At 42.7% G+C, this 138,234-nt stretch overlaps 1 protein-coding gene across 3 annotated transcripts; it reads left to right on the top strand.

The window, feature by feature from the left end:
• Positions 1-27,422: 27,422 nt before the first annotated feature.
• On the top strand, positions 27,423-87,250 carry Ap1s3 (adaptor related protein complex 1 subunit sigma 3). 3 transcript variants are annotated; one of them, XR_005974164.1, is made up of 6 exons: positions 27,423-27,567; positions 71,590-71,768; positions 73,045-73,153; positions 81,998-82,135; positions 83,222-83,416; positions 87,073-87,224. XR_005974164.1 is itself a non-coding variant. In XM_041650147.1 (5 exons), exons 1-5 carry the CDS (start codon positions 27,565-27,567, stop codon positions 87,106-87,108), a joined length of 465 nt encoding a protein of 154 aa, XP_041506081.1. In that variant the 5' UTR covers positions 27,423-27,564; the 3' UTR covers positions 87,109-87,250. The 3 variants fall into 3 exon arrangements, 2 of the variants coding, with proteins under 2 accessions (XP_041506081.1, XP_041506080.1); XM_041650147.1 differs by lacking the exon at positions 83,222-83,416 and having other exon boundaries at positions 87,073-87,250; XM_041650146.1 differs by lacking the exons at positions 83,222-83,416; positions 87,073-87,224 and adding an exon at positions 84,447-84,520.
• The last annotated feature ends 50,984 nt before the right edge of the window (positions 87,251-138,234 follow it).

Below are 138,234 nucleotides of genomic sequence, written 5' to 3'. Positions count from 1 at the left end.
ATAGAACACTACTGCTCTGGACCTAAGCTGCTGGCACACCTGCCAAATGCTGGAAGTGGTAGGAAGATGGAGGTACCAGAGGGATTATGAAGGTGGAACCATGGAGACTTGCTGAGGTGTTTCTGATCTTCCTAAAACAACAAAGTCTACTTTGGGGTTTCTGCTTGTCATGGGAGTGTTAAGAACTCCGCCCTCAGCCTCATGCTTGTTTGGGTGCTCTACTTCTTAAGCTGTTTACACAGAAAGAATGACAGGCCTCCCTATGAAGTGCTAGTATCTGTCTTTTTCCCCTTAAAACTGGACCAGCTTCAGTGAACTTGGTGACTCACCAGGCCAACCTTGGTAACTGGAAAACTGGTAAAAGGAATTATGCAATTTTGAGGCTAGGTCAGAAAATGCCACACAGTTCACATCTGTCTTTGGGAAACCAGACAGTTCCAGATGGCAGCTAGCACAAGCACCCTGCCTCGTGAGTATCCCATCCTGGACGTCTAGTGCCGCTGACCGTTCAGGTCATTGCCGATGCCACCAGCAACATCTGGAACATCACAAGGCAACAGGAACATGCACCATGGTGGGGTCCTGCTCCCAGATTCCTGACCCACAAAACTCAACAATAAAATGGTCTTTCAGCAGTGATGTCCCCATCATGGCGCTGCTGTCTCCAAAGTTTCTCACCAGACCACCAGCATGCAGAGCTGTCCCCCACGAAGCAAAGAAAAGCTGTGCCCACACAGTGATAGAACACAGATGAGGGGCTCCTGCAGAGAAGCCAGATGCTCCTCCATAAACTGAAGCCAACAGGCCAAAGCCCTTGCCATCTTCCCCTTAAGATTTCTTACCTCTACATCCCAGGTTTTTTTGTTAACCATATTGATGCCAGTTTTGAACAAAGCATAGGATAATCACACTCAGATTATTACATTGGCTAAATATAGAGGGACTAGTTTTTTTTTTTAAGATTTATTTATTTGGCCGGGCGACGGTGGCGCACACCTTTAATCCCAGCACTCGGGAGGCAGAGGCAGGCGGATCTCTATGAGTTCGAGACCAGCCTGGTCTACAGAGCTAGTTCCAGGACAGGCTCCAAAGCCACAGAGAAACCCTGTCTCGAAAAACCAAAAAAAAAAAAAAGATTTATTTATTTATTATGTATATAATGTTCTGCCTGCATGTCGGAAGAGGGTACCAGATATTACAGATGGGTATGAGCCATCATGTCAGTGCTCTTAACCCCTGAGCCATTTCTCCAGCCTGAGGGACTGGGTTTTACAGGTTGGTAAATTATGCACCATGATTAGAGCATTCAGAATGTTTTGAGTCACTGAATTCTCTCTAATGAAGGAAATGTTTACTACATAGGGTTTTTATCCTTTAAACATTGTGTTTTTGTTGACACACAGTTCACTTGTGGAAAAATCATTGGGCACAAAGTGAAGCGCTGTGATAAAGGTCCATTCTTGCACAGGGAAAGAGTGACCTAACAAATAGGTCATTTGCACTGTGTTTCAGAAAGTAATGAATGGAAGGAAGCAAAGAAAAAGGGGGCAGGCTTCTGGGGATGGAGGGCAGATGGTGGGTGTGGGGAAGGGCAACTTGCCAACTCAAATTCTGATCGGAGTGACACATGGACAAAGAACTCGGAGGAGAGTGAGGGAGATAGCAAAGCCGAAAACAAGGAAAGAGGTCTGGGGAAGAGAAAAGAGCTGCTGTGTGTGTGGCCAGTGAGCTATGAATTAAGCCCAGCACAAATTTGTAAACTTACTCGAACCATTCAAGCTGTCTCTTCTTTTGTACAATTTAAAACACGTGGTTACAAAGTTCTCTTGCGTGAACTTTGGACACAACAGTGTTGTGATGTGCTGTCAAAGGGGCTAGACATGCCTGGGAAAGCAAGGAATCTAGGCCCTCACTGCATGCAGCATGTGTCTGGAGAAAAGCAATGACCTAGAGAGGGACAAGTGAAGGGGTGTCTCTCCAAAGCCTTTACAAGCTCGGGGTGGGTCGGGGGCAGGGCTGGGGGTTTATTATGCAGGGACATTGCAAAACCCATGACTTTTCCTAAGTGTAGCAACCTGTTGTGTGTCAGAAGGTCTTGGGTGCCAGACCAACATGATTTGACTTGTGCATTGTGAGTAGGTCACTCCGGCAGCTGCTCCATGGTATGTAAGGGGTAAGTGTACAAATGGAGGGCGCTAAAGAGGCTGTGGGGTGGTCCAGGTGAGTCTAGGATGGGGTGACAGAGGAAGCACCAGGGAATCTTGTGTTGGATGTATTTTGATGGAAGCATTTGCATGACTTCCTGATGCTCTGGATAAGAGAAATCAAGAGTCAAAGACAACTGCAAGGTTTGGCCTGAAAAGCATCACGGTCTGAGTTGGAGAAGCCACTGGAGGCAAAGAATGGAGCTGCAGCTTCCAGCCAGTCTGCAGAAACCAGGACCACAGAGACAGGCAGGTCGAGATGGAAGAGTGGTGGGCAGAAGGCTCATGGTTCAGTGGACCTGTTTAGGAAGTGGGGATTACGCTGAACTGAAGCCCTAGAGACAATTAGGCTCTTCTGTTTGTCAGTTCCATGGTGCACACATAGCACCCTCACAGTGTTAGGTGTCCTTCGTGGGATACAGGAGGGTGTTGCACCCTCCTTCAGCCCAGTGTGTTTATAGTTTTTTGGGCCTGAATGTTCATATGTAGTTTTATTTTTTTTTTAATTTATTTATTTATTAAGGATTTCTGCCTCGTCCCCACAACCGCTTCCCATTTCCCTCCCCCTCCCCCGATCAAGTCCCCCCCCTCATCTGCTCGAAGAGCAATCAGGGTTCCCTGACCTGTGGGAAGCCCAAGGACTGCCCACCTCTATCCAGGTCTCGTAAGGTGAGCATTCAAACTGCCTAGGCTCCCACAAAGCCAGTACGTGCAGTAGGATCAAAAACCCACTGCAATTGTTCTTGAATTCTCAGTATTCCTCATTGTCCGCTATGTTCAGCTAGTCCGGATTTATCCCATGCTTTTTCAGACCTAGGCCAGCTGGCCTTGGTGAGATCCCAATAGAACATCCCCATTGTCTTAGTGTGTGGGTGCACCCCTCGTGGTCCTGAGTTCCTTGCTCGTGCTCCGTCTCCTTCTGCTCCTGATTTGGACCTTGAGATATCTGTCCGGTGCTCCCGTGTGGGTCTCTGTCTCTGTCTCCTTTCATCGCCTGATGAAGGTTAATATTCCTGAGGATGCCTATGTGTTTGTCTTTGGATTCACCTTATTTAGCTTCTCTAGGAACATGAATGGTTTCTAGCCATAAATAAAGGACATTGAGCCTATAATTCATATGTAGTTTTAATAAGCCTGTGTGTTCTTATAGCCCAAGTCTACCTTGGTGATTTATAGGTGTGGGAATAAGTTAACAGTCTGTGTTTCATGGGTAATGCTGGCCATGTGGTAATGTCTACATGCACAGTGCATAGTTATTTTTCACTAATTGTTTGTACTTAGGATGGAGGCAAATGCTGCTTCTTATCAAACAGTCATCCGGGGTGTTGCTGGGGTTGTTGGTCTAGGTCTGAGCTTAGGTAGTCCTGGCCACGATTCCTGTTATACCAGTTGAAGAGACAAGTAACAGTGAAAAGTAGAGAAGAAAACTTTATTCAGTGTGCTCACATTGTGAAGGGCAAGAAATGGGAGTCAAAGCCAGGCATGGTGGCATGGGCATACACAGGCAAATCTCCATGAGTTCTAGGACAGCCAGAGCTGTTTTGCATAGATACATACACATACACAGGAGGGGGATCCAGTAACTCCCAAGTACAACTTTAGTGTACTAACACGCTAACAAACATGAGGTTTAGATTTAAACAGAGCATAAGAGGTATATGTAGCTAAGCAGTCCTGGTCAAGGTATGGTCCTAACTGTCAGTCATCCATCATCTCTGCGCCATGTGTTTTACAAGATAGACATCAGGTAAGTTGTCAGCATTGTATGTAGTCTTCCTGGACAACACATTTATTCTTTTGCCGTCACGGAGCTCAGCCCTTTGTACTCTCCCTTATAGGAGAGCCCTTGGGAAAGTTTAGTTCTTTAGGGTTCATTGTTTTAACAGCTGGACAGCACGATTGTCTCTCTTTAAAATCTCTTCACTCCTGCCTGGATGGTGACAAGCCTGAAAGATGTTACAACACAGGGAGTGGCTTGCCTCGCTGCTTCCTGACTGAGTTCTTTTGTTGAGTTTAAGGTGCCACAATAATTAGATTACTGTTGCTCTGATGAAATCCTATGATTAAACTTACGAGAGAATTTGTTTTAGAGAATTCATGATCACAGGGACTGCATGGCATGGTGGTGGGAACAGGAAACCGGCTGATCACATTGTTAGCCTCGCACCGGAAGTGAAGAATCAGGAAGCGCAGGAATGCTGTACACCCTCCTTTAGTGAATTCAGGTTTCTGTTTGTTTGGTTTTAACTGTTATGTCTCAAATATAACTTGTGAAAATCAGCAAATGAAAATTATATATATATATATTCCAGCCAAGAATCATGGTGCCTATCTTCAGTCCTAGTATGCAAGGAGTCGGAGCAGGAGGATCATGCATTTCTGTCTCAAGAAAACCAAACAAACACAAGGAGATGTTCCAACTCAGTGACCTTTCACCCCTTACACACAATTGGAACTACTCAGTGACCTTTCACCCCTTACACACAATTGGAACTATGGGTTTTTTGTTTTGTTTTGTTTTTTTTGAGACAGAGTTTCTCCATGTAACACCCCTGACCCCTGGCTGTCCTGGAATTCTCTCTGTAGACCAGGTTGGCCTCGAACTCACAGGGTTCTGCCTGCCTCTGCCTCTTGAGTGTTGGGCATAAAGGCATGCACCACCACCACCTGGCTTCAAAATTTAAATTTCTAACTATGCAATAATGTGTATGCCTGGCATCTGGAAATGTGAGATATATCCCTCTCACAGTGTTGGGAGTAAAACAGTAACAAATTCACAAATTCAAGAGATGAGTGAAAACACTGCAGCTTTTACTACACAGTTCTGCAGGAAGGGATGCCAGGGCAGAGAAAAGACAGGAATGGCTGGCGTGCTTATGTCATGCGGGATTGGTTTTTAAAGTGCCAGATGGTGAGAGGTTCCTGTCCTTCCATAGGCTGGGCCTTGTCCCCTTCCCAAACTTCAGGACTCGGAGAATTATTCATTACTTAGTGAATGATCTGGAGCTCGAGACTGCCTCTCTTTGCTGATTGTGGGCTGTCACTTAGATTACCTGTAACTTGACTTCTCAGACAATCAAGTAGCGTCTGCTGCCACTTAGTGGAGGTGCCTGCTGCACCCTGCTCTTCTAACTCCAGTGAACTCTAACCTCAAATTGAAAATGGACCATCACAGTCTGTTTTTTGCAACACAGATCCTTAGAAAAGTTTAAGAAAACATTTAGTTGTTACTTGCTAATATCAAGCAGATTATAGATTGTGGATTTGAATCATTCACTCCATAATGAGGAGATAAGAAGACAAAAGTTTACTTTGTAGATTTTCAAAACGCAGTAGATGAAGACAGCCTTCAGAGAAGTCTAGTGTTTCCTGTGTTTAAGTGTATTAATGAATGACAGCACCCAATTAAGCATCTAATTGTGTTGAAAATGCAAGTGCATATTTACAAATGTTTTTGCTCATCACGAAGTTTCTTATGTGCTCCTACAATCAGTTCAGATATGGTTGAGTCTCGTGATGTAAACTGTCTGCCATGTCCTCCTGAGTGCTGAGGAAGTTCAAAGTGTGCGGTGGTTGATGTGTTTATACCTCTTCCCAAGGCACAGCCAGATCCAAAGGTGAGTGGCATTCATAAGGCAAAATATCATTACAGATGTTTCCTGCTGTTTGCGCCTAGTATCTGGAAATTGAAGCCTACCAGAACATAGAAGACAGCTCGCCTGCTTCTAGTAAGTCTTAAAGCGCACCTACTTTTCTTCTACCATCGGGGGCCTTAAGAGCGTTAATTCAGTGAAAATAGATAAGTAATCTTCTCAGGCATTTTTGGTGAAGGAAAATTAGGTGTTACCTAAACTGGCTGATGAATCTTATAAATATTTTAGGGTCAAAGCCTGGGTCTCGGCAGCCCCTGCAACCCAAACTTGGCCATCCACAAATTACAGAGGTGAATAACAGCAAAAAGCAGAGAAAAGAGGTTTGTTCAGTGTGGACTCATTGGGAAGAGGAAGAACAAAGAGCAACCCCTTCAAGTTCATGTTGGGGTCCTGTCACAAGGTTAAGTTTCAAATAGAGGGCAAGAGTATATATAATAAGCGGTCCATTTATAAATACAGTATTTATATTGTATTATAAAATATATTGTATTTATATATTATATAGTATTATAAAATATAGTATTTATAACTAAAATTCCAGTGTGGTTCTGTCCCCCCCTGAGCCTTTCTCATCAATACCGCTCCTCCATGGTGGTCTACAAGCTGACAGCACAGTCCGAGACATCTTCCTGGGAGGCAAGTTCCTTCTCAGGCTAACACCAGGGCTTCAGCCTTCCTCTTCCACTGGCAAGAGATTCCTGGGGGAAGTTACAATTCCATGTTTCAATGTGGAAGAAATTTGAGCAAGTTTTTCTAGTAACACAACAGAGAAACTTGACTGGAAAGTCAAGATCCTTCCCAGGGGACGCTGGTGGCCACATCGGAGAGGCCGGGTGCGGCCGAGCAGGAACAGGGCTGTTAGAGTCTTAGCTGCTGCCTAACACCACTGGTCAGCAGATGCTTGCCATTTGCTAAGCTAGTCCAGAGGAAAGTGCTGCCTTTGGACACTCCAAGTGATTTACCTACTAATGACAAAGCTGGTAAGTCGGGTGTGCACAGGAAAGAAATAGATGGCTATTGAGAGGGCTGAAGATGGCCTGAGATAACTTGGCTCTGGTGTTGCAACATTCTAAACTCTCCACAATCATTGAGTTGTGATTAGTTAATCAGCCTTGTAGATGGATCACCTTGGAGGTATAGCTTTTTCCTGGAAACTTCAGTTCACATGAGCTAGGCATGGCTAGCCAACAGTGCCAGTCGGAGCTGACCACATTGGGAAAAGGAACAAATACAGAGGCCCAGTGATACCTGCTCCAAGCCCTCTTCACGGTCCTGATATGAGGTTTAAATAGAGGACAAGAAGTTTGCATAACTGTGCAGACCTGCCTGAGGTGTGGTTTTGCCTATCATTGACTTATCATTGTCTAGGCTCCAGTCCCTCACTGAAGGTAGTCTGACTCATTCTCAGAATGAAACGTCTTTGGGAGACAGGCTCTCCTCTGACACCAATCTTCAGTCAAAACTGCCACATTTCAAACGTAACTTGTGAAAAGTCAACAAATGCCTAGGGAAATTTCAACTTCTTAGGACACTGGTTCAGAGGGGTTTAAACATTCCTTTATGATATCTTCATTCCAGACGTGATGGCACACGCCTTTGATCCCAGCACACGGGAGGCAGAGGCAGGCAGATCTCTGTTCGAGTCTAGCTTGGTCTACAAAATGAGTTCTAGGACAGCCAAAGCTGTTATGTAGAGAAAACTGGTCTCAAACTAACAAAAATCAACAAAAGAAAAATTTTTTTTTTAAAAAAGTTCTTCATTCCAAGCCAGGTGTGGTGAATCATGACAGGAATCCCAGTACTTGGAGGCAGAGGCAGGTTGATCTCTGTGAGCTCGAGGCCAGCCTGGTTTATATAGTGAGTGTCAGATCAGCCAGGGATTCCCTGTGAGACACTATCTTGAACAAACAAAAAACAAACAAACCAAAAAACAAGCGAAAACAACTTGATTCATATTTCTGAACTCAAGGAATCATCTCCTAGCTGAGCAGCACTGGAATCCTCTATGAAGGGACGAGAGGCGCAGACGATGGCTTTGAAGGGGTGGAGGGTAGCGCCTGTCAACACCTGTCACCAGAAAACTATTGTTCACTCGTACTCAATGGCAATTTGATTATCTTATCGTAGGATGGATGTTTTTCTTCCTCAACATGCTGAAGGATTGTCTTTTGGTTTCTCATGTTGAAATAAAGAGCCTAATCCCTTTTGAGTCCTTTGTTTTATTCTTATCCTCGTTCGGATTTTATTGCTGTATTAAAGACCATGACCAAAAGCAATCTTGGTGGAAGGGAGAAGAATTCATTTTAGCTTACAGTTGTAGTCCACCATGAAAGGAAGTCAGGGTTTGTACCACCCATGGTGTCAATCAATAAATCAAGAAAATGCCACATAGACTTGCGTACAGGCCATTTTGATGGAGGTAACTCCTCAATTGAGATTCCATTTTTCCAGGTGTTCCTAGGTTTGTATCAAGCTGGCAGAACAAAACGAAACACCCCCAAAACAAACAAAAAACCACAAGCAGACAGCCCAACAAGCAAAATTTTGTTTTATTGTATAATTGCTATAAAAAATTGCCCTTAGTATTCTGAACCTGCCAAGGGAGTGTGTTCAGATGAATCGTCTTTTCCTCGGGAGGCACTCAGTGGATCCCCAGTCTTAACAATTTGTGTCTTTCAATTCTGGGAAATTTCCCTGAATTACTTCCATTCGTGGCGTCTCCAACGTGTTCTCTTTGTTCTGTCTGTTCTTTGGTCTGTGATGGATCATTCAGTTTTCTCATTTCCTGCTCCCATCACCTTGTCATCGATTCTGTTTTCCGGATGGTTTCTTCAGCTCCATGTTACAATTTCCTGTGGAACATTTCATCCCGACTTTCAGATGTGCCGTTTCCAAGAACTCCCTGTATTCTTTGAAGGTTCAAGGCCCCTTTGCTTTACTGTCCCAATTACATAAACACAAAGCCCGTGCTGTCTTTCTGCAGAATCCGAGAGCGACTTCGTCTTTGCTTCCCTCCCCATCAGCCGTCTCAGGATCCCTGCTTGTTTCTGCCTCACCTGCAGTGTCTGGAGACCACTGGCTATCAACCTGTACTTCTAAATAGTTCTAAGACGCTAACATCACTGCACTTTGTGGGGACATTTGGCTGTGCTGCTTCCAGGGGCATCTCCCAGTGGTCCTGGTCTGTGAATCTAGAGTTTCCCAAAATCTGTCTGGGGCTGAGTTAGTGATGGGCATCAGAAAGTGGCACCTCACATTTCCTGATAAAGCCGGGCGGTGGTGGCGCATGCCTTTAATCCCAGCACTTGGGAGGCAGAGGCAGGCAGATCTCTGTGAGTTCGAGACCAGCCTGGTCTACAAGAGCTAGTTCCAGGACAGGCTCCAAAACCACAGAGAAACCCTGTCTCGAAAAAACCAAAAAAAGAAAAGAAAAAAATGTACAGAATCTCTGTTTTCTTGTCTCTAGACAGAAAAGAGAGTTGGTAGGGCCAATCGCTGCTCATCTATCATAGCCAACTCCACCAACACCAGCTGCTATGGGGGTTAGAGGACAGTATCTACATTCTTGTGCCACAGAACAAAGGAAGACAGACATACATAGCAGCTATTAAAGAAAGAGTTGAAGACAGAGTGCATGTCCCAGGCTTTACATAGGCCTCACTGACTCTCGGTCCCACTCTGTTGCCCACTTTTGTAACCTCACCTCTACCCTAGTCCCCTCAAGTGCCTCCAGCTCAGACTCCTGAGCCCTCTAGGGCTTCTGCTGGTAGGTGTAATTGGTCTTGTCACCCTCTGATCTAGGAAGTCAGCTAAATGTGGTCACCAGCTGTTCTTTTTATAAAAAAAAAATGCTTTTAATTGTTTTAAAATTATTTTTTAAATATTAACTTTACATACAAAACAATAGGTTTCATTATAACATTGCCATACTTGTATGTCATTGTGCTTGGTTCATATTTCATACTTAGAGAGTAAAATGTTTCGTTATTTATATGACCCCTTTAGAAATTTTAGAAAGACTTCAAGAGGAGCTGTGTGAAGGAGAATGGATATTGAGACCGCTTTGCTTACACGCATATCTACACATGCATCCCCAGGAATGCATTAACGGTGCAGCTAGAAGAACGGGAGCTGGGAAGGATGTGAACCACACAGTATTCCAGAGAACCTTTAGAAATGCAAATTTAAGTAACAGTCTTTTATCTTTTAATTTTTAACTTTTTTCACTTGTAAATATAGTCTTAGAAAAACTTTAGGAAGAATGTTCCTTTCCAGTTTACTGTATTTGCATAAAAATAAAGTTGAAATTGTCTGCTGCCATAGAATCGCTTTTTATATGCCAAGAATAAAGGAACAGATAGTATGCATCTTCTTGTATGCTGCTTTTTTATTCAGAGCTTGGGCTTGAGCAGGGGCAGAGTTAGGATATTCATCTGGATGCATGAATGTGTTCCATGTTCTATAGTCTTTGTACTGTTTTCTCTTTGCAATTCCTCTGTTTGATTTTAAGCAGTTAGAAAAAAACCAAACCAAACTAAACCAAACCAAACCACAACAACAACAACAACAACAAAAAACTGAATCAGAGCTGAAGTAATCTCTCTATTCAAAGTACATGTCATCAGCCTGTGATTGTAGTAGGTCTTGTTCATTTGAGCCCAAGTCTGTCTGGACACAAAGCTGCTCAAATATCTGCTGTCAGCACCCGAATTGAGGCTGCGTATTTGAGGTCAGGCCTGTGTGGATGGGCGCTGAGGTAGGTAGGCACTGTTTCTCCCCTCAATGCTGCTGCCACCCCGGCATTTTTGATCGCCTTGACATTACTGCTTCTTTTACAGGAGGCCCAGGGTTGGGTTACCGGAGTCCAGAGTTGAAGGAGGTGGGGTCAGGGATTGCTCTTATGGTTTGTCATTCCTTCCCCAGTCCAGTGCTAAATCACTTACCTGGACTGTTCCATCCTTTCATGAAAGCCCTGAGTCAGCAATTATTTTTATTCCCATTTCACAGGTAGCAAAGCATTCCTCAATTTCTCCTCTTTCTGACTCCAAAATACATTCTGTTCAGTTTGGGGATTCCGGGATGCAGAATTATCCAAGAAGTGTTAAGGAGCACCTGCAGGTTGGCATAGGGTAGAAATAGCTTGAGCCTGAGTTTTGGCTTCAGATTCAACTCTTTAAAGTGTCGCTGGCTATGTTAACATGTATAAGTTATGCACCCACTGTGGACACTGGTCATTCTTGTCACCTGCAGAACGGGAACATAAGGAGGAAGAAAACACGTGGAGCAGCTTTAGCTGTTTTCAAGTTAAAGAGAATGTGTACCTGCCCCCCGGAAGTGACAGAGAAGGCTTGAGACTTGAAGTTGCTTTGCGGAGGGGAGATGGAAGAAAACAGAGCCTAGGATGGGAGACTGGGAGCCAAACTCACTCTCTGTGTGTGTCTGTGGGGGCAGTGAGATGTATGGCCTGGCCCCATCTGAATTCCTCGTTCACTGCCTAGAAAGGGCACAGGATGCGCTCCCCTGGGGTCAACTCTAAGCAGTGCCAGGCAAGAGTTCTCAGACCCAGCCCCTGGGAGTTCCATTATTTAGTGTCTTGAAAAGGGGTCTCATGAAGACTGAACAAGACTGAGGTTTGAAAGAGGCTGCTCTCCACACATCCTCAAGAGTGCACAGTGGGAGAGAGACCCTCCAAGGACAGTGGAAGGACAAAGGAGCTGTAAGCTGAGAACTTTCAGGGCTGAGAAACCATAGCAAGGTGCCAGAGCCATCTGGAGCCTTTCTTCAGAAGGGTCTTGGTCCAGTCAGAATACACCCACCGAGTCCTAATGCTGTAGCTTATATAGCACCAGGGAAGAAGGGAGTGCACAAAGATTGGGGTTCTGGTTGACTCACCAGAGCACCATGTCTTTACCTGTCTGTCAGCTTGGGAGAAAACGTACCTGCAGAGAAAGCTGTAGCAAAGATGCAATGAGCTTTCAGCATGGCCTGCCACATGTAACCTCTGAGGAAATCTTGTCTACTTTTGTGTGCCAGACTGTGACAGACCAGCACTTTAAAGCCTCAGAGGCATTTCTCCAATAGGATCAGGGCTTTGTCCTCCACAGCTAGTCAAGGCAGGAAGAGTACTGAGTGGAGCGCGGATTCGGTTTCCAGTCCTGAGGGATGGAGTTTGAGAAGCCCACATTACCCCTCAGGGCTTCATGTATGAATCTTTCCTCTATGATTCCCTGCCGATCTTTCTTTGTAGGCCTTTTCATTTGAGAATAGCCTGCACTGTAATTAGAGTGACCCAGCCTCACAGTGAGGATGGCACAGTATCGCGGGCTCGGAGAAACTGTGGTGACGAGACCTGGACATAATGAAATGTACAAGCTGGGGCTGGCATCAGACATCCCCAGGAGATCACTGAATCCTGCTCCTCAGATTTGGAAAGGTGCCGAAGGATGGATATATATATATATATATATATATATATATATATATATATATTTCCACAGAGTCAGTGAAGGTGTTTTTGAGTAGTCATGGTACATAAAGAATATTTTCCCCCATAGAGTGCTTTACTTGCTTTAGATTGAAAAGTGAGTTAGGGAGTAGGGGGAGAGAAAGGAAGGAAAGTGAGGGAGAAAAAAAAAAAGCAAAGAAAAACAGCAAGAAAAAGATTCTTACTGGCAGCTATTACTCATAATGGGCACTAGATGTCCCCACTGCCATGTTTTGACCTAAAAACCTTGGTCTTTAATTCTTGGTCTTTAAGTCTCTCTATGACTCTTAGAACCCAGTTTTTAAAATTGAAGACCAAAGCGGAACACAGTTTTCGCCACACTGGGCTTCATTTGATCGGACATCCAACTCTAAGCTAATATCCAGCTGGCATTTTGCCTGGAAGCGTGGGTGTGAAGCAGGGCCATCCAGGGCACTGTTGAACGACGACTGGATGGCAGCAAGGGAAAATGCAGGACACACCCAATAGCCACCTCAGGAGCAGAGAACTCCCAATAGCCACCTCCCAAGAGGAGAGGATTTCGTGTGCTATGTATTGAGTTGTGGGCTGGGTTCCTGCTCACAAGGGCTGGGGCCTTTTGTTTTTAATTTGCAAATGAATTAAAAGAGAAATGATAGGATAGAGCAGACCAAGGAATCAGTTCCTAAGTGCTGTTCGGAAAGGAAAATAAGAAGTTCATTTCCTACAAAACCCCTGCTTCTTACCAGAATCCATAAGGCTGGGCCCTGTAGCACTGGCAGCCTTCCCTGCTCCAGCCCTCCCTCCCTGCCTTTATTCAGGTACTCCCTCCCAACACCCCACCTGGCTGGCCCGCTTCAGATTTTAGGCTAAATGTCTCTTCTTCAGAATCTCTTCATGAATCCAGTCAAGTATGTTTCCCATTCTTCCCTGTCCCCGCCTCTGGCAGTGTCAACTCTGGGCCTTAGCAGCCTTCCAGATATGCTATGTCTACTATGTACTGCCTGCCTATAGGCTCCAACACTAGATCATACATATGTGTAAGGCGGAAGGAGCAGCCCCAGTCCATACCTGTGCTATGTGTCTTGCACCACGTTAGACCAGAGAAGGGACCAGAGAGAACTTCAGCAGGTTCAGACAGGTAACAAATAATGGTGAGCGGATTCCTATGAGCAAGGAAGCCACGTCTAGTAGTCTCATAATTAACTTCATTAACTAGCAAGTAATCCAAAGCTTGCAGCCATATTATAAATGGAGCATATTTATAAAAAGCAAATTCCTTATACTCCTTAACCTGTAAGAGTGAAATGTGTCCTCTGCTTGGAATCTGGTATTTTCAGCCCAGGCAGGTCTTCGTATCAGGGACTGACTGGAAGCAAGTCGCTGAGTATTTGGGACAAGGTGAACTGAAAACCAGCTCACACTGGCACTTGCTGAATGAGGTAGGGAAGGAAAGTATAAACCTGAGCTCTTCTACTGGTTCCATTGAGAGCCATGTGCTGATGCAGAACCGAGCTTTGCCCAAGGTGGTTCCAAGCAGAGCTGTTAACTTTTATCCCGTGTACTAGACACGGGCACCTTAGCAGGTGCCTTCCAGGTACATTGTGGTTTCTTCTCACGAGGACACTGAGTCAGCCACCGCTATTGCCTCCAGGTACAGATAAGGAAGCTAGGGCAGAGCCAACACTACCGACAAAACCAAAACCTCAGCTTTGCTGTCATCCGAGGCCACTGCCACCTCTTCGGAAGCCTTTGTACTGACTGTACCTGTGCTCCACTGGGATAGTTGACTGGGTGGTGAAGACATGAAGTGTCCCCTCAGTGATCCTCTACAGAACAAAGTTTGAGGCCCACTGGTTCTGGGAAGAGAGGCCTGGGATCTCATGGAATTTCCTCAGCCTTAGCAGGGTGTTTGAGCTCCATGTTGTAGTCAGGGAGACTCTTACCGATGCATGAGTTATCAACTCCTTGCCTCAAGATGTAGAAAGAAGTGTGAATATGAATATAGTATGCAGGACTGGAATCTAAAGAATCTCTCTAGAATATCCCACGAGGGACTGGAGGTGTGCTCTTGAGGCCTAGCATTTGCGCGTGAGGGCCTGGAGTCAGTCTACAAGATAAACAAAATTCTACTGCCTAGGATCTCTCCCACTGATACCAAAGGTTTGTGTTATGATTGCTGCATTGGACGTCCCTCAAGGACAAATGTATTAAAGGCACAGGACACAGGGTGTGTCTATTAGGAGGAACTATAAGACTTAGGAGATGGGGCTTAGTTAAGTCCCTTAGTTCACTGGAGGAATGCCCTTGGGAGGGATTTTGGGACCCAGACTCTTTTCAGTTTTGCTCATACTCTGAGTTACTTATGTCCACTGTGATGTACCCTCTCCTTTGAGGTCCAAATCAATAGGGCCACTGGGTCGTAGACTAGAATCTCCAAGGCAGTAAGTGAAAATAAGCCTCATCTCTATGTAAATTATTTGCTTCTTTGTGTGTGTGTGTGTGTGTGGTTTTGTTTTGAGATACAGTCACACCATGTAACCTAGGCCCTTTTAAATTTGCCATCCTCCTGCCTCAGCTTCCAGAGCACTGAATTACAGATGTGAGCTGTCATACCCAACCTATCAGAAGACTTTTGTTGTTGTTGTCCATTTGTTTGCTTGAGATAGACATGCTTGTCCAGGCTGTCAGTCCTTGAATGAACTATAAGGCACAGCTTTGAGTTTGTGACTGTCCTCCTGCTTCAGCTTCCTCAGTGCGGGGATTATGGACATGTATTTGACCATTCTGAGTCTCAGTTCCCCCAAATATAAGAGGGATAGAGATGTACACAGAAATCTGTGACGGTCTCAACTCTGTAATGAGCAGTGTAAGAAGAAAAGGGGGAGGTGAAGGATGTGGTTAAGCAAGGGTGCTTCTTCATCAGCCTCACACTAATGAATGTCTGCTATTGGTAGTAACAGCTGTAATTACTATGTACCGACTACATAGTTAATGCTGCCAGCACCTTCAGACACATAGGAGTTATTGTTGTTCTTTTTTAAAGATCCCCGTGGCAGTAGGCAGCAGAAATGCTGGAAGTCCCAAATGGTGGCAGCGGGCCATGTGGTGGCAGGCAGCGGGCTCTGGGAGCAGCCAGTCCCAGGCAGAGATAGCTGCTGGTCCCAAAGCAGTGGTGGCAGGCCATGTGGCAGCAGGCAGTGGGCCCCAGGCAGAGTAGGCTGCTGGTCCCTGAGCAATGGCTGGTTCCAGGCAGGGAGACACATGGTGGGCGGGCAGAAGACAGAAACATGGATAGACACGACATGCAGGGTGAGGTTGAATGTTTATTCAGGGGCTTATGGAGGAGGAAGGGTGAAGGGAGGGACAGAGAGACAGAGAGAGAGAGAGAGAGAGAGAGAGAGAGAAGAGGAGAAAGAGACAGAGAAGGGGGGAAGAGAGAAGTGGGGAGAGAGGCAGAAGCAAAGCTGCCTCTCCGAGAGGAAGATGGAAAAGAGAACGAGCTCAGGCAGGAAGCTGAAGATCAGCCTGCCTCAGTGGATGGGGAGGGGAATGGGTGTGGCTTGTCTCTTAAAGGGACCAAAACCATAACATTCCCAGGTCTTCCTTATAATAAAAAGCATGTACGTCAAGGAAGCAGAAAAGGAAGGGCCCAAGATGGCGGTGGGCAGGTCAGAGGTAATGAAAGTGGGCGTGGCTTGTCCCTTAAAGCGACAGGAAAGCACAACAGTTATTATGTCTATTCTGCGTATGAGGAGACTCTCCTGGCTGGTCAGAGAGACTGAATGGTCACTGCAGCCCCCTGGCTACCTCTCCTCCTGCGAGGCCAGCTCAGAGCCAGAACACGTCTGTGACACTCCATTGTTTTGGGCAGGGATTTGTTCTCAACCTTTCCCCTGTCCCAAGTCACTTGAGGCTATGTGTTCTGCCCTTCTTCCAACTCTGCTCCAGATGTTGAACTACTGTCCTGAGGTTCAGTCCATTGTCCAGCACATGAATTTACCCAGTGACTCTGCCCTTCGTGCTTGGCCTTCGTAGTGCAGCAAGATCGCCAGGGGAATTGATTTGAAAGCTTCCAAAACAAAGGGTGTTCCCGGGACTGACAGTTCGGCTTGCCGTTGAATTATAGCGTGACCAGCCAGTTATGGAGGCACATGCCTGTAATGTCAGCTACTTGAACTGATGCAGAGGGATTGTGAATTTGAAGCCAGCACAGACCACAAGACTTTGTGTCAAAACGAATAACAAACCCCCAAACAAACAAACAAAAAAACATTCCACAGCAGCATGACAAGGTAAGATGCCAATCTGGCAACAAGGTTGATGTCAAATTTAAGGCCTTTATGTATGTATGAGGCTCTTTCCCCTACATACTCCTAGGTCTGGCCCCAGCATCTTCTATGTCTTGGGAGACTCAACCATATCACCTACAACTTTGAACTGTAGTCTTTACAACTGCCCAGTAGCTATGAGACTTTCTAGGGGGTGGCACTTGTTTGACTATTCAGAATTCTAAAGTAAGAGGCCGGTGGGGGAGGAGGGCGTGGTAGCAGATTTCAGAGCAGAGTAGGATCTAGGGAGGATCTAGTAAGACCAGCGCCGAATTGAGAAGTCGAAAGTGACTCTCTCACACAAATATACTCCCCTGCTCTCGGAGGCTCCACGTCTCAGCACTCGTGACCCTGGCATGATGCGTTTTTCTCTGTGGCTTTCGGCCAGCTGATTCCTAAGATGCACACGCAGGCACATGGCTCGGTGTGTTCCTTTCCGTGCAGTGGTGATAACCTTCAGCCTGCATGCCCGAGGTAGCTGGTGCTCAATGAGATTAAACAGATGAGGAAGTCAGTAGCTGCTTCTCAGGAGGCCTGCTTATCTTCACTGTAGTTAGTCTTTAACCAGGCTCTCACGATGGCCTCTGCTCTAAAGCGAAGACCTGTTTGTTTCCCAACAAGTCCTGTTTGATGACTCCAGGTGAGTTTATTTGCAGATTCCGAAGACTGTTGCTAAAACTTCATTAGGCTTCAGGAATGGCCAGAAGACAGAGATCCCTATCTGCCTTTGGCCGTACACTTTTTCTTGTCTAAAGACAAACATTTATAGTGTGATAAAATACCACCAGTATATAGGTATCAGCTAGATTAAGATACCACTAAACCTCTAATGCAAAGGTAAAGGTAGCCATAGAATTATTGCGCTATTGTTTAATAATGTCTCACTCTTACTGGTCTACAATGTCTAGACTTAGAAAATGTGGGAAGCCAGGCCACTCTCAGAGGTAGGTGTGCATGAAGCTAGGTTGTCTGCCATGGACAAAGCTCACTTATAAATGATCTGTCTTGGTTTTTCCCCCGAAACGCATCCACCGTGGCGAACTGCTGGGTAATGACCAACCGTGGCATCTGTCTTACTGACTGTCACCTTCCTTGAGGACCCAGCTAGTCCTCCCTATCGCTCTATCTCTGGGGTTTGCACCCCTTTTCCTATAAACCCAGATCATAGAGAAAGCATACTGTAAATGCTTCATGTAAAAATTAAAGCCTGCTCAAGAGTTTGTGTGCTACCTTCCCTGATTAATTTCTAGAGACAGTACAGACATAACTCAAGCTCTGCAGGATGCTATAAACCCATGGGCGGGCATGTGAGTGCTTGTGTACATAAACGTGCGTGTTTAGACATGACGTTATACATGTGTGATGAATCTCTGTTCCCAGTTGAATACTAGGTGCTTCTCAAATTTTAAAGATACAGCTAAATTTTCATGAGATATAGTTTGAATAATTCATCCTACTGTTATGTCCCTTTGCCCCATGGCCAAATATCTTCTTAAATTGACCTTAAGCACAGCTTTGTTTCAGTCATACTAACCCCTAACTTGCTCCCCCACTATTTCTAGGCTTATCTTGACTCAACATCCTTCGGTACATCCTGCTTGTCTAATTACTTGACTGGCCTCTGTGTCCTTTAAAGACCCAAACCTGCACCATCTGCTTTGGAACACCCATTTTTCTGTTGTGGTCTGAATTAACCCAAGCAGGCCCAAGAGGTTACCACAAGGCAAGATTTAATGCAGGGCACCACAAAGAAGGGAAAAGGTGGAGGGGGTTCATCAGTCAGGGCCGCAGAACAGACTAGGAGCTAAACTGTGACCCGGAAGAATTGTTGCCAGTTGCAATAAGTATTAAAGCACTAAAGACATAAACATTGTTGCCTAGATACAATTACAGTTTTCACCAACCAGAATTCAAAGATTAGGGGCTTTCCTGTAGTGTTCATCAATGTCAATCAACATACAATGCAAACTTTTCAGTCGATTCAATCAGATTCATGTGTTCTCTCTGTTGTGAGGAACAGCCATGGCGTTTCTAGGGAACTCAAACTGCCTAACAACTATTTCTATGGTTTAGGGAGAAGGTTGGTCAGCATTGGAACGTCCTCAGCTCCTCTAGGGCTTGGAAAACTTTCTTTCACCCTGTAGGTAGTAGAATGGAGTCTGAAGTCAAAAGGGCAGAACTTAGGACAAGTTTTCTTTTTCTTTGTTTCCAACATCCCACCTTCCTGCAGGTGCCATGAAGGGGAAGGCAGGAGTAGGTCAGAGATCCAGCTGGTGCTTAGTGTGGCTTAGAGGTTTGCATGGTAAAAAAGGCTTTAACAAAGGCAAAGGATCAAGTGAGGAAGCAGAAGGAGTCAGTGCCAGCTGGAGAATGGTGCTTCCTGGAGAAAGCAGGAAGCAGTTCAGACTGAATGAAGTGAAGAGTGCGTGTTGCCCATCGAGGAGGGATGGGCACAGAATGGAGGACCTCATGGGAGAGGGTTGAGCAGAATGCCAGGAAGTAAAGGTGAGGTGTTGTAGAGGGGAGCAGAGTGAGGGTGTCTGTTAAAGTTAAGATGAGGCCAAAGATGTCTTGTTTTCAGAAGATAAGAGGACTGCTGTGTGTTTGAACAATCCCCAGACAGGGGAAATGATGAAAGTGGAAATTGCCTAGTTAGATCATTGTCTACGTGAGGGAGAGAGCGACACTGCTCTCAGTAGGGGCGGAGGGGCGGGGTAGGGGTTGAGGGGGGCTTGTGCAAATGGTGGTTTATTATTGTGATAGGGACAGCATGTGAAAGATCAGAGGTTGGGGTGTTTGGTGATGGAGGAACTAGGAAGTGCTCTTTGATGATAGAGGAACTAGGAAGTGCTCTTTGATTGCTTCTGCTTTCTCAAAAGATGTGAAGAAGGAAGAAAGATGAGGAGATGCTGAAGCAGTCCTTCAAAGCAGGGAGAATCAGAATCTGAGGGGCGAGGTTGCCAGGGAGCCTCGGGCCACTGAGTTTCATGATCAGGAACTTAAAGTGAGTCCCCATGAACACTGGGAACAATTTCCTTATTTCTGAAAACATAGACTCCAGGAATTACAAAGCTTTTTTTTTTTTCAGTTTATAGTATTTGCACATAGCATTTATAAAACTGGGACTAATCTCTGTGCTAAGTAATAAAACAGATACGAAAAGTCCAAGAATGGACTATTTTATATCCTTTAAATATTATTTTTCAAACTAGATATTGACCACAGGAAATTCTCACAATGAAAATAAAATGGAAAAAAATATCCATTATAATTCCCCTTCCAAAGCTCCCAAAGCACCTTTCAGTGGAATCATTCAGAACTCATAGCCGGGGCTCCATGTCTTCTCATCCACTATTCCTTCTGTGTCCTATGTTCATCTTGCCAGCTATACCAAACAGAATGATTGCTAAATAATACTTTAGCGGCACTTCTAAACCTCATTCCTGCGGCTTTTCTGTCATGTGAGCTTTTGATAGCTTCCTTTTGCTTTGTTTCATCTTCTGGGTCACAGATGACATGTCTCTGCCTCCAGGGAACATTTTCTGACCAGTTCCTGTTCAGAATCAAATTGGTAACAAGCAATATACCAAATTGATTCTGGTAACCAACAAGTTTGGGGCTTGAACCAGGCCTCAGGAAATGTCATTGGGGGCTTGATCATGTATCTACCAGTTAACCCAATATTCTTTTTTATAAAATACATCTTGCTTACTCTTTGTTAGTGACATATTTGTATATAATGTATCTCGATCATCTACACACCAAATTTCTCCTGCTTGCCCCAGTCACTTCCAAAACATTTCTCTGTTGTCGTGTACTTTCCTTTGTCCAGAATGAATTTAATTCAATATTTCCATCTCTGTTGAATTCTTCTTTCATATCTTGTATGACCTTCCTTATTTCATCCAGCTGTTTGTGTCCTCAATCAGAAGCTTATTTTCTTTTTTGATTTCTTTAAACCTACTTATAATCCTCCTTTTTGCATTCTTTATCAGGGATTTTATCTAACTCACTCTCTAGATGCTATTTTGTAGGATCAGTAATTTTCGGAGGAGTCTTTGTTTTCTGTGTCTCCTGATACAGTACTGCATTGGTGTTTGTATGCATGTTGATAGTTCTGTGCCAGTCTACCTGACCTAATATTCTTGATGGTAGCTCCTTTGAGAAGTGAATTCTTCCTCTGTTTTAACAACTACAGCAACACCAGCTTTTCCTTTCATACGCAACCTTAACAGGAAGAAACAAAGCCCCTCCCCCTCAAATATCTCAGAATTTAATTTTGTTAGTTTGGGCTTCTGGAGTGTGGGCATGTGCCTATTTGAGGATTAGTAATTATTACTGTAGGAAGCCAAATTTCTGATTGACATAGATTGGGTCACCTGTCACCTATAAAGTTCATGTGTGTGTTGGGTCCCCAAACCCAACCTAGTAATTACAGGAAGATGATGAGCTGGTGGGAAAGATAAATAGCAAGTAGCAGGAAGAAATTTCTTTATTATGAATCTGCATAGCATCTGCTCCTAGCCTTTCAGAGTATTTGAGATAATTACACATTCATGTAAGCGATTATTTGCTGAACACATGTCTTCTGCATTCTGCTGTACACTCATCTACAAATTTTATTACTTGTTTGTTTATCTTAGTGGTGGGGCATGCGCTTGTGGAAAGATTGTCACGATCATTAGATAAATTCCAGGTTCATTCTCTTCTTCTGTTACTCGGGTCCTGAGGATCAAACATAAGTCATCAGGGTTGGCAGGAAGTTTCTTTACCCCCTGAGCCATCTCGATGTCTCTGATCACGTACTTTGAGAGAGATCGTGTCTCCTCCTTCCACTTTGTCTTTTGTATCGAGCACCCAGCACAGTTTAAGTGTAGAGCAGATGTCCAATAAACATTTGTTCAATAACTGTGACACAGAAAAATATAACAGTGGGATGTGAGGCAGTACATGTGTGTGTTTCAGTCTGCTTGGGTCATTGCACCCAACAGTCCAAGACTATATGACAAATAAAAACTGGGAGTTTATTTCTCACAGTTCCAGAAGTACAAGGTGTCTGGTGAGGGTTCAGTCTCTTTTATAAGGTAAAGCCTTGAATAGTTCTTACTGTGGAGTGGACTGATGTGTCCTTATATGACAGATGAGACATAAGGACAAAAGCGGCCTAATCTAGATCACACCAGTTCTTTTATAAGGGCTGAGTCCTTATGATTCAGTTTTGTACCCCAAGATCCTACTTCTTCTTTACTTTGTTTTGTTGATACAGGATCTTACTCTGTAGTCCTAGCTAGCCTGACACTCAATATGTAGCCCAGGCTGGCCTTAAAGTCAGTGCTATCCTCCTGCTTCGGTCTCTTAAGTGCTTGGATTGCAGGTGTGCAACACAGCGCCTGGCTTTAGACCCTGTCTCTTATTATTACCACCAGGGAGTTAAGTTTCAACATAAATTTGGGAGAGGACACTTTTAAATCATAACGTTGGGTGCAAAGGGAACCCCAAAATGTCAGTCTTGGTTCAGCTCAAGCTAGAGTATAGAAGGACCACTGCTAGAGAGATAAAAGTTCATAGACAATATTCCTTAGGAACCTATGAAATGGGTTTCTGTCTTCCAGAAAGCCCTTCCCATGGCTATGCCTGTGGTTACAGATCAAAGCCATGCTAGCCTCTAGCCAATTTCAGTCTCTATTCACACATACCCGTTAACATTTCCAAGTCTACACTAGCCTCCTGGCCTTTCTCACCGCCTCGTCTACCCTAACCTCCCATGCTGCTCGATATCACAGGCATCCCTTCCCCCATCTACTCATGCTCCTTATATCCTGTGTCTTCCACCCCCCCACTTCTCTAGTCTTGGCCATGTCCAGTTTGCTGCTTTTCCTCTCTGTTCTAGACTTCTCCAGATGCCTCTGACTGATATCTCTCTCTCTCTCTCTCTCTCTCTCTCTCTTTCTCTCTCTCTTTCTGTAACATGAAGGCTAGCTTGTTGGGGTATCTGTCCTGCTCAGTACCCCACAGCCAGCAAGCCCCAAAGAAAATCACACGGAGAGTCTACATTAGGTTATAAACTGATTGGACCATTAACTCAGGCTTCTTGCTAACTCTTATCACTTATATTAACCCATTATTCTGATCTATGTTAGCCATGTGGCTCAGTACCTTTCTCAGTTGGGCAGATTACATCTTGCCTTTCAGTGGTCTGGGCTGGAATGGGGGGAATGGGCTTCCTCCTTTCCAGCATTATCCTGTTCTTATCGCCCTGCCTCTATTTCCTGTCTGGTTGACCCGCCTATACTTCCTGCCTGGCCAATCAGCGTTTTATTAAAATACATGATTGACAGAATACAGACAATTCTCCCGCACCATCCCCCCCCCCACTCCCTCTCTCTCTCTTCTCTCACCTTCTTACCCACAACAAAAACTTTCTCCCTAACCATGGAGTGGCCAGTTCAGTGATTTCTTTGATGCACCCTTACTTACCCATAGGAATAAGACTTGCATTTTTATTTAAAAAAATGAAATCTCTTAGCTAGGCACAGGGGTACTGCTTGCAATCCCAGTGTTTAGGAAGCCAAGGGAGGGGGACTGACAGTTCAAAGATAGCCTGAGCTGCACAGGAAGGCCCCACCTCAAAACTAAAACCTATTTAAAAATAAACTCTTTTTTTCCCCTTCCTAGTCTTCCTCTAAAGAACACAGATCTGGCTGGAAAAGTAGTAAATGCAGCTAGTATTTCTGGGAGGTTGAATTAAAGGTGCAGTGTTAACTGAATAGCTGCATGTATTTTCCAGTTTTACACAGATCCTCTAATGTCTTCTAACTGAACAGTTTCTGAACATGTTCTCTAGAAATGTATTGGGTAGGGTTTTCCACTTAGAACAACTGTCTTGCTGTGTGAAGTCAAGAGAGTCCCAAAAGCACATAAGGCCAGAAATGGTGGACGGATGAATTCCTTGATACCACAAGGGGACTTCTGTAGATGCTGATTGCCTGTGACATTAATAGGAGGCCAGAGAAGAAAGAACAGCAGGGCTGGGGCCTTTGAAGTTGCCTTTTCCTTTGCTTCTTTTGCTGTTTAGCTTAATGGCCCTCGGTTTCTAAAGTGCTAAAACTTTGATTTATTGACCCTTATTTTGTTTCATTGTCACTCTCGTCCTTGTTTGTCTCTCCGACTGTGAACTCAGGGCTGATCTACTACTGCGCTCTCTCTGCTCCTGTGATTATCTCATGATTGAAACTCCTCAAGTAGATATCTAAAGTAAGGTGTTGAATCCTATGCACAGGCCGAAAAAATAACCTCAGCCAAAACATATAACACAATAACCTCAGGCTCATACATCAGATTGTGAACTCCAAAGCACCTTAGGGGCCTAACTGGGGACTCATGCAACAGCAGAACATCTCTAGCTACTACGACTTTGAGTCCTTCCTAAGTGAACCTGACGGTTGATGGTCTTGATATAGAACCAGGACTTAAAGTGAGAGCAAGGCCAGTTAGAACACTGGAACTCAGGAGGTAGAGGCAGGGGCCTGAGATCAAGGCCTGTCTGAATCACAGTGAGTTCAAGGTAATCCTGAACAAACCAGTGTCCTGGTGAGGTCTCTATTGCTGTGATGAACACCATCATTAAAAGCAACTTGGGGAGGCAAGGGTTTATTTGATTCATAGGCTACAGTCCATTATTAGGGCCAGGAACTCAGGAAAGAAACTTTATAGTTGTGGGCTATTTATTTATTTATTTTTGTTTACTTTTGGTGGGGGCCTGCCACCCAGCTCCCAAAAATACATGAACACTTGTTTTTATTTATGAATATTCTTGGCTTAACTTGCCTTGTTTCTAGCTGGCTTTTCTAACTTAAATTATCCCCCTACTCTTTAACTTTGTCTCACGTCTGGGCTTTTACCTTTCTTTATTCTATATATCTTTCTTTTGTTTTTACTCCGTGGCTTGCTGGGTGACCCTAAACTTCTCCAGTCCAGGTACTGGGCTTCCCTGCCCTATATAATCCAGTAAATCATAGCCATTTTGGAAATGTCAACCTCTTGGCCCAGGTTACACCTCTTGGTCAGAGGCTCGCTCCTCTCGGGGGAGCCCTTCTCTTCGCGTGGCTCAGCTCAGGGTCATATTCTTTCTGGACTCTCCCAGATGACTCTGGCTGTGTTCTCCTTTTTACCTATAAAAATCCTTCTCCTCTACCAAAGGTAGGAGCAGTCGTGTCCTTCATTTTCCCCATTTCTCAAAATACAAAGGAAAGCTGAGGATTTAGCTCAGTGTATGAGCTCTTGTTAACATGTGTGAGGTCCTGGATCCCTAGTACTGAAAGGAAGAGAGAGAGAGGGAAGAAAAGACGGTGTAGGAAGGCCAGACTGAAATTGTAAGTTACTGTGCGTGGTGGCCTGTCACCCAAGAGCACACTGTCTGTCCCTGATGGCTGAGTGCTGGGTGCCTCTCAGCCTGCCTTCCTATGCCTTTATCTCCTGTTCACTTTGGTGTCTCACTAGCTGAACCAGCCGTTTGGGCCTTGCCCTTTAGACTCGGACATTCATATGTATAGTCCAGTGGGTACATTTCTCATTTTGATGGCTGGTGAGATAATCTATATGAAGCCCATGGTAGGCCTTCCTCTTAGGGTGACTCTGTAAGCTGTGAGAATGTGGAAGGAAGCCCTTTAGATAGCAGAAGCCCAAGACAGTGTCCACTGCCCATCTCAGCAGAGTCAGAGGGAAGGCAAAGAATACAACTCACTTTTAAGTTAATTTCTAATCCCACCCTTTCCAACATGGGCCACACATTCAGGGAACTTTCCCCTGTTTGAGTATTTGGCTTAAGTCTTAACTCACTGAGATTTCTTTCGCTTTAAAGCTCTTTTGCAATTCCACCTCTTCCTCATTATAGATAAAACCTACCAAAACAGAAAGCACGGGATGCTTTGCAATGGGCTCAGCAAGGCAAGCGGTGCAGAACTGTACCCTGCACTGGAGTGAGCCGCAGTGGAAGCAGACATGAAGGTTACTACGGCTAGATGAAGCCAAAGTCAACAGGAAAGCAATGCAAGAATTTAGAAAGCAAACTTTCTGTAGTTCTGTTCTTTTTCAGCAGGCAAAACACCATCGCTGGGTGTTTAATTGTTGTCAAATAATATTCTTCCACGTCCCAGCAGCTGTCACGACATCAACTTTGAAAGATTGTCAGAGTACACAGCAACTGGAACCCTGGAGGCAGAGGGCTTTGTGGGAACTTGAGCTGGAGGCTGCTGCCCATGAGTGTCTTTAGCTTGGTCCCCATGTTCCTCCCTGTCCCTCAGATCTCCCTGGCACTGCACTCCAAACTCAGAGGCTGACTTTGGGATCAGTCTGGGACAAATCTTTCTCATCAGTGCTCTGACTTCTTTGTCTGAACCTTCACCTCCCCAGGGGTTAGTCTACCTGATTTCCTGGCAATTTACAGTCGCTAATCTGTGTTTAAATAGTGCAGAAGTCAGAGGCTTTTTAGCTCTCCCAGGGTTTTGCTGCAACTTGTCTGTCACCTATTGTCCCACTGGAGACTGTGAGGACAGGCAGAAAGACAAACTGTGTACCCTCAGTCATCACCAGGACTCCTCCACGGGGCCTGGCAAGGGGTGAATACAATAAACTTGTGTGGCAGGAATTCAGGAGCCCAGCAAGAGGAGTTCTTTTTGCTTTCCTGTCCCTGGATGGGGTCTACATCCTGTAAAAGCTTCAAAATGAGATCCTTCAAAGGACTTCACTTGACTCATGGTGGGTCTGAGAGCCATGCAGACAAAGGTCAACTTTTTAAGGGTCATTGTCTCTCTTTGGGTATATGGCAAAGCCTATCTATTCTCCCCAAATTAATCTGTGCTAAAATCTCTGCTTATAACTCTGGGACCAGGAGATTCTTAATGTAGCGATTAAAAACTTCCCTAATTATAACCCAACAATACCAAGTGGTCAGCTCCGACCATACACATGAGAGTAACACTAAACAGAGCAGGTTGCATTTATTCATTTAGGCATATACAAACAATAACAACTAAAGAAAAAGAGGTCGTTATTTTGAAAGAAATCAGGGGGGGGGGCACATGCGAGAAGTTGAAGGGAGAAAAGAATATAATTATCTTTTAATTTAAACAACACAAATAATCGAGGCTTAAAAATCAAGGGGAGGGAAAACAAAAAAAGTTTCAATACCATAACTTCCTTGAGAACTTTAAGCGGAGAGGGTTATGAATGTTCTTGCATTGCTACTTTGGTAAAAGCAAAACAAAACTCGTGTGTGTTGTGTGCGTGTGTGTAAAAAATTTCCATCTTTTTCTACCTGTGTGAACTGCTCCCTTTCTGAGGTGTAGGGCCAGACAGTTTCCCACACTTTTCTTAGGTGTAAAGGGGTCTCTGCCGATCCGACGAATGTTAGTCTAATTCACGAAGGACAAATCCCGGCGGCGGGACAAGGAGAGCCGTCCCCAGACCAGGAAAGAAGTCAGGGTTGCAGGTGCCGCTGGCGCTGAAGGTGCGCGCGCAGGTGCAAGCACCGCCCTGGGCGGGGCTCGCGGTGGCGAGGGGCGGGGCGAGGTACGGTGTCGGGCGGGCGCGGTTGAGCAAAGGGGAGGAAAAGGTGAGTGAGAGGGAGTGAGAAAGGGAAGAAGGAGGAGCTGGAGCGGGAGGCCGGTAAAGAGGTGGAGTAGGAGTGCTGCGAGCAGAGGAAGCAGGGAGGAAGGTGTGTGGGAGGAGCTGGGGGGGAGGAGCGGCCCGGCGCGGGGTGGAGTCTGCAAACTTTCAGTTCGAGGGCATTGTGGGAAGTAGCCATGGTCTGAGGCTGTCGCCTCACCTGTCAGCCGGTGTGGCTGCTACGCTCTCCCCTGGCTGTCGCATCCTGGGCGATCACAGCTGTCGCAACCCGGGCGGCTGCGGCCACCATGGTGAGTACAGGCTGTGCATCTTGGTGGAGCTGGCCGGTGCCGTGCGCGCTCCGGGTGACACCTGCGGCTCCAGGGCCGGACGTGCGGCAGGGAGGGGGCACGCGTCGAGCCTGACTCCGGGTACCTTAGAGTCACACACTGGCCCGGCTGCCCCGGACAGTGCAGGTCTCCCCCGTCCGCGAGCTCCACGGACACCGGGCACCGCCGCTTCATTCATTTCAATCTCCTTTGCTGATGGCTTGGTCCGAGCCAGGCGCTGGGGATGTCGCAGGGGACTAGGTGCTTACGTTCTTAAGAAAGGATGCGGAGGGAAGGAGACTGTGAAGGAATGGTGAAATAAAGATAACTCCTCAGAGAGAGAAGAAGCCTCAAGTAACTGGGCAGAGAGGTCACTTTTGAATCGGTGGCCCATTTTGAGGAGGTGGCATTTGAACTCTCCGAGACTCTTCTAGAGTACCCTTCTAGGCTGCTGCAGTTGGAGGAATTAGCAAAGATGAAGAAGAAAAACGAAACCCCGGTTTGTGGCTGGAGAGGTGGGCGGGGTCCCATGGAGCACATCTTCTTCATAAGCTGTTTGGCTTTTGTTTCGCTCGAGTTTTGACAAGAAAACCGACTTTACCCTTTCAATGCTTCATGAACCCATTGGCTGATGGCGTAGGTCGGACCGGTGTGTGTGTCTGTGTGTGTGTGTGTGTGTGTGTGTGTGTGTGTGTGTGTGTGAAGATGAAAGCCAGGAGAACTGCTATACTCAGAAGTAGATGTCCAGCTTATCTGACAGTGTCTGAGGTTCGCGCTGGCTTTCTGCTGGGACAGTTACTGGGAGAGCAGCTTGTCCCACTTCTCCAGCTGCTGAACACTTTTCAAATTCTCAGAGGAGTGACCTCCAGCAGGCGCGCCCTCTCCTCTCACCGCGGGGAGCCGCACTGGGTGAATTCCGAAAGGAGGAGGTGCCTTGGGTGCCGGACAGGGAGCCCAGAGGACGTCAGTGAGGTTCTCGGCCTGCCTGTTTTTGTTTGTTGAGGGTTCCTGGGAAATACAGGGTGGTGCAAAGAGGCAGCTGTAAATAATGGAGCAGCTTTCTTTGCTTGCTCAAGTTTCCCAAGGAACAAGGAGACAGTGTGCCCAGGCAACCAGCTCAATTTGCCTAATGGAGGTGGAATGGGGCCCCCCAAGTTTCTATGGAGCCCAAAGCTGCTTACTTCGGTAGGCAGGAGCAGGGAGCAGGATCTGAGGGAAGGACCCCCGTGTTCTAGGCAGCACCTGGTCAGAGTTTGTTTTTCTTGCCCAGTGACAAATGACCTTCAGAAGTCTGGGACATTTCTCCAGCTTTCCCTCCAGTCCCAGTTGCTGTGCCCTGCCAACTCCCAACCCCGCCCCCATCCCCCCCATTCACACCCTGGTGGTAAATACTGTCACTAGCTCCTCTAGTGAGCCTTCTCCTCCCCACCGTGACTCAGGCCACCCTTGCCACCTCCAAACCAGGTGGTCACACCTTGTCCTCTACCTGCAACTGTGTGACCTCCCTCTTTATGAGTGTGCTCATTTGTTTGGTGGGATAGTAACTGCTCCTAAGTGATATATATATGGCAGGCGTTCCTTTGTGGCCTGGATATCCAGAGGCGTCCCAAGGTTTTCTTTGATGCCTGCAAGATCAAACCCAGCCACACAAGGATTGGTAAGATGTTGTTGTGCCTTTTTAATTCACATTATTTAAACTATAGTGAAGTTTACCTGAGCCCAAGTGATCTGAAATATTAACAACACAACAAATCAATCGCAGTAGTTGACAGGGGAGTCCAACTGTCTTCTGCTGGGTCAGATTAGAAGGATTTTCCAAACTAATATAATATGATGCCGCTCTTTTCATTAATTTTTTTCCTCTTTTCTCACCCCTCTCTGTATTATTTTTAATTGTTATTTTTTTATGTTTTCTTTCTTTTTTTCTATTTTGTTTTCTAATGTAGTAACTATCCGTGAATATAACCTGTGGAAACAAAAAGACCTTTGGTGTTCTCGTTGTCTTGGAGATGCCCCAGGACCGTGAACAAGTACACACACAATGCTTTAAGAAACCCCACCCCTGTACGTCTGTGCTCAGCAGCATTTCACCTGCTCTGCTGTCAGGGGAGGGAAGAGAAGTGGCTGTTCTAGTGCTCACCAGCCCAAGCACACACCCCTTGCTGCTGACAGCAGTGACTCCTTCCTCATTCCTAGATCCTATCTCTTGCTGCCTTCTCTAGAAGATACTTTCTTCTAGAAAGTGGTCCGTTCCTAGAAGATACTTTCTTCTAGAAAGTGGTCCGTTCCACTCTGGGCTTCATAGCATGTGTGCAGGGGCCGATTAGCGTCTGTGTGTATCTTCATCAAGCCATTTGAAGCACTGTACCTCCATCTTACCTTTGTGTTAGAAATCCCCACTTTGGAAAACAGTGCTAAGTCTATTGTGCTTAGAAACACCCCTATACTCCCTCTGTATTTTTAAGATATTATAATAGGAATTTACTATTGAATACTTGCTGATGAAGGAGGATTTTTAGTTATTGTTGACTTATTATTATTATTTTTTTTTTTTTACAATAGCATGGGGACAGTTAGAGAGGCAGTTGAGAGGCTTTGGGGATACCTTTAGTAAAAAAATGGAAGTGGGCCTTGATTATAAAAGTCCTTCTAAAAAGTTCATCTAACTCTGAAAGCCACCAAAGAACATCATAGAGGAATCACCCCTGTTGAAGAAACCCAAAAGGAGGTTTCTTTGGAAATGTGAATAATTCTGTTGTAAACTTAGTTCTTGTAATGTTTGGTGCAGTATGGAGTAAGATAGATTTATATTAACCAATTCAGAAGCTTCCATGTTTGTAATTTCTTTTCAACTTTTTAAGACAAGGTTTCACTATTTAATCTTGAGTAACTTGGAATTTGGTATGTTGACCACAGGGCTGGTTTCATAATTGCAGTGATCCTCCTGCCTCTGCCTTCTGAGTTCTGGAATTCCAGGAGTGCCTAACTTGTGTTTGTGATTTTAAATACGAGAGATAACTTGCTGACTGAATTGTGAAGCCATTTCTCTGTCAGACTGGTATTCATTTGAAGCAGTGTAAGTGGACCCTTTCCCCAAATCTGACTATTAAAAAACAAAGCAAGCAAACAAACAAAACAACAAACAACAACAACAACAAAAATACCTTGCTCCTGTTGGTATAGGCATGAAGATGGAGGAATCCGTCTCCAATCTGTAGGTCTACCCCCTCCCACTTTTGTTCCTTGGTGCTAGTATTGACCCCTGTCGATGATGCTGAAGGTCCCATCACTTGTTTTTCCCTTCTGTGCTGAATATTGCCACCTGCTTGCAGATTTTGCATGGAGTTTTACTAGCAGAACTGGCCAGAAACAGTTGGTACAGTGTGAATTTGCCACCTTGGGTGGGCAGTGCCTGTTCCTCGGGTTTCTAAGAATTATGCCATTATGAGCTAGGGTATAGTAGCAAAAACTACCTTCCTTCTACACACACACAGACACACACACACACACACACACACAGTCAGATTCCTTTGAGTTCCTAGATACTCACACTTCTTGAGGTCCTCATGAATCACTTCCTCTGTTTTATCTTCTGGTCACCATAACCAGAGCTTCTTCCAGAGATCAGAACTATACTCTGGTTGCTTTCCACCATGGTCTGGTCCTTCTTCCAAAGATCAGAACTCTACTCTGGTTGCTTTCCACCTTGATCTGGTCCTTGTCTCCCCCATAGCATTTTCCTTTCTGTATATCTCATTTTCTCTGATAATTCTTCCTTATGGAATTTGCTTTTCTTCACGAAGCATCCTAGACATTACATAGAAATCTCTCTTCAAGCTCTAAGATCCTGTGATTTGAGAGAAAGGAGCTTGTAGACGACAAGAAATGCCCTTGAGTCATGCTAGTGATCTACCCAACTCTGGAGAGGTGTACTTAATATACACCTTCTAATAGCTTGATCAGCTAGGAACCCGAGCAGTGCATGGGAAATGCTCAGATGGTCCCTGCTGGGAATGGAGCACCTTAGGAAGCTGGCCTGTAACAAATTGCCCTAAAGCGCCCAATGTGGCAGTTTTCGGACAGGTAGAGCTGGCTCCCAGAATTGCTCTCTCGAAATAGTTGCTAAAACCTGCCTGGGGAAAAAGATGGTCATCCATTAGTCATTCGGAGTACACGGGCATGGACTTAAAGTACATTCACTCAAGAAGAGGGGCATGAGGAAGCCTATATGCTAATGACTTTGCTGGATCTTCTCATGCACGGTTTCTACAGTGAAATTGACTGGCTTGTGTCAAGGTTCAGTAGACTCATAAAGGCTATGGGAGACTTCCAAACTGAATATATAAAAGAGGAACCAAGACTGATTTGCAAACTGAGGTGCCTGGTTCCTTTGTGTGCTTATTTACAGAACAGTGGTTCTCAATCTTCCTAATGCGACCTGTGAGCCTCCACCCATAAAATTATCCCATTGCTGCTTCCTAACTGTAGTTTTGCTGTTGTTATGAATGGCAATGTAAACATCTGATATGTGAGCCCTATGAAAGGGTCATTTGACCCCTAAAGGGTCATGACCCATAGGTTGAGTACCATCATTATAGAAATGAATGCCAAGGGCTAACCAACCATGAGTCATCCTTAGCACATTGCTTAGATTTGGAACAAAGTGTTTATATTAAAACATATGCATAAGCAGGGTGGTGGTGGCGCATGCCTTTAATTCCAGCAGAGGCAGGTGGAACTTTGTGAGTTTGAGGCCAGCCTGGTCTATAAGAGCTAGTTCCAGGACAGGCTCCAAACCAAACAAATAAATAAACAAACAAATAAAACATATGCATGAATGAAAATGAGGATATAACCGTTACTAGGTTTGGTTGGGAGAAGGTAGAGGGAGGCATCTGGAGGCGTCCAGAGCAGGGAGAGAAAGAAGTACACTAGACATGGCCAGCAGACTGAACCAGGCCATGAGAGGAGAGAGACTGAGGGAAAGTGGGGAGAGTAAAACAGGGGAAGAGAGAAGGAGTGAAGAGAGGAGACCAAGAGAGGAGAAGAAATTGAGAGAAGAACCAAAGGAACACATGGCATAAATCACTGAGTTTGATAGGAACCAGAAGCTGGGGGAAGGGAAAGGAAGCTCAGAGGCTGGAGAGGTTTAGGGCAGGGGTGAGGCAAGATGGGCTGAGAGGAGCCAGGACTCTAACAGGACTCTATAACTTGCACTTCTAGGAGAGTCTGGCAGTCAGCATCCACTTTGATATTTTAATAGGCACCTCAGTTAGCCATTTATCCTGCTGTAACTTAAGATTTCTTCTTCTACTCCTGTGATCCCCTTTAGTTTTGTGATGGACAAGCATACATATCTAAATACACACATAATGTTAAATCTAGGTTTTAAATAAGAGTAAACATGGCAGTACATGTCTTTCTGAGTTTGGCTGATTTTGCTTAATATAAGGTTTCAGATTCATTTTAGAATATTTATTTTTAAAATTAGATTCTTTTATGTACTTCCCTTTTACTTATGCATAAGTAATACAGTACATTTTCAATTATATCGTAATGAGTTTAAACTAATGTTATATTTTCAGAAAAATACTGTAATTATTTTTCCCTTTCTTGGGTCTGGGCATGTCTGGAATTGAGATATAAGCAGAAGAGGCTACATAAAATGCATGTGCATACTTGTATGTATACATATGTGTATATGCACATGTACACATCCTATCTTCTATCTATGCATTTGTTGATCTGTTTTGGTCTCTTGGCCAGACTTGCAGGACTCTTGCCTTCTATGTGAGAAGAGAGAGAGAGCTCAGAGGAAGAGAGTGAAAGTGAATCTTATGCCTTGTTCCCTCTTCCCGACTCTGAAGAGACTTTTGGTAATAAGACATATATTTCTCACCTTTTCTTAGGAATGGCAAAGATGTTTGTCACTTCTTCTGGTATTGGCCTCTATGTTCAGAAAATACCAAACATACTTAAAGGTTAAGATAGTGTGGTGGTGTAAGTTCACAGTCCCAGCACTGGGGAGGATAAGGCAGGAGGATTGCTAGTTAGAGGCCAGCCTGAGCTACACAGGGACTCCACACCTTGAAAACAAAACAAAACAAAACAGAAATAAACTGTTCCAAGGAAAAGTCAAAAAGAAGCTATTGGGCTGTGAAGATGGCTCAGTAGGCAACAGAGTTAGCCATGCGAGTTTGAAGACCTAAGTTTTCATTCATAAAACACACATAAAAAGTCAGGGCAGGGTGGGAGAGCAGTACTTGTCCCCCACCAGCTGCAACAGTCCTATTCCTCTTCTGGGCAATACAAGAGAGCCAGTTCTACTGGGAGAGGAAGTTATGAGCATGGGAGAGCTGTCCCCATTACTCATCTTTCACATGGTGGCAGAGGTGGGGAAGATGTGGCCTGCCTGCCCTCCCCACCCCAATCAATGCCCGAGGCAGGTGGAAGAACTGGTCCTGAGGCCACAAGAGCGAGGGAACTGTCCCTGCCCTTTATCAGCTGCAGCACTCAGGAGAACGGCCCCTACTCCATGCCTGAGCAACAAAGTAGAACAGACCCTGAAGGTGTAGGTGTAACCAACCCTGAGGACTTGGAAGCTGAGAACTGGCCTAGTCCCTTGCCCATCACTGTGAGGGGTAAACTTGCCAGGGCAATGTAGAAGAGGTCATCCCGGTGGTGAGGAAAAGGGAGAGCTGGCCAGCTGACCAACTCTGCAACTACCCAGTCCCAGAACCAGGCTTATGTGTTGGCCCACCCCAACACCCACCCCATCTGTGATCTGCTGGAGCATGTGAAGGGACTGGTCCTGCAGACCCAAAGCTGCAGGGTCTCTACAACACAGGGCAGCAGCAGGATATCCAAGAGGGGTTCCAGTGAGGGCCCAGGATCAATAGTGTATAGAAACCAGAGGCCTTGAACCAGACCACTGACTCTCTGCAGTGAACACTTGCAAGATGTATGGATAAAAGGGTTTACTGCATGACCCAGTGTGTCCTGATGCACTTTCATAATGGGATTGACTTTTTCTTCTCTTTTTTCTTTTTTCCTTCTTTTTCTTTTCTCTTAAATTTTATTTTATTTTGCGGGGGGAGGTTATAAGGGGGGAAGGGCAGATATGAAGAGCCAGGGAAATGAATGGGATGGAGATGCATAATGTGGAAAACACAAAGAATAAATAAAAAGAAAGCTTTAAAAAATGCCAGTGCATCCCTAATGAAGTCTGTAATTGCAGTGCTCTTAGAAGAGATGTGAGAGGTAGAGATAGGAGAGTCCCCAGGAGCTCACTGGCCAATTAGCCTGACATACAACAGAAAGCCAGCAAAGAGACCTGGGTGTCCTCTGACTGCCACTTGCTTCATGGCACACATACACAAGTGTGCTCACACACACACACACACACACACAAGTGTGCTCACACACACACATACACAAGCGTGCTCACACACACATACACAAGCGTGCTCACACACACACATACACAAGCGTGCTCACACACACACATACACAAGCGTGCTCACACACACACATACACAAGCGTGCTCACACACACATGCACAAGCGTGCTCACACACACACAAGCGTGCTCACACACACATGCACAAGCGTGCTCACACACACATACACACACACACAAGCGTGCACACACACACACACACACACGAGTGAGGTCACAGATTCAGATTTTCTCTGAATTACCTTCCTTCAGCTTTCATGTCTGCAGTTTAGCCTGCCCATGTAACTTTCTCTTGCTTTTTGCCTCTGCAATCAGCATAGCAAATTTTATTTTGCAGGTGAAGCTACAAGAGGTAAATGAAATGATTATCTTTTGTTTTGTTTTTTGGTTTTGTTTTGTTTTTTGAGACAGGGTTTCTCAGTGGTTTTGGAGCCTGTCCTGGAACTAGCTCTTGTAGACCAGGCTGACCTCGAACTCCCAGAGATCCGCCTGCCTCAGCCTCCTGAGTGCTGGGATTAAAGGCGTGCGCCACCGCCGCCTGGCAAATGAATATGTTATTAAAGAGTGTCAGGATTCCGTCTGATGACAAAGCTGCTGTCAGAAAAGCGGCTTCTGAGTGTACACACTTGGCTGTGTGTTCCCTGTGGAAGTGACACTTTGGGCATCTTTCCTGGCCCCATGACACTCCTGCCTGTTCACTTCTAAAGGAAGCTGTGGACACCATGTGGTAGAGAGGGGGATAGGTAGGCAGCCCTGTCCCTGTGTTCCTTGGTCGGTCTTCTCAAGGTTGCCTGAGCATTGGGTGAGAAAATCTAGTTCAGTTTGTATAGTGCCTGGCACCAGGGACACATTCCAAAAGTTCAGATAGGGTTGTTGTGAAGAGAAATAGGAAAACACTTTAGAATGGCTTATAAGAAACTTAGTTGATAAAATAAAATGAATAAAATGTCATAGGCTGCAAAAATGGAGTTGTGTAGAAAAGCATTATAAGAATATCCCATCTTAAAAAAGAGTAATTCAGAACTCTGTAGATAGAACTGTTTTCTTTCTTTAGTCTCTGTCCTTCTGTTTCTCTGTTCCTCTGTTCCTTCCCTTCCCCTTCCTTCTCTCTCTCTGCTTCCATTCCCATGCTGGGAATTGAATTAGGGTTTGTACCTGGCAGCCAACTGCCTTACTCCTGAGCTGTGTCCCCAGCCCTCTTTTTACTTTATATTTTGAGATACAGCTCCCTTTGTTGCTCAGACAGGCCTTGAACCTTTGATCTGACCGCCTCTGCCTCCTGAGTTATTGGAGTCACAGGCCTGAGTCACTTGTTCTGGCTCAGTTTCTTTACCATGCAGTCACATCCTCAGATCCAAGAGCAGTTTGTGTAAACGACGACTCTCGAAACCCATTTGATCTCATGGTTTCAGTACTTTAAGAATGCAGCCAGGCATGGTGGCTAAATTCCTCTAATCCAATCATTTCAGAGATCAAGGCTGGAGGACTGCATGCATTCCAGGCCAGCCTGGCTAGGTTGTGGAGAGAGACCCTGTCTCTAAACACAAAACATATAATGTTGTCCACATTGAAAAGTCTTTGTAAAAGACAGGGTGAACAGGTGCAGTCTGGGGTGTCAAAAATGCGGTGAGAGCCTGAATTTTGTTGGTGCTAAACTTTGAGTGGAGGGACGGCTATGTCACTGCCTACCTCATTATATACTTTGTTTGCAACTGAAGTGTCTCTGTCGAGGCAGACATTTTTTGATGAGTGCCAAGCAGGCTGAAGTAGGAATAAAATGATCATTTTTTCCTTTCTTTGTGGCCTGGCCATGCTGCATGAGCACTCTCCTGAGCCGCTTTCCCAGCCCTGGAGATCAGAGCTCTTACTAAACATTGAAGTGAACACTGGACATTACTGTGTAGAGTGGTGAGTTTAGCCTATTAAACATGGTCTTCAGAACAAAGTTTAAAATTTTCATATTAAGAATGATTAAATAATAAGTTAAATAAAAAATCAATTCGGGGCTGGACAGATGCAGTTTTTGCAGAGAGCCTGAGTTCAGTTCCAAGTTCCCACATTGGGTAGCTCCCAAGCATCGGTAACTCTAGTTGTGTGTGGGGGTTTTACACATGTGGCCTCCGCAGAAGAGCTCTCCCATGCACATACCATCCCCCAACACACACACACACACACACACACACACACACACACACACAAACACACACCCCTAAAAATGTATCTTAAAAAGAAGGAAAGAGCAAATAAGCATTGCTAAGAAATAGAAAAAGGGTCTCAAATTATTGGATCATTTTTTTGTCTTTTCAATTCAAGTTGGTTTGAAAATTGCCCAGAATTTCTGATATGTATTTAGAACGTCTTCTTGCTCTTTTCTTGAATGATTTGAAATAGGACAAAATACAAAGAAGTCTGGTTTTTCATTGACCTCCAGGGAACGTCTAATCAGGACGCTAGACATACTCAGGGTTGCACCCTTTGTCCAGGAGATATGACAAGTGTGTTCACCACGTGCCAGGGGATTTTCCTTGTCCGGCTTCTGTTCTCAACTGCTTCTGTTGCTAGGATGAGCCCACACCTGTAAAGACATCCCTAGTTTACCAGAAGCTCATCATGGTGCTCAGGAGAAATTACTCATGTGCTAGGCTAGATGAGTCCAGAGGTGTGAAATTAACCCTGAAGTATGAAGCTCATGTTTAATCATTACCAAGGTTCAGGGAGGAGATGGGAAGTTCAGGCTTTGGGCTGATCCCTGAAGGGAGCGGTGATCCTGCCTTCACTTTTTCAGAAAAGAATGAATGCGTGTTAGAGGGTGTCTGCTGTGTGGTGAGTAGGGATACAAAGCGAATGGAATATAAAGAAGAGGAATGCTTACGAAGGAAATGTAAATCCAGAAGAACCCGTATAAGAAGTCGGACATGTGCCGTGAGCATCTCTAATCCCAGTTCTTGGAAAGGGCTGATGGGAGGTGGAGACAAAGAAGCTCACAAGCCAGTTATCTTGGCATGGCAGCAGGAAACAACAAGGAAACCTTACTTCACACCAAGTAGAAGGTGAGAACCAACACCCAAGGCTGTTGTCTGACCTTGGCATACATGCTGTAGCATGCATGCTTACATCACATAAAGATGTATACATACATACATACATACATACCTAATATAATGTGTATAGTGTCTGTGAAGCCCTCAGTTCCATCTCTTGTGTTGCAAAATTGCTATCAAGAAAAAGAAACTGAGCCTTCTCCTAAGTATCCATGAATGGAGCAACTTGGGTGCCATCCTAAACTGTGGGTATCTTAAATAATATAACGTAAAGGTATGGTCAGGGTTTTAAAAGTTATTATAGGTTTGGACTGGTGAGAAGTGTATTTCAGACATCAAGGGACACAGCTGAGCTGGGCAGTAAGCTGTTTTCTAGCAAGATATGTCTTGGGGCCTGCAAGGAAGTTGTAGTGGCTTCCTTGTTGGTGTGGCTACTCAAAGAATTGTGTTTGGTAAACACTGCTTTCTTTTCCTGAAAACAAAGCAACACCCTCAAATCTGTACATGTTTAGGCCTGAGAAAAAGTGCAGCCATTTGGATGTTGAGTGAGAGAAGAATTTCAGAAGATCTGATTAATATATATATATATATATATATATATATATATATATATATTTAAATCTGGGAGTCCTCATTTTGTAGGTATGGGATCTAATCAGTGTGATAATCCTGGTTGGGTCAAGTACTAAACAGAGTCCTCACCTACAGTTCCACCGTTTTTGATGGTAGAAATTATACAGAGAGTTATATGTGGATGAATAACTGTTACTCATCTGAGGCTCCAAAGGTGTGGTGTTTGCTTTCTGTTTAACTAGGTACATTGGACAACCACACCTGTAACTCAGACCAATTTGAATTTATCTTTGCCTACAGCCAATTTGAAAGAAAATTCAGGCAAGAAATACTTACTGCATGGCTTTATGTCAGTCAGTGCAGGCCTATTGAATTCCAAACCATATTAAGCATAATAATAAAATAAAGTGAGATGTTTTGAAGCATCATGGGTGCAATATGAAAACTTTAATTCTGGGGTCTTGTATAAACATTTGCAAAGCAGGGTTGCAAGATGTCACTTTAGGCCTGGGATAAAAACTTTCTTAGACCTTGAAGTAATGGTACCCCATTACTTCAGGTAGTATGATGTATTTGTAAATTAATATCACAAGTACATTGTAAATCATGAGAGAAAGCAAATGATGACATAATTAGATTAGCAAGCATCACACAAATAAAACTTACACTGTTGCAATCTCATCTGCCATAAATTAGTTCCAGGGTCAAAACACTGGTCTTTTAAAGACAATACTAAATCTAGTCAAAGTTGCATTAAAGCTTAATCCCCCAATGTTTTTCTTTCATTCTTCTGAAATTATTTATTTATTTACTCTGTGTATGTCTATTTGTATCCTCAGGCTTGGCAGAAAGTGTCTCTACTCAGTGAACCATTTTTCTAGCTTCTGAGTTATTTTTATAACTAATGAAAATACATATATATTATTAAGAATTGAGAGACCAGAATAGACCAACTCTACAGTAATCATTGTGCTTGTAGTGAATATTTGTAATATGAGTGCTTCTATCAAACAGTTACTAACTTAAGAGTTATGTCCTGTTCTAGAGCCCTGGATATAGAAGCAAAAAACTTAGGACTTTGAGCAAAAGTGACCCAAACCAGGGAGGGAGATCTCAAAGTTCTTTTTTTTTTTTTTTAACTGTGGAAAACTGATGTATTTTTAACACCCTTGGATGATTGACAATTAAATGCCAGCTTTACTTCCAACTGCTGAAATTAATTTCTTGGGTGCCAATGGTTTATGGTTTCTCCTGCAACTATGCATTGCTAAAATTAGGTTAGTTTGCTGAATTTGAAAGTGGTTTTTCAGAATGTTCGGCCGGAGAGAGAAGTGAGAAAACACCTTCTATGGATGATGGAAGGAATGATCCTTCCCAGCCAAAGGGACCGTACGACATCTGTGGCTTTCTCCCAGAACACTTCGTGAAATTTGAGTGTTTACCGGGTCTGACAAAAGCACATGCCATGCCTGATGAGGGCAGAACAAGACCCTGAAAGGAATCAAATATTGGAATTTGGGTTTGAGGCCTGCTGCACTATCAAGCAATTGGTCCTGGGATGGCTTTAATGAAATCAAAATAGTCTGAAAATACTTCCTCATGCCTGGTGGTGGTAGCACACTCATTCAATCCCAGCATCTGTGAGCTTGAGGCAGGTGGATCTCTGTGAGTTCAAGGTCAGCCTGATCTACAAAGCAAGTTCCAGAACAGCTAGGACAGTTACACCGAGAAACCCGCTCTCAAAAAACAAAACAAAGAAAAGAAAATACTTCCTCATGATGAAAGCTTATGCAAATGATCATTAGTTAATATCATCTTCAAGGAGCCATTAGTTCTCAGGGTTTTGTAAGCTAACTATGAAAAGTCACAGTAAGATGAAGTGGTGTACCCATGTAATACCAGTGCTCAGGCGGTAGGAGGATCACTAATTCTAGGCCAACCTGGGTTGTATAGTGAAACTTTATCTCAATGGGAGAAAAAAAAAAGCCTACTATAATTTCAGGGTTATTTCGCTACAGCAATGGTTATAATTATCTGAAATCTTACATGTATTTCCAGGAGGTCTACAAACACCCTGTTTCTTCCAGAGTGCCCTTAATTGTGGGGCATATTTTATAAACCTAAAAGAGTTCAATCTTGGCTCAATAACTCACCCTTGGGTGGGGAACACCTCTTAAGTGCCACCATATTTTTGCCCTCTCTGTGATACGTAGCCTAGTATGTGGCTCTACCAATATAACACATAAGAAAGTACCCAGCATTATACCCGCTACGTGGTGGGTCACTTTCTGGTGAATGTACTGTCATGTGGAATATGATGTCCCCAATAGTTGGTCCACATGTTCGAGTCTCTGTGGGGAGGAGTCAGAACATTTGAGGGGAGAAATTAGAGTCAGGGTAGCAATAATGGGAGATGATTTCTAACTCACTGGTTGCATCTATCTCCACTCTAGGTGAACAGCTAAATTCCATGATCAGTGAGGACACCTGTGGTGGTTTGAATAGGAATGCTTCCACCATAGGCTTATATATTTGAATGTTTAGTTACCAGGGAGTGCAACTATTTGAAAGGACTAAGGATTAGGAGGCATGGCCTTGTTAGAGCAGGTGTGCCCTTGTTGAAGGAAGTCTGTCACTGGGGGTGGGCTTTGAGGTTTCCAAAGTGCCCAGGTCAGGTCCAGCCTTCCCTACCCCCTTGGCCTGCTGATTAGGCTGTAGCTACTTCTCTGGCACCATGCCTGCATGCTGCCGTGCCCTCTGCCACCATGTTATCAGCCATGATGGACTGCCATCATAATGGACTAGGCCTCTGAAAATGAAAGCAAGGCCCTAGTTAAATGCTTTCTTGTGTAAGAATTCCGTAGTCATGGTGTCTTTTCAAAGTATATATGCACATACACATACACAGAGTTCACCTGTCTCTGCCTCCTGAGTGCTGGGATTAAAGGCGTATGCCACCACTGCCCTGCTCTAAACAGTGTTTTATGTTCACGGACTGGAACCTTATTTTACTCAAAAAGGATCTCTCCATTCTATTGATTTATTTTTGAGAAATGTGCAAAGTAGTTTTTGTTGGTCTTCAAGTACACAGGGTTGGACGGAGCACCCATCCACTCTCTGTCGTAGAAGCTTGTCATCAAGTGTGCTACATTGCGTTCCTGCATTCTTCATGAAACCAATGTGCCCCAGGGTAACAAGGTTCATTCTGATAGCATTTTGCTGCCTGGAATGCAGAGTAGTTCATAATGCAGAAGAGTGATTCATAGGCTTGAGTTGTTGCCTGTGGAGTTAAAAGTATTTAGATTTTATAGAAAGTCAGGACTCACCAACTTCAAGTTCCTTATAGGGTTCACTTGTTGGGTTAGTTTTACAGATCTAAGCATGCATTCATTGTAGGATAGTGCACAGCCCTCAGGAATCTATAGACAGTTCTTAAAGTTAAAAGATGAGCTGTTAGCTTGGGAATTCATGCTCTAGAGAACCACAACCTCAGTCTGCCTGGAATGATCTCAATCCTTATGCTTTTCTTGGACTGTTTCCAAAGTCAACCACTGATGGCTTCTGGAATTAGTGCCCCCAGGCTCTTTGTCTCAAAGTGTATGTGTTGCCCAGTCTCTCAGAGTCTGGTCTAAAACACAAGCAAGGACTAATGGCTGTGTCCTTAACATTATAGCAAAACAATATAAGAATTTTCAGTGTTTATTAAAAAATGATTAGATTTTTACCTTTACTGTCAACCTGAACTCCTGTACAGCCTCAGGAGATTACACACACACACACACACACACACACACACACACACACTCAGGATAGTTTGTGTTTGTCAGGGCAGCATCAGGCATCCTGCTTCGTCATTCTCCATCTGATTCTCTTGGAGCAACGTCTCTCACAGAGCCTGGAACCAGACTGGTAGGCAGCAAGCCCCAGCAATGCTCCTGTCTGTGCTTCCCCACCCCCATACTTTAATTATAGATACACCTGCAGTCAGCCCTGCCTTTTTATGTGTCTGCTGGGGATTCGAACTCAGGTCCTCACACCTGTGCACCAAACACTCTTATCTATAGAGCCATCATTCCTACCCCTTGTGATAATCTTTTAATTTGATATGAAAACTTCTTTTTCATTAAAGACAACTAAGAGTTACTAGCTTTGGGAGAGGAGAATGTTTGGTAAATAGTGTGTGTTCCCATGAACAGGGAAAGGCTAAACTTATCTCAGACACAGAGCCCCGTGAGATGGTTTACATTCTAAGCTTTGAAGTACGTTTGGTTTACAAGCTTGGTGATGTGCATGGAGGGAACAGACCAGCCTTGACATTTTATTTCACTATTAAGCTATGCACACTGTGAGCTAGATAGGGCAGAGCAGAATGAAAAGTAGCGAACAGGCACCATCAATGACTGACCAGGAAAACAAAGTCCAGGGCATGGTGCCCAGCGATGCCTGCTATGCACTAGAACCTCTTCTTAGCAATTTTTCTCCACATTGCTAGGTGACCTGACTCCTCAATGTCAGATAAGATCAAGACCTCTCTTACTTGAAGAGGCCAGGCCACTTCCATTTCTTAAAGCCTCTAGTATGCGGAAAAATGAAGTGTCCAGATAAGGCTGTACACATTGTAGCACACTTTAACAAGTTGAGACACGAGTCGTGTACAAAATACTATGCAATTTCCTTTTGCTTTTTGCACAAATTTTAACTCGATTTCTAGAAACATATAGATCCACTGTGCATGCCAGGAACTTGAGCTGGTGGTTCGACGTACACTTACAGATGTGCAGTAAAGAGTATCTCTGGGTTTCAGCATCATTGGGACTTCTTTATGAGAGCCAGGATAATGCTTTGGTTCTAAACTCTGGACCTTTGTGATATGAAGATTACTGCCTCTTCCTTCTCACAGTTTTTTGTCTAAAGTAACTACATTTCAGTCTGTGAATTTGTGTGCTGCCCCATACGTTGGTGCTCCTACTGTCTGTATTTTGTGGTTTATAGAGGATGTGTCGGATTGTATCACACTGGATTTAGCTCTGTCCTCAAAGTACCTACAGTTGCTAAAGTATTCAGAATTGGGGAGTCTTCTACCCTTCTGCCTGGCTGCAGTTTTACCGTTTATAGTTGTGGGGCATCCACCAGAGAAGACTGCTTGGACATTATTATTAGCCAGCCGGGGGGTGCACTGGGATCCCGGACACCCAGTGTAGCACTTAGCCTTCCTCAGGGTAGTTTTCAGCACAAAAAAACATGTTCTGCATTGACATACTTCAGTTAGCAAGAACAGTTAGCCAGAAATGGAACTGCAGAAGCCAAAAAGCAAGGTTAGTACACTTAGAGACTTTCCCAGAACTAAAGACTTTGATGGATTAGGTCTTTGTTTTCATTTTGGCCTGTGGTACATGCAGAGTTTTCTGGCCCAAATGGTAGTTCCATCATGGGGTCCGTTGTGCTAAGATCTGGGGGCCAGAGATATAGTTATCTCATTTTTGTTTCAGCACCAGTGAAACAAAACGTGTAAAGCCTCCTGCTTTAAGGAAGCGTGCACGCGTACATATAAATGGGAAGCATTTGGTCAGCTTAACCATAATCATGCTTGTCTGTAGAATATGGTTTCTGAGGGATGTGCAGCACATGACAGATGAGTGCTGATCTGACAATCCTTGTTGCCCCACTCTTTCTAAAGCTATGTATAGAGAGCATTGCCTCATGCGAGGTGGTGGGAAGGGACTGTGGAATATCTCAGGTTTGGTCCTCCAGAGATGTCAGTGAGCTTGTGTGACTCCATAGAAACGATTCTTGATAAACTCTGAACCATGATGCCTCGCTGTTGTCCAAGGCTGTATGGTATTATTGTATTGACTCAATCAAAGGGGGCAGAAAATAAACATGTGTTTAATAAAAACTTTAAGGACATCATGCTGAGAACTGCACCATCATATACTCCAGCTTTCCACATCTTATGTCCAAAGTCCAAGTCTATATCCCAAATAACTATTGACACCAAGAATGTCCCCAAATCTACAGTTGCATTTAGATGGAGTGTTAAACTTTCCCCTGCTTCTAGTCCCTGATGAAAAGCAAAGGGCTTAAGTAGCTATTTCTCTGAAAACCATTTATAAAGGAATATAAATTTATAAACTCATAAAAGATGCTCTGTATCACCAGTCATAAGGTGGGAAATGCAGTTGCAGCCACCTTCAGATGGTGTACCACAGTCACTAAGATGGGTCATCACATCTATACTGAAAGTAAGAAATATCGATGGGGGGATGAAGGACTTTAGAATCCTTATGCACTGTGGGCAGGCTGGTAGAATAGTAAAGCCAGTAAAGAAAAACGGTGTAGAAGGTCCTTAGAAATCAAATACAGAATTACCTACGGTGTAGTGTTCCATTTCTGGGTACATGCTCCGACAAATTCGGAGAAGGTCCTGGTAGAGGTAGATCCATACCTGTATTCACAGCAACATTATTTACCATAACCAAACGGTAGGATAGAAGCAACTCAGCCATCCGCTGACTACTGAGTGAGTAAGAAAACTGTGGAGCGTACATAGCTTGAGGGAGCAGCATTTAACCCTCAAAAGAAGGGCATCCTGATAAATGCTTTAGCATGGGTGGACCTTGAGATTGCACTAACTGAAACACACCAGCAACAAAGGACCAGCAGTATATAATTCCACCTATCTGAGATACACAGAGGAGTCAGCTGGAGAAAGGATGCTAGTTGCCTGGGGCGAGGTGAAGCCAGTGGACTTGTGCATGACTGTTCAATATGTGAAATGAATGGTGATAACGGAAGCAAAGAGACAGACTGTGTTTGATGTATAGAAAAGGGAGTAATGCTTGCTTTTGCAGGTCAGAGTTTCAGGTTAGCCTGGGCTACATACTGAGGCCCATCTCAAAACAAACAATCAAAACAGACTTGCACGAAACATTAAAGAAGCTACACAGCCTTCCAGCAGGCATTGCTGCCAAGATAAAAAGAAACCAGACAGGTTTCAACTGAGAAGGGGTCACTGCCTCTAAAAGCTCTGGGCCCTAACACCTCCTGGAATTTGACAGCAAATACAAAGAAAATGCTGTGTGGATAAGCACTGGTCACACTCCAGGTTCTGCTTCTTTTTAATCTAAACAGTGTGCTATTTTATATCATCTTAGCTGTATAAAAACTAGATCCTCCCCTGTAGTAGTTTCTGTTTGGTGACTTGTTCTCTGAGACAAGGTCTCATATAGCACAGGCTGACTCCAGAGTGCTGGATTATATGATTGTGCCTCCACACCCAATTTCCTGGTCCCTCTGCCTCTACCTCTTGTGAGCCAGGATTACAAATGTATCAGAATGCCCTTCTCTTAATGCTTAGTGATGTCCCCTCAAAGCCATGTGCATACCACATTTTACTTGTTCACTCAGCAGTCAATCAACAACTGAGCTGTCTTTTGGCTACTGTCAGTAATGTTGCTATGAGTATGGGTGTTGAATTGCCTCTGCCAGACCCTTCTCTGAATTCTTTGAGACACATACCCAGAAGTGGAAAGCAGCATATTAGGTGATTCTGTATTTAGTTTCTGAGGAACTTCGATACTGTTTCTCACAAGTGGCTTTATCATTTTCCATGTCTGCACACAGTGCAAGGATTTCCAAGTCATTCGCATCCTCATTTGTTAGCAGCGCATTTAAAAAGTGTGTAGAAATGTATAAAGAGGAAAATAAACCCACCTGAAATATGCCTGCGGAGAATCATTCCAAATGTTACTTGTAATGTTTTAAAATGTTCTAAAAATAAACACAATCAATATCTGATGTTAATGGAGCCCCACAGAGAAACTTTCCCATCTTAATTATTCACACAGGGGCTAGAGAGATGGTTCAGTGGTTAAGAGCATTTGCTGCTCTGCTGGAGGACCTGAGTCCTGTTCCCAACACCCACTTACTTAAGGTAGCTCAGGCCCTAGGGGATCCAAAAACGTATTCTGGCCTCTTGGTGTACCCCTAAACACTTAGCATACATTCACATAGACACACACATATAAACATATCTACACATATCTACACATGCATACACACTTATGTATATAAGCATTTATACACATTCTAAGTGCTGAAAATATGAAGGCATCTTCTTGCAGTGGTATAGGAGGTCCTTCTGTTTATGTGTTGCTTTCATTGGTTAATCAATAAAGAAATTGCTTGGCCTGATAGGGCAGAACTTAGGTATTGCAGAGAAGACAGAACTGAATGCTGGGAAGAAAATCAGAGTCAAGGAGAAAGCCATGGATCTCCTGCCCGAGATGGATGCTGGTTAGAATATTGCCGGTAAGCCACAGTCATGTGGCAATGCACAGACTAATGGAAATGGGTTAAATTAAGATGTAATTATTATCCAATTAGATGTTAGAGCTAATGGGCCAGGCAGTGTTTAAATGAATACAGTTTCTGTGTGATTATTTCAGGTGTAAGCTCGCCGGGCAGCCTGGACAAACAGAGGGCCCCCCTCTCTCCATCAACATTGCAGTGTGAAAAGTATAGGGTAATCATGTTTTGGGGGTGCATTCCTGCAGTCCTAGCACTCAGAAGACCAGGAGCTGGGTGTTGGGGTGCACATTTATAATCCCAGCCCTCAGGAGGTGGAAGGCAGGAAGATCAGGAGTCATCCTCTACATAACAAATTCTAGGTCAGCCTGTGCCGTAGAGAACAAGTCACCAAACAGAAACTACTACAGGGGAGGATCTAGTTTTTATACAGCTAAGATGATATAAAATAGCATGCTGTTTAGATTAAAAAGAAGCAGAACCTGGAGTGTGACCAGTGCTTATTCACAGCATGCTCTTTGTATTTGCTGTCAAATTCCAGGAGGTGTTAGGGCCCAGAGCTTTGGAGACAGTGACCCCTTCTCAGTTGAAACCTGTCTGGTTTCTTTTTATCTTGGCAGCAATGCCTGCTGGACGGCTGTGTGGCTTCTTTAATGTTTCATGCAAGTCTGTTTTGATTTTGTGTTTGTTTTGAGATGGGCCTCAGTATGTAGCCCAAGCTGGCCTGAAACTTACATAAGTATCCAAATCTAGCCGTTTAAATTCTGTACCCCCTGACAGAGTTATTTTTTTCTTTATTAATGTTATTTTTTTTCTTTGAGAATTTCACACAGGTCTACAATGTATCCTCTCTCCATTTCTCATCTTAGCAGGTCTTCCTCCCAATTTCATGTCCTTCCTTCCTTCCTTCTTTTTTTTTCTTTCTTTTTTATTTTTTTAATTCCAATTTCAGTGTGTCCGGTTAGTGCTGTGTATGGGTACAACCTGCTGGTGGACACACCACTGAGTAAAAATGACTATCCCTTCTCTATACAATGTTTGATACTCTAGGTAGGGTTATCCTGAAGTTCACTATGTAGCCCTGGCTGGCTTTGTAACAATCTTTTTCCCTTGGCTGGGATGAATGTGAGCTGCTGTGCCAGGCTCTAATTTTCTAGAGTTTACAGTTTGGATGTTCATTCTGCCAGGCTTTCTTTATTTCTCTGTAATTTGGTAAAATCTCTGCTTGGTAAGAGTGCCAACTCTTTTAAATGGCTTTTGATGCTTTCCTAGGCCAACTGGCATTAGAAACGGAGGCTTCTCACATGCTCAGAGCACTGCAGGCACAAACTATTCAAATTCAACTTCAGCGTCACTATAATTTGCAAAATTCTGAGGAAGATAAATAAATTATATATACTACACAGTTAAAATAAAAACAAAGCCAAACCCTAGCTCCCACAAACTTAAAATTTATCATTGAAAACCAAACAGTTGAAGATCTTTGAGAAATGCCAGCTACTTTCAAAATTCATTTTAAAAATACAAGATGTTAGGTTTTATTCCGAACCACAATGAAGCATTAACGTGTATTGTTAGCATCCTTTAGAATGATGTTGGATAAACATGTAGATTTACTGACAGGTTATTTATCCAGAAGGGTTAAGTTGGAGACTAAATGTTTCTGTTTTACCACCAGCAGTGCAGCATTGGATGCTATAAACTTAGGTGTAAAAATATGCATCTTCAGAAGTCCCGAAGCCAGACAGTGGTGGCACCCGTAATCCCAGCACTCAGGAGGCAGAGGAAGGAAGTCAAATGTCTGTGAGTTCAAGCCCAGTCTGGCCTAAAAACTTTTTTAGTTCTGGGGCAGCCAGAGCTGTGCTTGTCTTGAAAAACAAAACAAAACAAAACAAAAAGTACTGAAAACAAGGCTCTTTAGTTAAGATACCTGCCACTCAAGCAAGAGAAAGAAAGCCTGGATCTCTAGAGTCCTTGTAAATGTGGGTGGTCTTATGCATGGAGGTCAACCTGTACTTCGAGACTTCAAAGACGGAGACAACAAAGCCCCAACACAAACTGACTAGGGAGACATGTGATGTCCTGTCATGTGAGCTTTGACTGGAAGATCCTGCCTCAGTGCATATATGGTGGAGAGTAATGAAAGAGATCCTCATCACCAGCCCCAGGTGTCCATGTGCGCACACATGCACACGTGATCCTCAGCGTCAGCCCCTGGTCTCCATATGCATGCTCATCCACACACATGCACACGTGATCCTCAGTGTCAGCCCCTGGTCTCCATATGCATGCTCATCCACACACATGCACACGTGAGCCTCAGTGTCAGCCCCTGGTCTCCATGTACATATTCACCCACACACATGCACTCATGATCCTCAGCGTCAGCCCCTGGTCTCCATGTGCATATTCACCCACACACATGCACACGTGCTCCCATAGGGATGACCCAAGCAGGGCTTCTCACCTGATGTTCTCCTGAGAAGTGAATTAGAGGGTCTTCCTGCTTGCTCACAGCCCAGATCTGCAGCCTCCGATTTGGAGGCCGTAGGGTGTGATAAAGTCTCTGTGCAAAGCTGTTCTGTCCTGATGGAGTTACGGAGGGATCAGAATGTAAAAGTGGGATCATGGGTTTAGCTATCTTCTCCTCCTCCCCCAACATACTGGTGATGAACCCAGGACATCCTGCATGCTAGTCAATCACTCCACTCGAGCTATATCCCTCAGAGTAGCTAATCTAAACTGGGAGATTCATTGTCTCTTCCTCACCAATTCTCATATTAACACCCCCTCCCGTTACTCCCATCCCCAATAGGCCCAATGATCACTGTTCAACCTGTGGGAAACTGGTGTGGTGTGGATGGTCCACAATTCTGTTTTTCTTAACTTGAATAAAATATCCTGTCATCTTCCCTTGCTGCTGGATATCCCATTTTCAATGCTCAGGGAAGCTGCTCATTATCACGTTCCCTTTGTACTGGATGCTTGCACCTTTGAGGTTGCTCTGGCTCCTCAGTCTCTTCAGCTTTCCCACAGTGATTTCTAAATTTGGGCATACAAGTGCCTTCCCAAAGGTAATGGGCTGCCATCTTGGGGTTTTGAGTGACAGTTTTTGAGCACACCATTGTAGTATTGCCAGAGTTTCATAATAGCCCCGAATGGAGTATGACAAAGGTTTGTCTATTTGGGAATAAACTCACAATAGAGGCAGCGACCTGCAGTTCACTGTGTGCTCTGGGAAATGGGAACCGGGAACCGAGTCCAACAGAAAAAAGGGGCTGCACATGCTTTTTGTCTGCACTTATATATACTACATGAGCCCACGCCCAAAGTGGGCCAGTATCTTAAAGGCTATTGACTGCAGGAGTTCCTACAGCACACCATGCTGACCACCATTCTAGGCGCCACGCTGTGAGAATTAAACCATTGACGTGAGATGAAACCCAATAAGGAAACACTGAAAGGACACCGTGGCTTCTTAACCTTAAAAACCGTACTGATAGCATCCGATTTGTATGCTGTTTTGGTTAGTTGCTCTTCACTTACCTTGGGTATAAATAAAACATCAATTGGCTGTGTTTGATTTTAAATTGGGCTTTGATTTTCTAAAGAATAGCATTAGAAACAAAGAGTGACATGGTTGGTTATGGAAGATCTTAGAGTTGGTGTAGGTCAGTGGTTCTCAACCTGTGGGTCACAACCCCTCGAGGGTCAAATGGCCTTTTCACAGGGGTCACATATCAGATAACCTGCATACGAAATACTTACATTATCATTCATAACAGTAGCAAAATTAAAGTTATGAAGTAGCAATGAAATAATTTTATCGTGGGGGTCACCACCATGTAAGGAACTATGTTAAAGAGTCACAACATTGAGAACCACTGGTTGTCTTTATTGAGTATCAACGATTTATAAAAGAAGATGTTTTTCTTATTGACTGGGGTTGATATAATTACTTGCATCTGGCAACAACACAGGGGTCACAGAACAAACTGGGTCTGTGCTATATGTAGCCATTATGAAAATTTTTAATGATGAACATGTTCTAATTTAATCACCGGTGAGTAGACTGTAGTAACAGAGATGCCTTCTTACTTTGGCTCCTAAATGTAATTGCTTATATAGCTGGAGGTGTAGATTTATTTCAGTTTCACATGCAAAAATGTTTGGATATTCAGAGACTATTCCTGTACCATACTTATTCTAGCATGATGTTTCTTTTAGTTTTTATTAGTTTTGTTTGATACAGTGTCTCACTATGTAGCACCGTCTGTCCCAGAACTCTGATCATTCTTACTTAGCCTTCTACTCATCTTTGACTTCGTCTTTTAGATGTATGGTGAGAAATTATTGCTTCCACTGTAGTTTAGTCTGGCCTTGAACTGGCCGACCTCCTGAGTTGGCCTTATTAGCTTAGATTATAGACCAGCACCCCATTTTCACTTGCTATGGCCCTCCTGCTTCTGCCCTTTTGGTGGTTGCACTACTGATGTGCTCCATAGAGCCTGGGTCAGAACTGTTAATGGGGGAATGGAATAGAAATTCCAGAAGAATTGGATGCAATGATGCACACTTATTATTCTAGTCCTGTGGATGTAGAGGCAACCTGGCCAGGGTACCAGTAACAAAGCAGAACAAATGCTCCTACCAGAAATAATGGGTGAACTGTTGACAATTAATTTTACACTGTGGGTGAACATGTCTGAGAGGAGATGAAGGGCAAGGTCTACATAAAATCAGCCTTTGCTGCATTTGAGATTTGTGTGGTTTTTAATGCTGAAATGCTGTTATTTCTTTCGTGCAATGCCACGTACCACCTATTAGTAGAAATTGCAATTATAGTCATGATTTTTAAAAAGATGAAATCCATTACTAGAAAATTTAAAAGGCAAAGACTTTTGATGACTTTTTAAATTTTTATTTATTCTATTATTTTTAAGACAGTGCTCTGTGTAGCCCTAGCTGCCCTGAAATTGACTCTGTAAACTAACCAAGTTGACCTTGAATTAACAGAGATCTGCCCTCCTCCGGCTCCCTGAGTGCTGGAATTAAAGGTGTGTGCCACCACTACCCAGATGCTGCTGATAATTTTTGCAGTGTACATTATTAGAAAGCACATTTTTTAGTGGTGGTAGTGCATACCTGTGATCCCAGCACTTAGGAGGCAGAGCAGGACCTCTGCGTTCAAGGCCAGCCTGATCTACAGCATGAGTTATAGGACAGTCAGAGCTACACTGAGAAACCATCTAAATAAAGCAAAAAGAGAAAACAAAAACAAAAATAAATAAAAAACAATCAAACAAAACAAAACCAAAAACCCAAAGGACGTATTGGAAAACGTTTTGTGTGTGTGTGTGTGTGTGTGTGTGTGTGTGTGAACCAATGCGTTTTTTGGGGTTTCTTCTAGGAGTGTGGGTAAAGAGGTGGAAGTGACTCATACAGCAGCATTGCTAAAAACCCACACCAGAACACATGGCAGCTCCCAAAAGCTAGAAGCCTGAAGTACAATGCACAGTCTCAGCTGGCAAATAATACTAATTTCCCCACGCAGTTGAACTAGTTGAGACCCTTCATTTAAACACTTATGTTTAGGTGTTTTCTTGGAAAAGACTGAGATACCCACATTCTTTTTTTTTTTTTTTTTTTTTTTGGTTTTTTCGAGACAGGGTTTCTCTGTGGTTTTGGAGCCTGTCCTGGAACTAGCTCTTGTAGACCAGGCTGGTCTCGAACTCACAGAGATCCACCCACCTCTGCCTCCCGAGTGCTGGGATTAAAGGCGTGCACCACCACCGCCCGGCGAGATACCCACATTCTAATACAGTTTTTTTTTTGTTGTTGTTGTTTGTTTTGTTTTGTTTTTGTGGGCAGATTGCTCCAGCAAGGTGGTAAGAAGAAACAGAAGTTCAACTCTTGTCTTTGCGAGGTGGTGTCTGGCAGTGAGCACAACCTAGACCCTCCATCTGGTTACTTAACTAACTTTTCTTTCCCTTCTGTGTACCTCAGTTCTCACATCTATAAAACATGGATTCAGAGCGAATGATTTCAGAGGTGTTTGTTTTCTATTCTAAACCTTGCTGGAAGACAATCTTCATATCCCAAAGGATTTTGAGATGTGACGTGGTCAGAGCTCTAAGTCTGTCACCATGACTCTTTCTTCCCTTTGGTTTGTCATTGGCTCTCCTTTCTTCCCTACTCAGAAAATTAGTCCCTGTGCTCGGGACTCTTGATACATACTCTTGGCCATTCTCTGCCTCTTTCACTCGTGACCAGCCAACCAAGTCCCATTGTTCTGCTACTCACATAGGTTAGAATCCCCACAGTACTCTGATCCTCACTGGCTCCTCCATTTTTTTTTTTTTTTTTTTTTACTTCTTCCTTGCCTAAAGTTCAAACCCCTGACAAGACCCTTTTGGAATCTGCCCATCTTCTCTTCTGCCTGCCATATACTCTGCCCCATCCTTTGCAGGTGCATGTGCTCTCCGTCTCTCCCTGTCTCCTTTGTATGCTGTTTCCTCCGCTCATTCTCACTTGGCCTTCATACCGACCTCCTTCCCACTTGACTAATACATCTTTCCCCCTCTCTAGTCTTAGATTGACAGTCATTTACTTCTTGATATCCCAGGCTGTGTTTGATATCATCCCCTTCTCACCTAAGTTAGGATTGCAGGACTGCATTACCAGGCCTGGCTGTCATTTACTTCCTTATAAGTTACCTCAGTTTTCAGACATGGTCACCTACCTCCTCTTCCAATAACTCCCTGCACCGCTGCCTTGACATACCGTGCTTGGATGTGATTCAGAACATAGAAATGTTTGCCTCTTCCCATTAGAATTTTGTCCAACCTGTTTTTAGTAGTATTCTTATCTCATGGTTTAGTACCCAGGGTATAGCAGACATTCAGTAAATACTTGCTTTGTATATCTCTAGTTGTCATGGAACTTCCTCTGTAGATAGGTTGGCCTCAAACTCAGAGATTCACCACCTGGATTAAAGGTGTGCACCGCCCGCCAAGAATTTTTAAAACAGAACAAAAGTTCAAAGCGAGAGACAGACTTTGATTAGTCTGGTAGACTGCTGTAGCCAAGAAGCATGAGCTAGGTGATACAAGCAACAGAAAGACTGATTCATGGTCTTGCAGGCTAGAAGTCCAGGATAAGGTATGATCAGGGTTGACTCCTAGAAACCAAGAGAAGCTGCTGCGCCCTTCTCCTGGGACCTTATGGTTTGCTGACAGCCTTTTGTATCACCACAATCTGCCTTTATCTTCACATGACAGTGTGCAAGTATGTTTCTGGGTCCAAACTCTTAGGTTTATGAGTCCACCAGTCATACAGGATGGTAGTCCACAATCTTATCAACATGCCTTCATTTTAACTGATTTTTCTCAGCTGCAAGTCTGATCCTATAGAAGGTAACATTATTAGGTTCTAGAGTTTAGAACTCTAACGTAAATTTTTGAGTGATGGGATCCCATCCACTGGAGGCTTGTTCTGTCTTTTGGTATTCCCTCCCTCCCTCCCTTCCTCCCTCCCTCATTCCCTCCCTCCCTCCCTCCCTCCTTCCCTCCCTCCCTCCCTCCTTCCCTCCCTCCCTCCCTCCCTCCCTCTCTCCCTCCTTCCCTCCCTCCCATTTTTCACTTCCTTGAAGTCTGAGGATTCTTACTGTATTACTTACAGTATTCTAATACTGTATAGCTTGAAGTAAAAAGAATTTTTATTGTTTTTGAGATAGGGTCTCATACTACTCATGCTGGCCTTGAATTCATGCCTCCACTCTGAAGTATTAAGATCACAGGTGTCCACTACTGTGCCTGACCAAATCTGTCTGTCTGGCTGTCTGTCTACCTCCCTTCCCCCTCTCTCTGTCTCTGTCTCTGTCTCTCTCTCTCTCTCTCTCTCTCTCTCTCTCTCTCTCTCTCTCTGTCTCTCTCTCTTTCATGATTTTGAAGCTTCTCATTTGAGAAAGTGCCTGCCTATCCTAACTTACTTTCTTTTTTTTTCCTTTGTTCCTCCCCTTCAATAAATGTTATTGTGCCATATAGGTGGATGATTAACACTTTCTTTTTTTTTTTTTGATTTTTGAGACAGGGTTTCTCTATGGCTTTGGAGCCTGTCCTGGAACTAGCTCTGTAGACCAGGCTGGTCTCGAACTCACAGAGATCCGCCTGCCTCTGCCTCCCGAGTGCTGGGATTAAAGATTAACACTTTCTTGAGAAATTTTCTTCACAGGGAGAACTTTAAAGTTTTACACAATTGACCATCAGGTGATTCTTAGTGGCCAGTCTTTTAATTTGCATATCACTCCTGGCTGACACACACCCAACATATAACCCACGTTTGTGTCATTGCACCAGCGCCCACCCTGCCTTCTATCTGTTTTCAGTCTTCCTCCTCAAGCTCCACTTGCCTCCTTCACTGAGCATTCTTCTGTTATAAACAGGTATCTCTGCCACCAGATGGTGTGCAAGGACCGGGAAAGCTTTGAATACGTGAGCCAGTGTGGCCGCCTTTCTGCATCTTATTTCACGGCAAAGGATAAAGATGAGATTCTGAGATATAATCTATTCATGGACATTTTTTTCTCTTTTCATTGCAATATTGAGAGGAAATAATCTATAAAGTTTGTTGGGCAAATATGACTTGGAGAACCTGGTCCCAGAAACTGACAATAATATGGAGATGTGGAAGCAGGATTCTAGAGCTAACAGAGCAAGCACTTCTTCAAATGAGTAACTTTAAAACCATAAAAAGCAAATCTTTTGATCTCATTGAAGTGAGAACCTTCAGCCGTCATTAACAAAATGTTTGTACTATGTGTATATGTGTGCATATGTTAGCTTGAGCACTCATGTGCTATGCCTGTGTGTGGAGATCAGGGGACAACCTCTGATGTCAGTTCTTACCTATACCTTGTTTGACACAGGTTTCTTGTTTGCCACTATGTAGATCAACTAGTTGGTTGGCAGACTTCTGGGGGATTCTTCTGTCTCTGCCTCCAGTCTCATGGTAGGGACACTACTGCTTCCAACATCATATGGGCCATAGTCATGTGAAATTAGGTCCTCATGTTGGCCCAGCAAGTGCTTTACCCTCTGAGCTGTCTTGCCAGCCCCCAGCCATCATTTTATTCAGAGTCTTGAAGTGAAACCCATAGGAAAAAGCAGCCCAAAAATCATGTTCACACACAATGAGTTTTATTTAGCATGAGCAGTGTCTTTTTTATTTTGATTATAATTATTCACCAATATAAAAACAATTCTATCATCGTCTAGATGTCAGGCTCCTCAAAGACTTGACAGTAGCACTTGGCACACTTTTCTTGGTGACACATGACTGGGGTTCCTGGAGCGGCTGCCTTCTCTGGGTCTTGTGATTTATGCTGACCATTTGTCTTTTCCTCCCCTTGTTTTATGGCACTGAACCTTTGCTCGCATTTGATATGCCTCTGCCCAACCCATGGTTGGTATTTGAGCATGTGACTTACTTTCGTGCTTCATAGATGATGACCAGAGGTTGGTGTTGGGGGCTGGCACTCCCCTGAGTTCTTCTTCTGTCTCCCGGTTCCTTCTAACCCACTGCTGGTGGAGAGAGTAAATGATTTGCCATAAACGTGGGGTGCAGTGCCAGGAAAGAATCAGCAGGAAAAGTATGAGCTATAATCCAGAAAGACTGCTCTTAATTGTGGATAGAAGACATGAGAACCTGAGAAACACACCTAAAGAAAATAAAGCCAAAGGGAATGGCAAACACCTTGTATGGAACTGGGAGAAGATGAATTAATACACAGAAGGCCTTTGATCAACAGGCTAAAGAAAGAAAGGAACTCAGAATGGGGGGGGGTCGGCAGGCTTGTACTGTTTCTGGCAAAGCTTATGATTTAAATATTGGAAAGGTGACTCATAAGAGGAGGTGGCTGAGGAGACGTGGCAGCGGGTCAGCTAGATAGCCAGTGGTTTGTTCTGGCCTAAAGAATCAGCATTATGGCTTTCTGGAAACCTAAGTAATCGGTGCTGGGGTTTCTCTCTCCTTTTTTCAGTGGAAACTCAATGGAAGTTGAGTTTTTGCTGCTCTGCAGGGTGGAGGGTCAAGATTAAAGGTCAAGACCAAAGGGATGCAGGCTGGGCATCTACTTGCCTTGAGATGATGCTCTATTTCAGCGTTCTCACATGGCCCTTCTTCTGTACACATGTGTTGGAGTGGAGGAGTTAAGCCGAGCATCCGTATGGCATCTCTTCCTCTGTATAGACACCAGTCATATCACATCACAGTACTCTGTTGACTTCATTTAAGTCACACTGGGGGCTAGGGCTTCAATATATGGACTTTCTGGGGTACATTCCATCAGAACGTGAAAACCTATTAGTGAAAAACAGTGGGGTAGTGATGTCGTCATGCCGAGAAGGGAAGACGAGAATATTCTTGTTCACCTCAGGGAATGTACACGAAAGGAACCAACTCCTAGGTGAGTTATCAGATATGGCAAGCATTTTTTGAACTTGCTCTGTGTGTAACTCTGCAGTCAGCGGCTGGCATGTGCTGTGTCATCTCACATTCTCCATGTCACTGACTTTATAGTTTAGAAGACCAAGGGCCAGAAAAGTCAGGAAATTTTCCACGTTTGTTTAACTTGAACATGACAGAGTCAAGGTAGGACGCAAATTCTCAAGCTACTAGTTACCAAAATCTCATTGAGTAACCAACCTGTCGGCGTGTTTTGCCTGCTGCCCCACCCTGGGCAAGGATGTGTCTATGCCTGTTGGTAAATGCCTAGCATGGCCTGACCCCAACTTAAACTGGCCTTTTGATAAGTGCCCGGGCCAACTCTGGTTTAGCCTGTTCATAAATACATAACATATCTGGACCAAACCAGGAAATGTAGTTGAGTCATGCAAGTTTGCTTGGATGGTACGTAACAAATCTAAAAGAACTAAAACACCAATCTGTGAGATACAGCATATGTATCGCAAAAGGCAAATGAGTGAGAAGCCTGTCAGTAAGCTTCCACTTTAAAGGTGTATGTGAATGGCACCTGGGAAACTAGTCTGGCGAATCTCATTTGCACCCAAGCATGTCTGTATCATCTCTAATAAGGATAGATCATGTGAAGCTTATCCAAGGAGTCTTTTAGGAGAGGGTGGGGTGGCTGGAGCCATTTCAGAAATTGCACCATGCTCGCGAAGACACACACAAAGATGACTATGTATAGTGATAGATATGCTAGTCTTCTTGACACACATCCCTTCCACTGGGAGAAAGCTTCCCCGCAGCAAAGGGGCAGGCCTAAGAGGCAGAGCCTGGAAGCAGTCTCATGGCTTGCAGAGCGGACTGAAGGGCAATGGAATTGCTGTTAAGGGGCATCCTCCTGCATGTGAACCGAACACAGACTCTGAACCCACGAGTGTTAGGCACTCAGGCCAGTCCTGGGTACCTCTTTTTGGTGGATCTAGCGGGAAGAGAATGGCCAGATCCTGGCTTTGCAGAGGCTCTCACTTGCACTCAGAGAAGTGCCACACCAGTTCTGACAATTGTGGAGGGACGTGCAAAGCACGTGTGTGTTGTGTTCATTGCACCTGGAGTCATCCCAGTAGTAAGTTTATGATGCCCACTGAAGCCTGGGCTTTTATAGGACAGCAGTTTCAGAAAAGAAAAGGAAAGAGAAAACCAAAGCAAACAGAAAAACCACTACCACCACCACCCAATCCAAACCAAACCAAATCAAACCATAGTATTCTCCAGTCCTTAGAGAAAACCCAAAGTAATTTTATTTTTAAATTTTTTTTACAGTTATTATTAATGTGTGTGTGTGTGTGTGTGTGTGTGTGTGTGAGAGAGAGAGAGAGAGAGAGAGAGAGAGAGAGAGAGAGAGATGGAGGTGTGCTTGTGAATATGAGTATGTGTGTGCCATTACATGTGTGTAGAGGTCAGATGGTAACTTGGGGAGCTGCTTCTGTCCTTCCACCTTGGTGAGGCAGTATCTCTCCTTCTCCATGATGTACACTTCAGGATAACTGCCTTGTGAGCTTCCCCATGATTGTCCTCCCTCTCCTTCCCTCCTCATCATAGGAAACTATCTACCTAGTTTCTGGAGATTGGCTTTACCTGTCAAGCTGTGTACTGGACCATAGAGTAATTTTCTCCTGTGAGTATGTGTGCAGGCCTACTTGCCGTTTTCTCATTCTTAATAGGTCTTTCAGAATTTGAGTTTGTTTTGAGCTAGGAGTCTGAAGTTAGGCGTCACTTAAGGAGCAATGTGCAAAATGATAGGGAAATTAAGAAATTTGCTTCCAGGAGAGGGTGTGGGAGGGTCCACAGTGACTTACTATAATATACTAGGAACGGTCAGCATTAGCAAACTTCCTATCAATCTTTTCTCCTTAAAATTATATATGGCAGAAGGGAGAAGGGGAGCTGCTGGGCAGAGGGTGTAAAGTTTCAGTGGGGATGCGTTGATTCTGAGATCCAAGGCATGGCATGGTCACTATATTTAATAACAATGTATTGTATGCTTGAAAATGGCCAAGGAGGTAGTTCTCAAATGCTCTTCACACACACACACACACACACACACACACACACACACACACACACAATTTTGGGTGATTTTTTACAAAATAGTAATATCACATTTTGTACTTTTTTAACAAATTCATAATGAGTGCACGCATGCACACACACACATGAATTTTCTAACACACACAAAATATTTTTGTCATTTAACTTCAATAAATGTGGAAAAGGCTATGTTAGAAACTTTAAACTTCAGGTAAAAAAATCTTCTAGGTGTAAAACTGGAACATATATCAAATGTGCCCCTAATAATGGAACCTGGTAAAGTAAGGGTTTCCTTGCTGTATGAATGGCTGAAGATTACTTAGCAGATAAGAAAAGGAATAGCTCATAATGGGTAGTCCAGGGTAATCAATGTACTTAAGGATTTTCCTTCTAAACATTTGACATTTGTGTTTAACATAAGAAAGGGACAGTGACAACCTAGCATGTATGTTGGCTATGACTTTTCAAATGACTTTTTAAAAATTTATTTATTTTGTTTTTAAAATTTTGATTATTTTTTTATTTTGTGTGAATGGTATATTGCCTGCATGTATGTCTGTGTACCATGTGTATGCCATATCTCCAACTCTGCTTTTTATTTTTTATTTTTTTGATTCAAGATATATTTTAGGCTAGCTCACAGGCATTTCCAAAGTCTACTACAGTAAAATAATTGCCTCCCCTTTATGAGTGAAGAGTTCATATTTTTAATTGAAAAATTTCACATAATATATTTTGGCCACTAGTAATCTCTAGTGAAGTGCCAGCTCTCATTTCCCTGAAGTTTTCTCCAAGAGGCGGCGCCTTTCAACAATTCAGCGTCCTATATTGCTGTTTTCCTCCATGTTTCTAAGTAGTATCCTTCCATTCCATCAGTTTTCCAGTGTCTCCTGGCTTCCTGTTGTGTTAAAAGTATGTCTGAGCATTTCTTTCTCCTCTGGTCACCCCACCCTACTCGAACACACTCACATGCACAAGCATGTCAGGGTATGCAAGCGTGTAGACAAGCTTTGTCTTTTTCTCTCTCCCCTCCCTTTCCTCCTCTTTTTCTCTTTTCCTCCTTCCCTCCCCTTCTCCTATCCTTAAAACACTTTAAAACCGTGAGATTTTTTTCTTACATTATACTTCCCTTTCCTGTATGGTTTATCATTTTTCCCTGACTGCTTAGTTTGGAATCTATCGGTAGTTTTTCTCTATTGTATCACCAGAAAGGTCTTTTAGATGTCAATCAATCATTTTCCCAAGTCTACCAATAAATAAAATAATCCCCCAACACACACACACACACACACACACACACACACACACACACACACTCCTATGAGCATACAATGGACACCCCTCCTCCCAATACACACACATACACACACACACACACCCATGAGCATACAATGGACACCCCTCCTCCCAACCACTTCCGTACACAGTGGCCAGCTGTGTCACATCATGCTGGCCTTTCCTCTCAATACTGTTTGACTTTGGTTCTGTGTTCTATAGAACACAGCTAACTGCATTTGCTCCTCTATGTCCCAAGAGCCATCTATCCGCCAGGGGATTCTAAGGCAATTTCATTTGAGTTTTCGGATATGCCTATATTATGTGTTGAACACATCCCCCCTCACTCCTCTCCACCCTCTTTTCCTCTCTGCCTCCCCCTTTCCTTTGGCTTCCTTTGTTTCCCTAGACAGCTTTATTTGTTTTCTTTTTCGCTTTTTCCTAGTAGGTTTCATCTTTATCTGTTCACAAGTCTTTAGTTCTTTCCCTTAACTGACTGATTGTGTGTGTGTGTGTGTGTGTGTGTGTGTGTGTGTGTGTGTGTGTGTTAGGGGAATGCAGACTTCCACTCTTCCAGTCTGTAGAGTCTAAGGCTGATTCGGATGTCTGATTCTTTTCATGGAAACCTCTTGTCTTCCTGGAATCGTTAGGCTGCTCACTTTGTCATGAGTGCTCTGGTGTTTCTCGCTGTTGTGCTTTTAAAATTTGTTACACAGCACACTTGGTTGTCTTTGCTAATCTGAAATCTCATCTGTTTAGTTCTGAGGAAAGCTTCAATTTCTTGGTGTTTTTATCTCTCCTGTTAAAGTGTAGAACTCTGTTCTTGTTCCCTTAGTCCAGGAACTCTATCTTCTTGTGACTCTGAGCATGATGTGAGCATAATAATTGAGTATTTGCCTGCATGTGCTCCCTGTGTGTGTGTGTGTGTGTGTGTGTGTGTGTGTGTCTATTGCAAGCAGAGGCCAGAAGACAGTGGTGGGTCTCCTGGAACTGGAGTTACAGATGGCTGTGATGGCTGTGTGCTGCCATGTGGGTTCTGGGAATTGAACCTGAGTCCTCTGGAAGAACAGCAAGTGCTCTTAACCATTGAACCATCTCTCCAGCCACCTTCTGTCTCTTTCTTGTTAGAGGCTTCTAGACTGTCTATTGACCATGAAGTGGGCTGCTGGGGTGTTCATAGGCAGTTCAGAGGTAGAACTGAATGAAGAGATGGGCTCTTTCATAATGCAAAGATATGGGTGGAGGCTTGAAATGTGTTCCTCTCTTACATGAGAATTCATGGATTTGCTGGTTATGACTTCTGTAAACAGAGACTGTTCCTTTGTTTCCAGACCTGAATAGTCACACAGAAACTATATTAATTATGATACTGTTTGGCCAATGACTCAGGCATATTTCTAGCTAGTTCTTACATCTTGAATTAACCCATTTCTATTAATCTGTGTATTGCCACAAGGCTGTGGCTTACCGGAAAAATTCCTGGTCCTTCTCCTTCAGCAGCTACATGGCATATCTTTTACTCCTCTCTCTCTCTCTCTCTCTCTCTCTCTCTCTCTCTCTCTCTCTCTGTCTGTCTCTCTCTCTTACTCTCTCTCCCCCTTTATCTCTGTCTTTCTCTGTCTCTATCTTTCTCTCTCTCTCTCTCTGTTCTGATTTCCCACCTGGCTTTACTCTGCTAAACCATTGGTCCAAACAGCTTTATTCATCAACCAATAAAAGCAACACAAACACAGAAGGGCATCCCACATCAGGCTTCTGTTTAAGTCCAGGAGAGTTGTAGGCAGCTATAAATATCTAAGAGCTCTAGGGTTTGTCAAGCCTCCTGAGTGGTACTATGACCCCCGAGTAGGCTATAGAACAGTGTTTCAGTTAACAATGGGCAGTGGTGCCCTAAGACTATAATCAAGCTAGAATACTGCTGTTGCCTCATGATGTCATAGCTATGACTACATCATGGTACAATGTATTACAAGTCTGTGGTAAAGCTGTGCTAGCTAAGAGCTACTCCAAAGGCATGGCCTTTGCTAAATTTCTGTCTTTCAATAATCTAGTGGGAATGTACTGTGGTGTGTGTGTGTGTGTACCTACATATGTACATGTATGTATGTTCTCATTTAGCTATAGTCCCTGGGGATTCTGCTGGTAGCAAATGCCAACCCTCCTACAGGAAGACTTTCAGCTATTCTCTCTGTATTCAGAACGTTGCCTTATATCTGGCTGTCCCCATTTTGCTAAATATGCCCCACAGGTCACATTTCTGTCTCCTTCCATATTTCAAAGATTGGTTGAAACCTCTGGGCTCCTATTATTTCCCCATCTGTCTCTTACGCTTTGGGGTTTAACACATTTTTTAAACTTCCGTTACTGTCATTTTAATAGCATATTGGGAGGAAGACGCAATAAAAGTCAGTGGTTAATTCAATGCTTATCCTGAAGTTTCCTTGGATTCCTTATCGGCGTTATATGCTCCTAAGGTACAGGCTACAATGTCCATCTGTGTGTTTGGTGTCACGCATCATAAGCTCTGGTAAATACTAGTCAAATGAATTAATGATCTGTACTGACAGGCCTATCAGAAATACAATTGCTTTAGTTATTGATGTGATTATTTCCCTGGAGACTGTCTCTGGTTAATCCTGGAAGGAGGGGAAAGTGCTGACTGCCAGGTAGAGGGCTTTGAACGGACGCCGGTGACTAAAGGATGGCGTTTTCTCCAGCTGGCTTGTCTATTTAACTTGTCAGTACTAAGAAAAAGAGTGGAGCACGTTTTCTAAATCAAAGGAGCCCCCCCCCCTGCTTTTTTTTCCACAAGGGACCTTGGCTATTTGTCCTTATTAGCATTGGAAAGTGTAGCACTTCAACCTGCTGAGTCCCACCCAACAACTGCTTCCAATACTTTGAGAAAAAAATTCTATCTGTAACCTTCTCAGTATCCTACAGTCCACGAGAGTTAAATATTAACAGCAGATGAAAAATGGCTTTTCTGTTAATGCTTCCTTAGTGATCAGCCTTCTGTTTAAACATTTGTTTTGCTTTTGTACTGCATGAATGCCCGCCCCGATGGACTTGGTGTCCTTGTTTGCCTATCCTTCTCCTTCACCACCACTTTGTCATTCTTTGACTCCTTTTTAAGGACACAGCAATAGCAAGAAGTTCATTTACATCACCAACCAGTACAAACATATGGCACTGGGACGAAGCTTCAATCCTTACTGTGAGTGATGCTCTGAGCTACTCTTTTTTTTTTTATTTTGCTTCACTTACTTTTTATTTTTTTTAAATTTATTTATTTATTAAAGATTTCTGCCTCCTCCCCTCCACTGCCTCCCATTTCCCTCCCCCTCCCCCGATCAACTCCCCCTCCCTCATCAGCCCGAAGAGCAATCAGGGTTCCCTGACCTGTGGGAAGTCCAAGGACCACCCACCTCCATCCAGGTCTAGTAAGGTGAGCATCCAAACTGCCTAGGCTCCCCCAAAGCCAGTACGTGCAGTAGGATCAAAAACCCACTGCCATTGTTCTTGAGTTCTCAGTAGTCCACATTGTCCGCTATGTTCAGCAAGTCCGGTTTTATCCCATGCTTTTTCAGACCCAGGACAGCTGGCCTTGGTGAGTTCCTGATAAAACATCCTCATTGTCTCAGTGTGTGGGTGCACCCCTCGCGGTCCTGAGTTCCTCGCTCGTGCTCTCTCTCCTTCTGCTCCTGATTTGGACCTTGAGATTTCAGTCCGGTGCTGAGCTTCTCTTCTGTTTGGCTGTCTCACTAAAACATGGTGATGGGAACCCATCCATTTTGTTTTGTGTGTTTTACACCCTACTGTACTGTTACCTGCTATTGCAAAACCACTGCTTTTGTGAACGTCACACACATCTCCTCACTCCCCCAGCTTCATTTCATCCCTGGAATTCCCTAACATTGCCCTGAAATGGAAAGGAAGATTATTAGGTTTTTCTACTGCAACTAAGGCAACAATGATGGATTTTGTAGATGCCCTCCCCGGCCTGAGCTGGTGTCTTCATCCTTATGCATGCCCAGCTTAGCCATGTGGTTAAGAGACAGCCTGGTTAGACAGTTTTCTGTTTTGAAACATTTAATATTTTACAGCCTTTTAAGGTTCATAGCACAGGTGAGCATACCATAAAAAGGCATCCTGTAGACACAGCCTCTCTCATTATCAATATCCTATGCCAGATGGCACCTCTGTTACAATTATGAACCTGTATTGATTCTTTATTGCCACCTACATCCACAGTGTATATTAAAGTCCACTTTGGTGTTGAGCATTGTATCTGTTTGTGTAAATACAGAATGACATGTTTCTGCCATAATAATACCACGGCAAGCATTTTTACTACCCCAACAGTCATGTCTGCCTTTCCTGTCCTCCATGCACTGACTTACTCAGTGAGTCACTCAGTACTGCTACTGGCTGCCCCTCATGGGGTACCATGCTGTGGGACAGAGAGAACCTCATCACTCAATGTTAGGCTTTGGATAGAACGCTGACTGGTTTTTATTGAACCCACTAAGATATTTTATTACACGTTTTATAATGATAGCATCATATATGTGAATTTTAGAAAATTCAGTGAATTATGAAGAAAAAAAAATAACATTTTCTGTGAAATAAAATCTCATTATTCCAAGACAACTGCTATTAATAGTTAGTGTGCTTTCCTTCATATAATTTCCTTGCAAGTATAATCCATTTGGGGTATAATATTACATATCCAACTTCATGTTTTTGCAACTTATCAGAATTATTATTTTATTGAAACTGGTTAATAAATATCACCCAAGACCTTATCTATTTTTAGGTAGTAAGGGATTTTCCTGGGTTGAGTGTGTTAGTACAGTGAATATCTGATTCTGAACATTTATCTACATTTTTGCTTGCTTTTTGCTTTTTTGAGGCAGATTCTCATTATGTAGCCCAGGTTAGCCTGCAGCTGTTGATCCTCCTGTATCTGCCTCTTTAGAGTTGGGATTGCAGGCATACATCATATGCAGTTTTGTTTACTTCCATTTAAAGGGGGGTCTTCTAAAAGTAGACTCCTGGCTTCTTGATACTGCTGAGTCGCTTTTACTGAAGGTCAGGGATTTTCATAGGTGGAAAGAGAAATCACCACACATACAGAGTTCCAGAAAATGTGACATAGACGGGCAATGTAGAAACAATGACACACGCTTCCTAGGACATAAGAAAAGGTTAAACGTCAAGGACTAAGGAAGATGGGGGAAACACACTGGGTTAGGGGTGAGTGTGAGGGTGTGGAGGGAGGTGAGGGAATCCTCAGATTAGCCTTCATCTCTCCAGCTTTAGGGAGTGAGAATGATAGAGGGACTGTGAGGCCAAGGTGATGAGTTGGAATAACTGAGATGGGAAGAAGGGGAGGTGGTTGCGAGTGCTTTAGGTTAAGAAGTACGTGGAAAGTTTCCAGCCACCAGGGGTTCATGAGTTGGCTTATCAGACAGCCATGGCAGTAACAGTCTGGGAAGTTCTCTGTGATTTTCCTCAGGGGTGTCTGGCACCTCTAAATAGAAGAAAGATAGGAATGGATGGGCTGACCTGGGCTGGGACTTTGCAGAGTTGCTGTAAAGATAGATCAGAGGAACATGTTCTGAGCATTTATATTTGTGGCTCACATCCTGAAATATAGCATAGTCCCAAGAATGTGGTGCTCAGGGTGCAGAGGTGCTGGGGGCAGGGGAAGGTCTCTGGTTGTCTCTTATCTTGTAAGCTGATTATGGGTCCATTTCATATATTGAGGTTAAGAGCTGGTAATGTTGCAAATGTTGGGAACCAGTGCTGCTATTTGAAGCCTTTTCTGTACATAATAAACTAGAAGTAAGATGGCAACAGTAGTCCAAAGTAATAGAACAGATGGATTGGCGCTAGTCTGGTTTGCGTTTCTGTCAGAGGCCTGGTGGTGCCTTCTCCCTGAATGGTGGTCTATAACAAGGAAAAAAACAAACTATCCAAGTTCTGGGTTTGCCCAATGAGGTCAAGTCTTACTCTAGTGGATGCTGAAGACAAGGAATGCTTGATCCATCTGACAGTTCACCTCTGCATTTGACAGACCATCTGTGCCCAAACTAGACCCCTCAAAATGGGACCAATAAAGTGGCCTGTCCTGAGAAGAGGGTGACAGTTCTGGGTGGACACAGGGGGCAACCCAGACTTAGCTTTTGGGTCAAATGTATAATAAGACCATAACCCTGCTCGACACCCTATAGATTTTAACAGAGTTGGTGTTACTATCTCTCCCTTTTCTTTCCTGTTAGTGGCATTATCTGTGGTGATGGTGGTGGGGTATTAAGCATTGCTTTCTGAAGACACAAGTTTGTTTTGGGCATCAAATCCAAGTTTACTCTAATAATGAAAAAAGAAACACTTTCATTTTTTTTTGCTACTCAAAATAATGCTAATACAAGACTGTATTTGATTAACTTCTTGAAATGAACTTGTCAAATGTGCCCTGAATGACTACACCAATAAATTAGATAAAATTAATTGTAGGAGGTAATCAGCTTGTGAAATCATTACAATCCATGCTGCTAGCTTGCCCAACCTATGAAATTAAATCTGAGGAGGTAACTGGTTCCCCAGCAGAAATCACGAAACTTGCCAGGACTGAGTCTTCTAACAATGACTTATTTTAGCTATTTGATGTGGGAGTGTCATATATCAATCTGTTGCTTTCATTGGTTAATTAATAAAGAAACTGCTTGGCCTGATAGGTTAGAACATAGGTGGGTGGAGTAAACAGAACAGAATGCTGGGAGGAAGAGGAAGTGAGGCAGATGCCATGCCTCTCCTCTCCAGGGCAGGCGCGATGAAGCTCCAGCCCAAGATGGACATACGCTAGAATCTTCCTGGTGGGTCACCACCTCGTGGTGCTACACACATTAGTGGAGGTGGGTTGATAAGGATGTGAGAGTTGGCCAGTAGGAGGCTGGAGCTAATGGGCCAAGCAGTGCTTATATGAATACAGTTTGTGTGTTGTTATTTCGGGGTATAAGCTGGGTGGCAGGAAGCGGCCCGCCGCTCCTTTCTACAGCTATTGAGTGAACTTGAACTGATTCCATTGTATCATATTTCACATGAACGTGTGTGTGTGTGTGCATGTTCTTTTTATCCTTTCTCTTTAGATTCCTTGACTGGTTTTTCAAGTGCTCTTTCTTCATTGTTCTAGATTATCGATGTTCATGTCATATTAGCATGGACATCTCATTCTGATGTCCTTTTTTGCAGAAAGGAGAAGGTGGAAAGGAAGCCACCAGTCTCACAGAGAACCCAGAACTAGTCTGGGTTGACAGAGTAACATTTAGTCTATGGAGAGTTCCAAGGGACTCTCTAGAGTGAGACCTGTAAATATACAAGGAGTGGACAGCAGGGTCAGTGTTTCTTCTGGAAGGAAATGGTTGAGAAGCTTGCAGCACCATCTTAAGTAGCTGAAGAGTTTATTACTTAAGGTTACTGAGGCTGTGTCTTTTTGTGCTCTGGGATAAAGTCAAGAGAAACTTCAGGTGAGGCAGAAGAGATTTAGGTTAGATAGGAAGAAAACAGTATTTCTAATGGGAAATGAAAGCAAACACCCTCTGAATTCGTAGATTTAATCCCTCTAGCAGAAATCTGGCCACTCATCTGGTGGTAATCACAGACTGAGCCTTGTTCTTGAGATCCTGAGTTCTGTGCAATTTTGATTTTTTTTTTTAAATTTTAGAGCCATTCAGTTTTCTATTATTATTAGGATGGTATTCTAGTTTGATTTCTGTCTCTGTGAGAAAACACAATGACCAACACCGACTTGGAGGAGGAGTTTATTTCAGTTTACATTTCCATCTCACAGTGCATCACTGAGGGAAGTCAGAGCAGGAATACAGGACAGGAAGCATGGAATGCTGTGTACCAGCTCATTCACTGGCTGGGCTAGGAAGCATGGAATGCTGTGTACCAGCTCGTTCACTGGCTGGGCTAGGAAGCATGGAATGCTGTGTACCAGCTCGTTCACTGGCTGGGCTAGCTTTTTTATACACCCCAGGCCTGTCTAGGAATGGCGTTTCCACAGAAGAGCAGGGCCTCCACCATCAACCATCAATCAAGACACATTCTCTCTAGGCAGTGGTGTGGCACATCTTTAATCTCAGTGCTCTGACAGCAGAGGCAAAAGGATCTCTATATGTTCAAGGCCAGCCTAGACTACAGAATGAGTTCTAGGACAGCCAGGGCTGTTCCATAGAGAAACCCTGACTTGAAAAACTAAAGCAAAAGAAAACAAACAAATAAACAGAAAACAAAACAACAGCAACGAAAGACACTTTCTCACAGACATGCTGTAGGGCGGTCAAGTTGAGGTTACTCTTCAGATGAGATTTGCTCTTCCCAGGTGGCACGAGATTGTGTCAAGTTGACAATGAAACCATCCAGGATAGGAGGCAAAGTACCCATCTCAGTATGATTGCTGGGAAACAGTCACTGTGTTCTGTTCCTGAATCATTTAGACCTGTCTAACAGCAAATAGAATTTAAGGCAATGCAGCATTCTTTTCTTCTTTTTTCCTACCATGTGAGTCCTGGGGATGGAGCTCAGGTCGCCAGGGACAGTGGGAAGTGTGCCATCTAACTGCAGTGCTCAAGAACATTCCAGGTTTAGGAAGCGCTTTCCTGAAGCAGCTTATTGAGCAGGAGTTTTAAGTTGTTTTCTTGCCTTGTGCTGTCTGTGTGACTAGGAGCTTGTGGTCACTCTTAAAAAAAAAAAAAACTACATTAGCTCTACTTAACAAAATAAATAAATAAAAGGCCACAACCAAAACTCTGTCCCTGGAACCCTCTTAGAGGTAGAAGGACAAAATCAACTCCAGTTGTCTGTCTTCCATAGCTGTCCTCTACCAGCAGCCAAACACACACATACACACACACACACACGCACACACACACACAAGCATGCATACTCACACACACAAGTACGCACACACACACAAGCATGCATACACACACAAGCATGCAAACACACACACAAGTACGCACACACACACACAAGCATGCATACACACACAAGCACGCACACACACTGAGACAAGATAGAGACACAGAGGCAGAGACAGCAAGACAGAGAGAACCATGCACATATACACTAATAACAAATAAAATTAATTACAAAAAGAAGCCCCTATTCTGTAAGTTAGAGGACCTTCCCAGGAAAGATCCTGGTGTCCCTTCACCTCACGTATCACCACCTACCAAGCTGTTAGGGTCTGTGCCATGGCATTAAGAGAGAAACCTCTTTGGCAAAAAGAAGAGACTATTTGTTTTTCGTTTTTGTCTTTTTTAGACTATAGTTATTCTTCGTTTACAGCATGTATCGTTCCACTCACAAAACAATTTATTGAAACAATGCATCTTATTTATATAGATTTATTTTTAGATATATTTATTTTATTTCACATGTAGGTGTGTTTTGCCTTCATATAGTATGTATGTACACCACATGAGTGAGTGTCTGGTGCCCTTAGATTTCAGAAGAGGGCTTTGGATCCCTGGAAATGGAGTTGTAGGTGGTTGTGAGCAACCATGGAGTGCTTGGAAACCAAGCCAGGGTCCTCTGCAAGAGCAACAAGTGTACCTAATCACTGAGTCCTCTCTCCAGTTCTACATATTTGTTTAGTTTTTAATTAATAAAAACAACAACGAAATAAATCATAGACATAAGTAAAGATAAGCCTTTAAGTCTTCTAATATGATGGGCTGGGAAAATCTTTCTGTAAAATAAAGAGTGGATGGCTTCCTGACTGTTTTTGTAAATAAACTCTACCCTACCTCTAAGGTACAGGACTTAGGTTGTCGTCCCTCATTTAAAGTTCTTTTTTTTTTTTTTTTGGCTTTTTGAGACAGGGTTTCTCTGTAGCTTTAGAGTCTATACTGGAACTAGCTTTTGTAGACCAGGCTGGCCTCGAACTCACAGAGATCTGCCTGCCTCTGCCTCCCGAGTACTGGGATTAAAGGAAGGCATACACCACCACCTGACCATTTAAAGTTCTTAAAAGTCGCTAAAATATGAAACTTTATTTTGAATACACATAGCAAAACTGATTTGTAAACAAAATCAAGTTTCTTACTGATAGAACTGGTAACACTTCCTGGTAACTTTCATGGCTAACACCCTTAGAAACTGTTACCCATCTACCATGCTGAGGAGGCCTGAGATAGGTAATAGATAGGTGATAATAGGTGGTAGATAGGTGAGCTAAGCGGTCACACTTAGTTCCTCTCCTCTGGCTGTTTATTGCTCTTTCCCCTTGCTTTCTCTTTATTTAATTTCGTTCTTTTAACATTTACAAAAATTTAAAAGTAAAATATAATTACCTCCTCCTTCCTCTGTCCTCTTTCCATTCCTGTGTTTTCATCGTTGTGATATGGAGCAGAGGCTATAACTCTAAAAATCCTTCAGCTGGTCAAAACATGGTGCTTGTTTGTTTTGCTTTTCGAGGAGGAATTTGCTTCAAAGAGTACCACTACTTCCTTTGATATGTTTTGTGTCTTGATGAATTTTACAATTTTTCAAAGGAATTAAATTCCTTTCAACATGTTCTTCTGGAACAGAAGTAAGGTGTGTGTGTGTGATGTTCCACCTTTGGCTCCCTGGTGGGGGCATGTTAAGATGGGCTCATTCTGTGGTGGGTAAATACCTTTCTGTATACATTCCTAGCTCCACCCAGCCCCAGAACACCCTGATCTGTGCAGTGAGTCACCTGGATGACTAAACCCTGGCCTTCTCTGTGCACTGTTGTTCTAGATACATTTCATCTTGCTCTTCAGTCGACAAGGGAAACTTCGGCTTCAGAAATGGTACACCACGCTCCCTGACAAGGAGAGGAAGAAGATCACCCGGGAGATCATCCAGGCTGTCCTTTCTCGTGGGCACAGGACAAGCAGTTTCATTGACTGGAAGGAGCTGAAACTTGTTTATAAAAGGTGTGAGTAACTTCCCAAGAACCAAACATCTCACTGTGGCTTTGACTCATTTCCCTTCTGACCATTTTAGATTGCAATACCCATCTCGGCAATTTCTGAAATCTCTGATGAGGAGAGTCTAAATATTTGCAGCAATGACAGGGCTTGTAAAGATTCCCCATCTGATTAAAACAGCTTCCACATGCTAGGATTGATTCTAAATACTTAAACTGTACGCTGAATTTGCACGCGCATGCCCAATACTGTTGCGTGAATTACATTCCCGGCATCATTTCAATGACCGTAGATACAGCAGCAAAAGAATGAGACAGACTATGTTCATGTTTTCAAGAAGCAAAATTATTTATTAAGCAATCAACATATATTCAGTTCCAAATGCTATGGGAAAACATAAGTGAATGTGCTGGAAGAATGAGAACCATTTCCAATATTAAAGCTGTCCATATTTGCAGATGGGTAAACTGAGGACACACAGTTTAAGCAATTACTTCCTGGTCACAGTAGTTGAATGGTAATCAGTGGAGCCAGTACTCAAGCCTAGAACTTTCTTCCTTTAAAGCCTTTATTTCTTTTGATACATCTGTTTGAAGTGGCAAGACCATACTATCAAAGCATCCTCATTTATAGACGAGAAATCTGAGGCTTGAGAGGTAAAGGAAGCTTTTCAATGAAGACTCAGGTAATGGATGCCTAAGATAGGGCCTGAACAGAGCCAGCCTGACTTCATGTCCTCTATTAAACTATGGTTTCCAAAACGGAAAATTCACACTGGAAATGCTCTCTTTCCGTGGCATGTAGGGTCTGATAGTTAGTAGAGCCCACTGCTAGGAAGGGCTTTAGCAAAGCAGCTTCTATCGGTTCGGAGATTTGGCATAGAACGAATCACCATGTGAAGCCAGATATGGTAGTGTGTGCCCCTGAGAGCGCTGCTGAAGGCTTGTATATTAAAGGGGGTGATACAAATTGGAAAAGGGCGCGAGCAAGCACCCCAATTATCGCGAACGAAAGGATACCATCCCTCTGATTGTAGCTCTTCAAGGTGAAATTCTGTTGAGAGCCTCTCATGTGACTAATGAAGTAATTAACCGCTGCGGCATCTTTATGTATTCTGGTTTATATTTGAGGAGTGCACTGCGTGCCATGAGCAATGAATTTTATCCTTGTGTGGAGGGAATCTCGAGAGAGAGCAGGAGACTGCACACCCATTGGGAAAACCCACTTAAGCTTGTTTATTGTCTCATTCAATTTTGCCTTTTCTTATTTTTTTCTTTTCAAGGTATGCTAGTTTATATTTTTGCTGTGCAATAGAAAATCAGGACAATGAGCTCTTGACACTAGAGATTGTACATCGTTATGTGGAGTTGCTGGACAAGTACTTTGGAAATGTAAGTGTCCTTCCGGCCCTTTAGAGTCTATCCATCTTGGTTCTTGCTTCTGCTCATCTCTTGTATTCCTTTTCTCTCTTTAAGTCTAAACTATCCATTGCATTGTACCAAGGATGGTGCTGGCCCACCTTGGTTCAGAATTACAGGATTCCTCCCTACCTGCATTTCTTAGTAAGTGAATCACTCAAAAGATGAGGGTATATTTTTTTTTTTTACCTTCAGATTACAAATACATCGAAGACTTTGTTTCAGGAAACTTGAATTTAATTGTGAGTGATTTCTGTCCCTTATTCCTCATTGGCTTTGCCATTTCTTTTCTGTTTTGACATTTTGTTCCTTCTTTGGCATTTTTTAAAGTTACAATATCATTAGTACACAAGGAAAAACAACAACGACAACCAACATCAGCCCAAACAAACAAAAGTCCCCAATCTTTTCACTTCACATTGCTATTCCACAATCCCATTGCATTTATTTACACAACAGATGCAGCGATCTCTCACGGCTGCTCCCATCTTCAGATGGTTCAGTCTGCACCAGCTTGCAGCAGGGCCCCACATCTTACCACTCCAAGGAAGTTGCACAGTAACCATTGAGCCCTGCATACTGCTCTGCACCACTGATGTCTCAAGTCTTTGCCTGCTTTGCCCTCCGCAGCACTGAATTCATATTCATCCTTTTAGTATCTCCACCCTTCACCCCGCACGCTTTATACCATGCCATTGCTTTCTGCTGGGTCTTGGCCTTTCTGCTGGGTGGAGGCCCTTCCTTGGTTTTCTTTTTCCCCTAAGCTCGCTTTCCTCTTCTGATCATCTAGATGCTGTGCCCCTCTTCCCACCTGCCTAGTGTGTCTATGGATTCTTTCTCCCAGACTCTACTGCTAGGTGATTTCTTTCTTGCTTCCTCTTCTTTGCTCTCCTGGTGATGGTCTTCACCAATCTTCTCATGACCAAGTACTATGCCTGTCTCTGGCAAACCTGCTCTTTCTGGTGGTTGGACTTTGTTTTCTCAGAACCCTGCAGTACAAAAAGACAGGGTTCTTTTGCTTTTCTTTGCTTGCTGCTAGAGCCTACCTGACCCTTCAGTTTAAACCTAAAACTCTTCTCCCTCTCACTATTGTAGTGAAATGACTTGGGATCTTACATCTAGCTTCTTATTTGTCCATTTCTACCCTTAAACTCTTTTATGCTTTTCTGCTTGTCCTGTTGATGAGCATCTTTTTTAAAAAGTACAGACCTAGGTGGGGCATTACTGCCCATCACTTTCCCTTCTCTATCAGGAAAAACTCCACACTTCCCAGACTCTAATTTAAACTTTCAAACAGTGACAACTGATCACTCCTCTGCCCTTGCTGTGTTTATTCCTCTGTGCACCTGTCTCTGTCAGCATTCCAGGTTATGCAATAGCTCAGGGCACAGCATTCTACCTGGGGCAAAAGGTACCTGAAAGCAAACCCGGCCCTTCCTGGAGGTCAAGACCTCTGGCCTCTCCCACCCCTGCCACTGTAATTACCTCTGTGTCAGGTTTTCGCAAATGCTGTAGAGACACCGATAAAATACACTGTTGTGGGAAAGAATCTGGAAAAGGTTTCTCCAGCCATATTCTCTGCTCCTTCCCTTAGTCAGTGGACGTTTATCAAGTGATGTTGGGAGAATCTGCTTCCAGAAGAGTTGTTTTTTATATTGTTTGATTTGTTTTTGTTATGTTTTGTTTTTCGAGACAAGTTTCCTCTGTAGCTTTGGAGCCTGTCCTGGAACTAGCTCTTGTAGACCAGGCTGGCCTCGAACTCACAGAGATCCGCCTGCCTCTGCCTCCCGAGTGCTGGGATTAAAGGCGTGTGCCACCACTGCCGGGCTAGGGGGTGACATTTTCATCACAGGTGGTTCTTGCATGTTCCCTAACCCCCTTTCCTTTCTTTGTTTTCTTTTTTCCTTTCTTTTTCAACAGTCTTCACAATCACAAGTATTGGATGCGTTCCTAATTGAATTTTCTCCCCTATTTTCCTTCTTCTTTCCTCTGTAAATGACGTTGTGAGAGGTACACGTTGCTTGGGAGATTTCGGTTATTTCCAGTATTTAGGAATAATAAGACAGTGACACCAAGTTCTCTTTCTGCTCCTGCCTTGCTAAATTTATTTCTTTTTCCTAAGTAGTACGTATAAAACAGCATGTTTTAAAACACAGAAATATTTAGCTTTCTGCTTTCCTTTATTCTAATGAATTCTGATATTTTTGGTGCCTTCCTTTGAAATGAACTTTGCATGAGGTCTTTTGCTCTTGAGGAGTTTCTTGAAGTCTGAACTTTCATATAACCTGCTTTCTCTTCTTTATTTCTGAACTCTAGTTTGACCTGTTCTGTTTCTGTGGATTAAGCCAACTTTGGTCATGCAACTTGAAGCTGAATTTTGATCTCTCTGTGCTTACTGAAAGTCAATCAGATATGTCAAAGCGCATCACTTAAGAGAATCTGGATGACCTCTACCCAAGGAAAGCGTAAAGAGGGTCAGAATAACTGCCTGTCTAGCACTGGTTCTCCATCCAATTCTGGTACACCTTTAGAAGCTCACTCTATCTTTGTCATGAATCAAAATTTTAATTCACTAAAGCATTCAATGACTCTTTCATTAAACTAAGAGCACTCCAGGGCTCCGTGCCCAGTAGGTGTTCAATTCTTATTAATTAACAGTGATGACCAAGGGCTTCTAGAACTGATCGTCGTTTTCATTATCTCAGCAATATTTCATTTCTCTTTGGATTTGTCTTCCTCTCCTGCTAATACCAAAGATCTCTTTGAATCCTGCCCTTAGATTATGCAAGGGGAAACTTACATCTTGAAGATATAGTATTTTGAAGGCAGATAAAACTCAAGATCTCTGGTTACTAATTTGAGTGATGTGTCTCACAGTACTTTTCAATTCTGAGGAGATTACCAAGGATTGTGTAGTCAATCTTTCAATCTTCAGTAAGTAGCATTAACCCCAATTTATAGATGCTAAGAAGAAATGCTTTGGGGTCTCCCAGTAGATAAGGAATTTAGACGCCTGCCATATTTCCATTCTGCACTGCAGCACGTTGAACGTGGGTTGATGTTTTCCGAGTGTGTGGCTGCTGCTGACGCAGGCAGCTTTTGAATTTGACCTAGGGAGTTTTTCTGTTTTAAGAGGAAGAGCATGCAGTGTCTTGATACTAGTGTCTGCTCACACAGTAACCAGACCCAAGATTTCGGACCTACCACCTATCTCCATTTCACTGATGAGGATACGACACTGGAAAGGGAGATAAAAATACTTGCTTTGTTAAATTCAAATACAATAAGTAGCAAAGACATATAAACGATTGGTCGCTATTTACGTATTATTTTCCTGTAGCTTTGTGGTTCTTATTACCTGAAACATTTCCTTTGTGTAATTTGAAACTTCTGTATTTACTTTAGAGTTCAAGGACAGCTGCTTCTTAGACTCTGCCCTAAGGGATTTATTGTTGAAAGGGCAGAAATGTTCTCAGCATAGTACGTACTGGCTGTGAGAGAAGAGCTGTAAGCCACACTATAGTAACACACAAATATCAGGAAGTGAAAGATAAAGTGAAAGTCATTTTTCTGCCGTTTGTAAGTTGTGTGTCAGAATCTACATACATGGGGGGAAATCAAAGGAATGTTTCATGTTTATTAGCATGGACTGTGAAGGAAGATGCCACATACAACGCGGTGGTTGCTGAGTGTCAAAGGCGTAGTTCTATGCTGGGGTGGACCTTAGGTGGAATTTATAAGTATCCAAGAAAGAGCCAATAGAGCTTGACTTTCACCCCGGTTCTGCAGGTTGCCACCCCTTCTTCGGTTTCGATGGAGCTGGGCTGTTGAGTAGCACTTGGGAGTTATATGAAGTACTTGCTCACTCCCAACAGTATCCATGATTGTGTGTGTCCGATTCTGCACACCTCCTTGCTTTAGTCCCTGAAACTAGGTGCAGTAAATTGATTGCCCCAGGCCTGTTAAAGGAGCCACAGATCTGGGGATTTGTGACTGCTCAGAGTAGGCCCTGAGACACTCCTAGTGAATTCGTAGAATGTTTGTTGGGTCTGCTGGACAGGCTTCTGTTGATGCTCTGTCCTAATGAGGCTCCTGTCTGTCTTGGATTTCTAGTCTGTACCAGCTTTGAATGCTGAGGTCTCTCTGCTGTCGCTGCTGTCGCTCCTGGCTTCTATCTCTCCTGACCTCTGATAACTGATTCTTCCGGTCTTTCATTCTTGTGTGTGGATCTCTAATTTACTGTAATTTCTTTCTGTTTAGTTTTATTGTTCAAAATTAGAAAAATGCATTTTCATACTCTTCTGTACATACAATCTTTTAAACTTAAGCAAATGGATTGCAGTATGATATTCTTATATAACTTTATTCTTCTCCTTACAAGCTTGTTAGAGATTTTTTCTCCACATTTTCCATATAAAAGTACCCTATTCTTTCCAAATTGTACATAGAATTCCTATGCCATTGTAGAGATGTATATACATTGTTTTGTTTTGTTTTGTATTTCAAGACAGGGTTTCTCTATAGCTTTGGAGCCTGTCCTAGAACTAGCTCTTGTAGACCAGGTTATCCTCGAACTCAAAGATCCTCCTGCCTTTGCCTCCTGAGTGCTGGGATTAAAGATGTGCGCCACCACTGCCTGGCTGTACATACATTGTTTAAACAGTTCCCTTGATTGGACTTTGTGTTGTTCCCAATTATTTTTATAAATGATATATAATAAACATAATGATTGTTGCTTATATGTCTTATTGGACATTGATTTTAGTATCATGAGGCTAAGCCCCTTATTGAACTGTTGAGTCCAGAAACTAAAAAAATACTTATTTGTTATTTGGCATTATATGCATGATGTGTATGTGGGCACTCGTGTGTGTGTGTGTGTGTGTGTGTGTGTGTGTGTGTGTACCATTGCATGCAAGCTGCATTGCACATGTGGAAGTCAGAAGACAACTTTGTGGCATTCCTTTTATCTTTATATGTTCTCTGTGCATCAAACCCAGGTTGTCAGTATTGTAGGGTGTCCCAGAGAAGACTGCCAATAGAAAGTCTTTGTTAGCTGGCAGCACCAAGCCTTTCTCAGGGTGAGCACAAGAACCATGCCTAGGGTTGACATGCTTCAGTTAGCAAGCACAGTTAGCCAGAAGTGGAATTACAGAAGCTAAAAACCAAGGTTAGTACATCTAGAGACTTTCCTAGAACTGTGTAGTGTGATGGCTTAGGTCTTTGTGCTGAGTTTTATGGCCTGAATGACGCTTTCATCACGGGGTCAGTTGTGCTAAGGCCTGGGGGCTATTGAGGTCCAGGGCCTGCTAAAATCAGGCTTCTCTCACAAGTGCTTTTACCAACTGATCCATCTTACCAGATGTGAGTGTGAGCATTTTTGCATTTAAAATTTGACCAGCCAACCAAAAATGGTACAAGCTTTATAAACTCATTGACAGTGAGGGTATGTACTTATTCATGCCATCACCAACAATGGATATTTTCATTTAATTTCCTGGTGAGTATGGATTTAGTTTGGCTTTCTCTGACTCCTTGACATTATACTTATTCCTAGACGTCTCTAATGCTTCCTCTTCTTGCTTTGTCTATGCATTGTTCATTATTTTGTTGTTGTTTGGTTGATTTGGTTTGTGGAGCTCTGACTGTCTTAGAACTCACTCTGTAGACCAGGCTGGCCTCAAATTCACAGAGATCCACTTGCCTGTCTCCTAAGTGCTGGGATTAAAGGTGTGTGCCTCCATACCTGGCCTTTTCATTTGTTTTTACATTGTGCTTATCTTAGGTGGGAATTTTCAAGAATTATTTCTGCACTGAGAATTCTGTATGCTTTTGTCAGTAAGAGAATAAAAAAGGGGGGAGGATTTGGAAGAGCAGTTCAGTTCTTACTGGCATGTGCCTGGATTTGGAAGAGCAGTTCAGTTCGTACTGGCATGTGCCAGGGTAAGGGCGTGAAAGAACACAGTGAGCTGGTAGCTTGAGTGACTGCGGCAGGTGGTAAAGATCACGTCTATCTTAAAACCTAGACCTCACAAAAAGAGGAATGAGAACAGCATGTTAGCAAAGTGTGAGACTGACTGTGGTCTTGAATGGGCAAAGAGATTACCTAAAAGATCATTGCTGTAAACCCAATAGGAGGGGTTACAGGCCAGAGCAGCTGCAAAGTGGAGGTATGGGAGACTCGTACTCTATTTATATGGTAGAATCAATAGGACTGGTAACCAAGGAAACACATCAGGACCAAGGGAAGAAAAGATGTCTTAATTAGGGTTACTGTTGCTGTGATGACACATCACAACCAAAGAAGCTCGATGAGAAAAGGGTTTATTCAACTTATACTTCCACATCACAGTTTATCATCAGTGGAAGCCAGGACAGGAACTCAAGCAAGGCAGGCACCTGGAGGCAGGAGCTGATGCAGAAGTTCTGGAGGGGTGCTTATTGTTCCTTGTAGTTTGCTCAGCCTGCTTTCTTGTAGGACCCAGAATCATCAGCCCATCAATCACTAATTAAGGAAATGCCATATAGGCTTGCCTATAGCCTAATCATATGGAGGAATTTCCTTTCTCTGATGACTCTAACTTGTGTCTAGTTAACCTGAAACTTGCCAGTACAAGAAGAATGTTTGTGTGTGTGTGTGCATGTGTGCATCTGTGTGTGTGTGTGTGCGTGTGTGTGTTGGGGGGATAAGTGAGCTCTTACATGAGTTAGAGAAAATAATAAGAAAGAAACTACTAAGCAAAATAGAGACTAAAGGAAGAAAGAATATGTTTGAGGTCATGCTCTTCAGAGGACCCAGGTTCAATTTCCATCATCTACATGGCAGCTAACAACTGTCTCTAACTCCAAGATCTGTTACCCTCACACAGATACGCATGCAGGCAAAACACCAACGCACACAAAATAAAAATAAATAAATCATTTAAAGAAAAGAATATTTTTTAGATCAATTTCAGACATGGTGATGTGGAACTAAGAATGCCCAAGTAGACAGACATGTGTAGCCAGTGGGTGAAAATACTGAGCAAATGGGGATTGGTCTTGTTTGCTGCACCATTTGCAGGCCAGAGCAGCTATGAAGTGCAAGAATGAGAAGTGTTCTATTTGAATGTAAGAACCAATAGGATTGGTGACCACATCAAGAGGACAGACCCAGTAGATGGAGATGAATGAGAAGGGAGCTGTCACTGAGAGCCAGTGAGTTTGTCTAGAAGACAATGTCTATTGCAACGCGAAGACGCTGTGCTGAAGAATGCCGTCATTTAAGAAGAAATGCCACATGTGGTGGACACGCTGCCGTTCTGCAAACTGATATGCCCCAAACACTCCATAAATAGTATTTTCTGAACTTATATATATTCATTTATTTTGGTGGAGGATTACATGTTTGCTAGTGCATGTGTGTAGAGTCGGGAGTCCAGCTTGTGGGAATAGGTGCTCTCCTTCCACCGTGTGGGTCTTGGTGATCAAACTCAAGGTCCAGGACTTGGAAGCAAGTACTTTGATCCTTGAACTTTGTTCCAGATCAATAAGTACTTACCAACCAAATACAAGTTAGTGGGGAGGAGTAACACGGAATCATCCAGAAAGTCCGAGAACCATCTTCTGAGTCAGAGGAGACCCACAGCCATTGGATGGCTTTGCCAACATCAAGGGAGAAAAATGTCCAAGAAACAAATTGGTAGGCGTATCAGTTGCTACGGAGGGGCGTTTGAGGGAGAATTGAGGAGCTTTTAGCTAGATGGCTTAAAGGAAGCAATTTTGTTTGGGCAGATAAGGTCTGAATGCAGAAGGAGTCAGTTTGCAGTGCGCTGTGGGGTAAGCAGTGAAGAAGCCGACAGAAACAGGATTCCCTGGTTGAAGTGTTTAGATTATGGGGATAGCTTCGCCGTTTGCTTCACTTCCACAGTGACACCTGCCAGTCCCTCTCGATCTTTGACCCTGGTTAATGTGCTGTTCCACTAACTAGAGGTCTTCAGTATCGTGGGAAAATGCTGGCCGCACAGGTGTTTGGACCCGATCCAGACCTACTGACCCGGAAGGTGCAGGGGCCTGGCCTGTAAAAAGAGTTTTCAGAAGGTTTAACAGGGGAATTTGGAAATTTGCAGTTCACTGGCCTAACAGTCAAGATCTTTAAACCTGAGTGCCTGAGAACTGAGGCTCTGTCCTTCTACTTAGAAAGCAGCAGGCACCCAGCTTCTGCATGTGACTGTGGACACAGGAGCCTAGGAAGCCTGACTCCCCCACCGAGTCTCAAAACATTCTATTAGTTACTTTCCGATGACTGTGATGAAATACTGTGACCAAAAGGAGCACATCAAGGGGAGTTTATTTGGCTCACAGATCCAGAGGAAGGGTCCATAATGACAGGGAGGTGTGCTAGCAGGTGGGGGGTCGCATCTCAATCTCACACAGGAAGCAGAGATAAAGAGAGTGGATATGGACGGGAAGAGGGATGAGGTATCAATCCTTGAAGCCTGCCCCCAAGACTGCCCCCCCACAAAGGATCCATAACCTCCCCAGGCAACACCAGCTGGTGACTAAGTGTTCAAATACTTGAGCCTATGGGGGCCATTTCCCTTTCACACCAGTACAAATCTCATTTTCTAAAGACATGCTCTGCTTTAATAGGATTTGGTTTTACGTTTTCTAAAGGTCTGGGATTCTCTTCTCCCGTCTTTCTATCCTTAAAATGCCATGTGGTGTTTTATGTTTGCCTACCACTTGAATGGCAATGCTGGGAGAGTTGGAGCCAGTGGCAGACGCTTTCCTGATTCCAAATTTATCAAAACGTTTATTTTTTTTTCTCCTTACCAGGTCTGTGAGCTGGATATTATCTTTAATTTTGAAAAGGCGTATTTTATCCTTGATGAATTTATAATAGGTGGAGAAATTCAGGAAACATCCAAGAAAACGGCAGTCAAGGCCATTGAAGACTCTGATATGTTACAGGAGGTCAGTACAGTTTTTATTCCTGGGAAAGATGATGTTGATTCCAGCACTAATTATAATATAGCTACCACTCTGATTACTACACCTGCATGTTGTGCTGGGCATAGCTTCTACTTTAAACAATTCTCACGTATTAGTTTGCTCAATTCTTTCAGTAATTCTAACCAGGTCTCAGTCTCTTTTCTTGTGAGTGAACAGAGACTCGGGAGGTGAAATGTTCTGCTCATTTTGTAGTTAATAAATATGAAATAGAGCTTTGGACCCTTGCGGTTTAGTCCTGAGTCTTTGCTTGTCCTGTCTTGCTGAGCTTCAGGGTCTGAAAATATCTTACCCTCTTAGGGGTATCAAATGCTTGGAGCTATTCTTTGCAAACGTAATTTTATGAGATGTATAAAAAGGCTTTCATTAAAATATCTGCTCTGCCCTGGGAAGGAGACACAGCAGTACAGAGTTATTTCATTTGCCAGGAATATTAGAGCTATGTTATCGAAGATGGCATTTGCCATTTTAATTGAAATTCCCTGCCTCTTGGGAAGACCCTAGGTCAGTGTCTGTGTGCTCTTGTTTGTGTAAATGAATCAGGAGCACTTATGGCTGGATTGCTGAGGTATAAATGGGCCCTGAAACCTGTGCTTGGCACTGCCCCTGACATTTTGCCTCATATAATATCCAGGGACTTTTCTTTTTAGAAGCATCCCAGATTTGAATCTGACCTAGTAGGGTAATATAACTTACATTAACCCCTTCCAGGTCACTGGAAAAGAACACTGTGTTTCTCTGACTTTTGTCTTCTAGAATGAGGCAGTTCTGAGCAGTCCTAAACCAAGCATATTTCTAGGTGCTTAGATTCTGTCCCGGCCTCCCAGAATACCAGTGGGTCTTCCTTCCTTCCCTCTCTTTTTCCCCTGTTGCCCCCACTCTCCGCTGTGTGTGTGTGTGTGTTTGTTTTTTTGGACAGAGTCTTACAGTGTAACCCAGGCTGGCTTTAAATTCACTATTCTTCTGCCTCTACCTCCCAAGTGCTGGGATGACAGGCATGTACCACACCTGGCCTCAGTGGGTCTTTCCATCTTCCTGTTTTCATAACAGCAGGTCAAGAGTCAAGAGGATTTCAAGAATTATAAAGTACCCTTTTAAAATTGGTACTAAGGCCATTCTTCCTGCTATTTGGAAATAAGAGACTGATTAAGTTAATAAGACATTAGGCATGATTTCCCAGCAACTGTCTTGGCAATACTTTGAGCTGATTACTTACTCCTGCCCATGGAGGGACTCCATCCTCAGGTGAGTGGACATGAAGAAAGGCAAGGGTGGGTCCCACAAGCAGCTCTGGGTGCCTGTTAGGTCAATGCATTCATTGCTAGAGGTATTATCCCCTTGAAGAAATGCATTAAACCTCATTGAGTCTTACTTGACTCCTTCCAAATGTCACAAAAGGGATTTTATGAGGCACTGAAACAATCAGTACTTGTAAATAACTTGTAAAAGAACATTTATTAAAATATGCTGGGGTGGAGAAGCAGGGAGTAGGAAGTGAGGGTTATTCCTAAGACTCTACTCTTTGTCTTTAAGATAGAAGCTTCTTATTGGAGAGACAGACCTTTCACAGGGTCTTTGGTACTTTGGTAGCTAAAGTTTCCTGAATTGAGGCCAAGACACACCTGAGTTATTTCGAAGTCCCCCCGGCTGCAGGAAATAGGCTTTAAGAACTTTCAGTGGATCTTTGTTCCTAGTTCCACTTGAATCTTGGAAGCAGGCATTTCAAGAAGTGAGCCCTTTCACAGAAAAGCACTAATTGGTTGACCGTGTCCCTGATGGCTGAGAAGACAGTGTGAACTGGTAGAGTTAGATGCCCCGTCTTAAGCCCTGTACCTCAGCGACCAGGCAAGATTGTGGCTGCTCTTAAATGGCCCTTGTTGAATGAACAGAGCCAGTCAAATGCCACAGTGTTGTTAGTGTCCTTGTGGGCTCCAGTACCCCTTCCAGTGACATCTGTAAACATTTTGGGAGAGCTTGTGGAAGAGTCAACTTTGCATGTCTGGTCTGCTTCATAAAGTACAGAATATGTAGGAGAAAATGTTCAAATTGCGTAAAGGGGAAGAATGCCCCTTTACTTCCTGACCTGCCACGATCCCCACGTTGGACACCATTTGTCATATCCCATGCCTGGGTGACAATTACTGGGTCCTGCCTGGCTTCTTCGTCCCTGTTTGGAGGGAAGTGTGAGGATTAAGAAAAATAGACAAGAGACAACTGATAGAGTTGGGAGGGCATCTAGTAAATACTGAGTTTTGCCTCATATTTTTTCTCATAGGCTTTCTATGCCCCAGTCCAAAGAGGAAGGGGAAGGCAAGAGACTTCTTTACCATGATACAAGGAACTAACAAAGTAATTACATTCTTAGTATCCAAAACATCAAGTAACCACACTCTAGGTCAAAACATCCTGTCAATAGCCACACCTTAGGTCAAATCTCCCGTCATATAACCTTGAAGGAGCTCTGACCTTTAGTCAAGGTGGAACGAATCCTCTTCTGTGGCTTCCCACACTTAGAGTTCAGCTCTAAGTACGCATTTGTAGTTACTAGGGCCCAAGAAAGGCCTTTATGATGTTGTCTTCTTTTAGAACAACTGAAAACCATGAAATAGCTCTTAGGACTTTCCCCTCAATTACACCTAATGAAAGTTTCTTGGGCTAGGGGAGAGAAACAAAAGTTAATTTCACATATTTAATAATACCCATAGTCTTAAAGCTCCAAGTACTCATCTTAATCTGAGCATATCCAGGTTAGATGTTGATAATTCTGAAAGTCTAATTGTCTGGGAATGACTGATCTGGGAGGGAGTAACAGCAATGTGGGTGATGTCATAAAGTTAGAAGCACAGAGATTGTAGAGTAGAGGTTGTACTAGATGAAGAGAATGATCTTCACAGACCATAGCCTGTTAGGACGGGATGGTCAAATGGAGTCAAGCCGTAGGCCATCTCATTCATGAGGATGTATGAACAACTGCTTGGTACACCCTGACACTTTTCAATATTCAGAGCATAAACCAAAACCACAGTGCAGTAGAAAGGGGATGCATATTAGGTACAGAATGCATCTTATCAAGGTATGAAAGTCTCCAGTTGGGTCCAAAGATATGACCCTAGCTTGACTCTAGTGAAGGCAAGGGAAGACAAAGATTTGAGACTGCGACTGTTTTAAGTCAGTTCCAACCCTTTTAAGTGCAAGTACAAGAAAGCAACAAATTCTTACAACATTTCTTTATGTCCTTGGAGTGATAGCAGGAATTACCTCATGCTAATATAGGGTGGATAACCAGAGCCCAGTAAACCTTGCGGCAGTGAGGTATTCACTTTATGTCCTTGACCATCTCATGCTTCTTCAAGGCTGCAGAAAGTGTTGGGCAGGGTGTCCATACTGTCCATTCAAATTTGCAACAGTAAGACATTTTAACTGCAAAGACAATATAGCCGTAGCAATACAAGAGTATCAGACAAAGGGAATATGTTATTCTTGATTTTATTTTATCATCTTTTTAATATTGATAATGTGCTGTCATCTCTTACTCTAAATTTTAGACTTAATTTGCTTTGGATCTTTTTAAATGGGGATAAACTCTACAAAATTCACATAGGTTAGGGTTCATTGTTAATACCCAAGTCAAGTTCAAAGGTAATGATGGAATATTTAAGAGGAGATTCAGGCCAGATGCCCTTGGTTATGAGCCTCTTTGGACCAGTGCTCAGTTAGGAGGCTGACAAGCTTTAGAGAAAGTGTGGGTGACTAATCATAAATCATTTCAGCAGTGGTACACTGAGATTCTAAAGAGGCAGGGAACACAAGTAGAAACCCTGATTTCTGATATGGGTATCCTCTAGATCAGTGGTGCTCAACCTTCCTGATGCTGCAACCCTTCAGTACAGTTCCTCATGTTGTGATGACCCCCCCAGCCATAAAATTATTCTGTGGCTACTTCATAACTGCAATTTTTCTACTGCTGTGAATTATAATGTGAATACCTGATTTGCTGGGTATCTACTATGCAACCTCCAGGTTGAGCGGCTCTGGACAATCTTGTTGGTCACATCCTTGATCTCTTTGGCCCCAGCTGCCAATCATTCCTGAGGTGTTGAGTGATCACACACATGTTGGGGTGCATAATTAAATGTCAGTTGCTAAGCAAATTGGGAGTGACTCACAGTGGCTTAAAGTTTTGCCTAAGGATAACTTGCTACCCCACCCCCCCATGAGCTCTCTTACTGATGTAACCTGGGTCATTGTTTTTCATAAATGTGTATCTGTTCGGTAGGAGGGAGTTTGCAATACCAGTGTGGAATTCTACCTGTCTTATCAAACACTTAAAAGAAAAGATGAAGACAGGAAATTAAAACTTTGGGGCTTAGCAGCAAACTTGCTAACTAAAAGAGGATCCGGGTATTTTGGAGACATGCTCTTCCAAAGGCATGGTGGAAAGCTTTCAGAGTCACAGGATACTTATCCCTTCTGACTGGGCTGTAGGTATAAAGAAGAGGTTCTGCACAGCGTAGACAACAATGCATGTGTTACATGTACTTGGGGTTTCTCAAACACATGTGCCCACGTGTGGCCCTCACGGTCATTTAGACAGGAGCTTTAAATGAACAGTGGTGTCTCCGTAGTTGTTTCAGCATTTCTCTTCCCAAACATCCACTTCCTGATCAAGCTTACCCTTTTCTCAGTTGAAAGTGATGTATGTACAGTCATGTGTACATGTAGATAAATGATCTTCAAACTTGTAGCCACTTAAAGTAGAATGCAAAGAGTTATGTCTATATATGCTTTTGAATTTTTTCCACATTGTAAAAGAAAAAACCAACAGAATGAAAAACAAATCATAGTCTGTTAATGCATATGGTTTAAAGGGAAGATGGCTCTAAGTCACTGTTCTCTTTCAGACAATGGAAGAATACATGAACAAGCCCACGTTTTAACTGTGCCATCTACTTGAAGATTCTGAGTGCTTCGTGTTGGGAATCAACCAATGAGCAACTCTTTGCATCCAGTCTCCACACAGCTTCTGGCTCCATGCCAAAAATAACTTAAAGGGATTGTTGTTAGCATAATGTTGCTACGTGTCTGTGTATCAGTACTCGTTGTGGCTCTAGTTGTTTCTAATTGCTGCAGACTGAATAGTTGTTTGCCGTGTTTGTGGCATTTTTTTAAACGTAATTTCAAATATTAGTTGCAATACAATAATTTTTGTTGCCATTTGATCGGTCTACCTGTAGACTGACAACTACTTTGTGATAACTCACAATTCTGAATGTAAAGTATATTTTGTATAACAAATGCCTTTTCTAAATGTTTTTAAAAGGTACATGAATTCAAATTTATGTTACTAGTTCAGATTTCATACATGATACAAACATTTTTAAATGTTCAATACCACTATAATTTCAGGTCAGATATAATTTATATGACTTTAATGTTTTGAATTCAAGCTATTTTCTTCAGAATTTGGGATAGAACTTTATAAATGATTTTGATGTTTTAGAAGGTGCTAGATTGAGATTTTTTTTAAACTTTACTTTCAATTGAATATAAGGGACATTTCAATAAGGTTATGTTTTCTACAAGCTACCTATTTATTATGGTTTCAGGAGATCTGGAGATAAAACATTGCAGCATCTCCTATTTTTACCAAAGTACTAACAAAGGAATAGCTAGATCAATAATTGTAATCTCCACTACTATTTTACATCTCATGTTGCATTTAATTCTTGTGATCGAGAGGCTTCTTCAAATAATTTTAATGTAAGCTGAATGTATTAGGTTTCCTTAGGGCATGTATTTTCATTGTGTCCTTTATGGGAGGGAACTCTATTCCTTTTTCCTCTCCTCTTCCCCAGGAAAATATTTTCTGCTGACCACTATTATTGTGACCATGTCACCTTCATGCTTCCAAAACAAACGTTCTGCATAGTCAGGTACTGTGTGTGCTCAGATATGATGTTGGGAGTTGCTGTGTGGTGTTTGTTCTCGGCGCCTGTGTCTGGAGTTTCGGGTATGCATTTTCATTGTGAGTGTCAACGTCTGATATCATCCATATCAGAGTGCTTAGGACGCTTACGATTTTCTTAAGACATAGTGAGCTTGAGTTTGGGTTCTGTGGGAGATCTCGAAAGGGAACATGACGGTTTGTTGCCTTTGGTTCATTTCATCAGTCATATTTAAGGCATGATGGCAAAACCAGAATGGAAGAACAGTCAAACGGACCCATTCCTCAATATAACCATTTATATAAAGGCAATAATTCAGTTTGCATATGAGGTAATAAATGGACTTTTAATAGCTGACGTAGCTTCAGATTAATAATATGACTGTGGTGGCCGGTTGATGTTTGTCCCTTTTGAACAACTTTGTTTAGACAGACTTCAGGTTTGTGCACTAACTTAAAAAAATGGTTAAGACTCTTTGTTTTTCAAACATTTTGTAAAACTGAACTTTCTATAATTTCCGAGGTTTTCTGGTTCCTTCTCAGTGTTTTTGAATGAAGGTATCATAAAATGCACTGCTTATATTCTGGATAGAAACACTTTTGACACTGTCCAACTTGTACAAGGATTCTTCCTGTCGATGTACACATTGAAAGTGATTATATTTATATGACATACTTGGGTAAATTCAAAAGATTTGAGGAATGGCTTACATGAACTTTAGTGAAAATCATTATGCATATTTTCTTTATTATTACAAAAGTCTAAGAAAAGTACCAAGTGAAAAGAAAAATAATACTGAATTTGTATAAAACTTCCAAATAAAATGTTAAAAGATGTTGATAATGAACTTGAGTATGATTTCATGACTATACATGTAATATATATATGTGTGTGTGTTAACTAATCTTTTAGTTCTTATCATTCTAATTTTAGTTTCTGGTAAAATCCCTTTAGAATTTCTTGCTACCCTTGGCAGTGGTGGTGCACATCTTTAATCCCAGCACTCGGGAGGCAGAGGCAGGTAGATCTCTGAGTTCACGGCCAGCCTGGTCTACACAGCTAGTTTCAGAACAGCCAGGGCTACACAGAGAAACCCTGTCTCAAAAAACAAAACAAAACAACCCTCCCCCTGCACACATACACACAAAAACAACTAAAAAGGGAAAAAAGAAAATAATTTCTTGCTGTTTAGTAATGAGAACCTCACAAGGTGGAGGCTCCTGGGAGCATACTCATTTCTTCCCCCATTCTGTTCTTCCAGCAATTCTTTATAGTGTGACAATAGGATTTCTTTACTGGCAGCCGAGAAGCAATCAATCTTTCATTACTTTCATTAACATATGTCAAGGCTTTTTTGCGATAAAATAAGTGAATTTTCTCATCCTGAATCTCTTAAAATAATGGTAAGGCTTTCATCAAATACACTGTGCTTCGAATCCCAATAATTCTTCCAAGATGTGTATTATCGGACTATATCATTGATGGACTGCGTGGACATTGATTGACTTCTCAGAGGTTTCATCAATAAACACATTGATAAGTGTTAGTGTAGTTTTTCATATGGCCCCTGCAGTTTTTGATACAATACATTCAGATGTTCTGGAATATGTAAAGCCAACCAATGACAATTTCCAACTATGGTAAATGGGAGGCCATTTCTTTGTTTCATCCCTTTTTTGATTTGTTACAAACACTTAATAAAACTACCCATGGACAATGTGCCTTGATACTAGACAGCAATAATCTGCTTTGTCACAGGTAAAACCAGAAGCATCTAATAACATCTAGGACTTTATTAAAGTCACCTTTCTCCTCCCCTCATCCCTTATCCCCTCTTCTCTCCCCACTCTTCTCTCCTTCCTCACACCTTTTCCTCCTTCCCTCCCTCTCTTTCCCTGAATTAATGCCTTCTTCCCTCTACTTCCTCCCTGGTTTCCCTCCCTTTCTTCTCCCTCTCTGTCTTCGCTGGCTTTCTATTGCTGCGATAAAATACCATGACCAAAAGCACCTTTGTGAAGAAAGGGTTTATTTCAGCTTATGGTTTATAGACCATCATGAAGGGAAATCAGGGCAGGAACTGAAGCAGACCCCACAGGATTGCTGCTTGCTCATCTTGCTTGCCTATACCACCTAGAAACACCCGCCCAAGATAGTGCCACCCTCAGTAGGCTGGGCCCTCCCACATTAATTATGGCTCAAGAAAATGCCACACAGATTTGTACACAGGTCAATCCAATGGTGGCAATTTCTCACCTGAGGGTCTCTCAAATATAGGCGACTCAAGTTTGTGTCAAGGTGACAAAAAACTAGCCAGCACACGCACTGTCATTTTTTCCCGTCACAGGACCTCATTGTGTAGCCGAAGCTGGCCTCTAGCTGGTGACTCTCCTGCCCCTGCCACCCAGCTGCTGAGGTTTCGGCATATAACACCACACCTGCCTTAGATTCACATTTTGATGTATGTTTTGGTATGTAATTCAAGCCTCCAGACAGACGTTAGAAAGTTCTCCACAAATGAATTCACATATTTACTGAATCTTAGGGTCCTCTTGGATGTGGGCCATCGGTCCCTAGCATGTGCACCTCTCTCCTCGTGGCTTCAGTTCTAGGTGCTCATTTATTGTTTTTGCTTTCTAGTGTGTTTTAATGTTTCTTTTGAGAGCACCTCTCTCTTGACTAAGAAAAGTCAATTAATTTGAGATACATTTATGTCTCCACCATTTTCTTCAATGGAGTGACATTGGGTACTTCCACCACAGTCCAGCACAGGCCTCATGGTTAGGAGTAGTTGGCCAGCACGAATCAGACTCCATGGTTTTTAGTGGAGTCTTTCTTTTTCTCCCCCCCGCCTTTGAAAGAAAGAACATGAAGTTGGGTGGGTAGAGAGGAGGAAGATCTGGGAGGCACGGGGGCAAGGAGAAGAATATAATAAATATACTGTACATAATTCTCAAATAAGAAATTATTTAAAAAGAAAAAATAAAGCAATAGATCACTTGCATTCATTAAAATGGAATCAAATAAACTGAGAAGTGAGAGTGTGATAAATTTTCAATTAATACAGTTTAAATTTGAATGCTTGAAATGTTAAATTTTGGTTAAATAAAATAAAATTCCATAAAGCTCTTAAACTATATATATTAGTTTTAATTATGCAGGATTAAATACATTTTTGGAGAATTTATCTTTTATAATGAATTGGCTTAATGAAATTACATTTTCCATTATTTAGAAGTTGAGCATTTTGAGGAAAAAAATGCTCAATGACATTTTGTCTAGTCAATTTTTGAGTCATTGTACAATTAAAGGCTAAGACTAAAATGATGGGGAAATAAATAAACCACAGTAAGTTAATGAGAAAAATTGCTAGAATCAGTTGTACATTCTACTTGGAGCAACAATCCCATGTAATAATAATATCAACAAAGAAAACAATTTTAGATTGTTAATTGAAAATTTGCTAAAATTATAGAAGCTTAATTTGAAGAAAATGTAAATCTTTTACACATACTACAAACCTAAACACAGTAAATAATAAAGTAGAAAATCAGGTGAGTTGGTGATTTCAGGAGATGCTTCCTGAGAGACTCTTCTATTCTAGCCTTCTCACTCTGGGTCCTGCTTGGCTTTTTCTCGGCTAGACACAGGCTAGAATTATCTGGGAAGAGAAACCTCAGCTGAGAAAATGCCTCTGTCAGATTGTTGGTGGGTGAAGTCTGTGAGCTCATTTTCTTGATTGCTAATTGATGGAAAAAAGTGCCACCCCAGGGGGCATTGCCACTCCTGGGCAGGTGGTTGTTGGTGGTGTGAGAAAGTGGGTTGAGCAAGCCATGAAGGAAAGTCAGTAAGCAGTCTTGTTCCATGACCTCTGCTTCAGTTCTTGCTTCTAAGTTCCTGCCTTGAGCTTCCGCACAGACACTATGCTGTTCCTAAGTGGCTTTTGGTCATGCTGTTTCATTACAGCAGTAGAAACCAGACAAAGACGCACTATTACTGTTGTCTGCACTTAAAACATTATGAGCAAGAATATATACATACTGAAGTTAAGAATTTTTCTGAGGACGCCATCCAAATACCATTAAATTTAATTTTAGTTTTTGTGAACTGCAATAGGGAAATTGGACCTGAATTTTTATCTCTATTATGGTTCTCAGAAACCAGTCTCTGAAAGCAAAGCAGTAAGCCTTAGCACATAGGTCAGGGTGCGTGATTAGTGGAATTGTGAATCCTATTTGTGTTTAGCCTCATCTTTACAGTAGAGCTTGGGGACCTTGATGCTAGTCCTGAGTGTCATTGACAGGACTCACGGAGAGGTGGATTATGGGAAGATGACGGGATGACTGAGGTGAACCAGAGAGACTACTCATTATACACCGGAGGAAGGAAAATGAGAACACCAATGTTCAGACTTTGATGGGGTCACGGTGCTAATCATTTGTTTAATTAACTTTCCTTTAGATCAAAGGCATTACCATAGGAAGGTATTTGATGAGCCTGTTTTCCTGGTGTGTGGTACAAGCTAATGACTTTTAGGGCATGATTTTCATTCTTTCAACTGATGAGAGTCAAGTATACTGAGTGCGCTCTGAATGACGGACACTGTTGCAGGAGTAGAGAAAAGGCTGCTCCTGAAATACGGACGAGAAGTGAACTGCCAAGTTTGTGTTTGGGAGTTTCGCAGGTGGAACTTCTCACGGTCTTGAGAAGGAATCATGTCTTCCTGGCCCTGGATAACAGTTTGAAAAGGTAGCGTCCAATGGCCACTTTGGCCACTTAGCGAAGGCATCCATTTAACCTTGTTTATAGCTAAGCACGAACGAAAGCTTCACATTTGATTCCGAGCTGAGGAGCCAGGGTAGGATGCAAACAACATGGCTTGGGAAGCGAAGAAAAAAAACTGCATGTTCATTTATGAGATCACTTCCTGGTGCCCTTGGGTGTGCTGTGGGAATTCATTTCCCAATCTCTTTTGCAAGTCAGGTTTTTCATGGGCGTAGTAATGACCAATGGAATGTGGGTCAAAGTGATGTTCTGAGTCACGGAACTGCTATGTGGTCATTCATTCTCCGTCTTCACTGTTACAGTTGACGGCAAAGAACCCATGATTCAGAGAAAGCAGAGCCTTGCCGAGAGTTTAAAACATGTTAGAGCCGGGCGGTGGTGGCGCACGCCTTTAATCCCAGCACTCGGGAGGCAGAGGCAGGCGGATCTCTGTGAGTTCGAGTCCAGCCTGGTCTACAGAGCTAGTTCCATGATAGGCTCCAAAGCCAGAGAGAAACCCTGTCTCGAAAAACAAAACAAAAACAAAACATGTTAGAAAAGCCAACCAACTGACCAGTCGCGAGCCACAGAAGCGGACTTCTAGTGTCTGAAGCCAGTGAACTCCAGCTGTTTATTGTCACACGAGTCTGCCCTAAACAATGCATGACCCATGCTGAGCTGTTTACCAACAGAATCATCAAGACTAGGACGTCAAGTGTGTTCTTAGGGCATAGACCAACCATAAGACCCTTGGCAGTGAACCCACATGGCTGCTTATCTCGTGATTGCAGAAACAAGCTACTGTGTTGGCTGGAATATTGTGCCCCTCCCGGGCTTATGTTTTAAACACCCAGCTGGTGGCGCTGTTTGGGATACTGTGGATTCTTGAGGAGGCAGGTCCTAGCAGGAGGAACCTAAGGGTTGGCCTTCAAAGCTTATAGCCCAGTCTTAAGTTCGGTTCTGTTCTCTCTGCTTAGTGGATCATGGTTCCGAGGCTCTTATACAACATGCCCAGCTACAGCAGATCCTTACAAACTCTGCCAGTCTTTCCCTGCCATGATGGACTGAAACCATGAGCCAAATTCTTTCCTGTGTCAAGTTGTTCCTGTCAGGGATTTTGGCAACAGCAATGCAGAAGAAGCTAAGTCAGGTACTGAGATATATGCATCAGCTGTATTAACAAAAACACTGTTATGATGCCGTTTGTACACCACAGATGTTTTTATGGAGATAAAAATTTGAGTCCCACAGACACTCTGAGCCTGCAGGCAATTTTGCTTCTCATTATGTAAAGCATGTAATTTCACCTAAAAATTTGATATAATTAGGTGTAATTGTATAATTTTTGGAAAATTGAAAGCACTGACAATATTGGGATTTCAGAATCTGGAGCCTGGGAGCCAACACTGCTATTTCCTACGTGCTCAGCACTGTATCTGCCCACTTGAGTTTGCATGCTGGCCTAGCTTTAGACTCGACTTGCTCGAGCCCTCAGAGATTGCTAGTCAAGTCTTCTCCTCTGCCTTCTGAGAGCCTCCTCGTTCTGTCCTAATACAGGTTACAAATCCTGCTCTCTTCTGCCGGGTGAGTGTATCCCATTTTTCTTGGCTTTTGATTGTTCAATTTATTCCTTTTACTTGGTCCATCTTCTAACCCTAGATTCTTTAAGAAAAATGTTTATTCTTTATTTATTAACTGTGTGTCTCCTCTTGTGTATGCCATGGCACATGCATGGAGATCAGAGGACAACTTGTGGGAGTTGGTTCTCTCCTTCCACCATTTGCATTCCGGGGGTCAAGCTTAGGTCGCCGGGTTTAGTAGCAAGCACCCTTCTACACTGAGCCATCTCGCCAGCCATTTTATATCCATATTGTTAAATATATCACTTAAATGCCACTGATGTCATAAATTTTCTTGATCCATTCTTCCTGCCTCTTCTAAAAGCCCTTCCAACGACATGTCTCCTTCAATATCTTTTGGCAGATACCTAAATATACATCTTATATATTTAAATATATATCTTATATACTGATCTCATAAAAAATATTTACAATGATAAAGATGGTTTGGTGTGTGTGTGTGTGTGTGTGTGTGTGTGTGTGTAAAAGAGAGGGATAAGAAATGGAGAGAGAGAGACAGAGTTATTTCTGATCAATGGTCTATAAGTGTCCAGTAAGTTTCTCTTATCACTCCCAGGCTTGAATACCTTTAAAGAAGCACGACAGGCTCAGGAAAGTATCAAAGCAGTGTCCTCGTTCTCAGAGCAGATGATCGGAATTGTTCACTTTTGATCAAAAGGCTTTCTATTGTCTCTAACCTTGAGACATAATTACATTTCCAAAACATGGTAGGATCCCAAAGCTTGAAGAGATTCGTTTTGACTCTTATTGGCCAAGATTTTTTTCTCTTTTGCTGATAGCAAAAGGACCCTACCTTCCCTATCAGGCCCTGGCATAGGGAGTGTCAGTAAGGACAGAGAGAAAGTCAAGTGTTACTTGCTCCATGATGCAGGGATCAAAACTAAAACTGAATGCAATAGTGATACCTTAAGATTTTTTTTATTATTTTTGTTTGTTTATTTATATTTTGTGAAAGAAACAAATGTGTTGATACTAGACTCTAGGCAACCATATTTTCAGGTCAGCTTTAATTCAGTTCTGTTTATGCAAAGCCGTTCATTCATCCTGGTGGCAAATCCGTCGTCACCTTTTGTTCTCAAGATGGATGAGACCCTGGTGGCTTCTGATTATATGTGAAAGAACAGACTCTTAAAAAATACGCAGTTTGTGTCTACCCAAGCAGAGCAATTTTGTGTTTAGCTCTTCCCATAGATAATGAGTTTAGTACAGTTGTTGTAGGGATAGCATTTTTAAAACGAGCCCCCTCAACCCACGCCTTTGTATGATTTTTTTTTCTGATTTATGGAGTTAGAAAGTGGTGGTGTGCTGATACTCTTCCTCATCAATCTTCCTTTTGCCTTCCACTACACAAATTTGTTGACATTCTCTTGTACCCTGCAGGAGCTGTACAAATGCAAGTGAAAATGAAGCCTGGAAAAGCACATTTGTAAATGAAAGAAAGATTTCTTTAAGGAAGCTTGAGTGTAGCTGGGAGTGGCAGTTGCCATGGGAATGACTGATGTCCAGTTACACTAGATGGAGCTAAACCATTGCTTATGAAGGGCAGGAAAAATACTGTCTTTTTTTCCCCTTTCCCCCTTTTCAAATTTATAGCAGTTGAGCAATCGAGGAAATATTGAAAGTAGCAAAGAGATCAAGTTTCATATTGGCAAATGTAAAAATTCCCTGTTCATTTGATCCGCCATTTCATCATCTTCTTTCTTGATGGAAATGCAGCAAAATAAAACTTTAGAGTCAAAAATTAGGATTAGTATCATCACTGCTGTATTAAAGTCACCCTCATAGGATGCTGTTGACAGTTGATGTTGAGAACCTTGGATTTGGTGTCCCTAGGACTTTGCTGTCTGTACTCTTTCTCTTTACAGATTCAGAGGTCCATTCTTTTATTGCCATTGTTTAGCTAGTGAGTCCACAGCTTCATTGTCTTCAGAGTTCCTTTAGTGAATGCCTGAGACTAAAAATTGCCACGGGCACTCTTACACCCAACACCATTCAGACACTGTTGTTTGGTAACATTGTTTGTGGATACAAATAACTAGGGAAGGATTGGGGGTGAGGGGAGTCTAGGAAGATGCTCTGAAGGTGGAATGCAATTGTTTCACACTTTGTCAGGATTATGTGGAGTCAGAATCAACATGACTTGGGTAAAGACTATCAATCAACATTTGAATTAGTATAATTTAGGGCTTTACCCCCCCAATTATCTCCATGTTTTTAATGGAAGTAGATTTGCACACATGTATATGTTAATATACCTGATTGAAAATTGTGCATATATATGTGAATGTATATTTGTCATTAACAAAATTAAAATGACTTAAACAAAACTAAAAATAATAGTCATGGGCTGGAGAGATGGCTCAGTGGTTAAGAGCATTGCCTGCTCTTCCAAAGGTCCTGAGTTCAATTCCTGGCAACCACATGGTGGCTCACAACCATCTGTAATGAGGTCTGGTGCCCTCTTCTGGCCTGCAGACATACACACACAGACAGAATATTGTATGCATAATAAATAAATAGATTAAAAAATAATAGTCATTATAAGATGACAGATAAACATATATTGCTGAAGAAGAGTATGTTGGTGTGTGTGAAAATGATCATACGTGCTGGCTCATAAATGCTGAGACTCTACCTCAGGTCCTCAATCTGCGGTCCAAGGGCCAAATCCAACCTGTAGAGTGTTTTTATATGGCTACTTTACAAGTAAGGGTACTCAAGAGGAAGGAGAAGAATGAGGTGCAAAAGTAGAGGAGGAGGAGGTAAAGGAGGAGATAGAGGAGGAGGAAGAGAAATAAGAGGAGGAGATAGAGGAGAAGGAGGAGGAGGAGGAGGAGGAGGAGGAGGAGGAGGAGGAGGAGGAGGAGGAAATTCCTACTTTCTGGCTCCTGGCACAGTATATCTTCTGACTCATGATTATACCTAAGAAGGAAAAGTCTCAAAAGTGAAAGGTACTCATGACATTATGCTATAGAGTGAGCTTCCTAGGGCGTTGATAGTCATTTAAAAACCGAGAGTGAGTAAATACCTAGGATAGACAACTGACTGTGATGTTCATCATGCAAGAGGCTATTTCTCCATCAATAACGTGATGCCCAGTGAGATGGTGGTGAAGCCCTGTGTTCTCAACCTGTATCTCACCCAGATTCACAGGTGCATTCAGACCCTAAATGTCTGATGTGGAACTACTCACTTTGCTAATTCACTGACTCGTTAATTCAAACTGATACTAAAAAGCTTAGACGTTGTACATATTCGCCATGTGTCATATGTTTGAAAGCTTTATCTTATGTGTTGTTTAACTCAGGCTAACTATGCTTATATCCTAAACCATCTACAATTCTCAATAGTGAAAGTTTTCTAAATCCTTTAACTTTTTGAAACACATGGTATAGAATTTCTACTTAGGGTTCCCCTTCTGTCTGTTAAACCTTATGTTATAAAACATAATGATGTTTTGCCTGGAACAAGATGACCTTTATGCGAAAGCGCCTGGCACTCCTGAGGCCTGTGCTCTACAGAGACATAACAGGGAGGTGCCAGCCCACAGTCCACTTGGAGGTCCGTTCTAGGGCACCCATTTCTTTTCTCTGAGGAAGAATTTCTGTTTCTTGACCTACAAGGTTCTTTCTTCCACATTCTGCATAACGTGGTATGGGTGGGGTTGGTTCTTACCCCATACTTGATCCGTAGGTCTTTGTGAAGCTATTTTTTGTGAGTCATTTTCCCTGCATACTGGTACTGCATACCACTTGGTGATTATTATTTTTTTAATTTGGTTTGGTTTCAGAATATTGGCCAGGAATGAAATCAGATATGCATTACAGTTTGTTGATAGGCGCCAGATTCAGTTCACATTGTTGGCTCATTGCCTTTCGTAAGTCTATCAAATGAAGAAGAATCTGAGAAGAATCTCTAAACCCAATAATTTCCTCAGGAGGGAAGATGGCTAAGATAGAAGTCACATCCATCCCCTCTGTGCCTCTGAACTCAGCAGTGCCTATCTGTGTCTTTTAAGATAATTCCTACAAGCCTGGCGATGGTGGCGCACGCCTTTAATCCCAGCACTCGGGAGGCAGAGGCAGGCGGATCTCAGTGAGTTCGAGACCAGCCTGGTCTACAGAGCTAGTTCCAGGACAGGCTCCAAAGCCACAGAGAAACCCTGTCTCGAAAAAACCAAAAAATAATAATAAAAAAAAGATAATTCCTACAATTCTTGGTGTGGAGGCCTGCCTTTTTGGGATGTCTCCAGCCTCATTGTGGTTTGTTTATCTACCCCCAACACATGCGCGATGCACTTGGTTGCTTATGCATTGTTGCTTGGTTAAATATTAAACTTCTTTATCTGTCATCTCCACTCAGAGCTCTTGCTTGATTGCTGAAGTGAAACAGCCAGCTATTTTCCCATGGTTACTCTCTTGTTCAGGGCCCTGTCTCATTTTCCTTGTGACACTTACACTGTCCAAATTTGCCCTATTGATTTGTTGGCAGATTAAGCTTTCATTTGACGACATCCGCACATATATATGCACTCCTCTCTGCTTCCACATTTGGTTTTGAGGAGAGACCCTGTACCTTTAACACCCAGGTCACGTCTCAGGAGCATCTGGCCCTCAGGAGGCTCTCCCTGTCCTTCCATCATTATTCTCCTCAACTTTCCTTTTCTTTTTTTTCTCTCCACACAGACTGTAAGTGGCTAGTGGATACATTATATGCTGTCCTGTACAGCAAATAGTCTCAGAAAGGAAGGACTGGTCTTTCTGTATCCACAGCTCACACAGGCTGGAATCCTGTAGAGGCCGATTTGTTTTTCTTTTTTCTTAGTTTTACAAGACAGGGTTTCTCTATGTAACAGCCCTGGCTGTCCTGGAACTCACTTTGTAGACCAGGCTGGCCTCTAACTCACAGAGATCCACCAGCCTCTGCCTACTGAGTGCTGGGATTAAAGGCATGTGCCACCACCACCCGGTGAGGCTGATTTCTTAATGCATATCTGAATAAATGGGTAAATCCATAGTTGTTCCCAACTAATACTTACTATGCTGGCTTGATTTTCATCTACCTACAGTTTTTTTTTGAATTCTTTCCTTATACAGAAAGGACAAGCATGAAAACCCTCCAGAAAGTATTTTTCTTCAAGTTATAAAATTTGTGTTTATCAGGCAAAGTTTGGTTTGTGTTGATACAATTGATCCCCTTTCCTCCACTGTCTCTTCCTCTTCTTCCTTCTCATTTTTGTCTCTTTATTCTCCTTAGTCTTCTCTTTTAATAGAAAGACAAAACCTCTAGAAATCACACAGAGAAAAATAAATCTCCTGACCATTACAATGCTGAATCCACCTCTTCCCTTTTTATGGAGGCGGCCTGGAAAATGGAGTTCTTAAAACAGCTTTGAAGAGTTCATGATTATAGAAGATGAAATCACATTCACACCAGACACCTCACAGAGAAACAGGAATTAATGACTGAAGTTAAAAATCAAGTGGCAACTATGTTCAGATGATGAAAGCGGACAGTCTAGGAAGATGGAAAGACCACTCATTCATTATTTGTTTATTCCTATGTGTCCCCTTCAGTAGGTCCTCACTTGGCTGTGTAGGCACAAGGGAGGACTACTGCCAGGCAAGACTCAATGAGCATTTAACAGAGCAGCCATCTTGGAATGGGAGAGTTCAGTCCAAAGTTAGTCCTCAAGAAATGGCTATAAGATCTTTGCTCTGGCTAACGAGGCAGAGTTAGGAGAAGAAAGACACTGATCATGGATGAGGTTGAGCAGAGGAGGACTAAGCAGCTGCTTTGGGCTACTACTGTCTTCAAGGCTGAAATGCCCAAGTAGAGATTCCAGATGCTGTGTGGTCTTGTGGAGAGATCTATGCTTAATTTGGCACTGGTGCTCATACACATGCCAGAATTCCTCTCTCAGACTTACCTCAGGGAAACCACACTACACAGCCGGGTCATGACTGGATGACATCTGGGCTCCCACTATGGGAACCTGTTCTATAAGAGACCCCACTTTATAACTTAATAATGGAGAGCAGGCAAATGGTTGACTGGACTAAGGTCCCATGGGCATGAAGATAAAGAAATCAGAATTCTTCTTAAACTTTCTGACCTCAGACCCCTGGCAAGCATCCAGGTATTTGGAAGTCTCTTGAGGTCAAGTATGGCAGATGATTGAATGAGTGAAAGCCGTTCAGGTAGAAATGGTGTTAATTTCATGAGACTGGTTTTCATGTGTGATTTGGAAGCGGAATTTGAGAGCAATTCCAAAGATTCGTTGTTCAGATGAATACATGAGAATATTGGGCATATAAACACAAGTCAGAGTAGTTATTATTTAAGCTTATTGATTTAAACCACAGAGTTACTATGAAAAGGGAGAAAGGGAGGGAGGAGGAAGGGATGAGGAGGGAGCTGCTGTGCTCAGCAGAGTGGGCAGTAGGCTTTTGTTCGATTGTAAAGTTTGGTAATTATTCGTTGATCATGGACCTGGTTTCAACAGGTACTTTTCTTAACATTCAAGTGTTCTGACTTTGTATTTGGTGGACTGATAAGGAGTTGCTGGATCCAGGGACTGATGAGTTCTACCTGCTGTTGGCATTGTCAGTCTTGTTAAAGGAATTTCACGGCTTCTGTTAACAGAAGTTGAACCCATCCTGTCACTGGCATCCACTTGTATAAACTTCTTAGTCTTGTGGCTTGGCCTGGACCTTACGGTGTGACTGAAGGACTCTATGTGCTTCCCATGCTGAGAAAGCATGGAATATGGTAGCAGAGACATACCAGCTCCCTAGACAATAGGCCAAGCTCACCTTCCGTTGGTGTCTTAGACAAAACTTTTCCCACGTGGTCTTACATGCTGTGCTGGGCAAAGTGAAGCTCATGGGTTACAGCAAGAAAGGAAACAAATATTGCATGAAACCAGAGCCACAGACCCTTCCATGCCACTGTAGTCATCCAGTAGACATCTGCAAGCCCCGTAGTAGTCAGTGCTTCCAGCAGAAACCATCTTCAAGTTTCTATGAAGTTACCTGCAGTCGTTATAGCAACCTGAGTATCAGAGGGGTCATCAAAACCACTAACAGGCCAATAATATAACTGTCAGCTATATGATCTTCAAATTCAGTAATTTTTAAGTAAAAGCAAGACTTGGAAAAGTTCTTCTTCAGTAACAATTCCCTTTTGTTTTTGCTTGTATTCTGTGTGACCATCTTGAATCCTAGTACTTTTAGATTTCTTTAGTCATAAGACCTTTTTACTATGTAAACATCCTCTTCTTGTGGCCTCATCTGGCATTTCAAGACAAAGCTGTTGAGACTATACAAGGATGGAGACAGGGGAGAACACGTTATATTTCCAATGAACTTATTTGCCTTTCAGTACTTTATGTTGGTTATCGCCTATTTCAAGAGGACAGAAAAGTCGAGGAGAGAAATAGGAAAAGGAAATGAACGAGAAAGAAATTAATTCAAAGGGGGATATGAAAATAAACAGACATTGTGCATACATGAGAACGTTAATCACATTGATGAGAGTCAAGAACACATACCTGGAAAATGGTGGGAGTCAGGGTATCTCCAGCACATCTACCATCAAGATCGCAGCTGAACTCACCCTTCATTGACTGCTGGACTTAAAGGCTTAAGCCTGTTCAGAGTTATAAATCGTGATTCCCACTGCCCCAGAACTGCAATTTCCAGGTTGTCCCAAGCACTGTAAGGTCTCATCTGAGCTCATTCTTAGGATTGTATGTCATGAAGTTCCCTGCATTTATATTCGAATGACTGGTGGAATCATATATCCACCCCTTTCCATTCCAGGGAGAAGGTAGATGAAGGTTCCCCTTTAGAACCATGTCAGTACCAAGGTGAGACAATATGCCCTGGACTCCACATAGCCGAGTGGGAACTGTCTGCAGGAAGATTAGAGTACTTTGAAAGAAGAGAGATTGAACGTGGACCTGAAAACAAAAAAGAATCCAAAGGAACACCCAAGGGTGCCTCCAAGGAAAATTGCGACAGTAGACTCCAAACCTTTTATTATAAATGTTTCTGAACAGTGTAGTGAGTACCCCCTTTATCTGTACACCGAGTTTAGAAAAACAATCATAGACTGCAGACTGCTTTAATTAAAATGGCTTTAAGTAATATCATGCAATAACCAAATGTCTTAACTTACATGCATTTGTATGTATATAAGCATGTGCACATGCATGTGTGCACATGGAGGCTAGAGGACAAGCTTGAGTGTCATCCTTGGATACACTGTCCACCTCTTTCATTGGCCTGGAGCTCACCAATGATCACAGGCAGGCTGGCCAGTGAACCCTGGATCCTCTGTTTCCATTTCCCCTGGGTTCAGATTATAATGGTATACCTTCATATTTGGCATCATTACATTGGCTTAGGGGATTGAACCCGGGTCTTCATGCTTGCAAAGCAAGTACTTTACTCACTCAGCTATCTCTCCAGCACACCATGTCTTTATTTTAAAGAAACACACACAAAACCAAACAACAACAAAACCAGTGAGTGATGTTATGATTAGATAGAAAATTTTAGGTAGAAAATTACAAAGTTGTACAACTGGTGTGTCCAACCTCTTTCTCAGTTTAGTGCTAGAATTTGGTTTCTCATTGCCATAAGGAAACCCACAATGTGGTCTCTGGCTTTGACTGAATTTCCCATAGGACTTTGGGTTTTGCCAATTTCTCAATTATTTTTTAATTAATAAAACTGGGAAATACACCTCCTTTCTTCTATACTTTTGACATAATTGAAATAAGAAGATCTTGGAAGAGCTAGGTTCATGCCTGGCAATTAGAAAGTGCCCAGCAAATGTCAGCCAAACTCATAAACTCATTTGTTGGCCCTCAAGCGATTGAGATTGAGTTGGTACATTGACAAGATCCATGTGACAGGGAAGTAAATGGTCCAGGAGAGTGGTGAGTAGGTTGATGACAAATGTGCCGGGGAGCTGTGCCAAAGAAACAGCTAAGTAAGAGGCTGAATTCTTGGCTCACAGTGGTTGTGAAAATGGACGTGTGCGCAGTCCTAGTCTAGCCAAGAATGTACTTAGGTTGGAAGTTGAGACATGAGGAGGAGGAGGAGGAGGACATGAGAACACTGCTGTGACATTCAGGAACTTCAGAGTGGCAGAGCACGGTCCAGTGCAGGGCTGCTCTGGGGACCGGGAGCTGAGATGGGCAAGTATGGTAGGACCGAGCTTCCAGGCACTTGCACTAAGCCTGTGCAATCCTAAGGAACACACCTTCCACCCTCGGAGTCCTTGAAGAGCCCCTGGTGAGCATTTCTGCTTGGACGGACCTTCCCTTCTGCAAGGGCCTCTTCCTGCTGCTACCCCAGACCAGGTTCCCCTGACCCCAGACCAGGTTCCCCTGTTGTCATGCAAATCAGCTTGTTTCTTATCTGGCAAATCCATGCGAGCATTTCTACTCTAGTCAGGCCTTGCTTACCACAGGCCAGAAAGAATACATGGGAATAGAGAGGACTGCAGAGCCATAATCCCACGGTTCCGAGATTTTCTTGAGCCAAGATCAAACTTGCTTGTACTGTCTGCATTTCACCACTGGCTGTGTTCTCCCTCTTCTTTACTGGCTTCTTTCTTGCGTGTGTGTTGGTCTCGAGAGAGGATTTGATGGCTAGAGGGCTAATGCTAAATCTCTTGTCTCCATCCGTGTCACCAGGACACTTTGATCACCCAGTGGCTCTACAATCAGAGTGTCCTGCTGCCCATAGCTCAGGGTTCACTAGGCTCATGCAGTTTTCCTCCTAGACTAGATATTCCTTGAAGTCAGGGGCTTTCTATTTTATCCCCACAGATGGGTACAGATGTTAGTTTATGTGCCTAGACATTTTCTGAAGGTATGAGTATATATTCAGGAGAGCTGGTCCATTCTGGAATGAATGACTTTTGCTACTACTAATGATGGAAACACACAAAAATCCCCAAGTGGATACTAAGAGGCATTTATGCCCTTTTGCCTTGTTTATACAGGGTATCTTTTATGAAAATTAAAATGTTTACATTTAGTAGCTAACTGTTCATAAAGGATTTAAAATTGTTCCTGAGAGGGAATGACACGGAGAAGTGAGCGTGGCTGATGTTGATGTGTGACTGTATGCCTTAGCAGCCTGCTCACAGAGTATATCTAGCTCCTCACCGTTGCTGTATTTATGGTGTGAACTTGAATTCAATGAGCTAAATATAGTGTCAAGAGCTTCGGGCAATTTTATAGGAGCCAAGACCAGAAGTTTATCTCATTCTTTCTATCAAGCTATCGTTTCAGCCCATCCTGATTATATTGGCTTCTTGGATCTAATTGTAGGCAGAAGAACAGAGGCAAGGATTGTTTTATTAAAAACGTCTTTTTTGCTGGGCAGTGGTGGTGCACGCCTTTAACTTGGGAGGCAGAGGCAGGTGGATCTCTGTGAGTTTGAGGCCAGCCTTCTACAACTACAAGAGCTAGTTCCAGGAAAGGAACCAAAGCTACAGAGAAACCCTGTCTCGAAAAAACAAAAAACATGCGGGGCAGTGGTGGTGCACGCCTTTAATCCCAGCACTCGGGAGGCAAAGGCAGGCAGATTGCTGTGAGTTCCAGGCCAGCCTGGTCTGCAAGAGTTAGTTCCAGAATCTTATACAACAAAGGAGCGTCTGGAGGCATTACCATCCCTGACTTCAAACTCTACTACAGAGCTACAGTATTGAAAACAGCTTGGTATTGGCATAAAAACAGAGAAGTCGACCAATGGAATCGAATAGGAGACCCTGACATTAACCCACAAACCTATGAACACCTGATTTTCGATAAAGGAGCTAAAAGTATACAATGGAAAAAAGAGAGCATCTTCGACAAATTGTGCTGGCAAAACTGGATGTCAACCTGTAGAAGAATGAAAATAGATCCATATCTATCACCATGCACAAAACTCAAGTCCAAATGGATTAAAGACCTCAATATCAGTCCAAACACACTGAACCTGATAGAAGAGAAAGTGGGAAGTACTCTACAACACATGGGCACAGGAGACCACTTCTTACGTATAACCCCAGATGCACAGACATTAAGGACCTCATTGAATAAATGGGACCTCCTGAGACTGAGAAGCTTCTGTAAAGCAAAGGACACTGTCGCTAAGACACAAAGGCAACCCACTAACTGGGAGAAGATCTTCACCAACCCCGCAACAGACAAAGGTCTGATCTCCAAAATATATAAAGATCTCAGGAAACTAGACCGTAAAAGGCTCACCAACCCAATTATAAAATGGGGCATTGAGCTGAACAGAGAATTCTCAACAGAAAAACTTCAAATGGCCAAAAGACACTTAAGGTCATATCAACTTCCTTAGCGATCAGGGAAATGCAAATCAAGACAACTTTAAGATACCATCTTACACCTGTCACAATGGCTAAAATAAAAAACACCAATGATAGCCTTTGTTGGAGAGGTTGTGGAGAAAGGGGTACACTCATCCATTGCTGGTGGGAATGCAAACTTGTGCAACCACTTTGGAAAGCAGTATGGCGGTTTCTCAGGAAATTCGGGATCAACTTACCCCTGGACCCAGCAATACCACTCTTGGGAATATACCCAAGAGAGGCCTTATCATACAACAAAAGTATATGCTCTACGATGTTCATAGCAGCATTGTTTGTGATAGCCAGAACCTGGAAACAACCTAGATGCCCTTCAATGGATGAATGGATGGAGAAAGTATGGAATATATACATATTAGAGTACTACTCAGCAATAAAAAACAAGGACCTCTTGAATTTTGCATGCAAATGGATGGAAATAGAAAACACTATCCTGAGTGAGGTGCCCCAGACCCAAAAAGAGGAACATGGGATGTACTCACTCATATTTGGTTTCTAGCCATAAACCAAGGACATTGAGCTTATAATTAGTGATCCTAGAGAAGCTAAATAAGGAGAACCCAAAGAAAAACATATAGGCATCCTCCTGAATATTAACCTTCAGCAAGCGATGAAAGGAGACAGAGACAGAGACCCACACTGGAGCACAGGACTGAAATCTCAAGGTCCAAATCAGGAGCAGAAGGAGAGAGAGCACGAGCAAGGAGCTCAGGACCGCGAGGGGTGCACCCACACACTGAGAGAATGGGGATGTTCTACTGGGAACTCACCAAGACCAGCTGGCCTGGGTCTGGAAAAGCCTGGGATAAAACCGGACTCTCTGAACATAGCGGACAATGAGGACTACTGAGAACTCAAGAACAATGGCAATGGGTTTTTGATCCTACTGCACGCACTGGCTTCGTGGGAGCTTAGGCAGTTTGGATGCTCAACTTACTAGACCTGGATGGAGATAGGGGTTCCTTGGACTTCCCACAGGACAGGGAACCCTGATTGCTTTTAGGGCTGAGGGGGGGGGTACTTAATTGGGGGAGGGGGAGGGAAATGGGAGGCGGTGGTGGGGAAGAGACAGAAATCTTTAATAAATAAATAAATTAAAAAAAAAGTAAAAAAAAAAAAAAAGAGTTAGTTCCAGGACAGGCTCCGAAGCTACAGAGAAACCCTGTCTCGAAAACAAAACAAAAACATAAATAAACTAAAAAATTAAAAACAACAACAACAAAAACACCTTCCTTTAAAGTCACAAAGGACCTCTACCTGCAGCTTCTGTTGCAGAGCATGTCCTGAGGGGAGTTTAGTTGAACTTTCCCCCTTCAGTTCTCTTTCTGCTGTTTTTATAAGCTGGAGACTGAAACCCCCGTGAGGGAAGGTAAGAGCATCAGGACTGTTATTTGATCACATGGGAGGGTTTGGGTCAAACGGGAAGTCAGTTCCTGTTCCAATGGGGGGGAAAAAAAATTAAAAAAAATTTTAAAACGATATTAGGGTGCCCATGAGGGGTCTAAAGCTTTGACCAGTTTCCAGGAAGACATGGGGATCGTGGTGTGAAGACGCAGTCTGTGCTGTTGTCGTCTGGGTAAGAATGTCTGAAATCACTGCAGGAATGAGTGACTAGTGATGAGCTCACAGCTGTCCACACTTGCCGTTCTCCTGGTGCACGGCTGGGAAAGCGTGTAAAGGAGTTGTAAGTAGAGCCTCACTCCCGTCAGCAGCCTCTGCCTCGCGCGAGAGGAGGGGCTGTAATCTACTGACGTGCTCAGTACAGTGTCTGGCCCACTTCCCACTCAACGGCTGCTAGTGGAGGCTGTTTTGCCGGTTAGTTATTATCACTCTGGCCACTATATATTGAATTCTTTTTATGCGCTGGCCTCTGTCATAGCTGATTTCTATCTCTTTAAAAATGCTCAGTTTTATATTTATTTATGTGTATGTAGGAGTATATGGCCCCTGTGTGTTGGTATCCTAGGCAACAGAAGAAGACATTGGATCTGCTGGAGCTGGAGTTACAGGAAAGGGTTCATTGCCTGGTATGGGTGCTAGGAACTGAACTCCTCTGAAAGAGTAGCAAGTGCTCTTACCACTGAGCCATCTTTCCAGCCTGCGTTGTATCTCAAATGCATTTAATTTCCACAGTAACATTGCTTATTTAGTTTTATATTTGAAGAAACTGATTCAGCGGGTTCAGAGCATGTGATTAGAAAGGGATACGCCCATACTGGCCTCAGTAGAATCACCAGTAGGTCACTTGGGGTTGGCTTTGGGAAATACCTAAGAAAGAATTATTGAGTAACTATCAAGTAGGAAAGAGTTCTGTATAAAAGGATTTAGTTCAAATTGCAAAGCAAGCAAAAGTTTATTGGATAGAGTTAGAAATTGAAAAAAACTGGAAAAAGAAAGATCTTTCCATTATTCCATCAATTCCACTATAATAAAATTTGAATTATAATTTTAATACTGTCTCTAGGCCAATTCTAGAAAAGAATATTGACAATGATGAGGTTTCTGCTAACATACCACAGAGCCATGCGGATGAGTCTTTTACGTTCTTTCTTCTTCCCCAAAGCACCTCAGATGCTTAGAAGATTTGGATCATGGTGAAATTCGCTATCCACATTTATCTTGCCTGTTTGCCCTGTAGAGAGGTAGAAATTCATGGTTGGGACTGCTTGTGGACTCCCAGAAGAGTAATCAGATGGAGACTCCCTCATTCATGTCTAATTGGATGGCCTATCTTTACTGAGGCAAACTTGCAGTTCTCAGCATTTAGCATGAAGTAGCCAGCCTCCCAAATGCAGGTGTCTCTCCTCTGATTAACAAGCATGTCCAGAGGCAGTTTGCTCTTTACCTGACAGGTCCAAGAGCATACCTTCAAGGTGTGGGCTCAGGGCTGCGTCAATTCTCCTACTTTCTGAGGTAGTGGCAGAGCTCTTGAGTATGCTGTCATTCCGAAGAATAGCACGTGAGCCCTCAGCTTTGATGACGTTGTGCTGGGTGAACCTGGATGAGCAGGAAGTGGCAAATACTTCTGATGCCTTCAATAACAAAGCTGTGTGGGGGCTGGAGGCTAAGAGAATTTCAACTCCTGATTTCAGCTGCTATGCCAGCCAAGATCCTGTCATGGGCAGATGGACTTTAACAGGAAGGATAGTTAAAAGGATGGGGGACTAAGAAAAGCTAGGGGGCAAAATATAGGTGTGTCACAGTGGCGGGAACTGTAGGAAGCAAATCACTCCTCAAGAAGAAAGAAAGGAGGCTGCAATTGTTGGGCTCTGGGATGCAGAACAGTGGTCTTCTAGATGCTGGCCTGGGCCTCTGAGGCAATTCAAGCCTTGGAAGAGAGTTGATAGGCCTCAAAAAGAGGAGAATGAGAGAAAACCCAACCCCAACCACAGGTAAGGATGCTGAACAGATGGAGGGCCTGGCAAATGAAGGTTCCAGAGGGACTTCAGTGAATTTACACTACCATGAGAAAAGCATTTGACTTGATGTATTTTAGGGATGGGATAGGGAAGTAAATACAAGCAGTAGACTTAGTAGAAACGTAGTTGCTGATTGCTGGAGTTGAGAGGTCATGATACTCAGAGTCGAACATACACTAGAAGATGCCAGGCAGCTTTTCAGCCTGGCAGAATTAGTTTAAATCTCATTCTGCTCCCAAGTGCTTATTACTGGATCTGTCGGGGTCAGAGAAAAACTACTACCAGAGCTGTTAGGGTCACGTCAGGGTGGAGCCCCAGGAGAACCTTGACATGCTAACTCATTCCCCTGTCCTCAGGAGACAAGAGTAAAAAGCAAATAAATGAGATTTATTCAATGTGGCCACATTGGGAAGAGAGAAAAGGAATTCAAGTAATGCTTCAAGTTCATCTTTGGGGTCCGGACATGAAGTGCAGGTGTAAATAGAAGAGAGTTCTGTGTAAGTAAGCAGTCCTGCTCAAGGTTTGGTCCTGCCCATTGCTGACCCATTGCCTCAGCTCTAGAGTCTTCTGCAGAGGTCCGATGAATTGTTTGGATGGAGGGAAATCTCTTTAAGGTCTTCCTCTGGCTACCCCAGGTTTCAATCTTTTGTTTCCCCCACCTTGAGATTTCTAGGGAAATCCCAGTTACTTGGGGGCCCATTGCTCCAATGGCCAAAGGGATGACATGAGTCTCTTTAGAGCAGGGTTACATTGTGGCGGCATTCAAGTTTTTTAACCCTTTGTAGCTCAGTTTCCTTGTAATTGAGTTCACAGCCACCATTGCATATTGAAGTGTAGGCAATAAAAATTAAAATTTCTCCCCAACACTTAATCTGTCTTCATTTAGGGACTCTCTACACCCAAATCATAATTCTTTGTCACAATAACCATGAACTGCCAGCTATTCCTGATCTGGAATAATTGTTTATGATTTTACTCTTGCTTTTTAGTCCAGTAGATGCCGGGAGTTTGAGTTTGTCTAGTGTAAACTTCAGAAACTGCCCCTCCACTGCTGTTGGTAAGAAGTTCTCTACGATTGAGCAGTAGCCCTGACTCCTGTTTAGTTTTCATTTTGAACGAGTCTCACTTAGTTGCTCATGTTGGCCTTGAACTCCTTAGCTCAAGAAAGCACCCCCCCCTCGCCAGTCTTCCTGCCTCTGTCTTCTGAACACATAAGATTACAGGTCTTCACCACCTGACCTGACCTGCCTCTTTTTTTTTTAAATGCATAATCAGAATAGAGATATTCCAAACTGAATAGTTAAAAGATTTGGAGGGAGAACTATCAGGTAGATAAAGAAAATCTTCTACAAGATGAACCAGGCAGCTCTATAAGAGGGAAAAGGAAAAAAAGACAAATAAACAAACAGGTAAAGACACCAAGGAATGTCCCTTAAGAATATAAGATGAAGACAAAGAATTGAGAAGATATAAATATATACAGCCCCCACACACACCCCAAAAAAGAAAAAGGAATTTATCATAGTGGTCCCAGGCACTTTCTAAGGAACTGCAATTCTAATTCCTGTATTCAGAGTTTTATCACTCTAGGAAAGAAAGGATTTATTTCTCCTTTCTAAAGCCCATCCACATATCTGCCTTACTCTCACTCAGTATTTGTTGGGTACCTCTCCCCCGCCCCGCCCCCCCCCCCCCCCCCCCCCGCATTCTAATTTGTTCTCCTTAGAAGACTTACATGTTAGAAGTGCCCTTGGCTGGTGTGATGTTTCATAGGTCAGGCCCTCTTCTCATCCTAACTAGGAGAACTGGGCTGTTTCCTGTTGGCAATCAGGCCTGTGCACTTGTAATGATGCTTTGAGGTCTAATTTGGGTCAGGACTAATATCAAACTAAGCAGGCCTAATGAGGACACCAGTGGGTACATATGTAGATATGCTAAGAGCATCTGAAAGATATAAGCAGCTTATCTTAACCCATCTCAGTATCTGAAATGATCCATGAGATTTACACAATTAGGAGACACAATTCTTGATGCGTGATATTCGATTTGTGTGTGTGTGTGTGTGTGTGTGTGTGTGTTTCGAGACAGGGTTTCTCTGTGGCTGTGGAGCCTATCCTGGAACTAGCTCTGTAGACCAGGCTGGTCTCGAACTCCCGGAGATCCGCCTGCCTCTGCCTCCCGAGTGTTGGGATTAAAGGCGTGCGCCACCATCGCCCGGCCTTGTGTGTGTTTTTTAACTTGTTCCGAAGCAGGATCCATTGAGTAGATGCCACATTTTCAAAAGGGTCTCTTCTCCTAGGTTAGCAGCACATGGCCCTGGCGACTGTGTTCTGATGTTGAGCAAGGGCCACAGCTCCCAGCTATGTGATCAAGAGAGCCAGCAATCAGCACCCTACCAAGTACAGCTGTTAGACATATTAATACATGTTCATCTCAATATTAATACATGTTCATCTCATGATCTCCACAACCATGATAGGTTTACTGGGATATAAACCCATCATAAACTGAGACACACCTGCAGTTCCAGAATGACTGTAACGGAAGCCCAGCCATGCCAAGACACTTAGGAATAAACCCACAGGGCAGGGCATCACGATGGGCTTTTGTGTAAGGTAAAGCAAAGAGTAAAGGGGTCAATCAAGCGTATTTCTCTCAAGAGGCACAGAGCAAATTGCAAGTAGTTGCGCTAGTCAAGGCTTTGCATTTTTGTCACAAAATACCTGACAACAGTTTCAAAGAGGAAAGTTTTATTTGACTCACAGTTTCAGTGCATGGTCACCTGACTCCCTTGTTTCTGGTTATGCTGATGTAGAAGAGGATGCGAGTAGGCATGTGCTAATCCTGAGAGTCTCCAGAGAAAAACCAGTTCTGCCATTTTGAGCCAAATTTGAAGCAAGCTTTATTAACATACTAAACACTGACCAAGATGGAGTTTGGTCAAGATCCCTTCCTGGACTTGAAGTTGAGTGGCTCAGAGACAAATTCTGTAGAACTATTTAAAAACAAACCTTTATAGTCACTGTGTTTTCGCATGAGGCTTTGTTGTTATTTTCCAAGAACTACAACTCCTAGCATCCCAGGAAGTCACCTGGTACTTGGACAGGTAGGGCTTACAGGTTAATTTAGGGTATTACACATGGAGGAGAAAACTAATCAGCCTGTGGCAACCAGGAAGCCAGTATAGGGAAAATAAGATATACTTTCAAAGATTCATACTCCCCAGTGACCACCTTCTTCTAGCTAGGCATTATCTCCTGAAGTTTCTAGAAACTGGGGACCAAACTTTAAACAATAAACCTGTGGAAGACATTTTATATGAAACTAGATCAGTTCAGAACAGTTGCCATTGAATGTTTTATCTGTGTCATCTATCATCTACCTATCATCTATCTATCTATTTATCTATCTACTATCTATCTATCTATCTATCTATCTATCATCTATCTGTCTATCTATCATCTATCTATCTATCATCTATCTATCTATCTATCTATCTATCTATCTATCTATCTATCTATCTTTACTTCAGAGTAAAAGAAGAAAAGCAACAGATTAAAGACTAAAAAAGTTTATTGCTCTCAACATATATATCTACATCTATATATATTTATATATATATTAATTATATATAAATATATCAGAATATATTTATATATGGGAAAGAGAAGAAAGGAGTGATAAATATTCATAGGCAATAAAGAGTTAAGCAGTGATTGTCGGGTACTGGAAAGGCTAGATTTACGACTTGAACAGAGATTTCAAAGGAGGACCAAGAAGTTGATCTATTAGTGATAACTTTGATCTACTAGTCTCCTTGCAAAGAACAGAATAAAGAATAGGATTGATCATATGGCTTAAGTAGTTAAGCAAAGGTATCACACAGATGGGGCAAATACCGGGGTGGGAGAGTATGTTTTAGCACAAACCATTTCAGGGAAAAATTTGTTTGACTGTTTACATGGGACGGTCAGAGTATTGTCAGATGTTCCTGAACTACTTTAGAACATCTGAGTCTCTGTATGATAATATCAAAGTAAACACTGGACAGGCCCTATGCATGACTTGATCTGGAATGAGTCAGGCAGAGGTGGTGCATGCCTTTCATCCCAGCCCTCAGGAGGCAGAGGCAGGCAGATCTCTGTGAGTTCAAGGCCTGTTGTAATAGGAGCGGCGGGGCTGCATCCCCGGCACCCCAGCCGCCTGGCTAGGTTATGCCCCGAAATAACAACACACAAATTGTATTCTTTAAACACTGCTTGGCCCATTATATCTAGCCTCTTCTCGGCTAACTCTCGCACCTGGACTAGCCCATTTCCAATCATGTGTGTAGCACCCCAAGGTGCACTTACCAGGAAGATTCTAGCCTACGTCCATCCTGGGTCGGAGCTGAATCGTGTGTGTCTGCCTGGGAGAGGGGAGCATAGTGTCTCTGACCTCACTTCCTCTTCCTCCCAGCATTCTGTTCTGTTTAACCTATCAGGGCCAAGCAGTTTCTTTATTGTTTAACCAATGAAATCAACAGATTGATATATAACACTCCCACATCAAAGGCCAGCTTGGTTTACAGAGCTAGTGCCAGGACAGGCTCCAAAGTTACAGAGAAAGAAAAAAGAAGGAAGGAGGGAAGGAAGGAAGGAAGGAAGGAAGGAAAGAAAGAAAGAAAGAAAGAAAGAGACATGAGTCTGGGACTTCAAAGGGTGTGAGCCTGAGCCAGGATCTCTGTCGGTTTTGGTATTGGTCTGGGACATCAAAGGGAATAGGCAGGAACTTGAAACCTCTACTTGTCCACGTGTGAGTCTGGGACTTCTGAGAGAGTAAGCCTGAACCAGGTACTCTGCAGTTCTGGGTGCACCTGAGCCTGGGAACTCCGAGATAGTAGACCAGAGCCAGAGACCTTTACAGGACTAACTCCAAGACAGGGACCTCTGCAGAAGGAGATCCAGACCAGGATTTACAGAGACAGGTCAGAGCCAGTAACCTAGGCCAAAATAGGCCTGAGACAGCAAACTCCAAGGGAGCAGAGCAAAGCCCAGGAGCACTGTGCTATCTCCAGGAACATGGAGTAATCAATGGTATAACTAGAACTATAGTGCTGACTGTACCAAGAGGAACAACCATCTGAGCTTAGGATTCACTGGCACCTAGAAGATTGGATACAAAAACAGAATTCATTCTTCTTCTACATACAAGAAACATCTCTCAACCTCAAAGACGGACATCGTCTCAGAGTAAAGGGCTGGGAAAAAATACTCCAATCAAATAGACCTAAGAAACAAGTGGGTGTAGCTATCCTAATATCTAACAAAATAGTTCAAGCTAAAATCAGTCAAAAGAGACAAAGGTCATTTAATATTAGTCACAGGAAAAATCCATCAAGAGGAAATCTCAATACCGAACATCTATGCCCCAAATACAAGGGCATCCACATATGTAAAAGAAACACTTCTAAAGCTTAAATCATACATTAAACCCCACACACTAATAGTGGGAGACTTCAACACTCCCCTCTCACCAATAGACAGGTCAGTCAGACAAAAGGAAGAGAGAAATAAGGGAACTAACAGATGTTATGACTCAAATGGACTTAACAGACATCTATTGAATATTCTGTTTCATCCAAACAGAAGAGTCTGTCTTCTTCTCAGCACCTCATGAAACCTTCTTAAAAATTGACCACATCCTCGGTAACAAAAGAAACCTCTACAAATAAAAAAAAAATCAAATAACCCAATATACATTATCAGATCATCATAGTTTAAAACTAGAAGTCAACAGCAATACTAATTCCAGAAAACTCACAAACACATAGAAATTAAACAGTGCTCACCTGAATCATCAATGGGTCAAGGAAGAAATGAAGGGACAAATTAAAGACTTCCTAAAATTTAATGAAAACGACCACACAACATACCCAAATTTATGTGACACAATGAAAGCGGCGTTAAGAGGAAAGTTCATAGCACTAAAAGCCTACATAAAGAAGCTGGAAAAATCCCACACTAGTGAATTAACAGAACATTTGAAATCTTCAGAACAAAAGGAAGCAAGAGACTGAGACAGCAGGAAATAATCAAATTGAGAGCTGAAATCAAAATAGAAACAAGAAAACAATACAAAGAATCAAAAAGACAAAAAGTTGGTTCTTCAAGAAAATCAACAAAATAGACAAACCTTTATCCAAACTAACAAAAAAGCAGAGAGAGAATATCCAAATTAACAAAATCAGAAATGAAAAGGGGGACATAACTACAAACAAGGAGGAAATACAGAGAATCATCAGGCCATATTTTGAAAACCTATATTCCACAAAATTGGAAAACTTAAAGGAAACAGACAACTTTTTGGATAAATATCACTTACCAAAATTAAGTCAAGACTAGATAAGGTAATTAAACAGACCTATAACTGCTGAAGAAATAGAAACAGTCAACATAAGTCTCCCAACCAAAAAAGCCCAGGACCAGATGGTTTCAGCTCAGAACTCTACAAGAAGTTCAAAGAAGAAATAATACCAATGTTCCTCAAATTATTCCATATAATAGAAACAGAAGGAATACTGCCAAACTCTTTTTATGAGGTTACAGTTACCCTGATACACAAACCACAGAAAGAAATTACTAAGAAAGAGAATTACAAACCAATCTCACTCATGAACATTGATGCAAAAATACTAAATAAAATTCTGGCAAATCGAATCCAAGAACAAATCAGAACCATCATCCACCATGATCAAGTCAGCTTTATCCCAGAGATGCAGGGATGGTTCAATATACGAAAATCTGTCAACGTAATCCACCATATAAACAAGCTGAAAAATAAAAACCACATGATCATCTCATTAGATGCTGAAAAAGCATTTGACAAAATACAACATCCCTTCATGATAAAGGTCTTGAAAAGAGCAGGGATACAAGGAACATACCTAAACATAATAAAGGCAATGTACAGCAACTCAACAGCAAACATCAAACTAAATGGGGAGAAACTCCCATCGATTTCACTGAAATCAGGAACAAGACACGGTTGTCCACTCTCTCCATATCTATTCAATATAGTTCTTGAGGTCTTGAGCAATAAGACATCAAAAGGAGATCAAGGGGATACAAATAAGAAAAGAAGAACTCAAACTCTCACTGTTTACTGGTGATATGATAGTTTACATAAGTGATCCCAAAAATTCTACCAAGGAACTTCTACAACTCATGAACACTTTCAGTAATGTAGCAGGATACAAGATTAACTCAAAACAAATCAGTAGCCCTCCTGTACACAGATGGTAAAAGGGCTGGGAAAGAAATCAGAGAAGCAACACCCTTCACAATAGCAACAAATAGCATAAAATATCTTGGAGTAACTGTAACCAAACAAGTGGAAGACTCGTATGACAAGAATTTTAAATCCTTGAAGAAAGAAATTGAAGAAGACACCAGAAACTGGAAAGATTGCCTATGCTCTTAGGTAGGCAGAATTAACATAGTAAAAATGGCAATCTTACCAAAAGCAATCTATAGATTCAATGCAATGGCCATCAAAATCCCAGCAAATTTCTTCATAGACCTCAAGAGAAGGGTACTCAATTTCATTTAGAAAAACAAAAGACCCAGGATAGCCAAAACAATCCTATAAAATAAAAAAAACTTCTGGAGGCATCACAATTCCTGACTTCAAACTCTACTACAGAGCTACAGTACTGAAATCAGCCTGATATTGGCATAAGAACAGACAGGAGGACCAATGGAACTAAATCAAATACCTGGATATTAATCCACACACCTTTGAACACCTGATTTTTGACAAAGAAGCAAAAAATATCAAATTGAAAAATGAAAGCATATTTAACAAATGGTGCTGGCATAACTGGATATCAACATGTAGAAGAATGAAAATAGACCCATATCTATCACCATGCACAAAACTCAAGTCCCAATGGACCAAAGACCTTAACATAAAGCCAGCCACACTGAACCTTATAGAAGAGAAAGTGGGAAATACACTTGAACACATTGGCACAGGAGACCACTTCCTAAACATAATTCCAGCAGCACAGACATTGAGAGAAACAATAAATGGGACCTCCTGAAACTGAAAAGCTTATGTAAAGCAAAGAACATGGTCAACAAGACAAAATGGCAGCTTACAGAATGGGAAAAGATCTTCACTAACCCCACATCAGACAGAGGTCTGATCCCCAAAATATACAAAGAACTCAAGAAATTGGTTACCAAAAGAACAAATAATCCAGTAAAAAAAATGGAGTATAGACCTAAACAGAGAACTCTCAACAAAGGAATCTAAAATGGCTAAAACACTTAAGGAAATGTCCAACATCCTTAGTGATCAGAGAAGTGCAAATCAAAACAACTCTGAGATTCCATCTTACACTTGTAAGAATGGCCAAGATCAAAAAAACTGATGACAACTTATGCTGTAGAGGTTATGGGGTAAAGGGAACACTCCTGTATTGCTGGTGGGAATGCAAGATGGTACAGCCCCCTTGTATGTCAGTGTGGTGATTTCTCAGAAAATTAGGAAGCAACCTTCCTCAAGATCCAGTAACCACTTTGGGGTATATATCCAAAGGATGCTCAATTGTTCCACAAGGACATATGCTATGTTTATAGCAGCACTGTTTGTTATAGCCAGAACCTGGACACAACCTAAATGTCCCCCAACCAAAGAATGGATAGGAAAACGTGGTACATTTACACAATGGAGTACTACACAGCAGAAAAAAAATAATGACATCTTGAATTTTGTAGGAAAATGGATGGAGCTAGAAAACATTGTTTTGTGTGAGGTAACCCAGACAGAGAAAGACAATTATCACATGTACTCACTCATAAGTGTTTTTTAAATATAAAGCAAATAAAACCAGCCTACAAACCACAATCCCAGAGAATTTAGACAGCAATGAGGACACTAAGAGAGACTTACATAGATCTAATCTACACGGGAAGTAGAAAGTAGAAAAAGATCTCCTGAGCAAATTGGGAGCATGGGGACCATGGGATAGGGTTCAAGGGGAAGGGAAAGGCAGGGGAGGGAGCAGAGAAAAATGTAGAGCTCATTAAAAATCAATTAAAAAAAGTAAATCCTGGAATGAAATAGAGATGAGAATGGGCATTGTTAGCCCGGGATTGATGGAGGTGATGTGGCAATAAATGAAAGATTAAGCCAGCCTCCCCAGAAGCAGATTGCCTTTAAGAAGTAAAGGGTACCAGTCTCCCAGGGAGAGTAAAGACTGGACTCATGGTGCAGCAAGGCTGGGGCTTTTATAGTGAGGGAAACTTTTGGGATGGAAAATTCCATCTGGAGGTCAGTTCCCCTGCAGTGTCAAAGTGGTAGACTCTCAATGAAGGCCAGTGTTCTGATCCTCTTACCAGAAGCCCCCTGGGTCTTCAAGGTCCTCAGATGTGACAAGTCAAGTCAGCTCCCCTGCCTGGTGTTGTTCTTAATTCCCGTTTGTCCTATGGGGTAAAGACGATTACGCAGGGAAAAGACACAGACACGCGGCGGTACGACGTGGTAGGTACACTTTTTAATGGGAAGGGAAAACACACTAGGAAAAGTAAAAGGAAGGGACAAAGGGAAGGGTTAAGAAGAAGGGAAGAAGGGGCGAACTCGTGGCTTGTCCTTGCTTTTAACGGAGGATGCAAAGGCTTCTGGGAAATGTGTCCCGCGCTTGCCGTGCGCTGGAGTCCAGAGGGATGTTGAGAGTTGTAGTGTTGCAAGGGAACAACACCTGGACTTTCCCAGTCTTCCTGAGGCCTTTAGGTCATGAAGCCTTCAGTCATGACTGCGGCATGGAATGAATGTTCCTGTGTCCCAAATGTGTGTGTTGAAACCCTGCCCCTGGTATGTGAATATTTGGAGAGGAGCACTCAAGGGATGGTTGCATCAGGTAGGTTCTGTGCTTTGCTTCAATGGAATGTCTTCAATGTCTTCACAAGAAAAACAAAAAGAGGCCAGGTGTGGTGGCCTGTGCTGTAATCCCAGCACTTGCAGGAAGGAGAGAATGAGATCAAGAATTTAAGGTCATCCTCTACTGTATAGAGAGTTTGAGCCTAGCCTCCGATACCTGGGACTCCTTCAAAATTAAATAACAAAGAAACAAATAAATATGATAAAATAAGAAAAAAGTTAAGAGGCTAGAACGATTGATTGCTGCTCTCTCTCTCTCTCTCACGTGGGAAGAGAGAGCGGTTCACCACCCAAAGAGTGCATTCACTGACCCTTTGATGCTGGATTCTCAGCCTCAGATCTGCTGGATACAAGCAAGCCTGAATAAGCTTTAAGTCAAAAAATAACGTGAGACACTCCATGAAAGGAGCGGAAAGCCCTCAACGTTTTCTAGGGTGAAAAAAGAACTTCCTAACAAAGACACAATGTATTGCTTGACAGGAAGAAAGACTTTTCTGCTTCTAGTTTTCCAGTTAACTCCACAGTGAAATTGACATTTCACAGCTGAAACTTTGAATTGTAATGGTCTTTGCCAGGCGGGGGAGGAGGAAGCAGTTCTGACCCACACAGCTCTCAGGAGGGCATTTGGGTCATTCTGCCAGGCCATTACCCCTCTCCTCCTCCTCCTCCTCGGAAAGGAAGGAGGCTTTGACGTCAGAGGGATGAATCATCTCTCCTCCCGCACCTCCAGGCTGGACTCGCAGTCTCTTTGTAGCGGTTTGTTAGTCATTCACACACAAAAAAAGCATATTGCCGAAGCAGAAGGGAAATGCTTGGATGAGCAGGTGATTAAATTTCTATTTTCATGGCTGAGGACCGGCTGACTTGCTCACAAAAGCAGCCTCATCCAGTATTAGGCACCCTAAGGGCACCCGGTAAACACTTAGGACTTGGATGGTAGGAGGATCTGCTGGGCTTTTGTAAATCTCAGTGCTGAAACTGAATTTTCCAAAATGATTATGTGGCTGGTAGAAACGGCTTTGTGCCCGTTTACTCCTCCGTGCTACCGTGGAATGTCACCTCAGATTGATCTGATTTACATAGAGAGGTTCGTCACGTTTCAGGGTCCCACCATCAAGAACATTCTGAAAGGAAATAAATAGGGACCTTTATCTGCAGGGACTCAGGCCATGGGAGGAAAGTTGAACTATGATCTAAGAATTATTCCCCTTGCTCCTTCGGGAAGATGTCATCAAGTCCGTCAATCTCTGCTGAGAACTTGTTAGGAAAAAAGAATAAAAATATCTTTCTACCTGTCATCCACAGAGGGGAGCAAGCACAGTGAAGAGAAAGAAGGAGTACTAATTAGACTTAGATCCTTCAGCAGAAGCTGTTTTCTTTATGCAGGGATAAAGAAACTGACTTTGGGACTCCGAGCTCCATCCCGGCACGGGCAGTTTATTAACCACTGCAGCCTGGCCCAGTCCTTCATCTCTCCTCCCTCTGTCTTGCAGGTTTCACATCTCATGTACATGAGATAACTCTTACATTTATTATCTCTAGCCCTCGGCACAACCTTACATAGATGAGTTTTGTGCTTTATGCCTTTACTTGATGGCCTAATATATTCAAACCAAACCTCATAATCATCCCTGGAAATAAAAAAACTAAAACAAAACAAAATTTAAAAAGTCAAAACTTGTTCCTCTTTTAGGAGGAGCCACCGCTTGCAGCTACACAATCCCAAAAGTCTAGGATTAATTCTGCATTCCTCTGGTCTTGTTCTCTCAAATTCATTAGGAACTTTTGGAAGACCCCCACCCCACCCCCCCACCTCCACCCCCCCCCACCCCCGCGTAGGGAGACTCTTACTCACGTCTCGGGATAACACGACCCCTCCAGTAACTCTGAGAGACGGTCCTTGTTGCAATCACGTGAGGTTTTGAGGTTTATTGACAGGACAGGAGCCAGTGCACTGGGGCTGAGACTCATAACCCATGCAGGGGAGGAGTTTGACCCCGAGTAGCTGGGAGAAGGGGTATTTAAGGGAAGAAACAACAACCCAGTAATCCAAAGGGGCATCATTGGAAATTCTGAAAATACCAGTGATAATCACAAGGGGGTAACTCCCTGTTTTTCATGATTATTCTCAAGATTACACTCTAACTTTATCTTCAGCTAGTTCCTGAAACAGAGTCTCGGAACTGGCTAATCCTTGATTTTTGGCTCTTCTCTTCCTGCTAGATTTATCCAGGTCTTTCAGTTTTAAATTCTGGATCTGTTCCCTTCTCTAGGCCCACCACAAACACCCTGCTAAAAACCATGGCTGTTTCTCATGGACCTGACCTGCTTCTATCATGTCTAGTTCCAACGATGTATGTTTCCAAACACGAATCCAGGTAAAGGTGGGACCTTGGCAGCCTGGCCACACATATGGGGCCCAGATGCACAGCTGCCATGGCAGGCTTTGCTGGAGACCAGCTAAGAAGTAGGCCTAAGCTTCTTGGTTTACTGGCAGACAGCATTGGGTTCCAGAAAAAGCCACAAGCTGACACCACCCAGGAAGGGCCAGCCTCTAAGGGGAAATACCTGGCATTCCAATCATTAGATAAGATTAGACAAGATCAACAGGTGTCCTTGAGCCCAGGACTCACCTATTCCCCTTTTGCCAAGATACCCCTAGACAAATGTCAGTCAATCAGGGTCTTGAACCTTGGAAATCCCCTCACCCCAACCTCTACTGTGACAAAAACCCTACCCTGACTGGGCTGGTCACTTTCTGCCCTCAACAGAGAGTCCAAGCTCCACTTAAATAAAGGCTCTTTGCTTTTACATTTGGGATTTGGTCTCTATGGTGGTCTTTTGGGGGTCCTTGTTGTTAAGTTGGGAGCATAACCCTAGGCCTGTAATGATCTGTTCAGTCTCTTTAAGAGACAAGCCACGCCCACTTCCTCCCTCATCTGCTGAGGCAGGCAGATCTTTCCTGGTTGCAGCCTGAGTTTTTTCCCTTTCCATCTCCCTCTTAGAGAGGCAGCTTCTGTCTCTCTCTTCTCTTGCCCGCTGCCTGTCTACCTGTCCGGGAAAAGCCACCTTCAGAGACCTGCAGTGTGGTCTCATGGTGGCCTGCTGCAGCCACTCGGGGAACTGAGCTACTCCCTGCTTAGGACTGCTTGCTCTCGGACCCGCTGCCTGCCGCCACATGGCCTGCTGCCACGGCTTGGCGGACCTGCAGTGTTTCTGCTGCTGCAGCCATCGGGGATCCTGCAGCATTTTTTATTAATCTATTACGCTACCTGTCTTTTTTCCATCTTTGGATGTCTTCTCTAAGGTCTCTCCCTTGGGAAGCCCTTTCCGGATACCTTCTGTAGAGGACAGTCCTTTTCCTCTCTCCCATCCTTAAGTATCATACCATATTTAATTCCTTTGTAGAACTAGTGGCTTCCTGAAATAACCAGATGCCTCATTTTCTTGTTTATTACTTTTCTATCATCTCCCGCCTTGTTCTAAGTAAGTTCTGTGTGAGCAAGGGCTTTGTCTGTCTCAAAAGGAGTACTTATCATGAAGGCAGAGCCTTAATTCAAAGCTCAACATTGGGACTTTCTAGGTATGTGACCCTGGGGAATTTTCTTAATCTCTCTGTTCTCTCCTAGCTCATGAAGTGGCCATGAAAAGATCACTTTCATGGGGCATCCCCAGCACAAAGACGGTCCTCAGAAAGCAGGACTGGCCATCATGCTGTTAACAGCAGTGACTGCTAAAGGTGTTGCAAACTCATGCATGGGTTGCATTTATTTAAAGATTACTTCTGCTGTTTTAGAAGAGGTTTTGGAATGTGTCTGGGAAGGGCCTCTTGCCTGGGGGCTGATGCAGCAGGGGGGCTGTCTTTGGAAGTTGGCAGGGAAAAGAAGCAACTGTGGAGAGAAATAGAGAATCTGGAATGGAAAGTAATAACAATAGAAGCCAGAGTTTATCTTTTATTTATTTATTTTATTGAAAAGAAAAAAAAATTTTCTGCCTCCTCCCAGTCTCCCATTTCCCTCCCCCTCCTCCTGCCCCTCTCCCCCTCCCCCCACTTTTCTCCTCTTCCCTCTCCAGTCCGAAGAGCAGTCAGGGTTCCCAGCCCAGTGGAAAATCCAAGGTCCTCGCCGCTCCATCCAGGTCTAGGTAGGTGAACATCCAAACTGTTTAGGCTCCCACAAAGCCAGAACATGAAGTAGGATCAAAACCCTGTGCCATTGTCCTTGGCTTCTCCTCAGTTCTCATTGTCCGCCATGTTCAGAGAGTCCGGTTTTATCCCTTGCTTTTTCAGTCACAGACCAGCTGGCCTTGGTGAGCTCCCAATAGATCAGCCCCACTGTCTCAGTGGGTGGGTGCACCCCTCGTGGTCCTGACTTCCTTGCTCATGTTCTCCCTCCTTCTGCTCCTCATTGGGACCTTGAGAGCTCAGTCTGGTGCTCCAGTGTGGGTCTTTGTCTCTATTTCCATCCATCGCCAGATGAAGGTTCTATGGTGATATGCAAGATATTCATCAGTATGGCTATAGGATAGGGTCATTTCAGCTTCCCTATCCTCAGCTGCCCAAGGAACTAACTGGGGACATCGCCTGGGGCACCTGGGAGCCACTCTTGCCAAGGTTCAAGACTCTTGCCAACCCTAAGGTGGCACCCTTAGCTAAGATATGTGCTTCCCTGCTCCCCTATCCAACCCTCCTATATCCCAATCATCCCGTTTCCCCAAGTTCTCCCCATCCTCCCCTTCTCACTTTTCTCTCCCCCTCTCCCCTTACCCCCATCCCGCCCTGTTGTTCCCTTGCAACACTACAACTCCCAACATCCCTCTGGACGGCAAGCGCGGGACACATTTCCCAGAAGCCTTTGCATCCTCCGTTAAAAGCAAGGACAAGCCACGAGTTCGCCCCTTCCCTTCCCCTTCTTAACCCTTCCCTTGGTCCCTTCCTTTCACTTTTCCTAGTGTGTTTTCCCTTCCCATTAAAAAGTGTACTTACCACGTGGTACCGCCGCGTGTCTGTGTCTTTTCCCTGTGTAATCGTCTTTACCCCATAGGACAAACGGGACTTAAGAACAACACGCCCCACCCCCCAGGTCCCAGTTTTTTGCCTGGCAATCTTGTCTACTTCCCATAACCAGGAGAATAACTATATGTTTCTCTTTGGGTTCACCTTCTTATTTAGCTTCTTTAGGATCACACATTACAGACTCAGTGACCTTTATTTATGGCTAGAAACCAATTATGAGTGAGTACATCCCATGTTCCTCTTTTTGGGTCTGGCTTACCTCACTCAGGATAGTGTTTTCTATTTCCATCCATTTGCATGCAAAATTTGAGAAGTCATTGATTTTTACTGCAGAGTAGTAAAATAATGTGTATATATTCCACACTTTCTTCATCCATTCTTCCATTGAAGGACATCTAGGTTGTTTCCAGTTTCTGGCTATTACAAATAATGCTGCTATGAACATAGTTGAACAAATGCTTTTGACATATGATAGGGCATCTCTTGGGTATATTCCCAAGAGTGGTATTGCTGGGTCCAGGGGTAGGTTGATCCTGAATTTCCCGAGAAACCAAAACACTGATTTCCAAAGTGGTTACACAAGATTGCATTCCCACCAGCAATGGATGAGGGTACCCCTTCCTCCACAACCTCTCCAGCAAAGGCTATCATTGGTGTTTTTGATTTTAGCCATTCTGACATGTGTAAGATGATATCACAAAGTTGTTTTGATTTGCATTTTCCTGATCGCTAAGGAGGTTGAGCATGACCTTAAGTGTCTTTTGGCCATTTGAACTTCTTCTGTTGAGAATTCTCTGTTCAGTTCAGTGCCCCATTTTTTAATTGGGTTATTTAGCATTTAAAAGTCTAGTTTCTTGAGTTCCTTATATATTTTGGAGATCAGACCTTTGTCTGTTGCAGGGTTGGTGATGATCTTCTCCCAGTCAGTGGGTTGCCTTTTTGTCTTAGTGACAGTGTCCTTTGCTTTACAGAAGCTTCTCAGTTTCAGTAGGTCCCATTTATTCAATGTTGCCCTTAATGTCTGTGCCGCTGGGGTTATACATAGGAAGCAATCTCCTGTGCCCATCTGTTGTAGGGTACTTCCCACTTTCTCTTCTATCAGGTTCAGTGTGTTCAGACTGATATTGAGGTCTTTGATCCATTTGTACTTGAGTTTTGTGCATGGGTCTATTTTCATTCTTCTAGAGGTTGACATCCAGTTGTGCCAGCACCATTTGTTGAAGATGCTCTCTTTCTTCCATTGTATACTTTTAGCTCCTTTATCGAAAATGAGGTGTTCATAGGTTTGTGGGTTAAAATCCGGGTCTTCTATATGATTCCATTGGTTGACTCCTCTGTTTTTATGCCAGTATCATACTGTTTTCATTACTGTAGCTCTGTAATAGAGTTTGAAGTCAGGGATGGTAATGCCTCCAGACAATCCTTTATTATATAGGATTGTTTTAGCTATCCTGGGTTTTTTGTTTTTCCATATAAAGTTGATTATTGTCTTCTCCAGATCTGTGAAGAATTTTGATGGGGATTGCATTGAATCTATAAATTGCCTTTGGTAGAATTGCCATTTTTACTATGTTGATCCTCCCAATCCAAGAGCAAGGGAGATCCTTCCATTTTCTGGTATCCTCTTCAATTTCTTTCTTCAATGCCTTAAAGTTCTTGTCAAATAGATCTTTTACTTCCTTGGTTAGAGTTACCCCAAGATATTTTATGCTGTTTGTGGCTATTGTGAAAAGTGATGCTTCTATGATTTCCCTCTCTGTTTCCTTATCCTTAGTGTATAGGAAGGCCACTGATTTTTTTGGAGTTGATCTTGTATCCTGCCACATTATTAAAGGTGTTCATCAGCTATAGGAGTTCTTTGGTGGAGTTTTTGGGGTCGCTTTTGTACACTATCATATCATCTGCAAATAACGAAAGTTTAACTTCTTCCTTTCCAATTCGAATCCCCTTGATCCCCTTATTGTTGTCTTATTGCTATTGCTAGAACTTCAAGCACTATATTGAAGAGGTATGGAGAGAGTGGATAGCCTTGTCATGTTCCTGAGTTTAGTGGGATGGCTTTGAGTTTCTCTCCGTTTAACTTGATGTTAGCTGTCGGCTTGCTGTAAATAGCTTTATTATATTTAGGAATGATCCCTGTATCCCTAATCTCTCCAAGACATTTATCAAAAAGGGATGTTGAATTTTGTCAAATGCTTTTTCAGCATCTAATGAAATGATCATTTGGTTTTTTTCTTTCAGTTTATTTATATGATGGATTATATTGATAGATTTTCGTATGTTGAACCAGCCTTGCATCTCTGGGTTGAAGCATACTTGATCATAATGGATAATTTTTCTAATGTGTTCTTGGATTCGGTTTGCCAGTATTTTGTTGAGAATTTTTGCGTCGATGTTCATGAGTGAGATTGGTCTATAATTCTCTTTCTTGGTGGAGTCTTTGTGTGGTTTTGGTATCAGCGTGACTGTAGCTTCATAAAAGGAATTTGGCAATGACTCTTCTGTTTCTATATTGTGAAAAATATTAAGGAGTGTAGGTATTAGGTCTTCTTGGAAGTTCTGGTAGAATTTCACATTGAAACCATCTGGTCCTGGGCTTTTTTTGGTAGGGAAGTTTTTGATAACAGCTTCTAAGTCTTTGCAACTAACAGGTCTATTTAGATTGTTCACCTTGTCCTGGTTTAACTTTAGTAAATGGTATTTATCTAAAAAAGTGTCCATTTCTTTTACATTTTCCAGTTTTGTGGCACACAGGCTTTTGTAGTAAGATCTAATGATTCTCTGAATTTCCTCTGTGTCTGTGGTTATGTACCACTTTTCATTAATTTGCATATTCTCTCTCTGCCGTTTGATTAGTTTGGATAGGGGTTTATCAATCTTGTTGATTTTCTCCAGGAACCAGCTTTTTGTTTCATTGATTCTTTGGATTGTTTTCTGTGTTTCTATTTTGTTGATTTCAGCCCTCAGTTTGATTATTTCCAGTCTTCTACTCCTCCTAGGTGAGTCTGCTTCTTTTTTTTCTAGAGCTTTCAGGTGGGCTGTTAAGTCTCCAATATGTGCTTTCTCTGTTTTCTTTAAGTGGGCACTTAGTGCTATGAACTTTCCTCTTAGGACTGCTTTCATAGTGTCCCATAAGTTTGAGTATGTTGTTTCTTTATTTTCATTGAATTCAAGGAAGACTTTAATTTCTTTCTTTATTTCTTCCTTAATCCAGGTATGGTTCAGTAGTTGACTGTTCAGTTTCCATGAGTTTGTAGGCTTTCTGGGGGTAGCATTGTTGTTGAATTCTAACTTTAATCCATGGTGATCTGATAAGACACAGGTGGTTACTAATATTTTTTTGTAACTCTGGAAGTTTGCTTTGTTACCGAGTATGTGGTCAATTTTCGAGAAGGTTCCATGAGCTGCAGAGAAGAACGTATATTCTTTCCTATTTGGGTGGAATGTTCTATAGATGTCTGTTAAGTCCATTTGATTCATTACCTCCATTAATTCTCTTATTTCTCTGTTAGGTTTCTGTCTGATTGACCTGTCCATTGGTGAGAGAGGAGTGTTGAAGTCTCCTACTATTAGTGTGTGCGGTTTGATGTCTGCCTTGAGTTTTAGTAATGTTTCTTTTATGTACGTGGGTGCTTTTATATTAGGGGCATATATATTCCGGATTGAGACTTCATCATGATGAATTGTTCTTGTTATGAGTATAAAATGTCCCTCTTCCTCTCTTCTGATTGATTTAAGTTTGAAGTCAACTTTGTTAGAAATTAGTATGGCCACACCTGCTTGTTTCTTAGGTCCATTTGCTTGATAAGCCTTTTCCCAGCCCTTTACTCTGAGTAGGTGCCTGTCTTTGTGGTTGAAGTGTGTTTCTTGTAAACAGCAGAATGTTGGATCCTATTTTCGTATCCAATCTCTTAGCCTGTGCTTTTTTATAGGTGAGTTGAGACCAGTGGTTGTTTACTCCGGTCACTTTTTTAGTCGTAGAGTTTGTGTGTTTCCCTATTTGAGTTGTGCTGGTGGAGGGTCTCTAGATGTCTGAATTATTGTGGTCATTGTTGGACTCCTTGGTTAGTGATTTTCCTTCTATTACTTTCTGTAAGGCTGGCTTTGTGTCTACGTATTGTTTAAATTTGTTTTTATCCTGGAAAATTTTATGCTTGCATCCATGGTCTCTTAGTTTCTGAAGTACATCTATCCAGGAACTTCTGGCTTCATGGTTTCCAAAAAGAAGCCAGGTGTAAGTCTGATAGGTTTACCTTTATAAGTAACTTGGCCTTTTTCCTTTGCAGCTCTTAATATTCTTTCTTTATTCTGTGTGCTTTGTGTTTTGATTATTATATGGCGAGGGGATGTTTTTTTTTTTTTTTTTTTTGATCCAGCCTATTCGGTGTTCTGTATGCTTCTTGAATCTTCATAGGTATATCTTTCTTTAGGTTGGGAAATTTTTCTTCTATAATTTTATTAAATATATTTTCTGGACCGTTGAGCTGCACTTCTTCTCCTTCTTCTTCTCCTATAATTCTTAGGTTTGGTCTTTTTATTGTGTCCCATATTTCCTGAATGTTTTGTGATGAGAGTTTGTTGGACTTGCTGTTTTCTTTGATCAGTGTGTTTATTTTCTCTATGTTATCTTCAGAATCTGAGATTCTTTCTTCTATCTCTTGTATTCTGTTGGTTATGCTTGTTTCTGTAGTCTCTATTCATTTACCTAGATTTTTCATGTCCAGCCGGCCCTCTGTTTGTGTTTTCTTCTTTGCCTCCATTTCAGTTTTCAAGTCTTGAACTGTTTCCATTATCTGTTTGATTGTTTTTTCTTGGTTTCCAAGGGTGTCATTCACTGATTTATTCAATTCTTCAAACTTTCTATTATACTTTTCATCTGTTTCTTTAAGGGCATTATTTACATGCTGTTTAAGGGCGTCAATCACTTTCATAAGGTCAATTTTTTCTACTTCATCTTGATTAAGGTGTTCATGTCCACATGTTGTGAGGTCTCTGGGTTCTGGTGGTTTCATGTTGTTTTTGAGATTGTTGGGTGAATTCCTGCATTGGCGCCTGCCCATCTCTTCCTCTGAATGCTCCCCTATGGATCTTCTTTTACAGGATCAGGTCTCCTTGCCTACTGATGTATCTTCCCAGTGATGGCAGTCCCCAGTGATGGCTCTCCTGGTGCTCCAGTGATGTCTTTCCTGGTGCCAAGATCAGATCTCCTTGCTGCTTGGGTAGCTCCCAATGATGGCTCTCCTGGTGCCGAGATCAGATCTCCATGCTGGTTGGGTCCCTCGTAAACAAAGCACTTGCCTTGCTTCCTGCAGGCAGGCTTTTGATACAAAGGACCTCCCGCCCGCCCTGTTGCCCAAAGGATTCGGTCCCAGCTCCCAGACAGGCTGAGCTGGGAGAAGTTATGTGCCCAAAGAGGGAAGAGAGGCAGAAGGGGGGAGGGTTCTGGATGCAAGCTGTTTGGGATAGGAAGAGAGAGGCAGTATGGGGAGGTATAGGCCCTGCAGGAAGGCCAGGAAGTATAGGGGGGGGATGAGGAACGTCTGAGTTCCAGGGCCCCGGGCTGCTGCCGCGGGTCAGAAACTCACCCCACTGATCCAGAGTTTATCTTGTATTTATTTTGTGTATATACCCAGGCCCATTTCCTATTTTTTCTATCAAAATTGTTGATAGGTTTCATGGCAAGTTGTATCAAGAAACACTCCTTATGGTCACTCCTTACACCAGGCTTCCTCATACCACGGAGCTGCTTGAGGTCAGGAGCTAAGGGAATGTCCTTTATCTTCTACTCATTTGCCTTCTGGGTACCCATAGGTCCTCAGCTCTCCATGCAAATGCGATTCATTTTCTTGGAGGTGCCTCGTGTGACTCTACAGAATGTTTCAGATGTTCTTGTCTCTAGAACACATCATCTTCCTGGTCTTCCCTTGATGTATCATGACTTAGCATTATGTGATTCTTTTCTGAATCTGCTTTCCCAGTCAGATGGTAAATTTGGTGGAATCAAATTTTTTTGATTTTTATTTTTTTACTGTCGTAGGGTGAGAGACCTTCAGACAGGCTCTCCGTTGGGCAGGCAGTAAGAAACACCCAATGAAGTAGGTGTCTGCCCATCAACAGAACAAAATGTCTAATCCCAACTTCGGCTCTCCTCCAGAAGTGGAAAACACAGGAGAATTTGATTTGAATTAAAAGTTTGTCCTGCTTTACTTCCTTCCCACCTAAAATTAACTTGAAGTAATGGTGCTAGACAAAATTTTTCTTCAGCTCTAAATGAAAAGAGAAGTCAAGTCAGGCATGGCCAGGTGTACTGAAAGTCCTAGAGGCTGAATCAGGACTGTTGTGAATTTGAGACCAGCCTGGGCTACAGAGAGAGTCCTAGGGTGGCCTGTACTGAATTAGAGCCAGATTTTTTTTAAAAGTTATATTTAAATCGAAGAGAAATTAAAGTTTAAACTGTAGGAAATTGTTAAGTTTAAGTAAAATCAAGATACTTTTAAATTTTTTTTAACATATTAAGAATATCTAGGGAGAAAATGACCTTTTATTTTTTGCAGCTGAGCAGATGTATTCCCATGGCTTCATGAGACTAATTTAAATTACAGTTCAAAGAATTTCTGCCTACACCATCAACCCTACAAATGAAAAAAAAAAAAAGCCAGAGTAATTGACATTATATCTTAAGAATTTGGCTTAACAACACAAAAATTCAAACCATGGAAATTCAAAGAAAAGGGAACACTGAGAAGTATTTTTATGATCACTTGATGGGCTGCTCATTCAGCACCTCTCATTTTCATAAAAGTAAATATAACTCCACCGCAGCATGAACCATGCTCATTGTTGACAACTCTTGATTATTTCTGGCCACTTCCTCTCACCCCCAACCAGGGCTTATTAGGAAACTAGCTGGGAGCCTGATGCAATTCAGAGAGAAAATAATCCCACTCAGATGATAAAATCTTTAGAGATGACAAAGGAGAAAGATGACCAAGAGAAGATATCGTTTTACCCACTGAAATGGAGGCTTCTGAAAAGCAGGAATGCTTCCAAGGGGAGAGGTCGGAGCTTGAGACAGGAGCTATGAAAGTTCACAAAAGAAACCACGACAGGTTTGAAATCTAAGACAAATCACAAGATATTTGTCAAGCCTGCTTGTGGAGAAAGCTATTTCAGACATAATGTAAAGCCAAGTCTCTTGTCTGGAATTTGAGGACCTTTCCCTTGCTTTTGACAAATTAATATTCAAGCAGGGATATGGTTTGTTTGCACAAGGGAATGTGAAAGGTATGTTAGGTATATTGGCATTAGATGTCAGAGTTCTAAACTGAAATTACATTATTGATGAAGTTATTAGAAGGTCTCAATATGAATTGGAGCATCAAAGAAAAGTTTACATAAAAAATATCTCTTGAATCAGTGTTCAACCTAGGAAATATGACTTATATGACAGAAGCAAAGTGGAAGAGAATAATAATAATAAAAGTGAACAAAAAATGAGGACATTCCGAACAGGAGAGGAATCTAATCACCTAGCCATCTTTTTCCTCTTATAAGTTCTCTTTGTCATTCTTTTCATTTAATTTAAATGTAAATTCACACAGCAATTCAGGAACTTGACTCATTCAACAGCAATTCATATCTGTTATGAATCTACTTTGGTTAACTTTGCTAAAAGTTTCCTTAGAAAAATGTCCAAGTTCTATTCGGTTTTTAGAATGTTTTTGTAAAGAGGTCTACAAGGTAGTCTCATTTTTAAAAAAATCATATGTTTTAAAGATTGTTCCTCAGTTATTAATCTTTATATTCGTTTTCTCTGCTTTCCCCCACTGATTAAATTAGCCAGTGTTTTTTTTATTATGTTGCTCCTTGATAAAGTCCAACATCTTGTCTCAGTGCTTAGATCGAAATTCTTTTACTGTCTCCCTGATAAACTTCTGCTTTTATATTTGCTATATCTCTTCTTCTATGGTATTTCAGTTTATTTTATTTTCATTGTTTAACTTTTATGCTTGGGCATTTATCTTTTTTCTTATTCTTTCCTTCTTTTAAACTTTCTTTTTATATATTCTTTGAGTTTTTCATGTCATGCATCTCAATCCCATTCATTTCCCATATACTCCGTCTGCCCTTGCAGCAACCCCCACCAGAAAAAAAAAAATTAAGAGAAAAAAAGAAAAGAAAAATAAGGCAGGGGGGGGGAGATCTAGTCTTGGAAACTGTAGTGTGACATAGTGAGTCACATAGTAAACACTTTTATCCATACATCTTTACTAGCAAGTGTTCACTGCAGAGAGTCAGTGGTCTGGTTTGAAGCCTCTGTTTTCTATACACTATTGATGCTGAGCCTTCACTGGAACCCCTCTTGGTTATCCTATTGTTGCCCTGTGTGTGGAGATTTTGCAGCTTTGGGTCTGTAGGACCGGTCCCTTCACATGCTCCAGCAGATGACAGATGGGATAGATGTTGGTGTGGGCCCACATATAAGCCTGGTTCTGCTGGATTGGTCAACCTGCCAGCTTTAACTTGTCCTCACCACCAGGGGGAACTCTTCTGCATAATCTTGGTAGTTTTCCCTTTGCAGGGCAGCGAGGGGTGGGACCAGTTCTCCTGCCTTCAGGTCCTCAGGGCCAGCTCTACTGTGTTGCCTAGGCACCTACCTCAGGCATTGATGGAGGGAGGGGAGCATCTCTCTTCTGCCCATGCCACCACATGACAGCTTTTCCATGCTCACAATATTGGGGCTGGCTCACCCATACTTCTGCCAATGGGGTTGCTTCTATTTTGCTGCCCAGGAGAGGTTCCAGGGCCTGCTTTCCTGAGTGTTACAGCTGGTGGTGGGCAGGAGCAACTCTCCCACCCTTCCAACCTCAAGGCCAGCACTTGCACCTGCCTCAGGCATTGATGGGAGGTGGGGGGTGGCAGAGGTCTTTTCTTGTTTTAAAAAGCAACTTAAGACTATGAATTTCCCTCTGATAACAACTTTAAATATGTGCCATGAACTTTAAGCTGTGTTTTCATTATCATTCATCCTCACAATTTCTGCTATTTCCGGTGCACATTTACTTTTTTTAATAACTGTTTGTCCAGTGTTATAGCCATGTCCCACACACAGTGAACCTGATCTTGTCTGAATTTGGAAGCGATGCAGAGTCAGACCTGATTAGTGCTTGGGTGTGGGAAGTGCTTTACCCACCATCGGTGGATGTCAAGCCATGGAATTGGTTCAGGAGTCCATTAACAGAAGGATGAGGGGAAAAACCAAAACAAACACTCCAAAGAAAACAACCATGATCTATGTACAGAATGAAATTTTACTGATATGCGAAGAAGAATTGAATCATGTCCTTTGTAGGAAAATTGGAGGCTATTATGTTAAGTGAAATGAGCTAGACAAAGAGCGAAAGTGTCTCATAAAAACTAAAAATTTTGTATGTGAAACCAAAAACTAAGGACAATATCATTACCAAAGCATGACCGGATGACCTGAACACAAAGGGTGCCTTCTAAGAAAAGGGAAGGTGATGGGGTAGGGCAAGCGGCAGATGGTATTTAGAGGAGTAGATAGACCAAAACACAACAAGTACATGTGTGAAACCCATTATCTTATACAATTAACATCACTGAGTAATAACAACAAGTATTTAATTATGTTTTTTGATCTTAGCACTTTATAATTTTAGAGGTAGGGCAGATATCTAATATGCATAATATGAGGTTTTGATGTAAGTATATTTTATCTGATGGTTATAACAATCAAACAATTAGCACATGCACCATCTGAAATAGTTACCAATTTTTATGTCATATGGTGAGAAAAGATGATATCTGCTCTAATAGATTTCAGTTCTAAAATATGTTACTCCTATCATCATGTTGTATGCTGTCTAGTTTTATGTCAACTTGACACAAGCTAGAGTCATCAGAGAAAAGGGAGTCACAACTGAGAAAGTGCCCAGCCCATTGTGGTTGGGGCCATTCCTGAGCTGGTGACCCTGGGTTTTATAAGAAGGCTGAGTAGCCATCTGGGGAAGCCAGTGAGCAGCATTAGCTTCTTGACCTCTACATCAGCACCTGCCTCTAGGTCCCTGCCCCGTTTGAGTTCCTGTCCTGACCTCCTTCAATAATAAACAGTTATCTGAAGGTGTAAGCCAAAGAAACCCCTTCTTCTCCCAGGTTGCTTTTGATCATGGTGTTTCGTTATAACAATAATAGCCTAACTAAGACATGTTATATGTTAGATCTCAAGAACTTATTCATAAGAGAAAGTTTTCACCCCTTGGCCAATGAATGTATCTCCATTTACTTTGTACTGATTTTATATTTCCAGAAAAATTATAAACACTCTTCAATCATTTTTGTCTCCCATTAATATCTTATTATGTTATTTCAGTCAAAGGTAAGGATCAATGTTGATATATTAATTAATATGGGTTATTCTTCATTTCTTATTTAGATTTCTTTTTTTAAATTTATTTATTTATTAAAGATTTCTGTCTCTTCCCCGCCACCGCCTCCCATTTCCCTCCCCCTCCCCCAATCAAGTCCCCCTCCCTCGACAGCCCAAAGAGCAATCAGGGTTCCCTGCCCTGTGGGAAGTCCAAGGACCACCCACCTACATCCAGGTCTAGTAAGGTGAGCATCCAAACTGCCTAGGCTTCCCCAAAGCCAGTACGTGCAGTAGGATCAAAAACCCATTGCCATTGATCTTGAGTTCTCAGTAGTCCTCATTGTCCACTATGTTCAGCGAGTCCGGTTTTATCCCATGCCTTTTCAGACCCAGGCCAGCTGGCCTTGGTGAGTTCCCAATAGAACATCCCCATTGTCTCAGTGTGTGGGTGCACTGAGTTCCTTGCTCGTGCTCTCTCTCCTTCTGCTCCTAATTTGGACCTTGAGATTTCTGTCCAGTGCTCCAATGTGGGTCTCTGTCTCTGTCTCCTTTCATTGCCTGCTGAAGGTTAATATTCAGGAGGATGCCTATATGTTTTTCTTTGGGTTCTCCTTATTTAGCTTCTCTAGGATCACTAATTATAGGCTCAATGTCCTTGGTTTATGGCTAGAAACCAAATATGAGTGAGTATATCCCATGACCCTCTTTTTGGATCTGGCTTACCTCACTCAGGATAGTGTTTTCTATTTCCATCCATTTGCATGCAAAATTCACAAAGTCCTTGTTTTTTTTACTGCCGAGTAGTACTCTAATATGTATATATTCCATACTTTCTTCATCCATTCTTCCATTGAAGGGCATCTAGGTTGTTTCCAGGTTGTGGCTATTACAAACAATGCTGCTATGAACATCGTAGAGCAAATACTTTTGTTGTATGATAAGGCCTCTCTTGGGTATATTCCCAAGAGTGGTATTGCTGGGTCCAGGGTATTTAGATTTCTTTAGCTGTCCCTGTTCAGTCCTTTCTCTGTACAGAACCCAGGTCATCACAGTACATCTCACTGCCACATCTACCCTCTGGTCTGTGACAGTTATATATGAGACTTTAAATTTCAGTGAAGAAGAACCTTATCGGTACCTGAAGATTTGATTGGGTTGTCATTAGAGGGTGTTAGTGGTCTCTTTCCCCCCCTTTGACCTAAGATAGAATCACTGTTGCACATGCTCTGTGAGTGCTTTGGAAGGAAATGTGTTCTCTTTTATTAGGGCATAGGATTCATTAACAATTCACGAGATCCATCCTTTTGATTGTGGCATCGGGTCTTCTATACTTTACTGAGAGTGATGTGCTAACATTCCATATTACGTATGGTTCCTAGCCTTTCTCTCCATGCATACATGCTCATAACCATTTGCTTTTCATTTTGTATTGTTGTTACTTTTAGCATTAAAGATCATCCTTCACCACATTTAATAACTCAAATTCCCTTTTGTCTGACATCAAAACCTCAGGTGTCATTTTCTTATAATTTTAATTTTCTGTTCTACCTTCATTTTAAACTTTTCTGAATCATGTTCGTTTTGGTATTTCTGTGTACAGCATAAAACCAGGTCTTTCGAACTTAACTGGGCATTTTTTTCTTTAATAGGTAACACAAGCTCATTTGTGTTTATTGACACAGCTGTTATGTTTGGTTTAATGCTTTAAAATTATTTTATAGGCACTATGAGAGACATAATGCCCATACTTTTTTATATGATATGCTTTCTTTGCTCTTAAAATATTTTTATTTTCATATTTTTGAAAATTTGTATTTTTCTATTTTTGTACCTGATCTTTTACTATCTAGTTTTTGAGTTTTAGGTCTTATTCTTTTTTCTTTTTCTTTTCTTCTCTCTCTTTCTTTCTTTCTTTCTTTCTTTCTTTTTTGGTTTTTTGAGACAGGGTTTCTCTGGATCTTTGGAGTCTATCCTGGCACTAGCTCTTGTAGACCATGTTGGCCTCGAACTCACAGAGATCTGCCTGCCTCTGTCTCCCAAGTGCTGGAATTCAAGGCATGCACCACCACCACCTGGCTTTTATGTCATATTCTTTAATGCTATTAACAATCAATGAGTTTGAGCTTCCCTTCTATCAGTCTCTCCTCCACTCCCTTGTTTTGATTGCAGATCACATTTCTAATTATTTTTCCATCCTGTTCTGACCTTATTCTTAATTGGACTAAATATTCTAATCATTCACCATGAATTCTTTTTGCATTGTTTCTCTAATTTTCTCTCAGTTGGGTTAGGTTCATCTTCTAACAAGAAGCACACACTTATACAATAGACCCCAAATTCTTCACACTTAAAATTTCTGCATCTTTACATCTTCAATACATCAAAGTCAGCGTGGCTGGATAAAAAATATTTTCATACTTCAGTCCTGTGAAAATGGTAAGCATAAATGTGTTCCCAGGTAGCTGTCAACTAAAGAAATGGATGTCGGTTGGAAGGCTGTCAAAAAGTCCTAGCTGAATATTTAGCTCCAGTTTGAGTCATGTTAACTACTATTATTCACTATTCATTATTCACTATTAATTTTTTGACGTTTATGGACCACGTATTGTGTTTACATAACATTCACAAAACTTGTTTCTATTAAGAATTATCTTTTAGTTTAACAAATTGAAGCTTTTAAAAACGATATTTATCACGAGTCATATGATGAACTCTAGTTGGGAGTTTATCTAAACCTACACATATTTGATCTAAGGTCTAATTGGGTGACAGCTGAGATCACAGACATGTCAGACATGCTGGGCTCAAATATTGTCTTCAGGGTTTACTAGCATCTTTTTGTTGGGAAAGTCACTTACTGTCTCTGTGCTTCTACTGCTCTCCCTGTTAAATGTACCCCCTTCTTTTATATCACAGCTCTTTCCGATGTCTCCTTGCATGGATAGGAGACCCTTCTGCTGTATTGTCTAATTCCTATATTTTACCTAGAACTCAGCTTGAGGGCAGCTCATTCATGAAATTTTCTTCAGCCACCATACGTCCTTCTTTCTTTAGTCTTTCAGAATGAAATCTGGTCACATCTTTTCCATACATCCTGTCATAATTATTTTCCAGTGCAATTGCTACTGTATCACAAGCTTCTAGGCAGAATGACATTGTAGTAAGAAAAAGCATTCTCATGGGAGATATTCTGAGTTTCCATACTGGTATTAATATTTCTAATGGTTTTTCTGTGAGTAAACTACATAACTCTACCTTTTCTTTTTCTTTTTAAAAAGTGAAATTTATGCCCTAGCAATGCTGAAGCATGCATAGGCAGCCCATATATGGCGGTTCTGTTGAACTTGTCCATATTCGATTTCATGGTCTAAGTTGATGAGGACAACTGGCCAGATCTCATTACAGATGGTTGTGAGCCACCAAGTGGTTGCTGGGAATTGAACTCAAGACCTTTGGAAGAACAGTGCTCTTAACTGCTGAGTCATCTCTCCAGCCCCCCTAACTTTTCTTTACTCCTCTGTGAAATGGAGATTTTAATGCTCCCATTCTCCTGATAAAACTCACCTGTCA

The sequence above is a fragment of the Microtus oregoni genome, unplaced genomic scaffold (assembly GCF_018167655.1).
Source record: "Microtus oregoni isolate MIOR12 unplaced genomic scaffold, Mior012 000004F_ref0000308, whole genome shotgun sequence".
NCBI lineage: Eukaryota > Metazoa > Chordata > Mammalia > Rodentia > Cricetidae > Microtus > Microtus oregoni.
This window is presented reverse-complemented; position numbering and strand designations above follow the sequence as displayed.

Bases quoted from the DNA above. Each gene is read 5' to 3' on its own strand.
- Ap1s3 (XM_041650146.1), top strand. The intron at 71,769-73,044 runs GTGTGAGTAACT...TTTCTTTTCAAG, and splicing joins CTGAAACTTGTTTATAAAAG to GTATGCTAGTTTATATTTTT. The intron at 73,154-81,997 runs GTAAGTGTCCTT...TCTCCTTACCAG, and splicing joins TGGACAAGTACTTTGGAAAT to GTCTGTGAGCTGGATATTAT.